This window comes from Cyprinus carpio, chromosome A6 (genome assembly GCF_018340385.1).
Source record: "Cyprinus carpio isolate SPL01 chromosome A6, ASM1834038v1, whole genome shotgun sequence".
Lineage (NCBI taxonomy): Eukaryota > Metazoa > Chordata > Actinopteri > Cypriniformes > Cyprinidae > Cyprinus > Cyprinus carpio.
In genome coordinates, this window is record NC_056577.1 from 13,793,078 (window position 1) to 13,937,256 (window position 144,179).

Genomic DNA, 144,179 nt, shown 5'->3' on the forward strand with positions numbered 1-144,179 from the left:
ATAATGACCTTGGACACCAAATGTACCTGCAATTATAGAATCACCCACATGCATGTGATGTCCCAAGTGCAGCAGGCAAGCTTGGAATATGGAAAAGCTTACATTCAGCAGATAGAAATATTGCATTGTATTGATTTTGCCAGGGGAAAAAAAAAATCTGAACACTGTTGTGTAAGTTGTGTCTTTACTCTGGCATTACATCCCACCCACATCCCTCTGATCAACATGTATGTGGTACATTATATTATTATAATTAAAAATCTTTTTGGAAAATTAAACAATTTCTTACAAACTTATGTGATTTGATAAAATACATAATGAAATATAATCGTATATGGGTAACGGAGAAATTACAAATAGCTTCAAGCTACACATGACAATTAATGAGATTAATACAACACTTCTACTTGAATGTCACTATCAATCACTATTGAGTTTTTGTAATAACTTCTGACTGCGATCCAATGTGGATTTTGGTCAAATGATGAGGCAGAAATATGTTGTTAGTAACATTCTAGAAGAATTTTATGTATAAGATACACAGTTCAACTTCTGTGGGGCGTGAAGAAAAAGTAATATAACTTGTAGTGCAACCAATTACTGTTGCCAGAATAACAATATTACTTTTGAAAGGAGTAACTTGTAACTAGTTAAGGGGAATGTGTTGCTTTGAGAACGGCTGGGAGTAAATCTCAAAAATAATTTATTCTTCAGTATCTGAATCATTGAAATTCTGGGTATCGACTCCACTCAACAGCCCTGGTAGCGTTTAACATCATTGACTGAGGACCCAAAACAACTGATAGCAGTTATTTTGATTAATATTAGGGATTCAAATTACATTCATCAAATTGATTCGTTTAGATTCGTTCCAGTAGGTGGCGATCAGTGAGTGACTTCATTTACTGATTTATTCAAAAACACTTAACGTAAATCGTACAAAGCCGTAACAGCGCTACAGATTTTAAAAGCAGGCAGCTAACCGAACATAGCCTACTTCACTAAACATAAAAATCGCAACTTTGGAACAAGAGGAAGAGAATCAGTTGAGCATCATCATACAAGGCAATGAAAAATGTGAAGATAAAGTGTACACATTTAAAAATATGCTTCATTGCAGAGACCAATGAGGCTTTTCCAAGATATAGCCTATTGTGTGCTTAGCGCTTAATAAGTAAGCATATATTTATTTCAATAGGAAAATGCTTGCACGACTCATCATTGATTCTAATCACAGAAGTGAAATTACTTCATACTTGCGATTATTATCCACTGGAACTCTATTTGTCATCATCAACAAGCTGCTTGTCGTAGTTTGATGTAGATGATTGCATATTTGTGTTTGTTTGTTTGGGTTTCTAGGGTATACCATATGTATTTGTTGCTGTATGTTAAAGAGAAGAAACGCAAAAATGCGGATGCAATGCTGGAATGTTTATAAAATAACAATTAAAAAAATTACTTTAAAATTTCACTTTAGATAAACAATCAAAAATGTATTAACTATTAACTTGTAGTTCATTTTAAAAAAAAAAAATTGACAGTAAAAAAAAAAAAAAAAAAAAAAAAATAAATAAATAAATAAATTAATTGATTTTAATTGATTTTAATTAAATTAAATAGTTAAAAATATATATATATATATATATCCCAGGCACAGTCATATGACAGTGAAACGCCAGAAGCAAGTCACTTACAGACTGTTGTCATTAAAGTAATATAAGCAGATTTTGCATTTCAACACCATCATACCCTAGAAAAGGCAGATTATCATCAGCAAAGGATGTAAATGCTGTGTTTGCATGTGACGTAATTTCCAATAAACCTAGAATCCCTCTTTAATTTCCTTTTTTCCTGCTGGACTTTGTACCTGTTCACAGCCTGATTCATTTGTTTTAGATAGGAAGAACATGCTTGACTGTAGATGAGCGGATGGGTATGTGTTTTGGTAGATTAATTCATTGTGATTTGCTTTGTAAATAAAATATCTCTATTGCTTTACTGAAAAATGGTAATCTGAGCAACACAACTATATAATCTAATTTAATCAATCCCCTAGTGGAAATAAACAGTTCATAATGCCAGAGGTTTTTAACTATGTTTGAAATGCTTTGTTCTTCTTTTTATACAAGGGGAAATCCACACCTGATCTGTGTGTGTGTGTGTGTGTGTGTGTGTGTGTGTGTTGTCGGGAAAACTTTTCTTGTCTTTCAGGTTTCCTCACACACCTCTGGGTGTGAAGAGGGTGGAGAATTATCCGAACTCCTCTTTACAATCTCCCTGCTTCTCATTTCTCATTTGATTTCTGTTGTGTTTATGCCTGCACTGGACTTGTTTCTTTTATTTTTTACTTTTATAAAATCCTCTGTATTTGTGTGTTTGGCAAAGAATCTGATTTAGCAAATTCAGCATGACTGAGAGTGTCCTAAATACTCCGGACCTGAAGGATCTGGAGGAAGAAGAATTGTGGGATCTTATCAACGATAACCGCCATGCCATCTCTCTTGGTGTCCGTCCCTGTGTCCTCATCCCTTACCTGCGACAGGCACGGGTCCTCACAGACTTGGATGAGGATGAAATTCTCACCTGTCTTAATTTTACCAACCGCGGCATGAAGACAAGTAAGATCCTCTGAAATATACCAGAGCATTGGAAAAGAAAAACAAAGTACCTTTAATTTTTTTCACGCTAAAAAGATTTGATTTTTATCTTAAAAAAGTTACTAAATACTAAAATATATTTAATGGAATTGGAAATTATTATATTTTTGTTCCTCCAGGATTGAAGATCTGTTTTGGATTAGAGTGGTTAAAGTGAAATTGGAATATTTGGGTGGTTTCTTTCAGAAAAATTAGCAAGCTAATAGGACACATGGGAAAATATAGATTAGCTACAGATAGATAGGTCAACTGGATCAGAGGTTATGCTGATAAAATTCCAAGAAAGCATTTTGTTTTTCGAAAAGGCAAGAGTGAGAGAAATAGAAAGAGGAGCATGCAAATTAAAGGAATAATTTGCCATAAATGAAAATTCATTATTGTCATTATTTATTTACCCTGTTGTTCCAAACCTGCTGTATGCTGCTGTATGTAATTTTCCAGTGTAATACAAAAGTAAACAATTCTTGCCATTCAATGTCATTTCATAGTGACCAAAGCCTGCCACAACTCCAAAAAAAAAAAAAACAACAACAACAAAAAAAAAAAAAACATAAAAGTAATTAATAGACAATTTCTAATATTCTAAAGTCATATGCTTTGTGTGATTAATATAATTTCTAGCCTGCTTGTATTCAGAGTTCAGAAATGGCTCATTGTGTTCAGTTACTACGCATGTGAGAACCAGTGCAATATTAGAATCAGTAATGTCAACACACATTTTTGAACTAGGATGAAAAAAAAAGGCATACGGGTTTGGAATGAAATGAGGGCGAGTAAATAATTTCCGTTTTTGTCTGAACTGTTCCTTTAAGGAATACTTGAAAGTTGTTTTTATCGTATCGGAAATAAACATTTCTGTTCAATGTTTCTTATGGTATGTGCGATGTAATGTCTGAAATGTAAATCTTTTTATGCAGGTCACATGATTGACTTGTTACGTGTACAGGGTCATAATGGTGCAATGGCTCTGCTTGAAGGTCTGATGATTCATTATCCTGCTCTCTACACACGGATTACCGGCCGCCAGCCCAGCATTGAGCCTTCAGGCTTCAGCGGTCAGTCAGTGCACTTTTATCCTACTTAGGTTCTGATCAAGCATACAAGCATACCCCAAACATGAGGGTGATATGGTGTAGTAGTTAAAGACCTGAGCTGGTAGCTGCTAGGTTGCAGATCTGAAGAAAACCTCCTGATCTGGACTCTTAAACTGTCACTAGGCCAAAAATGTTTTGATGCTGGTTCAGTTCAGTTTTCTTCTAAATGCTGATAAAGTATACGTTATTATTTTGACATTTTTTTACTAATAAAAAAGAACACTTTGAATGTTTGTTTTTTTTGATTAATAGTTTGTTTTATTTTAAGCAAGGTTTGTATTGTAAGTGACATATTCTCCTAGATAAAACCAATAAATTATATCTTTATTAATTTCTTTTTTTGTTCAATAAAGATCTCTCAGACAAACATTCAACAATGTAACCCCAGTGACAAGTGAAGTTTTTCATGACTGATGTATGTCACCATATTCAAGGCTCATTTGTAAAATCTTGCTTCTGTGCTTGCCAGGCCTGATAAATTACACTGAGTTGACAGAGTACCTGGTTCGTGCAGTGAGCAGTATGCAGACAGAGCTACATGTGGCACGGCATGAGGCTGCGCGACTGCAAGCCAGATGTTGTGAGCTGCAGGGGAAACTGGAACAGGCCCAACAAAATAATAAAGAGCTCAGCCAGATGCAGGGAGAGCATGCACGACTGCGCAGTCACCTGGATGGTATGCACTTAACATAGCTTCACATCAGTGTGCCAAACTTTTGTTTAAAAAATCATGCAATTTATGTACATTCAAATCTGAATATATTTAAAAAATAAAAATGAGGTGTTATGAAATTAAATTAAATTAATTACTCACCCTCCAAACCCATAAGACCTTCATTTATCTTCCGAACACAAGTTACAAGATATGTTTGATGAAATCCGAGATCCGAGAGCAACGGAACTACCACATTTAAGGCCCAGAAAGGTAGTAAGGACATTGTTAAAATAGTCCATGTGACATCAGTGGTTCAACCTTAATTTTATGAAGCTATGAGAATACTTTTTTGTGCAAAGAAAAGAAAAATAACGACTTTATTCAACAATTTCTTCTCTTCCGTGTCAGTCTGGAGTTCAGAAGTAGAACCCAGATGCGCTGTGTCTTGTTTGCAAGCAGAGGAATGCACACAAATGTGTCGTGTTACTGTCGTGAACGCATTTCAAAGACTGACATGGAAGAGAAGAAACCGTTGAATTAAGTTTGTTTTCTTTGCACACAAAAAGTAGCTTCATAAAATTAAGCTTGAATGTGGTAGTTCAGTTTCTGTCTATGCAGGGTCAGAAAGCTCTCGGATTTCCTAAAAAATATCTATAAATATAAATATTACATCTATAAAAATATTTCTATAATATAAATATAGAAATTATGTTCCAAAGATGAAAGAAAGTCTTATGAGTTTGAACGACATGAGTGTGAGTAATTAATGACACTTTTTTTTATTTTTGGGTTAACTATCCCTTTAAGTGTTAACATTTTTACATTGTTGCATTTTAATTATGCACTTTGAGACATTCAGAATTTCAGAACAATGTTATTGCACAGTCAGTGTTTCTTTGTCTGTGTCAAGACTATTTAATGTCAGAATGGTTGTCTTCTGTGCAGGTTTAAACAGGGAACTGTTAAAACTGAAAGATGAGAAATGTGATCTCTATGTCAGATATACCACAGCTCTTGAGGAGAAGTCTGCAACTATAGTACGCAACAGAGACCTGCAGCTTGAGGTAAGGAACAAGATAGTACTGTATGTGTTTGTATGATTGCTTTCTACTTGGACTCTAGGTACCATTCAATAAGTTACAATAAAATGATTGTCTCATCCATATTACGTATGTTTGTGTGCATGACAGAGAACAGAATTCCATAAGCAGTTGGTTTAGAGGTGGTTTGTTTTTATAACATCATTTAAATAAATTAACAAACACCTTACTAATTAAAAAAAAATGTTTTTGTATTTCCTTTTGATAACGTAAAAACTCCAAAAATACCAGTCAAGTATTTTAATGGCTTGCCTTATTAAATAGCTAAGGAACATAGCGTTAGTTTAGTTGCAGTTAAATCTATGGAATTAAACAAAGTGTGAGATAAGTCTATGGAACGTATTACATAGCATGCATATTTTTAAATTAATAGTGGAGATCAGTTTTGTTCTGTTTGGTTTAATCTGACCAAATTTGTTTTGAGTGTCACAGGGTAATGAAGTGTTAGCTATTCGTTTACAAGAAACCTGAACCATTTTGCTTAGCATTTTTTGCTACATTTTGCTAATGAACTTAGCGAAAAAAAGACAGAAAAAAAAAACTACAGTATAATCAATACAACAAAAACTGTAATGCTGGATTGTTTTCCAAATACATACCAGGGCATACAGAAATCTCTTCTCCTCACCTCTTCTCCAGATTTCCCAGCTGCAGCATGAGTTAAAGAAGGCACAGAAAGAGACAGACTTTGAGAGGCAGCGTTCCTTGAAGAATCCCAGTGACACACAGAAGCTCAGAGATGAGCTCAATGCTGTACGCGCAAAGTTACTGGAGACCGAGACGTTGTTCCCAGTAAATGAGAGACTCATTTTCATAGCAATATAAGTCAACAAATTTTGGGACTGATTCATTTTAATCTGATTAATTTTTCACAGTAAATCTGTCTGTCGCTGTCTATTTCAATCAGGTACAACAGGATATACTGGCCCATGATTTAAAGGAGGTTGAGAACAGAAGTTCAGAACTTGCTGTGGAAGTCAGCAGGCTGAGTGAGGAGAATATACAACTCCAGCAAGAGAAAGAGGAGGTAAAACTGGTCTTTCCTTAACCTTAATGTTGTTTTTGTATTTCAAAATGTTGTACAGTACTTTGTATAAAACTTGTAAATTATAATTTTTTCTTATTAGTTTATAAGTTCACTGATCTCATGACAGTTAACACGTTGATTTGAACACTTTTTAATTGTATAGATTGTAAAACATTCTCAAATGTTTTCATTATAATTCAACAATAAAAGTTAGATAAATCAGTATTAGTATTATAAATCAGTATTAACAGTTTATACATATATATGTATGTATATAACAGCTATATAAATAAATAAATGGATTAGTACAAAAATATTTTTGCAGTAAAGTTGAACAGTTTGGTAAAAATGTGTTTAGATGGCTGTGTTAACTGTTTTGACAGCAATTACATTACTTTGGAGAAATATGTCAAATCGACTGAGAAAAACCTTTTTTTGTTGTTTTGCATCTAGTGTCTCTGTCCCTTTACCTTTCCCCCTAGATTTTTTTTTTCTTTTAAATGTCCATATTCTTTCTATCACCCTCCTTCTCACCATGCTTCCCTTTCACCTTTTTTAGCTCCTAGAAGAGAAGGACTGTTTAGCCCTGGAGATGGAGAAGTTGACTGTGGACTGTGAGATGTATCAGCACAGGAGTACACTGTTCCATAGTCAGCTAGAAGAGGTGCAGGCAGAGAGAGACAAGGTCAGTACAGTCAGTGCCTATAATGAACAAAGATCATACTCATTAGGTCATTAAGTCCTAAATAAGTTTTTAGATTCAAGAATGACATCAGTTTCTAAAGTTAAATAAACTGTCAGTTCCCTTTCACGGGACCAGGACCAGGGTCTGAGGCACCTGTAGAAACTTGTTGAATTATACTGGTAGACAGCAGTCCTATGAATTTCCATGGAATGCCTGAGCATATAAAAGGGCGCCTTCAATACACATCATCAGCTTTATTGTCTTTATGAGACCATTTTGTTTGTAGCATTTGTAGATAATTTATAGCTAACATTTCAGAAAGTGTGCACCATATTGCCCGCATTTCATTTCTAAGTCTCTGGTGTGATTTTCTTGGGAGAGGAGCACACGCATTTAGCTCTCGAGGGGGCTGGATGCGCTCATTGCAACAAGTTTGCAGTTAAGAAGCTCTGCCTCCTCTTGGCCCTCTTCTCAGGGTTATAGGGGCCAAGCATCTGCCTCCCGCAGTTTAGGCCCTGCGTCTGCCGAGGCAGTGAGGTGGCTTTGATCATTGGCAGAGGAGTTTAGTAAGTGGGTTTCCCTTTCTCAGACTTCTCTTGCCAGCTCCAGAGCTCTCATGCTGGATCCAGAAGGCCATTTTGCGGCCTCTTCTGATTTGGCTAGGAGCATGTTGCTGGCTGCATCAGCTCTCAGGAGTTAGATGTATTGGGAGTGGAGGATGCTGAAAAGATCAGTGAGTCTCCTCCCTCTGCTAGCCAAGCATATAAGGAGTTACTAAATGTTATGACTCATGCCATGGCCAGGCTGCGTTTGGCTTAGTCGTGTGAAAAACAGTAAGTCTATCTTGACAAATTTTGCAAGCGATTCCTAGCAGGTCATAACAGCCTCTCCCCTGTGACCCTTCTATTCCTCCCAAACCTTTACACCAAGATGACGAGGTCATGGAGAAACCTGTTGCTTTACAGGCCATGTCAGGTCACCTCAAGGGTGGTGGGCAACTTGTATGAGGTGGTGGATCAGGCTGATGGGGCCCTGCACACAATGGAAGTGTTGCAGATCTACCAGGCTAAACTGCTCAGAGATCTGGACCAGGGTAAGGGATTGTCTCACGAGGCTGTCACTGAACTTCACTGGTCCACAGATTTAACTCTGCGTGCCACCTAAACAGACCCCCACTGACTTTGGCTGCTCTATGGTGGAGAAAGGAAGAAACTGATGGGCAGCTAATAGTATAGATGTACGGAACAGTTTGCAAAGTGTCCCACTTTCTGATTTGGTCACCTTCCCCATTCGTTCAGTTTGGGGTTTAAAGAAGGGGTATATGCTCCCCTATGGATGGGTTGCTTTCAACAGACCTCTTAACTAGAGGGGAGCACTCAGACAGTGCAGAGGTGGACTGAAAAGTAGTGATACAATAAAGTTGATGTGTAATGCAGGCGCTTTTTATTATGCACAGGTACTCCATGTGACATCATAGGACTGCCGTGTGCCAATAGAATTTGGCTTGTTTCTACACATGCTTCAGACACTAGTCACTTTTGGGAGCTGTCAACACCATAATGCAGCGTCTTGTTCTCATCACAGGGAACTGGGTTATATACCTAAGACCCTAAGAAATTTAGTGTTTAGATCTACAAACTGATGGTATATATAGATGGTTGAAATCCTTGAATCTTGGGATCAAAATCTTATTTGAAGCTAGAAATAAATATAAAGTTTTAGTATAAAAAAAATGCAAAAGAAACAAAAAACTGCAAAGAAAATAAATATTTCAGATTCTGAACTACTTTTGGCGATAAACCAAATAAAAGAATTTGTGACATTGAACCTTTTAACTCCTTTTTTTTCAAAAGGTCAGATGTTTTTTTTCTTTTTTGCACAAAAGATGCTTTCAGGCCCATTCTTGCTGGAAAACATGCACCATCAGTTTTTGCACAAACATGTGGAGACCTATAGTGGCAAATGAAAACTTAATTACAGACCTGTTGGTGTTTTTTTTTTTTCAGGCATATTTGTCCCGAGATGAGGCCCAGGCTCAGATTGCACGTATTATCGCAGAGAAGGATGTGCTAAGAGGCCAACTCATGGAGCTACAGGCGAGGGTTTTTGCCATGAAAGCCTGTAGCAAGCAAAGAGGAAGAAGAGAAAAATCCAGGGTAACATTGACTTAAACTGAAGACCCAACCTACAGTAGTTTACCCCAGTCATTCTTTAGAGCAGTTTTAAATAATGTATTTAAATAATTGCATCTGTAACTTAAACACAAGCACACATAACTTTATTTTTAAAGGGTCATTCCCTTGGTCTTTTGACATATAAGAGGTCATTGTACTATAAAAACATCCTGTAAGTTTCAGAACTCAAAACTTTCTCATTAGTCTAAAATCAGCTTATATTGAAGTCAGTCTGCCAAAACGGTTGTGGAATGTGCCACTTTATGACGTAATAGTGTGGCTAAACACTGCCTCCAGTGAAGCAGATCAATGCCTGCTTCTAGATCACTGCCTGTTTAGCCCCGCCCACTGTTTTGTGCATGTAATGTAAATAACGAGAGAGGCAAAGTTCCAGACCTCATCAATAAGAACTTGGTCCTTTGTTGTTTTAATACGTGGTCATTATTGCTTTGTCTGTTATTACTATTCATTTGATACGTACTGAGTATTTATGCGTTTTTGACCTAAATCACAGCAGCGTCCATCTATGAAGGATGTAGGCTATCAAACATGCATAACTGTTAGCTATTCATACCACTGGGCATTTACTTCCTAGTCTACAATCCGCCACACCTATTCAAACAGAGCATTCCGATGAGGGGGACAAAACAGCACAGAAAATAGCCTATTACTTCTAAATTATGATGATTTTTCTTTTGATGTAAAAATCTTGATAACATTATAAGTGGACCTAAGAGAACAGTATGAAAATAATAAAAAAGAGGCAGTTCATGACCCCTTTAATTTCATTTCTTTGAATAAGTAGGACAGGAAGTTCAGTTGCAACACCAGCAGAGGTTCATGCAGTGAGTTCCCTACTTCCAGCCCACCACCCAGAAGACAGCTATGCCGCTTGAATGCAGTTCTTCCTGAGAGTTTCAACTCGTTTGATGCCTGTGAGGTACATTTATACTGTATATATTCTGCTAATCTGATCCAAGTGGGAATTAGTCTTTAGCCTCATGGACCCCCCACAGTTCTTGCACTAGCTGTCTGATACATAACTGGCAGAAAACATGCTACTTGTTTTCTCTCCAATATGGTTGGAAGAATTGTGTGAGTTGTGAAAATTTAATGAAATAAAATTTGGAATGTGTATATGAGGATGTTAACTGTGACTGAATGATTAACTAGCTGGTTTAAGGTGAAAAAAAATGGATGTAACTATGCAGCAGAGAGCAATTTCATGCCGTGGTTGTATGCCCTGAAGTCTGCCTAATCTCTTCTGCTACACACTCAAAATGATCTACTTTCTCTTAACAAAAAGAATACATTTGGGCATAATTTAAGTAGGAAAATTGAAACACAATAAAAATCATGTTTACCAGATACTAGTTCAGTGCTTTTGAAAATGAAATAATCACTGAATATGTCAAATTTTGAAAGGTTAGTGACATCAAATCTTGACAGTGAAAGATATTTAGAGTTTTGCTTGAGACTCCACCCTAGTGTGTTATGTGTTATATATATATATATATATATATATATATATATATATATATCTATATATATATATATATATATATATATATATATATATATATATATTGTATCTCAGATAGCACCACCCGTAAACGGCACATACGTACAAAACAAACTGTGATTCATAACTTTAGATGTCAGTCTAAGCAACATTCAGTTCCAACACCTTTTGTGTGATACATGTAGGTATTATTGGAATGCAGTTTCATAGTATCAGTGCAAACAAGAGTGAAAAGCACATATGCATTGTAGAACAATAATTATAACTTAAAGCTTTTAAAAAATTCTAATTTAAATTTAATAGCAAAGTCAACACTTGATCAAATAAATGTTTTTCTCCAGCTGATGAAGAGCCAATCAAAATCCATCTTTCAAAGTGCTTAGTAGAAAAAGATGTTTATTGTTCATTGCAGTGGATGCTAATACAGTTATCATTATAGTTATCATTCTTAGTGTGAATTAAATTTTTTTTGGGGGGGGGATGTGTTTCAAACTTTTACAGTTCAATGATGAAGCAATCAACAATCAAGTGGAGCCCTCCTGTTCTGAATCTCTCCGCAGACGAGACTTTCCCTCCAGAAGTGACATGGAAGACATTTACAGGTGAGCTGCTCCAAATCCAAAACCATTGCTATAAAATCCAAATGATTAAATTGTTTGGATTCAGTCAGATTTGCCGAATAAAATATCCTGTTTGCATGTCACTGCATGTGGAACTTGTGTCAGACTGTGTTTTTTCAGACTGTGGGTGCTGAAGGGTGATTTGCACAGGCAATACCTGTAAATGTGGACTCTAAAATAAACAGGCAATGCTTATGCCCTGTTTTTGCGTCTGATGGGAAATAGCCCCAAGCACACATTTTCTTTTGTAAAATCGGTAATACTTTGTATGAAGCCCATTTTTATAACACATTATAAGGGTATTCTTAAGGCATTATAATGAATGCATAATTCCTTATGGTATAGTAATATAGTATATATAAAACGTATAATGTGTTCATTTCATCTCATAAATAATCATAACAACAATTATACATTATAAAACTTACTTATTTGTGGTTATAACTTTTATGAGTATGATTATTTATAACACGCAATAAGCACCATGTTAAATCCACTTAATTTATAATGGATAATAAGTCTCAAATCTTGACTTTATTTATTTAAGATCTGTACAATATCTTATCATCTTACTGATATTACAATATGGTTAAAATCAAATGAGCCATATTACACATTCATCTGATCAGATATCTGATCTTATGGCTGTTTAAGAAAAATATTATTTTTATTATTATTATTATTGTTGTCATTGTTGTTGTTATTCATTAGAGGTCTTTGTCTGCTTTAAGTAAAGTAACACGTTAACAATGGCAAGATATATGAGACTTATAATGCATTATAACTATGGGAAATATAATCCATTGTAAGTTAAGTGGATGTATTGTGTTCACTGTTATAAATCATCATACTCTTAAAAGCTGTAACCAGATGATACAACATATAAGGTTTTTTATAATACATTATGCATTCATTATAATGGCTTAAGAATACTCTTATAATAATGTATTATAAATATGGGCTTCATAGAAAGTGTTACCGTAAAATTTTAAGTAATTAGATCATTCATTACTGTTTCCTGTTTCCTTGTCTCTATGATACTTATTGCATTCCTAGTTGCATTGTATGTGCCCCTGACTCACTATCATAAAACTAACTCATAAACCAACAGGTCAGTGTTTCCACATGTACATTCACCATGTGGTGGAGATATAGATGTCATGTAGTAGGCCTATCTAATAATAACTTTAGAATTCAGAGCAAATGGAATTCTTCAGAGAACTTGAGTTTAAAATAATAATAATAATAATAATACACCTCTTTGTTCCATTTTCAGCAGTCAGGATTCTCTCAGCTTTGACAATGATTATGTTTTCATTTCTAAAGGTACTGTTACTTCTTCCTACATTTCATTGTGCTTACCTAAATAAGTTGAAATTTAATTTAGTCACAATTGTTTGTGCAATCAGTTACATGAAGTAACCTGAGAAGTATTTGGACACTTAAGCCACAAAAAAAAAAAAAAAAGTCAGACAAATTTATTTTTGAAGAAAGAGAACAGGAGCACAATTTTTAGGAAAAACATTAATAAAGGTTTTAGGTTAGTGAAACATGTTCTTAGTTCATGTGATTAACAGCACCTCTGATGGAAAAGTGTTTCTCAAGCTTTTTTGACTTATGTACCCCACAGTATGTAAAGCTCAAGTACCCCTTCATCAACAAACAAGAAATTTACTATTAAATATACTAAAATGTTCTCTTTATGCTAAACTGTAACAACATATTTCTGGTTGTGTTTACAAAGTATCATTTTTGCCTAGTTCCCAAAACCCCACATATAATTTGGAACTATTTTATCCACAGATAATGCTCTTATTTAATCTAATTTAGTATTCTCTTTATTATTAAAGTTACTTAAAAAAAAAAAAATAAAAAAAAAAAATAAATAAAAAAAACTATTCTGTCAGTGAAAAATAGACACCAAATGGTACATTTATTGTGCTATTCTGTGTCATCCACACAAATGTATAAAAGTGTGCATACATAATGCATCGCACATTATTTTGTTTTTGGTCCTTAAAGGGATAGTTCACCCAAAAATGAAAATTTTATGTTTATCTGCTTACCCCCAGGGCATCCAAGATATTGGTGACTTTGTTTCTTCAGTAGAACACAAATTATGATTTTTATTTTTTTTTTAACATCAGCCGTTGCAGTCTACAATGCTTGTCAATGGTCACAGAATCTATGAGAGAGAAAAAAACATGTACAGAAAAATCCAAATTAAACCCTGTGGGTAACTATCCCTTTAAAAATGTTCAGTGTGCTGTAAATGTTGAAAAGTATCCATATACTTTTTAGAGCTACTGTATATCCATGGTAATTAGAATGAATCACAACTGCATATTCACCACTTTTTTTTATCTCCATTCTGATAGGAGATAGTTTGGATGAGTCTAAATCACCAACATCACTTCCCTGTTCTACTAGCAGAAGGAGCCCTAATGAAAGGTTAATTAAAAACTGAAAGTAAAACACAATAATCACATTTATTTGTTTATTTATTTAAAATGGTCATATTGCTAAACATGTTATTTTGCATAAATCTAGTGTCTCAAGAGCATCAGCTCCGCCCTTCCTAATGCGCTCCAGACCTCAGGCCCTGCGTATCACTGGTCGCGTACTCACTGTGTTTTTCCAGGGAGAAATGATATTGAACCAAATACAGGTCATCGGGGGCAATAAGACCGGTGTGTTTGTGCATCATGTGACCGAAGGATCATCTGCTCATAACACTGGCATCAGCCCTGGATCTCAGATACTTCAGGTCAGAATTTCTGGATTCTGAACTGAACTCTAGAATTTTTGTTAGGAAAGATTTGGGGATTTCAGAATTTTGAAAACTTGCTTTTTTTTAAAGGCAAAACCATTATTTAATCTTAAGAGCTGAAATTACCTTTACCATCTATAATGTTTGCAAAAAACAATCTATCTTGAATAGTAAAGAAATTCCTCAGAAAAACTAAGTGGGAAGTGACATAAAAAGAATTCAATTCCTCCTGATTCTTTCAAAGATAAGACAGAAAATGAAAAGATCTCTTTGAATCTTTATCCCTAGAGGGACATTCAGGTTTTCCAGCAGCAGTTAAATGGTGTGGGAACTAATCAAAACCAAAATTGTGTATTTGTAGCTGAAATATGAGCGGGAGCAGAGAGCTGTACGAATGGTTCTAGAAGACACCACTATGGAAGAGGCCCTGTGGGCTCTGGGGCAAGTCCAGGGACCATGCCACATTACACTGAGACCCAGCCAAGATGGTAAGAGCAAAGAACCACAATCGAACTTTCAAACACATTACATATAAAAAACAAAAAGTAATGTATTTTTAAAGCAACCACTTATACATAAATTAGAGTAGAGAATGGGTTTGAAAAGTGAAGTCATGGATTTGATTCCCAGGGAATGCATAAACAGATTAAATGTATACCTTGAATGTAGTGTACAGTAAGTGGCTTTGGATAAAGTGTCTGCCAAATGCATATGTTATAAATGAATGTTATCTGTTTTTTGTTTTTACACTGATAGACTATTTATTCATAATCACTCTATGGTGCTATTTCAACAGTTAATAATTACTTTGCATTGATGATACAGAGATGCAGTCACCACATGACTCTAGATCAGTGTTTCTCAACTGGTGGGTCGTGACCCAAAGTGAGTCACAAGACTGTTCTGAGTGGGTACACTCAGTCAAAGAAACAACATCAACAACAAAAAATGTAATTCTAAATGTTTTTCTGATGCGAGACTTTTATTTTGAAAGATGTGCTTGAAAGCTGTTGACACTTTTGCAGTTTACGTAAAGACTGCTTGAGAAAAACGTGTTGTCCCGATTCAGTATCTACGGTCAGATGAGATGTTGTCAGGGCTTAATGTCAGTCTCATTATTCTATTGTTATTTTTGTAACTTGTTATGAAATAAAAAGTCTTTCACCTCAGAAAAGTTAACTATCCTGTCCTGTCAGACATTATACTGTGCTTGTAGCACGCACTCTTCAATTGCACACGCAACTGAGGCGGCGCAAGCTGTATATCATTTCACTAAAGCTCAAAAGAAACTATGAGCATGCAACGTGTGAATTAAGGTCTGATAATTTTTTTAAAACAAATTATATATATATCATCATAAAGTGTGTCGCGGCTTGATGACCATAGGAAAATGTGGGTCCCATGGCCAAACCAGTTGAGAAGCACTGCTTTAGAGAAGCTCTTTTAGAGCAGTTGTTATTGCTATTCAATGTAACAGCTATCAGATATCAAAATTCAAGCTTTTGTGACATTTTATGAAGACTGAGATTCTTGAAATATAGGTGAACAGTGCAATAATTGTATGTTATATTGATTAAATTAGCAAATGTTTCTGTTTATTTCCTTTGATAATATCATGATCCCGTACATGCTAAACTCATCTCTAAAATTGTTACAGGGTCATTCTGTGTCAACTCAATCAGAGGTCCCTGGCTCAAATTTTTGATTTTGCTAATATTTTTTTCTGAAGAAAGATGAACATGTATAGTGATTAAAGCCAAAATATTAAATGCCATGGATTCATTTTTATTGAGTAATCCACTATTTTGTAGACATTTTCACCTGAGATTCAGAGCAAAATTACAGGGAGTTAAAAATGACTTCAGAAAGACGGCAACATCATAATGTTACTTTTACACAGAGATTGGTAGGTCTGTTAGTAAAATCTGTTGACTTTAGCAATCTTTGTTGCATTATGTGCCAGTGGTGACCATTTAAAAATGGTGAAAGAGCACTTTTCAAGTTTTTTTTTCCCTCCAAATTTTGCAGCCCAGTAACTCAAAAAGTATTAAAGATACCTCAATGCCCTTTTAGATGTTGGGTCTTAACAAACTTCTCTTTTGGCATCTTCATTTTTAAGGCCCTATATAGTTCAGTTCCAGAGATAATGGAATTTCAATATGGCTCCATGAGTAAATCATTGAATTGTGCTCATTTTCAGTGGTTGAAAACCAAATGTGGTTCACTGTGCAAAAACATGTTGATACTTTTCTTTTGTCTGAAGAACAAATAATGTTGAAACTGGAAATGTATCATTGAGATCCCCATATCTCTGGGACTGGATGATATAGGGCCTTGAAAATGAAGATTCCAAAAGAAACGTTTTTAAGAGCTAGAATATAAAATCATATTGATATATATTTAATACTTCTTGAGTTGCGCGCAAACATTGGAAAAGGAATATTTATGGCACTTAGACAGGTATGTTCAATGTAGTTGTTTTGACAGAAGCGAGATACATTTCTAGTTTCAAGAAGAGTATCAACATATTTTTGCAAAGTGACCCACATTTAATTTTTTGACCACTGAAAATGTGTACAATTTAATGATTTACTCCTGGAGCCATGCTGAAATTCCATTACCTCTGGAACTGAGCTATATAGAGCCTTAAGAGGGCATAAGGATATCTTTAATACTTTTTGAGTTACAAGCCTGCAAACATTGGAGAAAAAACTGGAAAAAAAAGTGCTCTCTTTCCCCATTTTTGAATGGTAACCATTGGCACGTAATGCAGCAAAGATAGCTAAAGTCAACAGATTTTACTTACAGTTAAAGCAGTAAATACACACCAATCTGAAAGAAGGAACCTTCCCCTAATTGTTCATTAATTTAACCAAAACACTTTCTAATGTTACATTTTTAATGATTCATGTAAATTGTAAATGTTTAATATTGCTAGTTAAGGTCACAATCTTACTAAACCAAACATTCATGATCACTGAAAATCTGCTGATTTCCTCCTAGCCTATGAGAACCTGCTACAGCAGCTAAAGAACGGTGAGGTGATGTCGGGTGATTCCTTCTACATCCGTGTAAACATGACGATGCAGGAGGATGTAGCTGGAACTCTCGCAGTCAAGTGTAATGACATCGTCCATGTGACAGACACTCACCATTCCATTGATGGCTCCTGGTGGGCCAGTCACGTGCACCCTTGTCACTTGGAAGACCTGAAGAGTGGGACTCTTCCCAACTACTACAGGTACACAACAACATTATTTCTCAAAATACTTTTTATTATTAGAAAAGCTGACATCTTGGCATGTTTTGTTTTTTACATTATACAGTGAATGTTAAATGTTCTTGTTTGTAGTTCCTAAGATTTAAAAGTAAAGCACATGTTTTTCTATTATGCTTTTGTGTCATAAATACATCTATAAGTGTTAACTCATTTTTCAGAGCACAGAGGCTCTTAATCAGGGCTCTAGAGGATATGACCTATCCTCGCAAAGCACAAAGAAAGGTGAGAGTCCATCAGTAAATTCACACGTTATTTTAGGCATTACAGAAATTATTTCTCTCTTTTTATTTAACTTTCTACATAATTATGATTTATGAACTATATAATAATATAGCAATAAATCTTACAGACAATTTTGCTTAGTGTTAAAACAATTATACGTGAATGCAATAGAGTGCTGCACAATGCTTAATACAGTGATTTAAAACTTAACTATAAAACGATTGTCTTAGCTGGCCTGTTGACACGACAAGTTAAAAGATTAGTCATCATGCATTGCATAGGTTAGTCATAGTCCATGTTTTAGATGAAATAGTTGTGAAATATCGAACAAATTCTTTTCTATTTTTGTATTGAATTATGGAAATGTTCGCCAAAATATTAAACTGTAGGTATGGTATGAGGTTCTTTGGTGAGGGAATAATGATTAATAACTTATAACTCTGAAACTAGCATAGTCAAACTCATTAAAGAAAAATGAGTCATGCATTCTTGTCAGTAAGATTTATTGTCCTGTCTCTAGAAGATTAATGAGTTAGAGAGACAGAGACGTACAAAATTATTGTAGACTCGCAATGTTAGATTCTTTTGAGATGTGTCATGAAAAAGCACTTTGAGCACAGAACTGATAGAGTCTGTTTCACTGGTCCTTAGTACCTGTTTTTCTGTACGTCCACAGGAGAAAACCATATCTCATGAGAAACAGAGAGCGGCAAGGATTGTCATCACTGGTCAGCAAAGCAGAAACCCTCTGTGGGTCAGTGTGGAGGACAACAAAACCACAGCACAGGACAGTTAGTACAAAAAAAACTACATACTGTAAAGCTGTTTTACTCATAACTAGACACGGGAAATGTAAGAAAATGAACAATCCCAATTCCTTTTCTGATTCCATTTCTATTAACTATTCTTTTAGTACTTTGAGGAGGAAATTACCGGAAAAAAAGAAATGCAATCCGATCCAAACAGTTCTTGGAGAAGGTTTTACAGTCTTAAGTCTTTTTAATGACTTTTCATAAACATTTTGGAGGGTACATAAATGCAACACTAAACCAACAATTTGGTAACCTATTTCATTGATTTTATTAAAATAGTACTGACAAAACTCATAATGTTTATCTGACTAAACATTGTCATATGAACAACTAGTGAGTAACTACACTGTTTTAAGTCTCACAAAGCTTAAGTTGAACCTAACACAGGACGTTCACGGTAATCAGTGTGTTTGCTTCATTAGATTAGTTGGCTCATTGTTATCTTTCATTTGGCAATCATTTGTACTATACTGTTGAAATACAGTAGAATTGTTGTGGTGAAGAGAAGTGCAGGAAACACTGTCAGAATACTTTAGTACTGAACCAGTTCTGAATAAGAACAGATTCTTGTTTCCCAATACTAGTCATAACATCAAACTTCAAATGCAAGCTGTTGTGTGTGTGTGTGTGTGTGTGTGTGTGTGAGAAATGCTACTAACTTTAATCTTTCCTTTGAACTTTCGAGGTAATCAGTGTCAGGCAAAATTCTGGTTTAGACCTTTAGTGTTATGTAAATCATTCTCTCCTGTAGGTGATGGCTGTGTGCCCAGCAGATGTGTGACCCTAATGCCCTACACCCTGGTCTCACCTCGTTTCCCACCCATCTGCCGACCAGTCCTCCTCCTTCCCACAATGCTTGGCCGTGCCTTGCACAAACGGTTGGCAGAACAGGATGGTTATCAGCTCTGTGAGCCAGGTAAAAACACATTTATTTAAGTTTATCAACAAAATACCTAAATTTAATCAACGTGTTTTTAACAAAGAGGGGGGAAAAGTAAATAATGGTACAATAGAGAAAACTCTTTGATTACAGTGAGAAATTCAGGGTTGAGTCCCAGTATCAACAGGGATTTCTTCCTCTTTACAGCATGATGAGGCTACAGCATATATGTTGACAGGAGACAAAAATCACTAGTATCAGTATTTTAAGGCTTAAAATAATTTTTCAGACCTTATTAATTACATGCAATCAGTTACTACCCTGTGCTGCGAACAAGTCAAAATGCTTAGTCATTTTGTCAATAGTGTATTTTGTCAGTATTTCCTGTTGTAATGGCTATGGTTTTGATGACAATGATTTAAAATGCACAAGGCTGCTCTTTTTTCTTCATGGTGTAGCCTTTATCAGTTTCAGCTGTACAAAGTTATACAATACTGCATTGTATTTTGATTGTAAGATATTTGACAGGATTCACATACACTTTTATTGTTAATCTGTGATAGTTTCTTTTTGTCTGACTTCAGTTTTCCCTCTGTATCTACTTTGGTCTCTGGCTGCTTCCTCCTTTCCTCACTTCTGTCATCTCTTCTTCTCTTCTCTTTTATTTTAGAGTTGCTGATTGCAAGTGAGCATGCCATTCAAATGCAGAAGGGGGAGATTCTTGAAGAGTGTGACTCGAAAACACACCTTTGCTATACGTTGCAGGGAGTGGAGAAGATCATGAAGCGGGTGTGTCATAAAACATTGCTATCATATTACTAATGGCCTGATATAGCAGTTGTGTTAAGTTGAAATAAAAGGTTAGAGATGAGTGGTTTTAAAGTAATAAAATACAATAATAGAAATTACAATGATCATCACATGAGAACTTGTAAAGCCTAAAATGCTTTGTAAAAATTAAGGTCAGAGTTGAAGCTTTATTTTAATATAGAAATGTAATGTATGAGAAAGTGTATAAAATACATGTTTCTAATTTAGATGGATAGATTTATGGACAAATGCAGCATAAAAGTATGTGTCCCCATCTTAATATATGATGTTTTTGGCTTGTTTTTAGTTTTGACCTTTATGAGTATGTCCACTAATTTAAATCATATAACATCATAATTTTGATAATGATAACCTGTTGATAATGACATGAATTGATATTCAAGGCATTGTAGTAAAAAAAAAAAAAAAAAAAAAAAAAAAATATATATATATATATAGTGGCACTGTCTATATACATATATGCCTATATATATATATTTATGAACAAATTGTAATTTCTTAACTACTTTGACAAAAAATTTTGCACCCATCCCGTTAACATGATTCCATGAAGACAAAAAAAAAGAAAAAAAAGGGCTATTTTTACCTACAGTTTACATTTTAACATTTTACTTATTTTTTACCTATACATTTGTTGAATTAAATCTAGGGTTTCTACTCATTTCTACAGTCTTTCAATTAAACAAAATTGGCTAATTTACTTATTTTACAGATATTAATAATATAATTCTCTGTTGTTATTAAGTATTTAGTCCATTTCAATTTTGCCATCTGTCGATGAATTGTATTAGTGATCATTAAAAAATACATCTAATACAGCTATGCATTTATGCTGTGCACTATATATTTATATATTTGTATATATGTGTGTGTGAGAGAAAGAGACTATATGTGACTATCTGTTTTATATCCAATGTATAGGGCACTCACTGTGTTTTACCGCTGGGTTTGGACTGTGTGCGTCGTCTCCACCGTGCTGAAATCTTCCCCATCATCATCTACATCATGTCTACAGAGAGGAGTCTCCGCAAATTGAGGTACTATAATTTCCTCCATGAAACTTTTCACAATGAAACTAAAAGTTGGTTTGATTTAAAGATTGAGATTTATAACACAAAAAAATGCTGTTCTGGGAGCAATACTATTGCTATATGTATCTGTTCTGTCATTGTTTCCTAGACACAAACTACGGCAGAATGTTTTGACTGAGTCCCAGGTGTTAGAGTGTTCCTGCAGTGAGGAGCCCCTTCTGGATAAACTGCCCTGCCTTTACCAGAGCATTCCACCAGAGAGCTGGCATGACAGTGCCACTCTAATTGACACTCTGAAAACTGTGGTGACAGAGGAGCAGCAAAAGATTGTGTGGATTGAGTCAGATACCTGGTGAAAGAGTAATGGGAATGGGAGCATAAATTCAAAATATCTTCACCACAATTTTAGAGTATTAGGACCAATTTAACTGCTGCTTACGATGTTGCCTGATGTGCACCTCCAGAAATCCTGTGAACCACAGACCTTCCCCTAGCATGAATTTAAAAAAAAATCTACAGTAGTTTCGCATTCATTGGGAATAAATAATAAAGCCTGATTGCTTAAAGCTTCTGATGAAAGCAGGCTGGACAGAGATGATCATAAACCATAAATTAATTAAGTGACCCAAAATGTCCATATTCAAACATCTTTGTTTATCCATACAACACTATTGATCACGATTAAAAGAGAATTAAACATTTATTAACCAATGCACAGAGGTAACATTGCAGGTCCAAAGAAGAAATATAATGGGCCTTTTAGATAGAGGTAAACTGAAAAGCATTTACAGAGGTCTGCTGGAAAGCTTGAGGTCAGTAGGATATTTAAAATAGTATACTTTTATTCAGGTAGCACACATTGCATTGCCATCAGAGGAATAAATTATAAATATATTAAAACAGAAAAAAGTTAATCAAAATATTACTTCACAATAATACTGTTTTTACTGTATTTTTCCTCCTTTAGATGTTAGCATTTTTAGACATTTGAATTGTAGTGTGTAGTATATGTAAAAAGTAATGAACCCTGAGGGTTCCATGAATATCATACAGTATATGTGCCAGTGTTCAAAGTTTTTTCTTTTTTTTTCTTTTTCTAAATATTGATGTATTGCTTAGAAATAGGTACACAAGGTGCTTTATTGGGACTTGTTGGTAAGGTGCATGCTATATATATATATATATATATATATATATATATATATATATATATATATATATATATATATATATATATATATATATATATATATTATAAACTATAGTCTGAATACGCTATAATACTGTTACACTTTTCTGAAGGATCTGGAAAAAAATTACATTGAAGGAAGCTGTAAATCATATCCATTGAGGGGTATTTGAATAATTTCAATAAGCTATTTTCACAACTGCACAACGGATTAATATTAAATCAGATTTCACTGACCATCTGAGTATAAAACAGTCAGTGGAATTTGTTTACGATGAGTCAAACACTTTTCACAGATTGAAAACCGACAGTTTAAAACTGAGAGCAAGTAACTACTGTATAGTTTTCAGAGATAATACAAATTGCAAGGTTAATGTTCTTTTATATTTGTATATTCTATTTCATTAGAAATTCTATTACATATATTTCACCATTTGTGTACAATTCTGTTGTAGAGTATATATCTTTGATTTAGTAAACATTTTTATTTTTCTTCTCCTCTGATTTGTACAAAATAAACACTTTGTTTCTTGATCAAAGGATGAATGTTGAACAGCAACCACAGCAGATTTCTATGTATTTGTGTCATTCCTGTTTTTAACCAAGATGTAAACAACTAGGAAAAACCTGTCTAGCAGCAACATGCCCTTCATCGACACATGAGAGATTTTAGGAAACATTCTTACAATGTAAACAAGAATAACAGTTAATCATCACAAGAGAACTTGTAAAGCCTACAAAAATGCTTTGTGAAAATTAAGATCAGAGAGATGAGTCATTATTTTAAATAACAGAGTCAGACAGACAGATATATAGATAGAATTCTATTATTATTCAAAAAATTAAACCATACAACTATATATATGTATATCTATATAACTAAAAACATATAGTATCGCCTTGTGAAATGTGATGCAGTGTTCAAGGTCAGACAAGGCATGACACCACATAAGATTGTAGATACATCCAAATAAAAACTGTGTCTAAAGATTAGTGTTGTTATTATTATTACATTTACTATCATCATTATATTAATTTCTACTTTCTCTTCTTTTCTACCACAAGAGTGAGCCAAAGAGCAGTGGAAAAATAAAAGGGAGTGGTTGAGCACGGGCGAAAAATAAAATACGGTGTTTTGGAGAATATAAAGGATATGTAGAGACTCTCTTTTTAATACACATACTCTTTTTAATAATTTTGCTTGGAGTAGTCGTCTTGTTTTCAGCTGTTGGTTTGGACTGTTGCTTTGGCTTTTCTGTTTGCTGTAGAGATCGTGCTAAGCCAAATCAATGCACATGTTTTTCTTCTATTGACTTCTGTTGACAAGTATTGTACAGCACTTCACCAAATCAATTTCCTCGCTGAGGCTGAATTTTTTTCTTGTTTCCACTGGGGTTCTGGAACCCCTCTGGTTGCCAGGAAACGGTCCGAATGATTTGTTGTGTGTGTCAGAGTAAATAAAATGGTGACAAACCCTCTCGGAACATGCAGCCAAACAACTGCGTTTGGGATTAGAGAGAAGGGCTGACAGATATGATTTGTGTGGTGAAACACATGTACTAATGCTTAAACAAATTAATACAGTAGGCTACTTCCACCATAGTCAGATTTGTTCTCGTCTGGTTTCGTGGCTGGGTTGACTCATTGTGTTATTGTGTTTTGACCTTTTTCATTCTGACAAAGATGCTATTTTATTACAGTGAAGATGATGTTCAAACCCTGTTAGAACCCCATTTTAGGTCCTGGAAATTTATGAGTGCATTTATTTATTTATAGTGATATTTATATTCTGTTTTCAAAACATGTCCTTCAGATGGTCCAAATACTTGTCACAAGCAACTGTGTATTTATTTAGTTATTTGCTTTATTAATTAATTTATTTTCATAATATTCATAAGATTTTTAAACAACAGTTTTTCCAGATCATGCTTTTCATTCATTCATTCATTCATTAATAGGATTCTGTTCTTTATTTAAACAATCATTTAATTGATTTAAAACCATTGTGTTTGTTCTTCAAGAATGATTGCATCATGTTAAACTTACTTGAAAGGGTTACTTTTAGGCTTAACTGTTTTCGTTTTGAAAGAACATGTTTCAGTCAAGTAGGTCAAAATAAGTTTTACACTTCCCATCATGCTTTGCACAGGACTGGATATGGGAGAGAAAATGCTGAAATAAAGTGTTATTATTATTATTATTATTATTATTATTAGCAGATACAAAAATAGGGAGAAATGTAAATGTCTAATGTTCTGTTATGTTGGTATTTTAACAGAATTTCTGTTATGTTGGTGTTTTTGGGTGAGTTACCATTGTGGTGAAGCCTGGATCGTGTGCTTGGGTTTAGGACCTGCTAAAATAATTCAAATTACTTTAATTGGAATAAAGTATAATAAAATAATTCTAATGGGAGTGCTAGGGATGTAAATAATGTCATCTTTAGTCTGCCGACATGAAACATGTCTGTAAAGAAAAGTTATATTTAATTTGTTGTTATGGTAACATTTTTTCTTAACTGGTTCTGCACAATGGAAACAATGTTATCTACTCAAATACGTCATGTAGGATGAGCTAAAGCAAACTGAGTAAACTCAACTAGAATTAGATATGTTCAAATAACATGATTCAGTCATGTGGACCACTGACCATGATTCAATCATGTTTAACTAGAGTTATTTTTGTGATTGGCTTCAGTTGTGTGTGTGTGTGTTTTAATGGTTTTATTAAACACCTCTCACCTCCTGATAATTTATTAATTCATTCACTCACTCATTCACTTTATTTATTGTTCTTAATATTTTAACAAACACAGTAACATGGGCATGATTCAAAATTAATGTTCATACTGTCAGTTGATATTAGCTTTGAACTCTTGCTCTTACTGTTGGCTTTCTTGTATTGTATGGCCAACCATTTTTCTTTGAATTTTTATAGAATGAGTTTTAGATGTTCTAAATATGCATGGACACCTTGACACGCTGCTGGGTCATGAGTTCAGAGCAGACAGCAGTGGGTCTGAGTTTTTAGGAGAGTCCAACTGTGAATCACAGATAATCTATCCAGCACATATAGCAATGATCCTCACAACACTGGAAATTGAATTTGGAAATGTGTTAATTTTACAAACTGGAGGAGAAAAGGATGTTGATCCAGGAACATGTTGTACTTGGTGAAATCACAGTCACCGTGCGCACAAGTGTGTTGATAGCTTTCATGTATCTACACAGCCTGCAGTTGTGGAATCTTCTCCTTAGGTTACCAAGGCAGAGCCTCCTTCCTCAGGTTGCCGGGAGACGTATAGTCCATGCACTGTCAGGGGGAATTAAGCTCAGACAAGCTGATTTTAGTGTCTGTCCAGTTTACTTCAGAAAGCTCTCGCAGAGTCATTCATGCAGCACCATGTTTGTAACAGAATGACTTTAATTGTTGTGTAGAAGTGAGAGAGCAGATCACAGGTTAGTAGGTGGTTCCATTGCAATAGTCAAAATGTCTATAATTGCCAGATCCAACATTATTAATGGAGCTACAAATTTGGGGTTGAATGACATGTCACTCTTATTTATTAATTTGTTAGTTAGTTAGTTTGTTTGTTTACAAATATATTTAAAAGCACCACAAATCACTTGACTTCACTGCTTACATGATGAGCATATTTTATTTTCAGAATTACCCATAGAAAGTCGTGGAGCATACTTTGCGTCAGAATTTGAGGTTGGTAAATTTGTGAGATATGAATAGGAATAGGAATTTTATTTGTATGATTCTGACAAAGTGGGGTGGGGATTGGTTGGATGTGGGGTCCAAATGTTATGTTATGTTATGTTATGTTATGTTATGTTATGTTATGTTATGCTTATATAACAAATGCAAAATTGATGAAGCTTTTAAGAAGGTTTAGATTCTAAGCTTTAAAAATATACTATGTCTACATTTGAGGTCCAACACTTAAATAATTAAACACACACACACACAGACACACACACGTGATGATGCACTTCCCAACCTGGTACCGGGTTTAAAGCCTTGAGAGATAAAAATTAATTCTGATATATTTTGGGGATGAAGTCTGAAATGTCAGGGTGATACAACCTTCCAAGTAATTGAAGAAATAATAATAATAATAATAATAAAAATAATAAAACATTTAAAAAATTAAATTCTTCCTTCTAAAACTGTTTGATTTTCTTGCCTCTGTGGAACATAAAATATATTTTGAAAGATTTTTTCAATGGTCACAAAAACTATTTGGTTACCAACATTCTTCAATATTTATATATAATTATATATTGAAGAATACAAATAGAATACATCATGAATACAAATAGTACATTTCTAAAAACCTGGCACAAGTGTTTGTTTTTTTTTGTTTGTTTTTTACTAGATTTTCTTCAGTTTCTTTAACATGGATACCCTATCTTGTGCCATTGATCTATGTACTGAATGGTTTTGCTACTGGTTTTGTTTTGTTAATGGTACTGTTCATATCGCAAGGTTTGCTCAAAAACAAAAGTGAATCCACCATGTTAAACAATATATTAAAGATTGAACAAAACGTGCAAGAGACCATGTATACAAACCACAATGCTTATAAATATATGGAGCAGGATCCTTCTTCAAAATAGTCTAAGCCATATATTGAATGAAATGAAACTTTTTTAATCCTGTGTGTGTGCCACCTGATGATTTACAATAAAATGAGTGTTTTATTTTGCTCCACATGTACTCTCACTGAAAATTAGCAAATAATTTACAGGTTCTGCTTTGATTCTAAGCAGTGAAGGTTTTTGGCAGCCTTCTTGCATGCGGAGGCTGTGTGTATTTGTCAAGCCTGAGCAGACGTGTAACTAAAAACGTGTTACTTTGCACTCAGCGTGTGTGACAGCCAGCAGTGTGATACCTGGCTCATGCCACACTAGTGCCCTCAGGTAGCAGATCAAACTAGTGGGGGCTCCCCGTCTCACAAACGCTCCCTCAACATCCACAGGTTGCCAGATCTCACCCTAACTCTCCTTTACAGTACAAGATGCCAGACTCTGTTCATCTTTAATTTCCCTGTCTTACTTTATAATCACTGACCATTCATGTTCTTTTTTTAATACTTCACAGGATGCTCAATGCAATGACATTTGCATTTAACACATTTAATTTTTCCCCCTTATATACCTTAAGGCCTCAATCAAACCACTGGGTTTGCCAGATTCCACTCACACCTTCTCTAACTGTGCAGGTGGTCATATCTCTCCAAACCCCTTGCCGGGCGGTGCGTTGTCTGTGGTCTTGAATCCAGCTGGACTGGCTTATTATCTCCAGATGACACCAGCGGGAAGAGCAGATGCCTTGTGGCCACGCTTGGCTCAGCTGTGAGCTAGAACATTCATCACATTCCCAAATCTCAGTCCTGATTTTGAACTAACCATGGAACCCTCCATGACAAAACTATGATGCATAGAAGCTCTTTTTATGGTCATACCAATATCAGTGGTTAAAAGGAATATCTACAAGAAGATACTATAGCATCATAAGTAGTGAATGTTTTTTTTTTTTTGTGTGTGTGTGTATGTGTGTGTGTGTGTGATGGAGCAAGTTCTAAGATGTTATCATTGTAGGATGTAGGTCAGATCCATAAACACGAGAGAGCACTATCACTGTGTCTTTTTAAAGCTACTCATTTATTTATGCGTGTGTATTAGTGTGCGTGTGTGTGGCATAGGCAGCAGGTCTGCTAGATTAGAGAATGAAAACAAATCAAAGCAATGCTGCCAGAATTTGATTAAACCAGCTTTAGAATGCATGTGTCAGCGAGTGTGAGTTTGTGTAGGTGGGGCCATCTCTGATTTGTATGTGGTTTTGTTTTTTTGTCTGTATGCATGTTAGTATGTTTGTCTACGTGTGTGTCTGTATGTGTGTATCTTTCTGCAGACAGATGTGTTAGTATAGTTGTGTGTATGTGACCACACTAGTGCAAGCGATCTTTATCTCTCTCTCTGTTATTATATATACCCTCTGCAGTGTGTCTCTGTATGGACTTCCTTCCTGTCTACTTGCCTGTAACAAGAAAAGAAGCTGAAGTCAGGAAATGATATTTTAATATGCCCCCTGCAAAGAGTTTTTCTTATTAAAGCTGCAGCTGGAGAGGACAGATCATAACCAACTCAGGATTCTATTAAAGCTTCATCTGATCCTTCCTCATACTGTCTACTCTCTTTTCATCTCACTCTTTCTTTCTTACACCTGTTCTGTCTCTCTTGCACACCTAGATTCACACTCTTGATTTGCCAGAACCTTTCGCGTTCTCTCAGTTTTTGGTCTTTTAATTCATAAGCATAATAAATGGCACATAAATGGTATAAATCCTAGTTGGCTTCTAAGATAATTTATTCAGGGCTACATGATTATATAACCCCCTCTGAGTTTTTCAAACAGGATATGTGACCCCGAAGGAAAAAAACAAACACGGCATTCACTGATGGCAGCCAGTGTTACATTTGAAGTGTCAATGAAAAGATTTTCTGTGATTAGGCATGAAATCCTCAGTTTTATTATTTAAATCACAATTTAGATCACATCATGATCCTGTGAAACTGATGAGTGAATGAACATTGAGACGAATGAGAGTCAGTGTTTTCATTTTATGCCTCCCCTCAAGCTGACTGCTGGGGTGAGCATGCAAATAGCTATTGACATTTTAAAATGCAACTCTTTCTCACTCCTTACTTCTCTTAAAAGCCCAAGTCATTCTGATTACCTAATGAAAACCCTAAGTGTTTTATTGATTGAAGTTGCTCTGTCCATTATTACCTTATAAGTCTTGCACATTTGTCTCATGTTCTTGCATTAGTCTCACTGTGACTGGTTTGGTTGTTAACAATGGCTAGCGGCTATGTCAACCAGATTGGTGTAAGAGCCTTGTGACTGGTGATCTCTAATGCTGTGTTTGACATTGGAAAGCCAGCAAAGGTGCTGAACTCACTTAGATTCCTACACCAATAAATCAAGCAATAACGGGAGAGGGGGAGGGGTTTATTGGCCCATCTCAGAGAGAAGAGATAGAGAAAGGGAGGGATAGAGAGAAACTGAAAAAAAGAAAGCTAGAGTTCTGAGGACGGAAAGAGAGATAAAAAGAGAGATGGCAGGAAGGAAGGAAAGAGTGTATGATAGTGAATGAATACAAAAAGGCAGAGCGGAAAAGCTGACTTTTATAGCCTCGTGATTTTTCCTTCAAACACAGCTTATATTACAGAGACCTTTTGTTCGCTGGATTTTAAAATAAAAAAGTGAGGGAAAACTGAATCTTTTTAACTGTCAAAGGTAGAATCTAGAAATGTTAGCAGTGAACTGACATTATTAAATGCAACTCATTGTATTCTGCACCTGCTCTTCAGTATACAGCAATAAAACACAATAAAGCATAAGAATGACACATTGGATTGTTTTTGCCAGTCTTTACTGTAGTAGTCCATTTGACATGAGCTTTGAATGATTTAAACTATAAAACAGCTTGAACTATAAATAATTTCAGGAATGATGTCTTCTGTAAGAAGCATTAGGTACCACAGCTATCAACAATCACAATGGAACCCTATCAATAACAGCCTTTCAGCCTTGTTTTGTTGTACTTTGAACTGCATTTTTTCTTTAAGCAGATAATAACATACCATTTTGTTGGCTTACACAAAGCTTGTGGTAAGCATTTCTACTACTTGAAGGAACCATTATAAAAGCATCCATGTAGCATGAATTTTATGCTATAGATAGCATATAATATGAATAATTTATTATCTCAAACTAAAAGCTTAAATGAGTCCTGTAGAAAAGCATCACCTCTAATAGATTATACATAATTTTGCCCATGTCCAAATTACATACAGTAGGATATTATTTCTGTTTGATGCTAGCTTTGTGTTGTTTACCTGATCTGAACACTTACCCTTTGTCAACCAAGATTCCCCATTACTGATGTTTAAAGAGACCTCCTGCCTCTAGAAATATCCAACAAGGAACCTCAACTGAAAAAGCACCCAGACAGGGAGGCGATCTGAGATGAGCATTAAGAATCTCTTGTGGGGAAAAAATTCTCCAAATTGCTTCTAAAATGAAACATTAAAGCCCCTTTCACCGTGGATGTGCTATATCCTAAAATTACATCAATTACACTGCCAGCTCCTGCCTGACCATTATGCACTTTGAGAGGATACCTGGGAGACTAATGATTGAGGTGTGTGGTGTGTTGAATGCATGTGTGTGTGTGTGTGTGTGTGTGTGTGTGTGTGTGTGTGTGTGTGTGTGTGTGTGTTTAAGTCACATGTATAAGTCTGACATGAGTTAGATCAATAATATTTGTATCTTATCATACGTTTCAGATGTGCCAAATATTTAAATCCGTGCAGTGCAATCATATACCAAACATCACACACCACAGATATTTGTATTTCAGCTGTCAGTGTGTGTGTGTGTGTGTAGTGTTAATGTGTGGGGCACATGCTGGCATAAGTCTCTTTGTGTGTGTGTGTGTGTGTGTGTGTGTGTGTGTGTGTGTGGTAGGGGTGGGCCACTCCTGCTGAGCGATTGCACTGACTGCTGAGTTATTGCTCTTTAATTATCAATTACTGCTGCAGTGGTGGGCCAAGAGCAGAAGAGGTGCTAATGAAAACAGAGGAAGCATTAAAATACGCACAGTGTAGAGGGACAGTTGGAGGGTTGGGTGTTGTTGAAAAAGTACTAATCCTCAGGCCATCCAAAATGTAGATGAGTTTGTTTCTTCATCAGTACAGATCTGGAGAAATAGCATTACATTCAGTGGAGAAAGCAATTTTGTGGATAGAGGACTTATATTTTAACAGAAAGTAATGGTTTGAAGTCATCTTAATGATGTGTTTGTTTATTACAAGCATGCAGATTTTGATTTGCAAGACATTCATTGATGAACTGAAATTGATTACTTGTGAATTATCATGTTTTTATAAGCTGTTTTATCAACTCTCATTCTGATGGCACCCATTCACTGCAGAGGATCCAAGACTAATCTAATGTAAGCTATATTACTGTTATGTAGTATGCACATATAGTAAATTTATACATGTAATAGCCTTCTGATTTAGCCGACATTTTGAAGTGCACATCCAATGGACACTTTACTATCCCATAATGCCACAGGAAAAGTCATAGTCATATTAATAAATGTCAGGGAATGGATCCTTTTCACATTTCTGATTTAGATAGATAGATAGATGATATACTTATATATATATATATATATATATATATATATATATATATATATATATATATATATATAAACTGGATTTTTGTCATAGTCTGTGAAAAGGGTGAATCTACATTCAGTTTAGAATTAGACTTTTGGGCAATTAGAATACCAAATTAAGGCCATCTTGAGACTCAAAACCATTACTGCGACTATTCATTGTAACGACAACATAGTCATTTATAAATGCCATAAAATCTAGGAGGCTAGAAAGTCGGAATTTTCCAGATAAACCCAGAAACACATTGCTTGGAAGAAGAAGTGAGCTGAGAAATATTTGAAATGGAGAAAGAGATCACAAGGTCATTTTATGTATAGATATGGTCAAAAGGTCATTTCATGTACGCTAACTAGTCTATTTTTATAGTTATTTATAGTTAATAAACTTTTACCAATGCTTGAAGGTTTTTTTTTTGTCCCGAAACATAGCCTTATCTTCAATAAAGATAATACAATAGTTTTTTACCTCAAATCATCATGGTCGTTAATTATCACCCAATAAAATGATACAAGATAGCAACCAACTCCGGACCTGTGCCCTTATCAGAGTTTTGCCATAATGGCCAGCTGATTGTAGTAGAATACATATTAAACATTTGCCAATGATTTCACTGACTTTTTAGCTTAATGCTGTGCTGCGTGGCTATAGGGATTTGGAATTATGGGAGCAATACAACTGCAACTGAAGTGTCACGTTTCTCGAGCACTTGAGCAGAACTGGTGAGATGGGAGATGGAGAAGAGAAACGTGACCGTCTGCTGGTAAGATCGACCAAAGATCTGTCACATGCTCTGTCAGCCTGACATGATGGCATCATGCCAAACAGCCCATTTCTCATGTAGGCTATCTGCTCCTTCACGTAACCTTGTTTCCCTGAGATACGGGAACGAGCACTACGTCTGCTTAAGACGCTATGGAAAAAAAACTTTTTTCTCCTGAACTGAAGCCTTTTTTCAATCACGCAGTGTAACTGCACAGCCACTGGTGGTAGGCTGTAGCGGATGTTGGTAGGCTGTAGCGGTTCAAAAGGGGGCGCTTTCAGGGCTGTCAGCACAGTGGGCAGATCCCATGAAGGGACAGTTAGGGGGTGAGGCGAATTCAGCCTCCTGGTGCCCCTCAAGAAGCAGACAACCGCACTGTTCTGCCCACCGGTTGGCCCGCATTAGGGGCATGAGATGCCGCTATAGCCATAACATAAACCTTGAGAGTGGATGGGGACACCCCCTAATTATAAATACAAAATACTGGTGTGAAAAATGTATTTAATTAAAAGTAATTTGTAATTTAAAAATACAAACAATCAAGTGCAAGAGACAGTGCCAATACATTTAGTACTGGAGTTATATACACACAAAGGAAAAAGAGAAGTTATTTCCCCTCCTTGAACAACTTATAAACAACACTTTCTTTAACCCTAACACTAGACAATATGTCCAATATATTGGTCCATATTTCTTCTAATTTATTATTTTCACCTAAGACACAACTGACTATGTTTACTTGAATACCATCAAGCATGTCTTTGCCTTTTTTCATGTTTCTTTATCGCTCCTTAATTGTTTCTTTGTCAGGGTGTCAAAAATTAAGCAGTCCTGCAAAACTGCATTGTGATACTGCCTAGTCTTACTCATGAGGATGCTTCAAGCTATTTCACTGTCAACAGTAAAGATTAACTCCTAAAAAAGCTTTTTTTTTAATCTGTTAAAGGGCTCTTTGTAGAATTCAGAAACCCTTATTATTAGCGACACCGGTGGCCGTGAGCTGTGGTCAGCAATTGTTGCTCATGCTCTTGCACACACTCCATAGTAATGTGAGTGAGTGACGGCCAATGTGATTCACCAACTTAGCCAGTTTGCACTGAGCACCAAAACAGCTTCTTTCATCCCCCCCATACCCCCCCCCCCAAGTTGGCAGTTGGGAGATGGAACCATGGACAAAATAAAGGATTAGTTCACCCAAAAATGGAAATTCTACCATTAATTACCCTCATGTTGTTTTCACACTGTAAGACATTTGCTCTTCTTCCAAACACAAATGAAGATATTTTTGATGAAATCCGAGAGCTTTCTGTCCCAGTCAGCAACGCAACTTACACATTCAAAGCCCAGAACTATGGGAAAGAGTTAAAGTAATCCATGTGACTTCAGTGGTTTAACCTCAATTTTAAGTTTGCACAAAAACACATAATTTACAACTTTATGAAAATATTGATTTGCATTGTGCGTTCACAAAGCATTTGTTGTGTTCATGCGATAGAAGACTCACGTCAACACAACGCACATGAGTGAGTTTTCACTAGAGTACCATGACGCATGTGTTTGGATAATATTTACATATAAATACAATTCAAATAAAGTGGTAATTGTTTTTGTGTGTGTGCAAACAGTGGATGACAGCAGAGGTTCGTGGGCTGCTAAAGACCAGAGATGAAGCATTTAGATCAGGAGATAAAGCAGCCCTCAAAACAGCAAGAGCCAATCTCTCCTGTGGCATCAAAAATGCAAAACGGTCATATGCTCTAAAAATCAACAATCAGTTCACAGACAGCAGAGACACACAGAGCCTGTGGCAAGCCATTCAGACCATCACTGACTAGAAACCCACACCACAGGCCTGTGATAATGACACATCCCTCCCGGATACACTCAACCACTTTTATTCATGGTTTGCTATGCAGAATGACACACCTGCACAAAAACTGCCCATACCTCCCAACGACCAGGCACTCTGTCTGTCTTCAGCCGACGTAAGGAAGACCCTATCAAGGATTAACCCACGCAAGGCTGTGGGTCCTAACAACATACCTGGCCGTGTACTGAAAGACTGTGCTGAACAGCTGACAGATTTCCTAACAGATATCTTCAACACCTCGCTGAGCCAGGCAGTCGTCCCCACATGTCTCAAATCAACAACCATCATACCGGTACCAAAAAAAAATCACCTGTGTCCTGTCTAAATGACTACCGTCCCATAGCGCTGACTCCAATCATGATGAAGTGTTTTGAGAGGTTAGCCATGCACAACATCAAAACCAGCCTGCCCAACACACTCGATCCGCTCCAGTTTGCACACCATCCAAACCGCTCTACAGACGATGCAATTTCCTCCACCCTCCACCTGGCTCTTACCCACCTAGAAAATAAAGACTCCAATGTTAGAATGCTGTTCATCGACTTCAGCTCAACATTCAACACAATAATCCCCCAACAGCTCATTAATAAACTAAACCTGCTGGGCCTTAACAGTTCCCTCTGTAATTGGATCCTGGACTTTCTTACTGGAAGACCTCAGTCAGTCCGTGTCGGCCACAACACCTCGAGCACTACCACACTGAGCACAGGTGCCCCACAAGTCTGTGTACTCAGCTCACTGCTCTTCACACTGCTGACCCCACAACTGCACTGCTAAATTCACCTCTAACCACATCATCAAGTTTGCGGATGACACAATGGTAGTAGGTCTCATCAGCAACAGCGATGAAATGCACTACAGAGAGGAAGTGGCACAACTGGCTGAATTGTGTGGCACTAACAACCTGTCCCTCAATGCGGAGAAGACAAAGGAGGTTGTGATGGACTGACCATCGACAGCTCGAATGTGGAGAGAGTCAGCAGCACTAAATTCACAGAGGATCTCACCTGGACCACCAACACCATGTCACACTCCAAGAAGGCACAACAGCACCTACACTTTCCCCCGGCTGAAAAGTGCAAGTCTCCCTCCACCCATCCTCATCACATTCTACAGGGGAACTATTGAGAGCGTGCTGAACAGCTGCATCACTGTCTGGTATGGGAACTGTAGTGCAGCAGACGGCAAGACCCTCCAGCGGACAGTGAATACAGGTGCAAAGATCATCGGTGCTCCTCTCCCCTCCATCCTGGACATTTTCCTCACATGATGCTCCAGCAAAGCCAGCAGTATCGTGAAGGACCCCACCCTTCCCTCCCACAGTCTCTTTCAGCTCCTACCATCAGGAAGACAGTACCGGAGCATCAGAGTCCACTCCACCAGACTGCTCAACAGCTTTTTCCCCCCAGGCTGTGAGAGCCCTGAACTCAAATCACCCCCACACAAACCCTCTACCTCCTAAACATGGACCATTTCACCTCCTCCACCCCCCAAACACCCCCCAACTTTACCACATCACAGAAAAAACTGTCTGAAACTTTCTCTTTTTGTGCAATTCAAAGTGTGCTACACACAGGTGAGTGGGCCTGTACAAACGACCTGTAGTAACACACTCTACTCAATGCGCACTAGACACTTTTCTCACAAAATGCCATGTGTACGTAATCCCACAAAAGACTCAGTAATATATGTATGTTTACATGCTCATGCACTACTAATCATCTTGCACTGTTCCCCAGCCAGCTGCTTGACTTACAATGTTTCTCTTTGCACATGTACAGTATTATGTGAAGCACTCTTATAGTTTGTAATTTTTTAGTTTATGTATAGATAAACATTTATATATATATATATATAGTATATTTTATAGTCAAAATCTGTCAGTAGTTTAGTTGTGTATAGGTACAGTATTTATGTGAAGCCAGAGGCGTGTCTACGTGGTGGCCAGGGGTGGCACCGGCCCCCCCCTGAAATGACCCCCCCACCACCATATGTCTTGCGATAGACTTGTTTTTAGTAAATTTCTAACTGCATCTGGCAGTGGCGGATCCTGGCATGTGTAGCTGCCTAGGGCCGCTTTCTTCTCCTCTTTATAATTTATTTTAGGCGGTTTCTATAGCGTGATATTTGACAGATATCGAGAGCGCATAATGTTACGTGATCCATGTAATGCGCGAGCACGAATGTCCATCGCAAGTGGATTTCCTTCACTCACACAAAACTGGATGTGTGCTTTTAAATATACATTGTTCTATGAATTGGCTCTGCTTTTGCTCAGAGATTACGTGTATGCTCAAACGTTTTTGCATCACTGAAGACTAGAAGCGCTTTTTTTCTAATTCAGATGAGGATTAGGCTTATCTCATTAAATGAAAGCAAGCTGATTATAGTCAGCCTTCTTTGGTTATTTATTTTTATTAATATCCTACTTATTTTAGTTAGGTGCTTAACTTATAAATATGCATTTATTCAATTGTTTTATTAAGTGCATTTGTATTTTGTTGTTTTTGTATATAGTTTTGCAATAAAAGCGTTAACCAGGTTCCAGAAATAATCACTGAGGGTGCTTCTAAAATTAGTGAGGGTGTGGATTCTAGTGTGGGTGTGAAATCTAGTCTTAATGCCCATTTTCACATATTTCCACCCTCTTTTGAGCCAGAGCCCCAGATTGGCCACCCCATTTAAAATGCTCTAGACATGCCCCTGTGTGAAGCATAACTTCATCGTATAGCTTGTATTTTTTTGTTTATGTATAGGTCAACTTTTATATTTATAGTCAAAATCTGACAGTAGGTTAGTTGTTAATAGGTATATACTGTTTTACTTCTTTGTTGTATGTCTGTATTTATGTAGCACCGTGGTCCTGTGAGGCACGACATTTCGTTCCACTGTAATTAACCCTTTAAGACTCCACCTATGGATCCAAGAGGATGTCAAATGATTCATTTATATCTAGCCAAAAACTGTGATATGCTATAGTTGGCAGTACTATTAACACAGGTGAAGAAAGATATTGTATTATCTGAGAATAATATGACATACTTGATTAAGTTTTTTTTGTGTATTTCAAATACAAAATACTGTCTCTCAAAGTATTTAATTACAAATTACTTTTTTTGTCCAGCAAAAACAAAATACGGGAAAGTAATTAAATATGTATTTTAAATACATTTAATTGAAATACTGCCCATGGTTAGTGTGTCCATAGGCAACAGTGTGGTAATTCCCTTTTGCTATTTGAGCATGTTTGTCTCTCTGTCTTTGTTGCCATTGACAGATTGGCTGTTATGAATGGCATTTTTCTGCATGCCAGCATGCAAGACATCCCAAAACTACTGCCAAACAAAAATATGCATGGTGCACACACACACACACACACACACACACACACATACAAATGTGCAACCATTAAAATCTCACCTGTGTGTCTGTATATGTATGTTTGCCCAGACACATGTAATGGTTGCACACAGACAGACACACACAAATACACACACTTCAGGCAGATGACACTGACTTATTAAGCTGCTGTGTGAGAGAGGCAGGGGGAGGGGAACAGACTGGTGGCTTCCCCCAGCATCACCCCCTCCTCTTGCTCTATCTCTCCCTTGCTCACTCTCTGTATTATGATGAATTATCTTTGTGTTCCCTCTTCACTCACTGAATGTCTGTCCTTCTCTCTCTTGCTGAGCTACAGAACTGGCAAATGCTCTTTTTAGTGGGAGGAGGAGCAAAGGAGACATTTAAATCCCTGAAATCTCTCTCACACATACGCACACTGGCACTGGTGCTGACAGCTACAAAACAATCTTACAATTGAGAGCTGCCTTTGTTCTGCCAGTCTGGACCTTCTTGTCTCCTATTCGGAGAGGTTGCTCTTTTCACATGGTTTTTTTCTTTCTTTTTTTTTTTTATCTCAGGTTGTTCCTTCTGACCTGTGTCCAGGACTCTGATGTGCATGTATATATAACCATTCAGCTTATTGTCCTTTTCCACTTTTTTGTGTCTCAATTATTTTTCTCTCTCTCAATAAGGTGTGTTCAATGCATGCAGACATTAGTATTGCACACCAGGGAGATTACAAGCGGAAATTAGCCAATTTATACTTGTGCTGAGTGACAGCTGTGTCTCCCAGAGCTGTTTTCTCCTCTTCCTATTTCTCTTTCTCTCCTGCTCACTCACTCTCTCTCACACACATGCGCAACTCCCCATGGAGAATAAATCTGCAATCAACCAGGCCTAAAAATAGTTGGTGATAAGAACCACCACCCTCTCTCTCCTTCATCAAAGATTCTTTCTGATCATTTAACAATCTATCAACATTATAGCAGTATTATCATATTACCCAAAAATAATCTGCATGGCAATTTCAGAAACTTCAACATCATTCATAATATTCATGCAATGACCATGTAGGTATGATCACAATCAGATTTCGCTGCATTATAGTTTAAAATCTTTATGTCTGTGGAGTAGTATATATGTGTGTAAGCAGTGTTCATCAAGCCTCCATGAATTTAGATATGGAAAAAGAATTATCTCCTCAAACATTGTTCATGCAGTTGGTACAAATACTTCAGTATGATTCAGCATAAATAAATGTTCGGATGATCAATAATTGTATCAATAAATTCCTTTCAAAGAGTTTGCAATGTGTTTATTGGCCTGCTGGGATCCATGTGTTGTATTATGATGTGGGTGTGAAGGAGACTTGGCTCTAAATGGCCGAACATTTTTTTCCTGCTGTGTTACAAAGGCAGTCAGCTTATAGACCACAGTCTTCTGTAGCTTTAAGTTCAGCTCAGTGTCAGTCTGCTGATTTCTAAACCACACAGGCTTTGTCACAAATGAGCAACTACATCATTACATCATTTGAATTCTGTATCATTATTTTTTATCCAGCTTTCCCAGATGATGTTACCTGCAATTGTTATGTTAAAGAGCTATTTCTACCTAATCTTACCCTGAAATTAAGTTTTGTTGGTGAAATCTGATTTATTTAGGGTGATGCAATAATGTATATTTTTTATTTGATTTGATTAAAATCATGAAGCACAGGTTTAGGTTACCTTTTTTTTTTTCACTGTGCACTGTGATGTTTAAACCTGACTTTTTTCATTTTTTCAAATATATAAATAAATTCACTCATTCATTTCTTTACAAAATTCACACTACCATCTTTTTCTTTTTAAATGTCTTATTTTTTTTTATTCCATACTAATACTAATAGGGTGTGAGTTAATTTATTACATAATAATATTTTAATTAGTTGCATGATTTTTTTTAAAGTTAACTTGATTGTCTAAACCTGTAAAAAAGACTGAATAAAACAGAATAAATGTCCTGCGGTGAGAAAGGTCACAGTGAGAATATTGATTATCTATGTCATTAAACCTCAACACTGATTCACTCCTATAATGAATCTATTTGCTGAGGTTTTGCGAAGAGACAATAGGTATCAACACGTCTTTCTAATGAGATTTTAACAGACAGTGAGATGTGTCTGTTTGTGTGTCTGTGACCCCTGCTGTGGTATATGCATGTGTAGACCTATGACCTTTTCATGTCCTAATGGTTGCTCTGGGCCATTTTTGTGTTGGGGTGTGCGTATGGGTTTTTCTGTGGCGGGGGTCTTAAATGTGTCAAAAGAATCACAAAATTGTGATTGTTTAAAGGAATATTCCAGATTCAAGTTAAGTTTGTTTAATGTTTAATGTTGATTATTCAAAAATAACGAATTTTCTTTTAGACTCAGCAAAAGTCAAGGGACATTGAGGCACCTACAATGAAAGTAAATAGGGGATTTCTTTTAAGCCAAAATGTAATGCATATAATGTTATAAAAGCACTTACATTAATTCTTCTGTTACAACTAATATTATGTGAGGTGTAAAGCTTTTTCTTATTTTTATGAGAATTTTAGTGTTTTAGGCTTAATGTCATGGTAACAAAGCTGCAAAACTGGATATATTTACACAGTAAATGTTATAAGTGTGTTTTTTATTTATTTTTTGGTAACATGCATTTTGTTTGTCTTTTTCAGATTGGCCCTTTTCACTTACATTTTTAGGTGCCTCACTGTAACAGATTTTTGCTTTTTTTATGAAAACGAGGCAAGATAAAATTAATTTTTATGGTAAAAATAAACACTAATTTACTTTTAACGTTAAGAAATGTCTATAGGTAATATAAAAATACACTGTAAAACTTTACAATAATGTTCATTAGTTAACATTAGTTAACTACTTTAGTTAACATGAATTAAGCATGAACAACACTTCTACAGCATTTATTTATCTTAGTTAATGTTAATGTTCAGCATTTACTAATCCATTATTAAAATCAACTTGTGCTTGTTAATATTAGTTAATGCACTGTGAATTTACATGAACAAACAATGAATGGCTGTATTTTTATGAACTAACTAAGATGAATAAATGTAATGTTCATTGTTTGTTCATGTTAGTTAATACATTAACTAAGATTAAATAATGGAACCTTATTGTAAAGTGTTACCAAATATGATGGCTGACAATAATTGTCAGAGTAGCATGGTTAACGCCCATTGATAAACCCTTTCGTTGTGAATGACATTATGAACATGGTATACCAATCCAATATTATGAGAAAACATAATTATTTTACGATCTGGCTATTTTTTATGACTATGATTTGATTGAAAATGTATATTTTACAAAAAAAAGTAAGCAGCAGGGTTCACCCCATAACCTTATTGTCAGTATGATTTACGGTAAGCAGGTATAAAACGTTAGAATGAGATTCAAACAAAACAAATCAAAACAAATTTGCCACTAATTCGCCAAAATGTAAATGAATGGTGTGACTGTGTAGGCTCCTCTCAAACTTTTGTTTAGAACACCATTAAATTCTCTTCACACATCTTTTTTAAACAAACACACCCTCTCTCTCTCTCTCTCTCTCTCTCTCTCTCTCTCTGTGTAGGTGTGTTATGGCACAGTGAATGGTATGGAGCCAAGGGAAATGTGGATTAATCAGCAACCATGTTAGTATGCAGAGATCAGGCTGAGTCTCTAATGGAGCTGAACTCTCACGTGACTGTGAGAGTTCAGCTCCATTAGAGCTTCAGCCTGATCTCTGCTACTCTGGAACGCTGAATCGCTCACTCCCTCTCTCTCTCCACCAACCCACCCCCAACACACCCACCCATCCTACGCCCACAATTTACTCATCCATCACCATCAGCTCTATCTCCTCTTTCCCTCCATCTTCTGTTTCTCTGTGTACCATCTCTCGTCTTTCTCCTCCTTTCCTGCCCCCTCTGCCTTTCTCTTTTGTCTTCTGACCCCCTCCTCCTCTTCACTCACTCCATCTCTCTCTCTTTCTCTTCTTCAACAAAATATCTGGATTTTATGATGGTATAAAATACAATATGGTTTCTGTTAAATATATTAACACAATCATAATCAAGCAATTCAGGTTAAAAATAAATACCTAAAAAATGATTCATGGACCTGTTACCACAAATTACACACACACTCTAAAAATGATTCAGGGGCCTGTTACCACAACTTAAATAAATGCATGGTTGCAAATTAAACATTCTAATTGAATAATTTAATTAAACCATTTATGTTACAGTTGACATACTAATGTTGATCATTACATTAACTTAATATTTTGCGTAATTTAGTCTCAAATTTTTGCGTTAATCGAATTTCTTTAAAAATTAAGTTGTAGTAACTCAATAAAATTATCTTGTTAACTTTGAAAATTGGGTAGTGTATTTTTAATTCCCAGCATGCTTTGCATAGGACTGATAGAGTAAATGTTGAAATTAAGTGTCATTTTATGTAACATCTTGTTCATTAAATATACATGCTAAATAAGTTACATTTAGTATGTGCTAATAGCTGTAGATTTAAATTAAAAAAGGATACTATAAATTGGTTCTAGACCCACAAATCCATTAGTTACACCGACTTAAATTTATGAGTAATCAACTTAAAAAATCTTTGTTACAAATACAAGTTCTTCTAACTCATTGTAATTTGTTGGCTGAATGTATAATTTCATTAGAAGTTGTCATAACTCAAAGAAATTGATGCAAAAAGTAATGCTAACACATAATTTTTTAGACTGTGCAGGCCTGATCACATATTTGTAGTGAGCCGCGTAGTTCTACAGAGACAGGTTACCTTATCATATCACATTAAGCTATCAAGCTGAAAGGACAAAACTGATGTACAGACAATTCACGTCAGGTTCAACCACTTTATCTGGTTGATAAGTCCACGTTGATATCTGGACATTGTTTGTTTAACTGTGTTCTTAACAGGACTGAGGCCATAGTGGCACTGCCACTGGCTTATCCTATGATTTCTCCACACAATCGTGACATAGATGTCAAAATAAAATCATATGAAAATGAGAAAAACTAAGACTTAATCAATGATGACATCATTTTCATTTTTGCATGAATAGTTATTCAGAACAGGTCAAGACGAAGGTTTCACCAGTTAGCAGAAACACCAGACGCTGTAGATGATATAACGAGCCTCATCTTCTGCTTCTCTCCTCCTATCATCTCACTCTCTACTCCTCCCCCTGCATCCCTCTTTCCATCTCTTCTCCTGGCCCCTGCCCCTCCTCGCACCTCCTGCTATGTGTGTCTCGCTACACCTCTGTTGTTTAATGCTGCTCCTCTCTCTCTCTCTCTCTCTCTCTCTCTCTGCCAAATGTCCCTAGACACCCATTAGCTCTCGTTAACCCTGTCACATTGACAGCAGGAATTAAATGTTTCCAGATATGCGTCCTCACGTGTTCCTGGGCCCTGAACGCAAGAGATCATTAGTTTTCTTCATCAGACTTTCAGTGCCACTTTTGCCTTTGTTTTCTGATCTTAAGGGTCCAGGGCACCTCTGAGTCCGTCTGTTCTCAAGCACATTTATAAATGTGATCATCCTGAATGATCCTGGAGTCTCTGTTTAATCTTACATATACTCTTGTGTTTAGCTGAGGAGAGCACAATAAAAACAGACAGGCAGGTTACACCATTACACAAGCATTCTTTGAATTCAAATTAAATTAAAAACTGGATTTGTTATTTACAAATGTAGCTCATTTTATTAGACCAAAGACATATTTTACCATCTGCCCAGGTGGCAATAAATTCAATAAAGGCAGATTTTGCTTGAATGCTTCATGTTTTTGAATGACTGTATTTTGAATGTTAATCTTTATATCATAGGAAATGCTTCATCAACATTCCAAACACAAGCTGCTAAGTGATCTAATTACAGCAACCATTATCGCTCTGTGGATAATCTGCTTGAAAGTCTTTATTTGTACTGTAAAATAAAATTCTCTGTTCTGCCAATAAAAAACAATAATGTGTCGAGATTGAAAACCAACCATAGTCGTGTTACTCTTAATTTTTGTCTTTATTATTAGAAAATACATGCAGTGTTTAAAACAAATCTATGTTGTGTGTTTAAATGTTTTGGTATTTTGCAGTATAAAAGCTTCAGTTTATTGAATACTTTTGAATTGTTTTCAGTACATGTTTGTTCATTGTTTGTCCTGAAATAAAGCACGTTTGATCACTCCCCTAGGCAAATTCCTTAGCCTGCAGTCAACGGGACCTTGAATGCACTGTTACGGTAATCTCGGAATCTCTTGATAAGAATGAAAGAGATTATTGTTTGTGCGTTACGGGGTTGGTGTTTTTTTTGTTTTGTTTTGTTTTGTTTTTTGACTCTGCTCTTCAGTGAGTCTCACGTTTGCATGTGGTTTGCTGTAGAATGGTAAAATGGAGGATTTGTTTCAGTCAGAACCTAAGCTGTCCTCTCCTGATCCATTAAAACTGAGCAATGGCATTATACTGGAAAATGAATATATGAACTCTGATGCAACTGTGAAGAGAAAAATGAAATGGTTGTTTGTTCTTTGTAATTTTTTTCTCTCCTATTGTTTCTCTTTGTCTCTGTTTTTGTCTTTCTTCTCTTAGCATTCCACACATTCTCTCTCACACAATTTCCCCTTTTTTTCATGCTCTGCTGTTGCCTTTTCACATTTTTACACATGTAGTCTGGTTTATTTTTGGACAGAGAGCTTCTTTTGATATAGTGTGAACACACAACATGTTCTATATATTTGTGTTTGAAATGAAAGAATGAGTGTTTGGTGCAGATATAATGTTTTATGATCAGCTATACGTGACCTTGTTTACATGCAGCATTGTAAAGTTGTGTTGTGACACTTGTTTGGGTAATGACTGTAATATGGTCATAAATCGAAATCAGGCAGCTCTAACCAAACTGTCAAATGAAATACCACAGCCAGAGAGAGAGAGGGAGAAAGAGAGAAATGGAGGCTTAGAGAGTGTATGTCAGGTGACAATAATTATTTGGCAACTGAATCAGTGTCATTATATTGCAGCATGTATACATGTTTAGTATACACTTAATTTCACATTGATATGTGTGTATGTATGAGAAAAAATATTAAATTGGATATAGGATCATAAAGGTGTGTAAAATGTGTTATGTGCATACGTGTGTTTGTATGCGCATGTGTATATTATGCACATGAATGTGAGTGTGTTTAAAGTGGGTGCAAGTGTAAGTTAAATTATCCTATTGTCAGGAGTGTGAGACCGCTGCCCTATAAACCTGTATAAGTGTACGTGTGTCATTAGCCACATATCCACGTTGCCATGGCCTTCAATTAGGACAGTGAGATAAACATTAGGATGTGAAAGCCAAGCTCTCAGACAGAGCTGGAAAACACATTCTCTTCTCAAGCCAGAAGGAAAAAAAAAACTGCTATTCTGATATTAAACAAATCTCCTTGCTCCTACAGAAGCTCAATGAAAATAAAATTCTGAGAGCAGTCAGATTGTTTGGTGGTGGGACCAAGAAAACAGATTTAGATCCTGGTAGCTTTTTGAACATGAGACATAATTCTTTCTCTACCATCATTCATCAGTATTTAACAAGCATGTGTTATACATAAAAATAATGTTTTTAAAGATAATAATCAAGCTGCGTGCTGAGGAGCAGGTTTTGGTGTATCCTGTGCCTGTTTCATGATACACATGTATGTATTTTTAAGTTTCTGTTTGTGTGTGCATGAGTTTGTGGGTGGATGTGTGTGTATATGCAAGTATGCATGAAATTGCAATAATGTACATGTATGAACCTTGTGTCAGGTTCTGCTTTTAATCATATGAGCTGATGGACAGAACACAGACTATTTACACAACAGTAGGGTATTTACACAAAACCACAGCAATGAGGTGGAATACACAAAGTAGTAATCTAATTTCAGAAAAGTTAAATACAGTAGCCACAATTTCTACATGTCTATAATGACTTAAAGATACAAGAACATAATGCACTCTACATAATCAGAAAAAAATTAAAATAATAATAATAATAATAATAATCGAGAGCCAGCAAAGTTTTTGGCTTTTGTTCTTTGAGAATACAATGCTGCATCAGAACCATTCTCATGACAGAATGTGTCTTGTTTTGAGTCTACTTCACACAAGAATAGATACAGAATATAGCTGCAACCGAATTCCTGTACTTGTAGTGTATGTGCTGAATAGATGAAGAATTTGCTGCTCAGCTGTTGATGTAATGTGTGATGTGATTAGGTGTGAAGATGTAGTATAAATACATACCCTGACATGTTAACACTGTACTTTGACCAGTGTGTTCTTTTGCCCATGACATGCACGTAAGTGATTGAACATTACCATTACATTATCACAAATGGTTACATTTTGAATGCCGTTTTTAATGCCTAAATCAACAGTAGATTTTTTTTATATTTAAATCTTAAAAAATTATACAAAAGCTGAAAACAATCACACTTAAAGGGATTGTTCACCTAAAAATTTTAATTCTGAAACGAAGGCTCATTCGGGAAAAAATGCCATTGGTGACATTTCTGCAAAATGATGTTATGTTGCTTCTTGCTTTTTTCCTGACACTTTTGAAGTGAAATGTCCAGAGAATGGCACAAGAAGTGTATGCAGTTTCAGTAAATCTGAAACACGTGAACATGAATCTGGCAACATTTTATTGCATTTATTGTTTCATGTGAAATATCTTCTTTTGTGTTTCATAGAAGAAATAAATGCATACAACATTTGAACAACATAAGGCTGAGTAAATGATGTGACAAAATTTTCATTTTTGGGTGAGCTATCCCTTTAATGCTGAAAGGATCTAAGTTTGAATTTAGCCTTTATGCTATTCAGACTGAATTAATTGCAGATGTTTAATACTTAAGAGTGAGAGGGTTAGAAATAACCCTAACCAGAACATTTAATATCAGTACAGTCCTGTCCTGTGTAAGCACTGTAATATGAAAGCACCACAGTTCCACTGTGTGTATGTTTGTGAGTGAATGAATGTGTCCTCTGCTGGGCAGAAATGTTTTTTTGCGCTCTCTCTCATAGCCTCTGTGCCTCTGTGAGGGCGCTGGGTCAGCAGCAGTCTGTATAATACTGGCCCATAGCAGCTGGCAGAGAAAGCTGGAAAACCTCACCTTCTCCATTTTAATTACCTGCACCCATGACCTCCTAAAAAGGGGAGAGAGGGAGGGAGAAAAAAAGAGCGAATGCTAGAGGGGGAGGGAAGGGCGTGTGAAGGAAGGTGTAGAGTGTGTGTGTGTACGTGTGTTTGTATGAGAGAAGGTAACAAAAACAAAAATATTTTAAGAGGAAACGGTAGTCTGGCTCTTGTTAATCAGCACTACACAGCTTCATTGGCAGGGCAGAACTGGCTTGCTCATGTGAGAATACACACACTAAATAGAAAATACATAAATTATTCCCAAACCCCTGTCTGTCACAAGACAATGCAGGATAATTTTTTATTATTCTTTAGTTCCAAAATTTCTATAACAAGCTTATGAACAATTTATTGTCATAAAACATTGTTTAATATAGTAATGATAGAAATATATATTATGTTCACACTCGTTTCTAAATATGTGAATGTATAAAATATACAGTGCCTTGCGAAAGTATTCATACCCCTTCATTTTTTCACATTTTATTATGTTGCTGCCTTATGATAAACTTCTTAAAATTACAGTTTTTCCACATCAATCTACACTCCATACACCATACTGACAAAACAAAAACAGAATTGTCACAACTTCGTAAATTTACTAAAAATAAATAACTGAAATAAGTACATTGCATAAGTATTCATACCTTTAACTAAATATTTAGCTGAGGCACCATTACAGTCTCAAGTCTTTTTTTGTCTGATGCGACAAGCTTTGCTCATCAGCATTTGGCAATTATCTGTAATTCTTCTCTTCATCTCTTCACCTCTCAAACTCTGTCAGTTTGGATGGGGGCAGATGCTCATTTTCAGGTTTCTCCAGAAATATTTGATTGGGTTCAAGCTCAGGCTGTGGCTGGGCCACTCAAGGACATTCAGAGAGTTGTTTATAAGCCACTCTTGCTGTGTGCTTAGGGTCACTGTCCTGTTGGAAGATGAACCTTCTGCCCAGTCTGAGCTTCTGAATGTTCTGGACTGGGTTTTCATCAAGGCTATCTCTATATTTTGCTGCAATGAGCGTTCCTTCTACTCTGACGAGTCACTCAGTCCCTGCCACTGAAAAATAGCCCCACAGCATGAGGCTGCAACCAGCACACTTTACTTTTGGGATTGTACTGTGCAGGTGATGAGCAGGGCTGGTTTCCTTCAAACATGATGCTTAGAATTGAGGTTCATCAGACCAGAGAATCTTGTTTCTCAGAGTCTGAGGGTCCTTTAAGTGCTGTTTTGTAAATTCCAAGCATGTTTTCATGTGTCTTAACTGAAGAGAGAATTGAGTTTGGCCCCACCGCCATAAAGACTGGATTGGAGTGATGTTTGTCCTTCTGTAGATTTCTCCTATCTCCACATATGATCATGGAGCTTAACTAGAGTGACTATCAGGTTCTTGGTCACCACACTAACCAGAGCCCTTCTCCATCAGTTGCTGAGCTAAATTTCAACTGTCCCAGATAAGGCTATGAATACATTTGCAATGGAATCATTTTAGTTTTTTATTTTTAATAAATTTGCAAAGATGTTTAAAAGCTGTTTTTTTGCTTTACAGTTATGGTGTATGGAGTGTGTAATGTTGTGGGAAAAAACCTAATTTAAAGCAGTTTAACATAAGGCAGCAACAAAACAAAACGTGAAAAAAATGAAGGGGTATGAAAACATTTGCAAGGCAGTGTAACCCAGTTCAAAGTGCACAGATGGCATGGGTGCATCCATCAATCTGACAGGTATGGAAGAGTGCGTATACGAGGTAGAGGAAGAGGAGGATGAGGAAAAGCAAGACTTAGAATAGTCATTTCATATGAAATCAGAGCTACTGTGAAAGATCATGTTCTTGTACATGGAATGACAGATGCAGGACAAAGAGTTCAACCTAATTTCAGCAGATTTTCTGTGGCCACCATAATCAGTTGGAAAGCTCAAAAGAACAGTAAAAGAAGGGTGGAAGAGAATCTTGAGTAGAACTGCAAGATTACCACATTGGAAGAACTGGTCTGTGCTGACAGAAACGTGCTTTCTTGTCAAGGCTGGATCCTCCACACCAAACAGTTTTTTCACTGTTGCCTATTGGATCTTAGTGCTGGGTTCGACACTATTGACCACACCATTCTTTTGCATAGACTAGAACACTTTGTTGGCATTAATGGAAGTGCATTAGCATGGTTTAAATCATACTTATATGACCGCCATCAATTCGTAGCAGTGAATGAAGAGGTATCATATCGATCACAAGTGCAGTATGGAGTACCTCAAGGCTCAGTACTAGGGCCGTTACTCTACACGCTTTACATGTTACCCCTGGGAAATATCATCAGGAAACACAGTGTTAGCTTTCACTGTTATGCTGATGATACTCAGCTCTATATTTCTTCGCAGCCCGGCGAAACATACCAATTTGAAAAACTAACGGAATGCATAGTCGATATAAAAAACTGGATGACTGGATGGCGAGTAATTTCTTACTGCTAAATTCTGAAAAAACAGAGGTGTTAATTATAGGACCTAAAAGCTCTGCATGTAATAACCTAGAACGCTGTCTAAGACTTGATGGCTGCTCTGTCAATTCTTCGTCATCAGTTAGGAACCTAGGTGTGCTTAGAAAGCCACGTTTCTAGCATTTGTAAAACTGCATTTTTCCATCTCAAAATATATCTAAATTACGGCCTGTGCTCTCAATGTCAAATGCAGAAATGTTAATTCATGCGTTTATGACCTCAAGGTTAGATTATTGTAATGCTTTATTGGGTGGTTGTTCTGCACGCTTAGTAAACAAACTCCAGTTAGTCCAAAATGCAGCAGCTAGAGTTCTTACTAGAACCAGGAAGTATGATCTTATTAGCCCGGTTCTGTCAACACTGCACTGGCTCCCTATCAAACATTGTATAGATTTTAAAATCTTGCTTTTTACTTATAAAGCCCTGAATGGTTTAGCACCTCAGTATTTGAACAAGCTCTTGTTACATTATAGTCCTCCACGTCCGCTCAACTGCGGGCGGCAGATCCTTTTCCTATTTAGCACCCAAACTCTGGAATAACCTACCTAACATTGTTCGGGAGGCAGACACACTCTTGCAGTTTAAATCTAGATTAAAGACCCATCTCTTTAACCTGGCTTACACATAGCACACTAATACACTTCTAATATCCAAATCCGTTAAAGGATTTTTAGGCTGCATTAATTAGATAAACCGGAACCGTGAACACTTCCCATAACACCCGATGTACTTGCTACAACATTAGAAGAATATCATCTACACTAATATTAGTCTGTTTCTCTCTTATTCCGAGGTCACCATAGCCACCAGATCCAGTCAGTATCCAAGTCAGAGGGTCACTGCAGTCACCCAGATCAAGTACGTATCCAGCCCAGATGGTGGATCAGCACCTAGAAAGGACCTCTACAGCCCTGAAAGACAGCGGAGACCAGGACAACTAGAGCCCCAGACACAGATCCCCTGTAAAGACCTTGTCTCAGACGACCATTGGGACAAGACCACAGGAAACAGATTATTCTTCTGCACAATCTGACTTTGCTGCAGCCTGGAATTGAACTGCTGGTTTCGTCTGGTCAGAGGAGAACTGGCCCTCCAACTGAGCCTGGTTTCTCCTAAAGTTTTTTCTCCATTCTGTCACCGATGGAGTTTTGGTTCCTTGCCACTGTCGCCTCTAGCTTGCTTAGTTGGGGACACTTCATTTACAGCGATATCATTGACTTGATTGCAAATTATTGCACAGATACTATTTAAACTGAACTGAGTTGCATGATGACATCACTGAATTCAATGATGAACTGCCTTTAACTGTCATTTTGCATTATTGACACACTGTTTTCCTAATTAATGTTGTTCAGTTGCTTTGACGCAATCTTTTTTGTTTAAAGCGCTATATAAATAAAGGTAACTTGACTTTTTCTTATGAGAAAATGATGGTTTCAAGAAATGTGTTTTAGCAATTCAGAAAAACTGTAATGTTAATTTTTAGTGCTACTTACTAACTTGCAGTGCATACATAAAATTACATACATAAAAACTGAATGCACGTAAATCTACTGTAAAATTAGCCTTTTTAATTTCTGAATTCAAATACATTGGATATTTTTTGGAGGCATAAATACAAATTATATAATGATTAAAAAAAGCCTCATTACATGAATTACTGAAGAAAAAACAAACATTTAAAGTAGTTTAGCATACTCTTCATTAGACAAAAATATTTAATATTTTTCCACTGCTTGTTCATATTTGAATAACCTTCTCTGCCAAATCAAAGTCATCAAGGATGTTTTTTTTCTATGAAGAGATGGAAAATGTTTAAAAATCCAAGAGTAAATTATTTCTATCCAAGGTGCATAACTAGTTTTAATTATATGCTGTTTTCATAAGACATGCACACAATTCCCATAGAGGGTACAGAAGCTAAACTAACCACAGTATGGATTAATGTAATTTGTGGCATAATTTTAAGAAATTTTCTCTCCTTTTTATGGTGTTTTCTCATCTATCTTCAATTCTGTTATACTGAAGCCAAGGCCGTGGAAGATGCTTGCTGTGGAAGAACTTGCTTATTGGTGCTAAGCTCTGAGGACTGGTTTTTATGGCTTCCTACGACCTATCCTCAATTAGTACACAAATACATAATAATTGAAAAGAATATCCCTTATGTCATTCTCCATGTTCTAAAAGGTCATAATACACCTACTGCCTTTATACTTGAAAAGAATATCCCTTATGTCATTCTCCATGTTCTAAAAGGTCATAATAGAGAAAAAAAAGAAAAGAAATGAACAATTAATTTCAGCTACTGTCACAATGTCAACATTCTGTTTGATCAAACTATGGAATGTTGCTATTCCTGTGATCTGCACTGAACTGCAGGTAAATGCTGCAGCTCAGAATGAACTGTACACTGTTTATTTCATTTGCAAAGTGTGTGTACTCAATTCTTCATAGAAGGTATAAAATGATCTTATAAAACAATTCATGGACGTGCACGGTTCTTATTTCATAGTGTCAAAGCTCAGCTCTAGAAGCAGAATTTGCCAGTGACCTCTTACCCCTGTGGTCTAATATGTATAACTGTTCTAAAGAGAGCAGAGTGTGTTTTTTTATATTGTGAAGATAAAGATCAGATTGCCTCAGTGTTCCTGTGAGTGTTGCACAGTTCTCCTCCCTGCTTCTTTAAAGGTGTAAAGTTTTTTACACCCACAGATATTTTTATTATTAGGTATATCAGGTATTTTTTATGAACAGTAAATAACACAAATTTCAAACAACATTAGCACAGAATAAAAGAGGACTTTAAGTAGTTTAAGGTACTTGATTTAAGGTAGTTTTATAGTGGAATTTGGATGTGACATTTACTGCTGTGCCAAGTAAAAAAAAAAAAAAACACTATATGATGTGTGGCACCTATGTATCAACAGAAACCAGTATCAATCATTATCAGTGAACTGCTCCAATCACTAAAATATGATGAATTATTGAAAAATCAAACCAGAGACATAATTGCTGGTGAAATTTGAGATTGTCAAAGCGGAGTGTTTTGCTTTTACTTTCTGACTTATATGTAAAGTCTGTTTACACATGTATTTGTGTGATTCTGCAGATGCCTTGCATAATATTGTTGCTGAGGTGCTTGTGTCCAATTAAGTTTTTTTATATTTTATTTGATTAAAATTGACTAATTGCAGAGAGTTCAAAGTGTACTTCTCTAAAGAATATAATCAAGCAAAATCTTGTTAAACTGAAGTGTTAATGTTTAAAATAATCTGATTTCTGCAAACCTTCATTCCCACATTAAACTTGAAAGAGCCAGACAAGGCTACATTTTATGACTATTTAATCAAGAGTTTATTGCTAGATTTATAGCAAGTAAAATTACCTTATGATTGTGGTGGTTCCTCTATCAGTGTTTGGAAGCCCACTAAGTGGACACTGCAGGATGTCTGTCAGTCTGTTTCTCATTTCTGATTCTCTTTTAAAATTGTGTTGAGAGAGGGCTACAAAAATGTATGGCTACTCCTCTCTCTGTTTGTCTTTGGATGCGGTTGTAAACAGTAACAGTAGGAGCTGACAAGTGTAAGTGGCGGATCTTGGTCTCTCCCTTCACTGTCTAGACCTATAACACAAATTCTACCTTCCTTTTGAGGGCTTGTGTAAACTTCACATACTGCTCCTCTTCTTTGCTCCCTCTCCCTCGTCCTCTGGCAAATCTAAAGTCCACCAGCAGTGGGACATTCTTCAAAATCCATAATTTATGCTTGAGTTCATCCCCCCTTTTACCAACACACACACACACACACACACACACACACACACACACACACACACACACACACACAGAGATATATACACACACGCCTTGCATGAGTCCTCTGGAACAGCTCAGTGAAGGAACCAGTCATGAGAGGTTTGAGTGCAAATATGAGAATATGGAAATACAAAACACACACAAGTGTGCACTTGGACAGTGCCAAACACTTCCTCTTGCTTCACTAATACCTCATATATCTATGGAAATGCAAATATGCTGTGAAAATAAAAATAAAGACACACCCTTAGATAGGAATACCCTTCAAACACACACATCTGAGATTCTAACAGTTTCCAGGGCCTTTCATAAGCATTTAGATTAATGTCATAGTTCCCAGTGTGCTCTCTCTCTCTCTCTCTGTGTGTGTGTGTGTGTGTGTGTGTGTGTGTGTGTGTGTGTGTGTGTGTGTGTGTGTGTGTGTGTGTGTGTGTGTGTGTGTGTGTGTGTGTGTGTGTGAAAGAGAGAGACAGAGAGAGAGAGAGAGAGAGAGAGAGAGAGAGAGAGAGAGAGAGAGAGAGAGAACTTTGAGCGTCTGTGCTAACTGGTGCCAAATCAGGGTTGGGTTACACACTGTTAGTTCTGCAGGATCTGAGCTGAAGCCAGAGGAGGCCTTTCAGCCCCTCTTAGGCCTCTGCATGCACTCTCTGTTCCTGCTTAAAGGAATAGTTCACTCCAAACAAAAATTCGGGCATTATAATACTCAATATTGCTAACTGTTTTCAAACCCATTGTTTTCCATAGAATGCAAAGAAGAATTATGAAAAATATTTATGCAGCTCCATTGCACACAATCATTTTGGTTTGATCTCGCAACATTTGAGCACGAGACACACAGGAACCAATCATGTTTGATATTACTAACGTCCAGCTTTCAGCATAGGCATCATACATACTTGAATTGCTGAATAATGAGTGAATAATAATTAAGTTGCCATCACTATTTTAAACTTATTATTAAGTTTTGCTGAGATCGAAAGCCAATATCCTTACTGAATCTACTTTTAAACTTATTATTATTAGCTTCTGAGACTAAAAGTTATTCAACTTATCTCCTCCTAGAGCTTTAACTCTACAGCATTCAAAAACTCAGCCCAGCTCTTCAAAACTGATCTCGCCGGTGTGTGCTATATTTCTAACTGATCAGACTTAATAAAAAGTGAAGATTAAAAATCATAAAAATCCCATAGACTTTCATTACGGAATGTTCAGATGAGCCAAAACTGTCAAAAAAATCTCCAAACAAACTGAAGCCCATTAGACTCAATCAAAGCTTCGCCTCTACTGTTACTATTTCAATCCATTTGCATTCAAACATATCTATATAATATTTATCTGTGTTCTTTCTATTTATCTATCTATTCATCAAATCATCTATCCTATCGATCTATCTATCTAATCTATCTATCTATCATCTGACTATTTATTATCTAATCTATCTATATATCTCTCGATCATTATTCTATCTATCATCGATTATGCTATGCATCTGACTCTATCTATTATCTAACTTGCTTCTATCTATCTATTATCTGAGTTTCTATCTATCTAATCTATCTGTCGCCTATCTATCTATCTATCTAGTTCTATCATGGACTAGAACACATCTATCTATTCTATCGCAACATGCTAATAATGTTAGAAACAGCTAGTCACATGATTCATTCTAGAAACATGCTAGTCACTTGCTAATCATGCTAAAAACACATGCTAGCATGCAGTCACTTTGCTAATTAGAAAGACATGCTCGAGTGACATGCTAGTCAATCGCTAATCATGCTAGTGACCTGGTCAGCTTTCATGCTTAGAAACATGCTAGCATGCTAGTCACTTGCTCATGCTTTGCTAGCGACATGACTAGTCTAATCTGCTAAAAACATGCTTAGGGACATGCTAGTAACTCGCTAATCATGCTAAAACATGCTAGTCAAATCATGCTAGTGACATGCTACACTCTAATCATGCTAGAATCATGCTAACATGCTATCGCTTCATGCTAGTGACATGCTTGTAATTGCTAATCATGCTAAAAACATGCTAGTGTAGTACGCTAATCTGCAAAATCTGCTATTACACTGACTAATCACTCGCTAATCATGCTTGCAGCGACATGCTAGTTCTCATGCTAAAAACATGCTAGTCACTTGCTAATTAATGCTAGAACCATGCTAGCGACACTGCTAGTCACTCGCTAATTGCTAGAAAACATAGCGACATCTAGTCACTTGCTAATCATGCTAGGAACATCTAGCGACATGCTAGCAACTGCTAATCATGCTAGAAACATGCTAGCCACTTGGCTAATCAACACTCGCTAATCAGGCTAGTGCTTGTCACTCGCTAATCATGCTAAAAACATGCTAGCGACATGCTAGTCACTCGCTAATAATGCTAGAAACATGTTAGCGACATGTTAGTAACTTAGTAATCAATCCAACCAAAATCCAATCAACTCCCTAATCATGCTAGAAACATGTTAGCGACATGTTAGTAACTTAGTAATCATGCTAGCGACATGCTAGTCACTTGCTAATCATGCTAGAAACATGTTAGCGACATGCTAGTCACTCGCTAATCATGCTACAAACATGCTAGTCACTTGCTAATCATGCTAAAAAACATGCTTGCTAGTCACTTTGCTAATCATGCTCATGCTAGCGACATGCTAGTCACTACGCTAATCTGCTAAAAACACGTGCTTAGTGACATGCTAGTCAATTGCTTATCATGCTAGAAACATGCTAGCGACATGCTAGTAACTAGCTTATCATTGCTAGAAACATGCTAGTAACTTTGCTAATCATGCTAATGACATGCTAGTCACTTGCTTTATTAAACTTCTTAAACTTTTACAAACTTTCTAAACTTTTCAAACTTTGTTCTAGGCTTTCTCAAGCCAACTTAAAGTTTGTCTTGACGAAACTTTTTTATCTAGTTATTATTATTCTTCTGAGACTAAAATTATCAACTCATTCCTAGAGCTTTAACTCTACAGACTCCAAACTCAGCCCAGCTCTTCAGACTGAACGCTGTCTCTTGGGTGTGTGCTATATCTTTTCTAACTGATCAGACTAATGGTTTTTCATAAAAATGAAGATTAAAAATCATAAAAATCCCATAGACTTTCATTGACGGAAGTTCAGATGAGCCAAGCTCCAACTGTCAAAATTCAAATCTAAACAAACTGAAGCCCATTAGACTCAATCAAGCTTCGCCATCTATGTACTATTTCTAATCCATTTGAAATCATTCAAACTCATCTATCTATATTTCTAATCTATCTATCTTTCTATTTATCTATCTATCAAAAACTATTTCTATCTATCTATCTATCTATCTATCTATCTATCTATCATCTGGAGTATTTATATCTATCTATCTATCTATCTATCTATCAATAAATCTATCTATCTATCTATCTATCTATCTATCTATCTATCTATCTATCTATCTATCATCTGACTGTTTCTATCTATCTATCTATCTATCTATCTATCTATCTAGCTATCTAGCTATCTAGCTATCCTAGCAACATGCTAATAATGTTAGAAACATGCTAGTCACATGCTAATCATGCTAGAAACATGCTAGTGACATGCTAGTAACTTGCTAATCATGCTAGGGACATGCTAGTCACTTGCTAATCATGCTAGAAACATGCTAGCGACATGCTAGTCACTCGCTAATCATGCTAAAAAACATGCTATTCACTTGCTAATCATGCTAAAAACCATGCTAGCGAACATGCTAGTCACTCGCTAATCATGCTAAAACCATGCTAGTCACTTGTAGTCACTTTGCTAATCATGCTAGAAACATGCTAGCGACATGCTAGTAACTTGCTAATCATGCCTAGTGACATGCTAGTAACTTGCTAATCATGCTAGAAACGTGCTAGTGACATGCTAGTAACTTGCTAATCATGCTAGAAACATGCTAGCGACATGCTAGTCAACGGCGCTAATCATGCTAAAAACTTGCTAGCGACATGCTTAGTCACTCGCTAATCATGCTAAAAAAAACATGCTAGCGACATGCTAGTCACTCGCTAATCATGCTTAAAAACCTGCTAGCGACATGCTAGTCACTCGCTAATCATGCTAAAAACATGGCTAGCGACATGCTAGTCACTCGCTAATCATGCAAAAAACATGCTAGTGACATGCTAGTCACTGCTAATCATGCTAGAAACATGCTAACGTGCTAATCATGCTAGTGACATGCTAGTCACTTGCTAATCATGCTAGAAACATGATAGCGACATGCTAGTCACTCGCTAATCATGCTAAAAACATGCTAGCGACATGCTAGTCACTCGCTAATCATGCTAAAAAACATGGCTAGGCAAACAGCTAGTCAATCGCTAATCATGCTAAAAACATGCTAGTGACATGCTAGTCACTCGCTAATCATGCCTAAAAACATGCTAGCGACATGCTAGTCACTCGCTAATCAGCTAAAAACATGCTAGCGACATGTAGTCACTCGCTAATCATGCTTGAAACATGCTAGCGACATGCTAGTCACTCGCTAATCAGGTAGAAAACATGCTAGCAAACATGCTAGTAACTTGCTAATCATGCTAGTGACATGCTAGTCACTTGCTAATCATGCTAGAAACAATGCTAGCAAACATGCTAGTAACTTGCTAACCATGCTAGTGACATGCTAGTCACTTGCTAATCATGTTAGAAACTGCTAGCGACATGCAGTCACTCGCTAGAACATGCTAGAAAAACATGCTAGTCACTTGCTAATCATGCTAGAAACATGCTAGCGACATGCAAGTCACTCGCTAATCATGCTAAATACATGCTAGCGACATGCTAGTAACTTGACCATGCTATTGACATGCTCGTCACTTGCTAATCATGCTAGACAAGCTAGTCACTTGATCGCTAATAATGCTAAAAACATGCTAGTCACTTGCTAATCATGCTAAAAAAACATGCTACCCGACATGCTAGTCACTTGCTAATCATGCTAAAAACATGCTAGCGACATGGCTAGTCACTTCGCTAATCATGCTAAATACATGCTAGTGACATGCTAGTCACTTGCTACATGCTAGAACCATGCTAGCGACATGCTAGTCATCGCTAAATCATGCTAGAAACATGCTAGTAACTTTGTAATCATGCTAATGACATGCTAGTCATTGCTTTATTAAACTTCTTAAAATTTTCAAACTTTTCAAACTTCAAACTTTTGAAACTTCAAACTTTTCAAACTTTTCAAACTTTCTGTTCAGGCTTTCTCAAGCCAACTTAAAGTTTGTCTTGACGAACTTTTTTATCTAGTTTAAATTGTGGTCTGCTATACATACAAAGTATGAATTCTATGTAAAGAAGAATTGGAATAGCTTGTGTAGAATAGGAATTAGATCATGATATCAGATTTTCACTACATGATTATCATGGCCAACAGAATTCATGATAACGATATTATTGCCATATCTATAGAAATGTTAAAATAAATCAATAAATAAATCATCTCCTGTTTTATGATGGGTGGTAAACAGCACAAAGGTGCATTTTCACCGCCTACTACTGTATGTGTCATATTTATGTCTTGTTTAGTTTCTTTGTAATGTTCTGTTTAGTTTCTCATGGTTTTCTTTTTCTCTAGCTACCTGAGATCATTCATCTTTAGTTTAGTATCTTATGCTGTGTTGACACCATGTCGTAATTACCGTAGGTTCGGGATGACAACACGTTACTTTCTATTTGAAGCTGCTCACATCCTCCAACTGGAAATTATGCACCACTATCAATGCCTAAATGAAAGTACAGTGGTCACGTGGTACAGCAGTCACGTGGTACAAGCTTTTTGAAAAGATCCATCTTACAAGCTGTAATTACGAGTTCTTCAAGGACATGAATGCTTTTTACCTATTGAAACCTCGAAATTTAGTAATTTCAATGACGTGAACACACCTATAGCTTCAGATCATGCCTTTGTTTGTCTCCTAGGTTACTTACTAGTCTCATGTGCTGCACCTGTGTATCATTTGATTTTCTTTGTTTGTTCCTTTATAGAGCCCTCTGTTTCAGTTATTCCTGGTCTATTCTTGTCATTGCACAGTTAGTTTGTTCTTCATCTTCTTGCATTATCTTCGTTGTTTTGTTAAATATGCTTAAAGGGTTAGTTCACCCAAATATGAAAATTCTGTCATTAATTACTCACCCTTGTGTCGTTTCAAACCCATAAGACCTTCATTCATCTTCGGAACACAAATTAAGATTTTTTTCTATGGAATCTGGAGCTGTCTTACCTTGCATAGACAGCAATGCAACTGAAATGTTCCCAAGTCCAGAAACGTAGCAAGGAGATCTGTGAATCAATCCATGTGACATCAGTGGTTCATCCACAATTATATGAAGCTACAAGAATACTTTTTGTGCACAAAAGACGCAGCTTAGATATTCTCCAAAATGGCACCAGGGTGATGCATAGGAGACAAATTGTTGAATAAAGTTGATTTTTTTTTTTTTTTAGTTAATAGTGAGAACTCGTCCCCAATCTAAAGGGTGAGCCATTTTTACTCTATTTTTTTTTAAAACAATTATTCTATTATTTTTGTAAAAACAACAGTGTGGCAATTTTCATTTTTGAGTAAACTGAAGCTTCAGAGAATTTAATTTATGTAACATAACTGAGCATGACTGTCCAGCACCTCTGAATCCTTAGAGTCACACAGGGAGCAGATCAGCAGCATTAACACAGTCGGAAACCAACAAGGAACGCTTGAGATTCATTGACTGATTTAATGATGTTTTGAGTCCTGTGATCTGGACGGTAGCAAGTGTCGATGTCTTTGTTTGAGATGGGGGTGGGGGGGTATTTATAGAGTCTCAGCCAAGTGTGTGAGAGTGTGTGAGAGAGAGGGCAGGGTCATATAATGCAGGACCGCACACACTAAGATGTTTCCTTCTCTCTCTTTCTGAAATACAGTAAACATCAGAGGCAACATGCAGATGTTTTAATCCCCTCTGGAATCAATAAAATGCATCTTTCCATTCTGCTGGCAAAATCAGTGAAGTTGGACCAGCTCCCTGTCAAATTTGGGAAACAAAGTTCACTGAAATTTAACAGGAAGGGGATAATTTAGCCATTCAGCAAAATCTGGAGATGTCCTGGATCTTTGTTTATTTATTTTTTATTTTTTCATTCATGAATAGTAATTTGAATTAGAAACTGACAATCACAATTTGAATTTATGTATGTATATATATGAAAAATCATTGAAAATTCAAAGATTTATTTTAAAAAGAGAAAAATGTGCAGTCCAAAGTTGTTACCTGACCTGACACATTAAAGTTACTTTGGTGGGTTTAAACAGGTTGATTCATTGATATTTAATCTTATTTTTGACTTAAATAAATCCAGTTAATTAAAATCAATATTGAGATCAACTACATTTTGTTTATTAATGAAGAGTAGACTTATGCGAAACATTAAAAAAGTTTTTTTTTTTTCTGATCTTTAATAACTCCTTTCTCATTAATCATGACATTTCTCAATAACCACGTTTTGTTTTGCAAGTTCTCAAAAGCAACCACCGTGCATTTCATGTTTAGTCATTTTCCTGAAATATGATAATCCAGCATGTTATTGATATGAAAATTACTCATCTGCAGTCAGGACTTTGCTGATAGATCATTATCTGTGGCAAGGTGCTGATGAGTTTTGACTGTATCTGTTTCTCTTTTGCTCTCTCCTGCCCCAATATATGGCAAATTAACCTCCCCACATGTTAGGAACTCCAATCAATGGCCTTGTTCCATGGGCAAGAGAGGAAACCAACGATTTGCATGACAGAGGTGATGGGCACTGGTGCATGAAGAGGATTAAAGTGTGCTCAAATGGAGATGTTTCAAAGATATGAAGTCCTATGGCAGGTGCAAAGGTTTACAGTAATCTGTGCTTATTTAAATGTAAAATGCGATTGTTACTTTAAAAAACTATTAACCCTAAAAAATAGGTTTATGGAATGTCAAATCCTCACAATGATGTTTACATGATGTGTTTGTAAAAACAACAGGATTTGCAAGTGCATTTAAATGATAGTCATTTGTTTTAAAAAAAAAACAACACTTTGATGTTGATCCAGTTTTCCTTTTAACTGACTCTAAACAGATCGGGAATGCAGTATTCCAAAATAAACAACATGCATTGTCCTTGTTTGAGGGCTACCTGCAGGTTGTGGCTATGTGCATGACTCTACACACCCTGATGCACACACTTCGCTTCAGAGCTCATTTTTTCTAACTTTCTTTCCTTGTGGCTGCAAAGTGCTCAATATGATATTGACTTGTTCTCCACGGCAACCTGGAGAATTCCACTGACTCCCCTCCATGAGCCTGGCGGTCCGTCTCTCCACCCCTCCCTCTTTTGCTTGCTCTGTCTCCATCACTTTTCCCATCCCCCCATATCCAGCTCCAGGGATGTGGTGCCACTAAATGTGTGTGGCTGAGAGAGGGAGAGATTGTGTGTATCATGACTTCAGATGTGTCCACACACCATGTGAGTGTGTGTGTGTTGTGGGGGTGGCTCATTGCGTGGTGCTGCAGGCAGTGTGTTTTAAAGAGCCAGTCACTCCAGCAGACGTGGTAACAATGACTTCAGCACAGCCATTTCAGAGCGCTAATCCAGAAAACACATACAACCAAACACATCTGTCAGTCTGTTTTTTTCTGTCAGTAAAAAAGCTTAAAATCTGTAAGAATGCATGTGGCGTGAGGTGCACATAATTGCTTTCAAATATGCATATAATTCAGAATTTGTTTTCCTGTATCTTACCGCTGTGCAGTTATCAACTGGATTTCATCTCTCTCATGAGCATGAGTCTGACAGAAGGACACAGAGGGTCTGCCTGAGGGATGCAGTCCCGTGAAATGAGTATGTCATTATAAAAGGCTTGTTATTGAGCCGGATGCTGATCATGCTGCTACGTGTTAATGTGGAAATGTGAGGGTGAGAGTGTCTGAAGCTAATCACCTCCTGCTGATGTCTGACTGCCATGCTTGAGGCCATTCCAAACATTTCTCTCAGTCTCCATCTCACTCATTACATGACATTATATTTCAAAAATTATTTCAGTTTTAATCTAAAGTTTCATTAATTAAATGTACACATATAACAATCAAGAGCCACATGGATTGAGTGTGTAAATGTTCTGGCTTCTAATTTTCAACAATTTAAGTATAGTTAACTACAGCTATGACGTGCACTTCCCACCATTCTATAAAAAAAATATATAGAATATAAGGAAGAGTAACAACGTCAAGCTGATGGGTGTGAGTCAGCTGTACATATACTAACTACATTCTCACAAAGAAATGGACAAAGGCTGTCACTGGAACAGTACCCTTTCAAAGGGTACAGTTATCCTTCAGAGATACTAATATGTGTCCTATTTGGGGTAAATGAACTTTAACCATTTTGCCAAGTGTTAGTAAGGTTTACCTTCTGAAAGGGTACCGCTCCTGTGACAGCTTTTTTACCTTTTATGAGAATATATTAAGCCCAGAGATTAACCTTTACCACCAGATAGCGTCAGAGCCACAATAAAAAAAAGGAGAATGAGAGAAAGAGTGGTAGAGCTGGACAGGAAGAGATAGTGTGTGTGCACACAGAATAATAGTGTTCCACAGTGAGTCATTCTGACTGGTCGTCATTGTTCAATAATCATGAACATTACCTGCTATTTATGGACTGCACTCTGAGGGACTCTGAGCCAATCAAAGTGCCTAACTCAAAGGGCTTGTCTGAGTCACTGTGACGACAGTCTGTTTTTCCATTCTCGTATGAGCAATGGTAATAAGGTCTTTAAGTTATTGTTTGCAGGTGTGTATATACAATTCACACCAAATACATTTTTTTTTTATTATTCTATTTTTTATTTATTTTTTATTATTATTTTTTTAGATGGGTTACAATTCTAAGACATTCCACATGGGACTACAGTGGTTAGAATAAAATCATATATCCAATGACAAATATATAGAATATGCTGTGATACAAGCATGTTATGATATTCCAAATTTATTCCATTAATAGGAAAATACAGTAATAGGCACAAATATCCCCCACAAAGACAAGGACACTGATATCAGCTGATGAAGCCCCAAAGCAATACACAGAACAAGGATTCCAGGTATGCATCTCTAGTTCTTTATTACAAACTGGTTCGATTGGTTTTGAAGGTAGTAATATGCATGTTCAATGATTAGTCATGCATCAAACATTTTCCTGGTAGACAGGACTGTTGAGTATCGATGCATTCTCAAGAAAAATCTCTACTGTGTTTTTTTCCAGTATGGTAGGGCTTTGTTTGAGTGTTTAAATTACAGCCTGCATTGCTGATTATTACACCATAGTAACATGATTTTCCCCCTAAGGTTCCATTAGTGTAAGAGTGACCAAGTGTAAGGGTGGTTCCTTAACGCCTTAAAAACTTAAAGTTCCTAAAATTCCTTAAAGCCAATGTCAAACAACAATCATTGTGCCACTGATTACACAATGGGTTATGTTTGGTTTCAGGTAGAAATCAGTCTGTCTTTATTAGTGTAATGTTGCTATATTCACTATAAAATCTATGGCATTATTGGAGTTAAGAGTTATTCCCTGTGTTCACATTTGTTATGACAAATTTCAACAGTCATCCAAATGGGATAATTCTGTTCAAGTTAAAGGCACAAACTCAATAACAATCTCAAAGCTGAACTTCATTGTCACTGAGAACAGGTGTAATATAATTAGTGTTGACTTGACTGGGAGATACAACCAAGGAATTAATTTCAAATTGAGTCTAATGGAGGCTGTTACAGGTACTTGTTTTCCCATTCTAGTTGCTTAATGGAGCATGCTATTGATCATTACTGATTGTTGAAAACTGAGCAGGTACTACGTCCTCCTGACAACTGTGGCCATGTTCTAAGATTAGCCAACCTGACTCCTATACACAGAATTGTGATGATCAGTGAAATATTACTGACAGCAACACTGGAATGGAGTGAAAACTGTTAGTTCAAACCACAGAAAATTTCACACACACCACAGATCAAGATATCAGGAAAAAATGAAGTTCAAAATTTTGGACAATAAGCTAATTATTTACTAAACCTGTCGCCAAATTTGCATCTTTTCGTGAGATTCGGAATATTTGCTCTGCAGTGCAGTGTTCAAAATGATCAAACATTGTGACATCGTGACAAGAACGTCAACTCTTGGTTCCACAGCATCAAAAGGAAATAACGCTGAAGGCACCTGAAGCTCAGCTTCACCCGCCAACACAACTGCACTCCTGGATTCCAGAGAACCTTTATGATGATAACACGGGAATTTTAAATTGGTTTTCAAACGACATGAAATACAATGACGAGCACTTCATTAACATATTTCATTTGTCCAAACACTGATAATTTCTTCAGCTTGCGTGATATTATAATGACCATGTAAGAATGGCCAATCGAAGACTGCGATGTCCAGTTATGCATTTCAGAAAACAACAGAACAATCAGTCAGCTCGAGGTCAAAACTAGTGTTACCTTAACCCAGTGTTACTTTTACAACATTTACTAGTAGGCTAACTGCAACAAGAAGGTTTTGCAAAGCCAGCTGAAACTTAATATAGCCTATTCATAAATTTTATATCTATGTGACACCGAATTCTTGAAAACATTGTTGTGATCAAATCTTTGAACACAGGGAAGTCCTACTTCTTTTTCCAAGGGCTTTAAACAATGTTTCATGTTCTCATTTTAAGCAGCATTCATGACAGACATCCAAACTATGCGTTGACGGGACAGAATATGCTGAAACATTTCACTGCATTCAAAGTTTTATAAGCACCGACATTGAGAGATAATTAGAGATGTCTTTCTTTCAGTTTAAGACCCGTTCCCGTCTATAGTTACACAGACTATGATGTTATTTTTGTCAGAATATTCAGAGTATTTTATTGTATGAAGTACGAAATCAGAAGAGAGAGAATGTGTCAATTGTTCTGCAATTTAATCTGAAGCCACAGTTGTGTTCTTTCATGGTTTTCGCGTTGATGTTGGATTTGATCTTGTTATGTGCAGTCCGTCCTATATGTTAGTACTTAAGGTTGATTACGAGAAAGACTTGACCCAACTTTTTTATTTAACATGAAAGTATTAAACAAATAAGAAGTTAACAGGAACATGTCGAGATACGAGCACCAGAGATCAGCAGGTTGAAAATAGGCTACTGAAACGTTGCTCATTGACGAAACAAGTAACTCCGTTGTCTATTGATTACATTAGCTATTGCATCGGGTAGACCATAACAATTTTACGTTACAGTATTCCCTGTAAACTGACACAGATGAGTTCGTGTGATGAAACTGTGTTTGCAATGCGACAATTCGACCTCATAGCCAAGATTTATTACAAGGAAAACTATAATCTCTATGAGAACTCCATTTTATGCAACTGCATAATGTCGGTGAATACTTAATAGCCTAATGTATTTCTTATATTATATTTCCAAGTATTTTCGCTGCTGTTCAGCAGTCATTGCCTTATAAGGAAAGGCAGTCGTGCCTCTTTGCAATAGGCTGAGAACTGCCTCCTGCAGTTAACCCTTATCATGCTGAATTTTTCTTAAGATATTTACCGTTTTGGGGTCGCAAAGACACATAATTATGTTTGTATGATCGCGCAGATTATTGAGTGTATGTGTGTTAATGTATCAGTGCATATTTTAAATATGTGTTCAAGTTATTGATTGTATTGTTGTTCGTCGTGTGTGTGTGCGTGCAATTTCTTTCCTGCTCGGAAGATGGTACACAATACGCGGCGTATAGCCTTGTGGCACAGGTTGCCCAGGGTTTTCACACGTTCGTTTGCCACTGCAGTTTATTTTTCACAGGTCTTATAGCAGCCGTTGGCCGTCAGAAGGCAGATGTCAGATGAGCTGAGTGCTTGAGGCTTTGAAGACCAACCAGTGACCTACATATTGTACATTCGCGGTCAACTCTCATGTGCATTGAATGTGTACATGAGTTTAAACAACTACGTTACTAACATACTCTAATTTAGGCTACTTGAAATCAGACAACGAAATAATTTGTATCTTAATGCAATTTATCCAAAGCCAGTTGTTATTTAATAAATTGTTTAAAGCACGTGGATACGCGCGATGTTTAACCCAGACAGAATATCACGCTTTAAGAATAAAATTCATCTAATCTAATAATTTATAGGAATTTCAAATCTGTCATTTTAATCTGCCACGTATTGGTTATTGAGGATGAATCCCAATGCCGCCCATTTGATTAGCCTATTTAATGCATCAGTGGACTACATTGATTCAGTGGAAAAAATATATAAATTAAAAACACTGTTCAAAATGTAAAGTCTCAACATGCTGTTCTTTGATAATCTAATTTATTAATGTCTTAGCGTCACCGTATGGGGTTTTGAGTAACCTTGGTGTTTGTTCAACATAAACAAACATTTGTCCATAGCTCAATTCTTCAGTAGTCCTGTCATGTAGGCTATTCCTTTTAAAATGTTAATATCTTCCTCAAAGTTGTCTCTCCACTGATATAAACTTAAAATGGATGGTAAATCCATACGATTAAAAAACCTTAATGATGCTGATAAAGATTTAGCCTGTTAACTGCTAAAAGAACTAATCAATTGAACTAATCAAGCTTAAATTTAAAAAGTGTGCCCTTCTTTGCGTCATAAAGGAGGAATTCTCGATCAGTACTTGAAGAACTGCAATAACGACTCTTCATTTGCTCTCCAGTAAACCCGCGGCACAGGGCAGACCAGCCTCTCCTCCGCCCCTCCTGATGTGACGTCACGCTCATGGCTATTTGCATGAAGTACGTTGTACAGAGCATTTGAGAGTTAAAACTGAATCTCTTTTGAGAAGCGAAAGACCATACGGAGCGGGGTGCACTCAGATGCACTCATGTTATCGCGCGCGCACTGAGAAGTAACACATCGCGCGCTGAAAATGGAGCTGCCCGCCGCGGGTGAGCACGTCTTCGCGGTGGAAAGCATCGAAAAGAAACGCATTAGAAAGGTTTGCGGTTTTCTCTTAACAAACACTTTACATTTTCATGTTGTAAGCCTTTAAAACGTGCAAGTAAGGGTTTGTAATTTTAAAAGAGATAGCACAAAAGTAGGTACTTGTTTCCGAAACCCAGGATAATTGATTATTTATTTTATTTACAGTAATTCCCAATCGTAACTGACTTTGTTTTTATGATATTTGCAGGGAAGGTGTGAGTACCTGGTCAAGTGGAGAGGCTGGTCTCCCAAGTAAGTTTCACTTCAAGATGTTGCTTTGCTATTTTAATGTGTTGTGTTGTGTTGTGTGTGTGTGTGTGTGTGTGTGTGTGTGTGAGTGAAAGAGAGAGAGAGAGAGAGAGTTAGCGCTTACTAAATAATGCAGAAATGTCATAACTTGAGTCTGTGATGGTAAATAATAATGTCTCATATGTAAGCTTTATGCTATAGCCTATAGAAATAAAAATAAAACGTAGCCTGTATAATACTAATAGTAGCCTATACCACATAGGAAATGAAGCATCGACCATGTAACTTAGTATCAGTATTTTTTTTTTACTCCATAACATTCTTGAAGATCCGTTTAGCAGGACCTTGTTAGTGGCGTTAGTCGTTCAGATGACAGCCACGTTAGATAGTTCGGTTGAGGGAGTTGGTGATATTCATGCTTCTCTGCTCTCCCCCTCTCCCCTTGCTCTCCACATCCTTTCTTCTCTTTATAGATATAACACGTGGGAGCCAGAGGAAAATATTCTGGACCCTAGACTTCTCGTCGCTTTTCAAAACAGGTGAGACATAGGAGCAGTCTTTGCTTGTCACTCTGTACAGCCGAAACGGTAGGAGGAGGGAACACGCTTTCGTTGCCGCTGCGCTCATGCTCAGTCTTTTTCACTTTCTCTCACTGACGGAAGGGGGATGCACACAGGAGCCGGAGAGAACTTGTGCGCAGGCGCGTCGTAATATATGACTGAATTTAATTGCGCGGTACACCAATGCCACGGTCCGGAACCAGCAATAAAAAAATGTTTACATACAGACGTGGCCAGAAAATGTGATCCTTTGAGCCACCTCTCATTCACCATGGAAACATTTTATCTCAATAAACGCGCCGCCCTTTAAATACTTTACTATTATTAATTTCGCCCGGTTTGGCTGACTCTGTCCGCTTTTGGACATGCTACTCTCTAGACGCCCTGAACCGAAAGCATTGCAGTAAGCGCAAATGCATGCTATTTTCTATCAAGCTTACAGACGAAGTGCACTCACACACTAACTGACTGCATTTTACATTACAAATGGGTTACACGTGCATTCACGCCTTCCCGAAATTCCACACACATTTTTGTCGGGTATTCATCCCCTTTGACTAGCATCTGCGCTCACTATTAGCGGTCTCCATCGCGACGCGGAATTCTGTTTGGGGTAATTGCACGCGCCCCTTGAGTATAGAACCGTTCTAGGTCGTCTAATTAGGTTTTTGCAATAATATTTTATATAAGGTCGATGAGAAAAGAGCTGATGGCCCATTTTTTCGAAAGGCCATATGCGTAGTTTGAGCTAACACATAAACAGAACACATTGAAATAAAGCAAATTAATAGGCTACGTTTTGTCATCTTTGTTTTTCTTTCTTCCTTTCAAACTGGGATTGTTCACCAAATTAGTAAACAAGGTGTGTACTGTCTGAAGCAACACCGAATTGTCTTTATTTTATGTGAGTAAATTTAATGAATGCCACTGTTGGGCAATTTAAAGATCATATTTGAAAGGATACACAAAACAGGCAATAACTTGACCAAAATTCACTCTCAGAAATAAAGGTACAAAAGTTGTCTCTGGGGTAGTTTATTTTCAAAATCTGCTAATATTTATCACTTGTGTACTATATATATACACTTTACTAATATGCACCCTTTGGGGAAAAAGTACATAGGTGTACCTTTTAATAAGGTACTGCTCCAGTAACAACTTTTGTACCTTCTTTCTGAGAGTGTGGGACAAAGCGTCAGAATATATCAAAAGTTAAATATATTAGCTTCTGTCTTATCATGAATTTGGTTTCTTTTATCATGATGTTCTATAATCTAAAACTTTTCCATTCAGGGAAAGACAAGAGCAACTTATTGGTTATCGTAAACGGGGGCCAAAACCTAAACATCTTCTCTTGCAGGTAATTCACCATCACTTACAAACATGCATATGAACACAGTGTTTACAATTAACTTCTGTGAAAATCATGTCACTAATTGTTTCTACTGCAAAGCTCATTGTTGGTTTGTCTGATTTCTAAGTACCATCATTTGCTCGAAGATCCAGTGTTCTTTCCGACCTTCAGGAGGTGTCTCATGGTGAGGATTACCAACCCAAAGCAACTTCAGACCTGGTCCAAAGCCAGCAATACCAGCTTAACGGCAAGAAGCACCATCCCTACCAGCCCAACCCAAAAGACAAGCAGGGAGAGGCACAAATAAGTGGGAAAAAGAAGCACTACTACCAGCTCAACAGCAAGAAACACCATCATTATCAACCAAACCCTAAAATGTATAACTCCCTGTATCAGAGGGTCAAGGAGACCAAAGTTCCTGAGTTGACTGACAAGGAATGGAACTTATCTCCAGCTCTACAGCAGAAATGGATCCAAGATAAGGATTCTGGGTGCCTCAGTAAGGTGAGGAATATAACAATGGGGTTAAAAAAGCTTCCTAAACTAAATGGTGAAGCTGACTTAAACATGAACACAAACAGTGATGCAAAGGAAGACAAAGCACCTCCCAATGGAATAAGCAGCAAACTGAAGATTGTGAAGAACAAGAATAAAAACGGGCGCATTGTCATTGTCATGAGCAAATACATGGAAAATGGTACCCAGGCTGCTAAAATTAAGGAAGGAACAGCAGATTCTGAGGAAAAAGGGCAAGCACAGGATTGTAAATCCTGTGGAACAGATGAGAGCACAGAGAAGATAAAGCACACAAAGAAGCAAAGTCTTGTGAAAGGGATAAAAAAGGACAGTAAAGCTGGGACTGCTTGTTTTATGCTTTCGAATGGACTATCATCTTGTGGAGAGGACAATCCTAAAAAAGCATGCTCTATACTGTTTGAGCCAAACAATTTAAAGAAGCCTGGCAACACTGGAGATTATGTATCTAATGAACAGCACTTGCAACTGACAACCAAAACCAGTCTGACTACAGTGCCTTTTGAGAAGAGTGATCAAAGAGGCACCCAATCTACCCAATATGGTCCCATAACCTTCCCTCAAAAGCGTTGCTACTCTGAGCCAGACAGTGACAGTAGGGAGGCTAAGAGGTTCCTAAGTTCTCAGAGTATAAGTGCTCCAAATACTGACTTGTCTTACTCTTGCAATGACACCACACACTTCAATGACCATCAGCACTCTAGCGGACATGACTTTGAAATCCTGGACTCCAACCAAGATGAACCTATAGACCTCAGCTGTATAAGGTCGAGAGAAGAGAGAAAAATTGCTACACATTCTCAGATTGGAAACTCTATACCAACTGGGAAAGCAACAGTCTCTACACCAGAGCAAGTAGAGAAAGAAATGAAAAAATCTGTTCAAAGCTTTACACCTTTTCTTGGGAATATAATAATCACAGATGTCACAGCAAACTGCCTCACAGTGACATTCAAGGAGTATGTTACAGTTTAGGAATATGTGATGGATATAAAGTCTATAAAAACTACTGACTATTTACTGTGAACTTGTAAAAATGTAAAGCATGTCTCATCATCAAGTCCTCAAGCTTGCCTGAAATTTTTGAAACAATCTAGTGTAAAGTTTTGATATAGTTTCAGATTGCCTTTGATTGAACTGATCTGAATTATTTTTCAGATTCACACATTTAACTATTCCATGATAGGGATAGAAAAAAGAAACTAAACAGACTTTCCTGTTAATAGCTTGCATCAAATTAGCTTAAAGCTGTTTGCAGTGCTATATTTCAAAAGGCTTAAATATAAGAAGCACTTACTACACGTAATACTGAGAAACATTTTCTACTGATTTATCTTTTATAGTCTTTGTTTTTAAAAAAAAAAATACAAATAAAAAATTCACTTAAAATGTGTTATTTCGTTTGTCTAAGCATATTAAAAGTTTTATTTTATGCTCTTGAGTAAGATCTCAGTCTTTGCCTATACTGCAAGCAGGTGTGTGTGTGTGTGTGTGTGTGTGTGTGTGTGTGTGTGTGTGTGTGTGTGTGTGTGTGTGTGTGTGATGAATAGTGTGATGAATAGAAGTGTTTCTATTAACCACACGTGAGATGAGCAGATAGGCCACACAAAAGAGCATGTAAATACATAAGACATCAGTATCAGACTGAACTTTGCACGGCCCTTAAACAGCACATTGATGAGCAGGGAAGTGTGTGTCACTTGGACTTTTGTCATGTGGATTTTCTTTTAAGATATATGCCTGCTTTTACTCCACACACAATGCTAATTTTTAACAAACATGCTTGAGATGGGCACTCATTCTCAGTTCCAAGACTAAGAAAAAAATTATTTAATTTACTTCCATTACAAAAATAAAATAAACATATGGCAACTGCTTGTAAGTTTAGCACAACTCTGATCATATCATCCGATGATAAACTGGCACGTCTGTGGGAGTATTGGCAGCAGTGTTGTCTTACCAAAGCTCTGTTATAGACTAGGCCTAACTTAAAACTCCTCTAAAAAGGACAGTAGGCTTTTACAGTCTTTAATTATGCGCGAAGATCTACGCATATATCAAAATCATACAAAACATCCCATTTAAAACATCAGTTTCAAGACAGAAACTTTTCATTTTTGCGGCCGTTGGATTATTATTTTGTTATTTTAGATAGGCCTATCACATTTCTTGCTACAAGAAATATTACCCAGGAATAGCCAAGAAAAAAAAAACTGTTTTCATGTTGATATTGCCTCAGAAAAACCCAGAAAAGGAAATTCCGTGAGATTTTAGGTAAGATAACAAACATAATCAAGAAGGAAACTTTCACCTGGCGTTCTAATAGATTTTTCTTCTTTTGTTCAGATAAGGCTAACGGCTATTTAAAATGATTATTTGTAAATAGAATTTTATGTCGCAGCATTTTAATTGTGGGCGTGGCAATCGCATAAAGGTTGTCAAAAAACAAACAAACAAACAAAAACAACCGGACTATCGGATGGGATAGCCTATTTTAAAATCCCTGAACTCGGTAGGTTATACTGTGATATTGCGGAGGCGTAGGCTAAGTCCAATTTGTCACATCTGCGAAGGTAGTAAGGACAGACTGCGCGACAAAAAAAAAAAAAAACTAATTGGTTTACCGGAGCTATAGAGGGGAAATAGCCTAAACAGCGCTGACATTTCAGCAATTAACATCTTACAGGCATTATTATAGCTAGCCTATATGCGTATCAGGCAGAATGCTTTATACAGCGGCTCCAGGATTCCAAAATGTTGGGTGAATGTTAACGAATGTTGCGTTTATAGGTAGAATGTGAATTTCAATGTCATCCAAATATAATAATATATCCACATGTATCTTCAGACCATTACAAACTTTGTTTATGCACAAGACTGTCCATACAAGACCGGCAAGAAGAGATTCATCCCGTATGGCATCGTTAAAGGTTTATAGGCTAGGTAAAGGCACTATAGGCAATAAGGATAGAAAATTAATTATTATAGGCTTACTAGCTTTCGCTTTATAAGCTATCACTGGGCTTGAATGAAGCTTTGAACAGCCTGATGTATAAAACTCGACTCATTTTTTGTCAGCGCTAACATGGCGGACAGCAAACGTCTCTTTCTCACGGCAAGATCATGATTAGTAGTCCATCCAAAAACTAGGGTTAGTGGTGAAATTTGTGTCAAAGGTGGGCTTCGGAAAGCACTTCAGCCTCACTGAAACGGAATCAACCATTTCCTTTGCTGCACCGTCTGAAGCTGCTCTCGCTGCGGTTATAAAATGGCTTCCTTTGGTCCATCCACTTTATTTGCGATCAGCTTTTGAATTCAGCTTTACTGCAGCGCATTTTAGCTGTAGCTGGTTTATTTCGGCAAGTTTATTTAAAAAAAACGACTTGAACAGCTTCTTTTGAAATAATAAAGTAATAAAGATTATTTGAGTTAAGCATTAGGTTTATTAAATCTCACAGATGGCTTTAGTAAAATAAAGCGTTTTGATGAGAGTGGTAGGCTACAGATGCGTTCTAGAGCTTGAGGTCATTAAAATGTTGTCTTATGTTTAAAATACCGACGATAATAATGTGATCACATTAAATAATAATAATAATAATAATACTAATATGATCTAAATACAAGTTGCCTTCAGGAAGATAAACATAGCCTTACTTATGTTTATCTCACTAAAATAATTAGTCGAATAGAAAATATGCAGTTGGACTGCTTTTTTACTTAGAAATCAAAGATTTTAACAAGTTTTCCCAACGTGTTTATTAGCAAAGCTTAGATTAATTTTATGTGGCATATTTATTTAGGCTATTTAATGTAAATCAGTAACTTAATGCACGTCTTTTCTGAGATTTACTCAGGTTAATCTCGATTTACATAAAATTATATAAAATGTAAAATAATATAGCTATATAGGCTAGCCTATGATATGGTGATTGGTAAACTAATATGCAGCAGAAAGGGCTCGATTTATGGTCTTATTTATATGTAAGTCTTGGACACAATGTGACCTAAATAATAGGCTAATCCAACAAAATCAGGGAATCCATGTAAATATTTCTGGTAAATAAATTTACATCGAAATATAGCCTATTTTTAACGTGATCGAAAATTGCATCAAACAGACTGAAACAAACGGGGCAAAATAGTAGTGTATTTGCCATTTCCCTTTGTAAATTGTGCAGAATTTCTCATGCTGGTTGCCCAGAAACGAGTTAACCAATAATATTCTTCCAGCTCGATCTAGAGTCCATAGCTACTGATATAACCACTGCAGTAGTCAAACCACCAATCCGCAGAACCAACCACAAGCCTGCTGTTTACCTGTTAAGACTGAAAATGAAAACTGAAGCTTTGATTTTATTGTAGAGAAGTATTCATAATACAATCGTCACAATATCTTTAAACCACTGTTCAACTGTTCATTATTTTGAAGCGAATGCATTATCTTTACTCACCGAATAAACCCCCAGCATAAACTTTATTTACAAGCCACAAAGTGAACAATCAATATATCGTTCATTTTCATTTTCAAAGTTTTAAGATATTAGCCTATTTAAAAATATTATTGTTTATAGGCCTAAATATAGCTATGATTTTACATTTAAACGCCTGTTACAATTTGATAATGTCTAAAATTCACACAGGAACATATTAATGTCATAATTTAGCTAAGCTATATATGCGATTTTTTTTACATGCCCTGTTTGAAACCTAAGTGACTGTGCAGAACTGAGCATAAGATTGGTAAACATTTTCGGAAACGCTTTTATGTGGCCATGAATGATTAAATGCAATAAACATTTTCGGAAACTCTTTTATGTGGCCATGAATGGTTAAATACAATAAATTAATGACTGTTCTTCCTTCATATGTGTAGCTGGTATTAATGTGTGCTTGCAATTTCAATGCTTAGGTAATTATATTTATAGCCTATCTAAGATGTTAGATTTTAAATATATTTTTCGTTAACCAACATAATTATGTGAGATTTTTTAAATTGAATTAGGCTATATGGAACACCCAATTATAAAAGTATATTTTTATATTTATTTTAATACAATAGCTATATAAAATTGTATTATCTTCATTCTTTATTCTAAAATTAAAATATCTAAAAATAACATAAATAAATAAAAATAATTATTTGATCTAAAGAAAAAAAGCGATGTGGAGACAAAGTCTGGCCTATAGGCTAATCGTTTTTTGGGGAACCATTTAAGAGGTTACCTATTGTAGTGAATTTAATAACTCTTGTTAATAAAAAGTTAATATTTATGAAATGTTCCATTCGCATTATTGTGCTGTATTTTTCTTGGTTTAGTGGTCTTTAGCAAAAGTTAGCGTTGTTGTCATCTTTTGCGTATTGTAATAACTAATAAGATATTAGTATCCTCTTTTTAATTTATTCCAGTAATTAAATTGGCGTAGGCTATTTTATAAATAAAGTTGGCCTATACAATATAGGCTAAATCTACAATGGCGCTGTTTAATCAGTTTTTTATTCTCATTTTGACATAAAAAATGTCAATCAATTAATTTTAATCAATTTATTTTCGAAAAAGCCATAGTTTAAGAAAAAAAAAATATTCTTTTAGCTAGCCAAGCTATAAATTAATATCAAACAAACCATTATTTATATTTTTTTTATTCAAAAAATTAACAAAAATCTTACAGAGAAAATAATAGAAAATAATGTGGCAAAGTAGGTTACCTAATACTTTAAATCATCATTTAGCATAGGCCTATGCACAAATTCAGCCCGTTCTGTTTATTTAACGGCTTTTTTTAAAAAAAAACATATAGCCTATAAGCATATTCAATATTCATTTCCATCTTTGATTAGTTTGTCGTAGGCTAGATAAAGACTTCATATTTGATTTTGGCGGGATTAATAAAATAGTCTTGTGAATATCAGAATATTGATCAGAATAAGATGGCATACATTTTCCTATAATAACAGAGGAACAGTAGCCTAGGCCTTTATCAAAATAGCTAACAACAGAAACATCTTAATGAATTATGCCTGTTTGAGAAAATACAGTTTTTTTTAGGCTATAGCATACACGTCCTTGTTCTGCTAAAGTTAAATTGATTCGTTTTTTCTGTAGTCTTGACGTAACGTTTACGATGGAGAACTTTAACCTTCTGATGTGTTCAAGTATTGAACCATCTTATATTTCTGTCAAGAATGCAGGTATGTCACCAAGAGCAAGCCCCGGCCACTTAGCAACAGCAGAGCCAATGAACGGCCTCCAAATCTTTCCACCTACAAGCGGTGCCAAGGCAACATTCTAACGAACGTGATGACGTCTGGCTCACGAGAGTATTATGGGCTGTATGGAATTCTGAAGCTAGAGCAGGCGGACCGGACTCGCGCTCACAGCTAGCTTCGCTGCAAGCTAACGGTAGACGAAGGTAAACATGGAGCTGTCGGCTGTCGGAGAGAGGGTGTTCGCGGCCGAATCAATCATCAAGAGACGAATACGACGGGTATGTGCTGTGTGAGAGATATGTCGAATTTATTTTTTATTTTTTTGCCAAATATGTGCTAATGTCGTTGGCTCGCGCTGACGAATTCTTTTTTTTTGTGTGTGTCTGATGGCACGCGCAGGGTCGAATGGAATATCTCGTGAAATGGAAGGGCTGGTCACCCAAGTGAGTAATACATGTCCATGCTGTCTGTTATGCCTTGCACTGGTGTTTTGGTGACAGTGATGGCTGTCAACCCTGCTAGATATCGCGAGGGGCGTAACGTTACATCCAGTGGCTGGTTAACATGCTGGTTTTTACTGCAGACTGGTTTTGGCAGATGGCATGCTGCAACATTAGCTGGCCCTGCTAGCAGGCCGACAGAGTAGTGGTTTAAAGGAAGCAGGAGATTGACAGTCATCACGTGAAACTTTTTTTGTTCTCACAATACAGTACTTGGGAACCAGAGGAAAATATCCTAGACTCGCGGCTGTTCGTTGCCTTTGAAGAGAGGTATAAAATAAATAAATAAATAAATAAAGATTAAGTAAAACTATTAGGCGGCCGAAAATACAGACATTTTCACTCATGCGCTTGCATTTTCATGCAGGGAGCGTGAGAGAGAAATATTTGGACCCAAGAAAAGAGGACCTAAGCTCAAGACTTTTCTTCTAAAGGTTAATGTAATTTATTTATTAACATAAATCATAATAATCATCTTTGTGAAATTATATATATTGTGTATAATTTTTTTTCACTTAATCTTCACAAAAGTTATTGTGTTTGCACTCATTGTTTTGTCTGTTTAAATGAATACAGTTTATATAAGGGCATAATTTTGGGTTCTGCACTAATTTTTTTCAAAATCATTACATTTTACAGGCCCAAGCTAAAGAAAAGTCAAAGTCTTACGAATTTAGGAATGATTTATCCAGAGGCATTACATATTCCAGTCCAGAGCCTGTAGTAACCCCTAGAGCAAGAGAGGGACTACGTGCTGTAGTTCCCACAATTTTCCCTCCCAGCACGGTCAACCGAGGGGAGAGTGTAAGGATCCCACCACCAGAATCAAGGGAACATCGTTCTCCACACTCACCCAGACCCAGCACCGATGCATTTACCCTCACCCCAAAAAAGAGAGGACGGAAGCCCAAATTATGCTTTACAGATGGCTTTACAAGCTCCTTACATCCAGAGCATTCAAAAAGAGCAGCAGACGAAACCATGGCAAGCATTCCTTCCAAAATGGCAAAGTTAGGTTTGGGAGAAGAGGAAGAGAGATGCTCTGAAATAAGTGGGAGAATTAAGATATCTCACAAGCACATGGATGCTACCTATTCACATAAACAAAACAGAGTTGTTCCAAGCAGGAGTACCCAGCACATTTCTTCAGAGTGGAGTTTGCATTCCAGCAGAGTTAGTGCAGACTTACAGGGACACAGGAATAATCCACAGACAAGCCACTTTCATCATAAACACCTGAAGTACCATTCAAAACGAAGAACATTTGAACATGCTGATTCCACCAACAGACACCCTTCACTTATTGCCAAAATTCCAGTGTCACGCATATTTGGAGAGCCAGATGAGGGAGATGCTTGGAGACCCTCCTTCAGCAATGTGGAGAAAGTTGTAGTTACCGATGTGACGTCAAACTTCCTGACTGTAACAATCAAAGAGAGTAGCACAGATAAAGGCTTCTTTAAAGACAAAAGATGATTATTTACTGCGACCAGTATGCTCCTTCCATCTCTTCAGAAGTCTTTTATTGTCAAAAATATTCAGTGTATTGTATAAAAAAAAAAAAACCTTTTCCGTTTTCTGTCACACTGAAAACTGTATTTATTGTGAAATTGCTGCTTAAAGAGATTTGCATGCACTAGACACGTTACACAAAGCCGGAACTGCGTTCTTATACATACAGTTCTCAGATCATTTGTTGTAAATAAGTATTAATTACAAATTGTTTACCTAAATATATAAAAGTATCATTTGTCTCCCAGACGAATATTAAAAACGTTTATGTACAAACCAGGAGTTGACATTTTGCACACTAGCCGTCATAATTGTTTAATTTTTTTATTTTATTTTTTTGCGTCACATCATTACGTTTTCAGTTCTTGTAATTTACGTTGATTTATTTTGTCATTTAATATTGTCAGTTACCTTGTACACTTGTTGCACGAAACAGCGACTTTAACAATTTATGCATATAAAAGTGTAAAATGAAAATATAATTTTCATCTTTAACTCAAAAGTAAAATGTAGATTATTGAACACGTTTCTTTTGTATCTCTTTACCTCAGCTCAAATTCGTATTCATAGATATTTATTAATGTTAAATTGTATAAACTTAGACTTCTAATTATTTTGTTGGGCGATTTTGTAGTTGTGGTTATCTATGTATTGTGCGAATAAATGTTCTTTAATATGACGTGAAATAGAAAAGCGCACATCCCATGTCCATACTCGAGTCATAATTTTACAAATAGGCTAATATAATAATAATAATTATATATACACACACACACATTATTATTAAATAATGAAGAAAAAAAACGTAAAACTATTTTAAATTTATGCTTATTTTCCCAGTTAGAGTAGCATTAAATGAAAGAAGAGATTTATATATATATAAATTTTAAGTTCCCAAACTTTTATTTTTGTTATACAATGGTGGTACTTACTTATTCCATTTGACAGCCTTTTATTTGTTTATTTATTTGGACTTTATGGTTTCTTGTGTGACACGTGACAAAATGTAAACTTTCAGGTTTACACAAAACAGTCTTTGTACTTTCGATCAATCAGTGTTAGGCCTTCAGATATTCCCGTGTAAAGGTCAAACTCTTGCCTATGTTTATGGACCATTTGCGCTTCATTATTTAAACTTTTTTTTTTTTTAGATTCACTTTTACTTATATCATAATGCAATGAAATACTCCTACAACCCGTAAGATTAAAACCCCACAGTGACAATCAAAATTTAGAGCACAACAGTTTTATTTTATTAATAAGGCTCTTATTAAAAATGGGATTTTCGTGAAAAAAAAAAACAACAACAAAAAAACAATCTACCGATTATAAGACTTTTCATCTAGCCTAAATAAGACATCTAAAATGCGTCTACACTATCGATAGGTGGGTGTCTTCGTGGATTTTGTGTCCTTGGCGTCCTCGGTATTTCTCTTTTCGTTCTTATTGCAATCCATTTCATGGTCTTTATCAGCTTTGTCGTCGCCGGAATTCCTGTCTTCGCCCTGAAAAAAAAAGGAAGAAAAAATTTATTTGCACTCACATATGGGTAGGATTTTAGTAAATATAAACCGTTTTCAATGATAAAACCGTATTTACATCTAATGTGCCTTAAGTCAGGGTAGAACTAATACAAAAAGTCAGCACAGAAAGGAAAAAAAAACATTCAAAAAGAGTTAACAATTCTTGCCTTCACCCAAATATTTAGACACATTGCAAATGTATTTACTTTCTTCACCTAATTCTCATTTATTATAAGGGAAAGTGTAAGGTACAATTTACATAATAAATAAAATCACAATAGTAAGCTTAAACATAGTCTTTAGTGAGATACAAAAGCAGAGGGATATCAGAACCTGTGGATCACTGCAGGCCCGTTAAACAGTATAGCCGTAGTTGCGATCACAGCGAGGAAAGCAGTGAGGGTTCATCCAGTGCTCCATACTGGTCTCTCGAGCCCTCTGCTCAAGTCTCTGCATATGCAGCATGTGTTCCTGAAATACACATGAACTCTGCATTCTAGAGTATTGACATGGAGCTGAGTTCACTTATTGTTTTCTTAAGAATTTTATTTAAACCCAGCACAAAGCAATATTGTGAACAGATGTTTACAGCAGGCTCTTGTGCATGATGCTTTCTAAATATTTGTTATTAAGCATGCAATTAAAAGGAGTCTGTTGTTGGCACCCGACCCTCATAGGTTCATCAGGGTGTCCAGGCTTCTGTCTCTTGGTGCGGAGTAGCTGCTTTGCAAAACTCTCCTTGATGATGGGGTTTGCATCTAAGGATAACGACAAGTAAAACGATGACAATGTATCAAGATCACCGTTTCATATTTTAATTTCATGGCAATGACAATATGATTTATTCATGTAACTACATTTTACGGATTCATTTTTCTAAATAACTAAGGGGTTACCTAAAAATGTCACAACAGTTGATTCATTATGTAGCCTATATTATTATGTAAACAAATTAGATTATCAAATACTTTAATTTGTGGGATTTCATATTACCCATTTCTCTGTTTCTTTCTTTCTTTCTTTACTAGCTGCATGTTAATTTTATGTTCTCCATTCTTCACCAGGAGGCCATTCTGTCCTCTGAACCTTTATTCTTTCAGATTTCCTCTAGTCCTTTGGGGGTCTAATTTGTATGAATTTCGGCCTTTCTCTTTCCCTCTTTCTTCATCTCTCCCTTTTTTTCTCTCTTTCACACAGACACGCACGCACACACATACACTTCACTCACTTTATCTCCTGCCTCCCCATTTCAACCCCTCCCTCCGTTTCCCAGCGCTGTTTGTCTATGGAAGAACACAAAGTGCCCATTCATGAGCGCGTCTCCCCGGGGAGCGCGCCCCTGCGCACGCGTGACCTGGAGCTCTGACCCGCGAGGGGTATGAAAATGAGCCCGTTACGGTAAACACCGACGTGGCAGAGAAACAGCCGAGCAGCGTTTTTCATTGCAAATTAGATAAGATCCTTAAATTAATATAGGGTGGGGATGGTGGGTGAAATCATCAGATAATTTGTGTTCAGGTAACATTTTCAGCAGCTAAAACAATAAGAATAGAAATATATACATGGGATAGGAATATATAAAAACCAACATACAAATAAAATGGAAACGTCAAAAAGCAATAATAATAATATAAAAAAATAATAACAACGCCAATTTTGAGTTTGCTTTTCCAATAGGCTGACATTACAAATCGTTTACCAAGTGAGGGGCATAAAAACAATGACAAAATAATAGGTAAGCGTAAGCATAATGAAAATGTTCTCACAGAAATATACACCCATTTATGTCTTAATTAGAACTGCAAGAAGAACGAAAAGAAAACAGAGATTTATTTCAAAAGCCATTGTCCAAATGTTCCAAAACATTATGCATGAAAATAGGACTCGCTAAAACAGGTCATATGCACACAAACGTCACAACCCACAGTGATGAGAGCAATAAAAACACAGTAATATGCTAATAAAACCCATGGCATAAGATTTCTACAGGAAAAACATACCAGTGCAGAAGGTCAATAAGACCACGCAAAATAGGCATACCAACAGCTTCATTTTCACTTCCCTCCGTCCTCAGTTCGAAATAGCTGCACTTGAGTGTTTACCCATATTATGAGGAGGAGAAATACACGACAACGTCATTTAGAAGTTACCCCCACAGCACCTCTGCTTACAGACCACTGAATAGGCTACAGAAGAAGACTCCTGGCTTCACATCTGGATAGTGGATCTGTAGTTACAGACATATTCCACAAGATGTCGCCTTTACTTCTACATAAACGTCAAAGTCTGGGCCTATAACCCTGCAACCTAATGGTTCAAACCTGCTCGCTGTTGGTTTGTGGTTGCCAGAAATTTATTTTAAAAATAATAATAATAATAAATAGGAACTCATTTTAATATAGGCTACCCGAACTACAATAATCTGCTCTGCACCTGACAAGCACCCATACAGCAGAGGGCTACATAATAATTTGTCATTAGAAAGGGCCTTTCAATTATTATTATTATTATTATTATTATTATAAACATGAATTGACAGTGCACAGATACCCACACAAAACACTTAACAAAATCAAAGAAAGAATAGACTAATAGACTGTAATGCAATAATCATTAGCATACCTGACAACATAAATCGTAACAGTAACACCGCTATAACAAAAACAATAACAAATATAACAAATGAAATATTTGGGGTAAAAATAACCTCTGCTTTCCGGGGCTAAAGGCACAATAACTAACATGATATTAAATGGTTGACTTTTCCAGTTGTTAACTTGACATGTTTAGATAGATTCAGATAGCCTAGTAAATATCATGTTGGGTGTCCTACCATATAATAATAATGACCATATTTAAAATGAAACCATTATATTTAAAAATATTACATTAATATTATCACATAATAAAAAATCATAGGCTATTTATTGTTATTACTGTAAAGATATGAAATTATTATGGGATCTATTTCAATGCTTTCAGAATCTTTACCTTTTTCGAATAATTCTTGTTTCTGTGTTTTTAAAATGAACATATTTTAATATCAGTATTGAACAAAAAGAAATTATTTTATTTATCAAAATAAAACACTTTGCTCAAGTGATTGATATGAACAAGAATTCACTTATTCACAACATACTTATTTAACTAAAGTATTTGTATAACTACTATGTGCCTTTTACCCCTTGTTTGGAGTAAAAGGCTCACCTTGCGGACTCATACAGTACATTTAAAAGATTTTTAAACAAAACAAACCTCTTTATGATTTATTCTTACACAAAATATGTTGCCCCATCAATTGGCAATAAAAACATATAGCCTAGGCCCTAGGCTATAGGCCTATACATTTCTGCAATCATAAATCATGGGAGCAGTGAAAAGCACAAATGTCAGGTCTTGTTTGTCAGAATTATTACCCATTGCATTCTGTAATATTTATTCTTTGTAACTCTTCTCTCTGTTTCATTATTATACCTCATTTATCATTTTTCTTTCTTACTAGAACCAGGAAGTATGACCATATTAGCCCGGTTCTGTCAAACACTGTCACTGCACTGCACTGCTCCCTATCTTGCTTATTACTTATAAAGCCCTGAGTGGTTTAGCACCTCAGTATTTGAAGAAGCTCTTATTGCATTATAGTCCTCCATGTCAGCTGCATTCTCAAAACTTTGGCAATTTGATAATACCTAGAATTTCAAAATCAACTGTGGGTGGCAGATCCTTTTACTGTTTAGCGCCAAAACTACCTAACATTGTTCAGGAGGCAGACACACTCTATCAGTTTAAATCTAGATTAAAGAACTTTTTAACCTGGCTTACACATAACACACTAACACATTTCTAATATTAAAATCCGTTAAAGTATTTTTAGGCTGCATTAATTAGGACAAACGGAACTGGGAACACTTCCAATAACGCATGATGTACTTGCTACATCGTTAGAAGAATGGCATCTACGCTAATATTAGTCTGTTTCTTTCTTATTCCGAGGTCACCGTAGCCACCAGATCCAGTCTGTATCCAGATCAGATGGTCACTGCAGTCACCCAGATCCAGTACATATCCAGCCCGGATGGTGGATCAGCACCTAGAGATGACCTTGACAGCCCTGAATGTCAGCGGAGATCTCTTCTTTTTCTTTTTTTCCCCTCTTTTTTTTTGCCAAACAATAAAGCTAAGTTCAAAGGCCAATTAAAAACACTGTTACAGTAAATAAAGTGCAAAGAAATCTGTATTTTGTTTAGGCAGTATTTGTAGCAGTTAATAAATCCCCTGCTGAAAAAAACAGCATATGCTGATAAGGTATGTTTTGACACTGGGGTGCTGGTTTATGCTGGTCCTTTGCTGGTTTATGCTGGTCCTTTTGCTGGTTTATGCTGGTCCTTTGCCAGCACATGACCAGCATAAACCAGCAGTGGACCAGCATAAATCAGCAAAAGAACCATCATAAACCAGCACATGACCAGCATAAACCAGCAAAGGACCAGCATAAACCAGCATCCCAGCATCAAAACATACCTAACCAGCATATGCTGTTTTTTTCAACAGGGTCATGTTTCGAGATTTGTCCAAAAGGTGTGTGGTTTTGTGCCAATGCATTGTTAAAGGATCAGCATGTCATGTAATAAAAAGTTCACATTTAAACTTTAACAGCCAATTAAAAAATATTGGTGTAGTAAAATTTGCTAATTCACAAGATCAATACATCCTTTATTAAACCTCTTTGTTAAGTTTAATGCATCCTTACAGAGGTGTCGAAATGCTGAACCGATTCATTCACTTCTAACAGCTCTTCATGGGAGCAGCATCATACACAGAGGGCAGAGCGTCACGTTATTTAAAGGTGAAGTTCATGTGTTAATGAATAGCAAAGGATTAAGTAGCTACATTGATTACTTCTATGCCACTGATCCGGCTTTTATATGTAGTTTGGGGTAACAAAGGGTTTTATAGGTTTGACTGAAATAATAATTCAATAACTGCCACTTTAAATCAATGTTTCAAGCAACAACAACAAAACAATTGAACAAAAAACAGATACAGACAAAAAGTAGCCATTGATAATATCTAAAAACATATCCAAATCCAAATGTAATAAAAATTTATTTATGTGTGATTTATGTGTAAATTATGTGCAATGTCTTAGCTACTAGGGATTGTTAGATAAATCAACAATCCCTACAGGCAACACAATGATATTACAAATAATAAATTGTGCAAAATGTTTATATTAACAGTCAATTTACAAATAATGCTTTCAGATTTGTGGAACTCACATTGGCTTAATCTCCACAAATTAGTGTTGTTACTATGACAACCAATTTGAATGTGACAAGAAACTGGTATCTGAAAAGAATATATATATACTGTATATATATATATATATATATATATATATATATAAACACGCCTAGGGCGTCAAATTGGCTAGAAATGGCCTTGATCACGACAAAAATTCTCCTAGAATTCACAGTTTGCATTCAGTTAACAGATCCATACGAATCCATGAAATAAAAGTTTATAAAGTCAAACGATAGCTTTATGTGCTTTACAGATTAACTTGAAGTCTTTATTCATTCGTAATGTTCAAGAGTAGATCATCTTTGGCGCAGTAATGTGAGTTCATGATCCGATTTGTACGGTGGCCGAGAAGTGCAAAATAGATTACAATTCTGAAAACAAAACAAATTACAAATGCAAATGCAAATGTATTGTATGACTTGCACTCACTATGGAATAAAACATATGGAGTGTCTATTTACACTTTGTGCAAATAACCTGCCTCATTGGCATTTTGGCATTGGCCATTTGTCAATTCCAGTGGTGCAGGAGATTAAGTGTTTGTCCTTAACTTTTTGACGTAATCGACCCAGGTTCGATCCCACCTTTGCCGAACTTTTTTTTTCTCCCTTTTCAAATCTCGTATCACATCGTAAAGGCATTTATTTTCAATAAAAATTAAGGAAATAAACAAAAAGGTGAAAATAAAGTATAGGGTAGGGATAGGGTAGGTGTAGGGTGGGCTTTATTGTACCAATAATATAACATACAACAAAAAACCTCTAATAAAATAAAAACAATACACTAAAAACACAAACATTTCAAAAATTTACACAATAAAACACAATACTGAAGTGCAGATAATTGCCACTATTTGCAACAAGTAGTATACATAGCAGAAAATCCTGCTATTTTAATATAGTGTATTTACAGTATTTACACATTTAGGTATTTGCATTCTACAGAAACATCCTTTTTTTTTTGTCCCTAGCCTTTACAGAAATATTACAATTGAAAAACACATTAGGGTTAATTTTTCTATTTTAAAATAAAACAATGTGGCAATATTTGTCTTTAATTAATTATAAAGAATTCCAAGCACCACAAAACTGCTTGTCCCCACAGCCATGTACAGAGGGAAAGTGCTTTATTTTGCAGTCAAAAACAGATTTTTCTACCATTTAAAATACAATAATGTATTCATAACTATAAAATATATGATATAAATGGCATAATACAACAAAATACTGAATAAATATTATAACATATATAATGAAAACAGTGGTCCCCTTGTCTCACCAGTGTTACCGTTTGACAAAAACTGTTACCATCTGAAATAAAAATCACACTGATGAGATCACTTGACTTCCTATTTTCTAAAGATCTATGAAAAAAGGTCCATGTTAAGTCCACTGTTTCTTTTCAGTTATCAGAAATTTTCTCATTTAACTCATGATTTCATATGAAGTTTTTAGTTATCGTCACTGCTATGACTTATTTATTGTTAAGGAATTGTAAAAAAAAAAAAAAAAAAAAAAAACTATAATACAAAATGGATTAAACTACTTAATTAAGTGGGTCTACCATGATTGACAACATATGGTTTGATACCTTACAGTAGGCATTTTGTAAAATGCATTTTTCATGAAAATTGTCACTGGTGTAACATTCCCTATGGGTAACATCAGTGAAGATCAGTATATCAGGTCTTATGTATGTCACTGGTGATTCATTGTATCACTGGTGTTACTGTGCTGTGTTACTATGTTACTGTACTGTTTTTTCTTTCACGTTAAATAAATAAAACAATCTCCTTATTTCTTGCATTTTCATTATTTTTCTGTAACTCTGACTACATGTGCAAAAAAAAAATTCGGAAAATAAAAATTCATAAAATCTTTTAATATTGATAAAGGAGGTAACACCAGTGACAAAAAATGGTACATTTGGTCTTGAAATAATTGCACAAAAAAGCTAAAAAGAAAAATAATTAAGCTGCCATTTATATGTATTCATAAAGTCAAAAGGTAATCTAATACTGTGGTCTAAGTTTAAATGTTAGAAAAAGAAATCAATTTTAAGACATTTTGCCATACCAAAAGTGGACATTTCGGTAGAATGACCCAAATAGCATATTGTTAAAAATACTGCTATTTGCACTTAGTGTAAATAGAATCCATTGCTAATATGAGATTTGAAAAGGGAGAAAAAAAAAAGTTTGGCAAAAGGTGGGGTCAAACCCAGGTTGATCATATCAACAAACCAAGGACACACACTTAACCACCTGCCCCACTGGAGCTGACAAAATACCAGTGCTAATAAGGCAGGTTATTTGCACAAAGTGTAAATAGAGTCTAGACACTCCATATGTTTTATTCCATAGTAAGCGCAATTCATACAATACATTTAAATCGAGCTACTTTAAGACCATCTCCGAACTTTCTACCACGACTCTACTGTTTTTCGGCTGGTTCTTTCTTTATACTTCGATTGACAGATGTCTCATCCAGGTGAGTAATCCCAAACCAATGGCACTCTCAAACTATACCTACCTCTTCCGGTTTGTCTGATTTGTCCTTGTGTTTTCTGACTTCTTGTTTTGTTTTCAAATTTGTCCTTGTGTTTTCTGACTTGTTATTTTGTTTTTAAATTTGTCATTGTGTTTTCTGACTTGTTATAATGTTTTCTGAATTGTTGTTGTGTTTTCTGAATTGTAATTTTGTTTTTTAGATTCACATTTGCGTTTGTAATTTGTTATTTTGTTTTCAGAATTTAATTCCGTTTTGCACTTCTCGGCCACGGTAAAACAGTGCAACTTTTAAGGTGTGTGTTTAACGATAGATTGGTATAATATCTGCATCTGTGGAGTTAAGTTTTCGCTGCGTTCACATAGGTGTTCCTTCAGTGAAAATGAAGCACATATGAACGCATACTTTATAAAACGATCATGTTGCCATTTTCATTTGAAAATGTAACTTTCAGTGTGATACATTTTCCAGCATGTGGCAAAGAGGTTTGCATACTTGAGCTAAGGAAAGAGGTTTGTACTAGAAATGCAAACAGTATTTTTGTGTGTGTGTGTGTACAGTAAACAGGTGTATACGTGTGTGTGCGTGATCATGAAGATTTGTTTATTTGGCTTGTTTAGTTATATGTTATACCTATCTATACTGTTCTTTTTGGTATATAAATCTATCTATCTATCTATCTATCTATCTATCTATCTATCTATCTATCTATCTATCTATCTATCTATCTATCTATCTATATATATATGTACAGTGTTGGGAGTAACGCATTACAAAAGTAATGCATTACAGTAACATTACTTTTTGCTGTAACGCAGTAGTGTAAGGCATTACTAATCAATTTTCAGTAATATTTTACTCGGTACATGTTCAGTAACGCTTGCGTTACAACTCACTTTTAGTTCACCTTTAGCCCAAAAAAAGCAAGACCGCAAGACATTAACGAATCAAAAATGAAGCAAATGAGTTATATTTCCTGTTCGTGGTCAGTCAATAGCTGCGTGTGGTGTTCACCTCTGATATATATATATATATATATATATATATATATATATATATATATATATATATATATATATATATATATATATATATATATATATTCATCTCTCTCGCTGGTGGAACTTTGTATTGTGTGCATCTTGTCATTTTACAATTGCATATGGCATTAGAGTTTACATATAGTCCTGTTGTGTCTAATATGAATAGACCCAAGCTATTCACAGATATTGCCAGATAATCACTTTACCTCTACCATACTTTTAACAGACTTGGATCGTTTGTGATTCTGGCTGTCATCCTTTCTGGTACTGTCTTGCGCCTTCACTTTGCCAATTATAAACTATATATTGTTAGTTGCCTGGATAGCCCACAGTCATTATGCTACATCGATATGCCCTCTACTGGATGTAAAATGCTCTGCAGTACATTTTGTCATTTTAGAATGTTAAGTTCTACTTCTGTAGTTATTCTGGTGAAAGTAACTCAAAAGTAATACAGGAGTAATGTAGCGCATTACAATTCTGAGACAGTAATATTGTAAGGTAAGGATTTACTGTTAAATGACAGTAACAAGTAATCTATAATTGCACAACACTGTGTGTATATATATATATATATATATATATATATATATATATATATATATATATATATATATATATATAAAATCCTAAAATGCAAATCCTAGAATCGCCCCTGCTTCTTCCCAGCCCCGGCTCTGTTATGGCTTTCGCTGTACTTTGATGTCACACACCGATCGTTCTGCGCAGCGCCGATGCATCTCGAACAAGCCTAGCGTACGGTGCTCGTTCTGTCTCACGTATTGTGTTCCTATTGGTCACTGAACATGTTCCGTCATAAACCTACGTCATCATTACCGTTTCCGTATATTGAACTAGATTAATCATGTTAGGATTTTATCCGCTTTTTGTGTTATTCCAGTGGTTTCAATGCACTTTTAAAATGCGTGGATAACAAACATGATGCCGACATCTCCCACTTGAAAACAAAATGTAGAACATATTCGTGAATAATTATCTGGTGTAACTACAATATGTCTTGCTATAGCCTACCAAGTGTTTGACAGCAAGTAGGTGTTTACGATGGCTTTGCTGTAACATCAGTGTGACTCAGGTTTGATGCACTGCCTGGCGATGCGATGATGCTGCTCGGATGGCGTTAGAAATGGAAAATCGTTGTGGGATGTCAAAACTTCAACACCTTGACTAATGACGATCGCAGGCAATCACTGATTTTTCCATCTGCTCTGACTTGTGCATGACGTTCCTGTAAAATACGATTTGTGGGTATGGAGGAGAGTACTGAGGAGCTGAGGGAGGAGTGGACCTTGCTCCTCTGGACCACGGTTGCTGTTCTGGTCCCAGTGCTCATCACACTGTGGTGCAGCTTCCAGCGTCCTAAACGCAAAGTTCAGCTGAAAGATCTTTTCCGAAAGAGCAAACACGGCTGGCACTACACGGATCTGTTCAACAAGCCCACCTACTGCTGCGTGTGTTCTCAGCCCATCCTGCAGGGGGCGTTCTGTGACTGCTGCGGCATATGTGCGGATGAGCAGTGCATACAGAGGGCAGATCGCATCCTCTCGTGTAAGGAGATCATGATACAGAGACCGACAGATGGGAGGTTTTACCATCAGTGGGTCAGGGGAAATGTGCCCCTCGCCAGCTATTGTGCCGAGTGCAAACAGCAATGCGGGACTCAACCCAAACTTTGCGACTATAGGTATTTAATAGCCCGGAGTTTTTCTTGCTTTCTTAGAAAGATAGATAGATAGATAGATATTAAAAATACAAATTGTCCTCCTGGTGTAAAATAGGCTACATCAGGATCTAAACCAGTTGTCATTCTAAACCATTTTGTCAGATTTTTTAAACTTGTACCACAATTTTGGACAAAAATTAATAACCGCGTTTGAAGAGAATATGAAACGGAAATTAATAAAATAAAAATTGATATTCATGTTTCATATTTTAATCGAAGTAGAAAAAAGCAACTGCAGTTTCACGTGGTCAACTTTCAAGGTTTCAAATTTTTCAAAGTTGAATGAATGACTTTGTTAAAATAAATAAGAATCAATTTAAGTATTGAGGAAAGAACAAGACAAACAAAAACAAACAAAGCTTTCTAATCTGAACTTAAAGTTGAGAAAGAAAATACAAATAAAAAACTATATATATATATATATATATATATATATATATATATATATATATAAATCTATTTTGAAAAGAACTGATGACCACCTTCCAAGAACTTTCATAGTTTTAACAATATTTACAAAAGTCAAATTCAAGTCATAAGTCAATATTTACAAGAAAATGTTAAAGAACAGACAAGTGTTTTTACATCTTAACTTACAGCAAAAAAGGATTGGCGAAACGGCAACAACCTAGACACAGATCAATAGCAGCAGAGAGCACACAGAACAAAACTTGAAATCATATGTTAAAATTCATTTTTGTTAAGGCTGCTGTGCTTTTAAGGGTGTCAAAGCAAAACAAGTATTGATTTAAGTCTTTTAAAAAGAATTTGTACCATTTTATTTTTAAATTTTTTTTTTTTTTTACAATTCATTAAGAAGATATTATCTGCAAGATAAGAACTCTTATTATGAGTTTTACTAGAGGGTTTGCAGTCAGTACAGTATCCATTAAATCCATTAGTTTTTTTAACAAGCTATCAGTTCTAAGTGCTCTCACTTTGCTGTTTTTATTTGGGAATATATAGGTGTGTATGGTGTCAGACCACAGTGCATGATGACTGCCTTTCTAGTCTGAATGATGATCTGTGTGATCTTGGAGAGTTCCGCTCTGTTATCATACCTCCATATTACCTCTATCAAGTCAACAAGCTCCGCCAACGACACCCTGATGAGTACAGTAAGGTGAGGATCCATCCACAAACACAAACATATGTAAAAATAAATAAATAAATAAATAAAATTACAACAGAGACAACTACATTTTTTCCGACTTGCAATGAACAAATTCAATTTCCACAACATCTAAATATACAGCTGTTATTTAAAAACTGAATAACTCATGAGGGCAGAGGGCAGTGTGGTGGAAATTACATTTCTGTAGTGTTTTATGAAAAAATGGAAGATAGCTTCACTGATTAGCTTTTCATGTATGCAAAATACTCTTATTTAACTTATTAAACAACCTTTCACACAAACTTTTTAAAGGGACATTGTTGTGGTGGAAATGACACCAATACTGTGCGACAGCTATTTTGTATGAAAAGTAATATTGATAGTGGTCTCACATTAAATACTATTATGTATTTTAATTATTTTACTAGTGCTTAATTCAGGTACATTAATAGTTACCAGATAAGTCATATTTTTAAACTGTATTTTCATTGTTGAAGTTTAAAAGTCTGGGTGTGTGACAAGGAGAAAACAGTGATTTTAACATCTATAAGGAGGCTGAAAAGTATGAAAAAATCATAATAGAAAGGTAGTAAAAAGTTTTTTAGGTGGTTTTATTTTTAGTTTGACAAAGAAAGATGAATTTGTACAAAATGATATGTATTTTTAAAAATATAACCAAATAACATAAAAGTGCCCATAGTCTAAGAATCACCCAAATATATATATATATATATATATATATATATATATATATATATATATATATATATATAGGGCACAGAGGCTGGTTTTTCATTAACTAAACAAAAAAATTTTTTTTTTTTTTTTTTTTGGACATATAAAAAATAATTGGTCCCAAAACAGCTTTTGTTGAAACCAACAGTTAAAGTGTTTAAACCAGGGGATAAAATGGCTGTTTATTTCTTATAATTTATTTCTATTAAGTTAATAATAGTTAATATATTTTTTTAAAAATAATCCCTAGTGCTAGTTTAAGTGTAGTGTAATGCATATTTTTCCAGTGTGTACTTGTATAACAGCTAGCCATTCATTCAAAATCTGCTGTTTTGCCTGTAATATCATTAAATATGCAATCAAAATAAAATATGAGATGAAAATATGAGACCATTATGAGATTTTTGGCTAATTCTGAGGGTAGGAAACATTAAGTGTGTCCCATTTAACATACTTTTGCACTGTTCTAAACTTTTGTATAGTCCAAGTTGTGTAAGTTCCTGGCTGATGCATATGATCATTGTACTTCTTTTTACATATATGATATACAGTACTGGTTACCATGTGAGAAAAAGTGACAATTTAAAGGAGAATTCATTTTATGTAGTTTTCCTTTTTAAAATGTATTTTAGGCGTTTACAAATGTCATTTATATTGTTGGTACAAACACATTATAATCAAAGCAGAAAATCTATAGGTATACTAAATGATTAACCAAAAGCTGTGTAATAAAATTACTGAATGAGAACAGAATCAAGTTTACACAGTTTTTTTTTTTTCACTGCTTTTTAATTGCTTTTATATGTAAAAGTGTTTTGGACTGACATCTTTGACTGTTTTAATGAGTTTCGTGACTTTCAGCATCTTGCTTCTTGAGACACTTGCATTATTTCCATTCTATAATGCAGCATTTGTGTTTTTAAATGAAAAAGCGATAAAGGCTTTAAAATGAAAGGTATTTATAGATTAAAAAAATATATTGATTAAAATATGCATAAACATTTGAAGAACACAGCCAAAAATAGAACCAAATTGTCCCTCAGGTTCTTTTCATCTCTGAATCAATTCTTGCACAGTGCACTAAATGAATATAATGAAAATAACCTGATCGACTATTTAATAGTTAATTGTTTTTTGTTGTTGTTGTTGTTCCATGCAGCTTGCTGCAGGGTGTGGGAGTGGCTGGACTCCAGTTCTGGTCTTGGCAAACACAAGAAGTGGCAACAACATGGGGGAAGTTTTGCTGGGAGAATTCCGTACCCTCCTGAACCCTGTGCAGGTGCCACTTAACTCTGTGCTACTTACATTCACATATTCAGGAAGTCTCTCTCTGTTTCACTCTGTTTACACTCTTGTGTTTTTTTATTTTTTTATTTTTGAATGATCACATTCTTCTTACTATCTAATGGTTTAACAAAATAATTTAGTTATTTAGATTTTTTTTCCCCTTCCAGGTGTTTGATCTCTCTGAGCTGCCCCCCTCTAAAGCCCTACAGCTGTGTACTCTTCTGCCCCCAGGCAGCGTGCATGTTCTGGTGTGTGGGGGAGATGGCACAGTAGGCTGGGTTCTGGATGCCATTGATACCATGAAGCTGAAGGTGAGAGCTGTAGCCGAATAGTTGAGTGGACTTGAAAACGTTATAGATTATATTAAAAGTCAGGATGTAAACCAAGCAAAAAAAATTTCCATGTGGCCTGGCTAGTACAGGATGTAAACCAAGCATATTTTTTTCCATGTGGCCTGGCTAGTAGGATGTGTATACAGTAGAATTATATAACACCACAAATGTGAATATAAGCATCACATAATGACATTTAATTATGTGAAGATTATATTTACATGTGTGGCATTATTTCATTAAAAATAGTAATTTGTTGTTTCTTGGGTTAATAAAATATTGTTTGTGTTTGTCACTCTCTCGTTCGGTGTAGGGTCAGGATCAGTTTATCCCTCTTGTGACTATCCTGCCACTGGGAACAGGAAATGATTTAGCAAACTCTTTAGGATGGGGAGCAGGATATGCTGGAGAGATTCCAGTAGAACAGGTGCTCAGGAATGTTCTAGAGGCTGAGGTAGTCAAAATGGACAGGTAAGACCCTGGCTGTGCTCTAAAGTCTTGTATTATGAGGAATGGCTTTTGTCATTCAATTTATTTTGTATTTCTGCTGTTAATGTGTTAGGTGGAAAGTTCAAGTTGTCTCCAAAGGAAACTATTTTCGTAAGCCAAAGGTCAGTACATACAACATACTGTATGATCGATTCGACCAGCAGGAGAATGTACCCCAGAATGCAAATGAAATTATTTGTATGCTAAGCACATCTTAATATAACCAATTTATTAACATAAAATCCCACGAAATACAGTATTAGTTAAATCAATCATGACGGGTTCAATTCATGAAGAAAAGAGATTAAGATTTTAGCTTAAGGTTGTTTTCTCTCCAGGTGTTGTCCATGAATAATTATTTCTCAGTGGGTCCTGATGCTCTCATGGCATTGAACTTCCATGCGCACAGAGAGAAAACGCCCTCCTTTTTCTCCAGCCGAATCATCAATAAGGTCTGAGGCATTGCCTGTACATCATTTCATTTGTTATTTCTGAGGAAAATTAAATCGAAAGTGCATCTAAGATTGTTAATGTGATAAACGGCATATTTCATTGTAAAAACATTTATTTCTGTAAAGCCATCTAATTTCCTTTATTTAACTTAAGTTATACACAGTTGTCAAAACTATGTATAACTGAGAAAATGTCATGATTCTACTGTTGATTTATACATCCACAACTATAAAAAAAGGACCCTTTTATATTAAGTGTCTTTAACTACTATGTACTACATCTGTAATTACATCTGTAATTAATTTCTTTAGCTACAACTATGCACTGTCGAGATTACCCCTTAACCCACCCTTAAACATAACCAAACGCAGCAATACTGTCCATTAACTATGTCTCACCTCAGTAGCAGCAAAATTGTTTTGCAATAAAACATGAATGTAATAAGTTTCATAGTATCTAAAACTTATCTATCTACAACTAGTAGGCCTATTACACAATTTTTCACAGGTTTGTTAAAAACATAAGTATTTTGTAAATGCACAGCTAATAATACTGACAATTGTCTTTTCTCACAGGCAGTGTATTTCCTCTATGGTACCAAAGATTGTTTAGTGCAAGAATGTAAAGACCTGGATAAGAGGATTGAGGTAAACATTTTAATTTGCTTGTTGAGAGACAAGTGTTCTCAAGCAAAAGTGTTCACTGATTGTTTTTTGCTGACCTTTGTTGTTGTCATCATATGATTAGCATGTTCTCTGGGAGTTTTAGCCTTGACAAGAACATCCTGCTTCATTACTGTGGTGTCTCAGTATTGATGTAATGATGATTAATGCTGTTTCAGAACTCCATTAAAAAGAGATAATAGAAATGCATAATTACTTTGGCTCTTTTCAAATACTAAAGGCTGGAATACACTACACTGAAAAAATTTGAAGCTACTTGACTTCATCATAAAAAACTGTATTTTTCTTTATTTTTTCTTTCTCTTTTTAGCTTGTACTTATTTGAACAATGTCTAGAACTTGGTATTACAAGCACTTCCTGTGTCTGTTTGCCTCTTTAAAAAAAAATCGCTTTATGTATCCCCCAATTGTAAGTCGCTTTGGATAAAAGCGTCTACAAAATGACTAAATGACACTAGACATCATGCACTTTCCGACTTTGTAAACAGTCACAGAGGAAAACAGGCCATCATATAATAAACAATTGAGGATCATAAACTACAAGACTTTAAAATAGTTACAATCACATCAAACCCATGCAGAAACATGCTCCTTGTTGCTAGGAGACGTGTGACAAATGAATCCAATTGGATGTTTGATATCCTCCGACTGGACGGAATCATAGTCTGAAGCTAAAAAAGCGGAGTTTGTGACCTTCATATACTATGTGATTTTTTTTATGAAATCTGACAACTCAAATCTGCAGCCTTGCTTTGACTTTTAGCAACTGGCGCCAACTGTAAATCAGGAGAAAATTGTGGCAAGGATTGTGTAGTGTATTCCTGCCTCAAGAATCTATTGCTGCATACTTGTAGGACATAGTATAAGTAGGCGAATTGGCATACAACAAACGGCTTCAAGAAACAGCTCTATATTGTTCCTTTTAGTTACTGATTCCTGGTGTTTATGTGAGAACAGGTTTTACTTAATGTAATTTCTGCACCGCTAGCAGCAACAGATGGAATTAAAAACATTATTACTTTTTTTAAACCGGTTTTCCAAATATTGCCTTATCTACCGTTGTTCATACAAACAGTATGACCCAATCCAAATGCCAAATGCCAAAAGACAGAGGCTGCTCAATAGACCTAGCAATTATACTTGCTGCAGTGTTTACAATCTTCTAATCCACTTTTTTGGTGCATAAACCTGAAATAGGAGAAAGTATTTTAATGTTATGAAGATGAACACAAAATGCACCTTTGAGATTATGTAGTCAGCTGCATCAACGTGCTGAAAACACTAGACCACGGCTGTGACCAAAAGTGCATATTTAAGCATAAACTGCACAAAATCCTGTTTCTAATAAATGACACTTGAGTTTATAGTTTCTCTTTATCTCCACACATATGGAAGGTGCTGCATGATTATTGTACTAATGCTCGTTAATACTTAATTGTGCTTCTTTAGCTGGAGCTGGATGGAGAGCAAGTGAATTTGCCCAGTCTGGAAGGGATAATAGTGTGCAATATCGGCTACTGGGGTGGTGGCTGTAGACTGTGGGAGGGAATGGGAGATGAACCCTATCCTCCAACACGGTGAGAATCCAGATGTCACTCTACTATACACTTTATATACTCTACTCTACTATACTACACTGTACTATACAGACTTATAGATCTGACTTAGTGAGACTAGGTTGAAATTAAATTTATACCTGTAGATCTGGATCAGAGTAGGATGACCTTTGAAAATTAATATTTCCTTTATGTCCTTTTTCTTTCTTCAGTGTGGATGATGGTTTATTAGAGGTGGTGGGGGTGTATGGTTCATTCCACTGTGCACAGATCCAGGTGAAACTGGCCAATCCTGTGAGGCTGGGACAGGCACATACAGTACGGGTAAGATATAAAAATCCTCCATGAGGCTTAAAACACTACAACGTCTCCACTTTTAGTGTGTGTCTATAGCAAGTTTGTTTAATATTTTTTTTCAGTACACAGTCCATATAATCATATATGTCAATTTAATATACTTGTGAACCCAGCCAGTCTATTCAAAATGAAAGCTGCAATAACCTGCAATATTTAACATAATATGTCATAACTACAAGGCATAAAATATCATAAAGTCTCAATGCTGTCCCTCCAGCAACTTTCCAATCTCATAAAATGACTGCAGTAATTAGCAAGCAACAGGAATCCAACGATCCAATCAACTTCTGAAAGACAAATTCAAATCTCTCCCTACATTTTTCTTGTTCAAGAAGCAATTTCACTTGGATCACAAAAGGGAAAAGACAGTTAAAATATTTTGTTGCTGAATAATAACAATCCACAAATCTTTGCTAAAGATATTAAATGAAAACAAATATTGAACTGAATTGAGCTGGATGATGACACAATTGTCTTCTGTAGAGCTGCTATATAGCTGAATTTTGCAGCATGTTCTGTTATTGAACTGGATTGAACCAACACTAAACTGAAATGAGCTGAATAATGACACTATTGTCTTTAGAGATGCTTTAAAGCAGATTTTTTTTTCCCCTCATGTTTGAAGAAGTTTGCATTATTGATTCTTTTTTTCCTGTTTAATACTGTCAAGCTGCTTTGAAATAATATGTGTTGTATAAAGCACTATATTTATCCTTTGCTTTTTGGTGGTAGCTGGTGTTGAAGAGTTCTCGGATGCCAATGCAGGTGGATGGAGAGCCATGGGCGCAGGGTCCATGCACCATCACCATTACCCATAAGACCCAGGCCCTCATGCTGTACCACAGTGCAGAACAGACAGATGATGATGACTCCAGCGCCTCAGAGTGTGAAGAACCCTCAGCCGAACACATTGACACAACTAGCAACACACAGGAAACAGTGACAGAGTCTTAGTAAGGCTGTAATCACTTTGTCTGTGCTATTTCCACCCCAGAAAGTAGCACAGCATGAAAGGAAGACACCCTGATGTGATAAATGTGTGATGTCATAAACGTAAATGTACATAATGTGCATGTGCTGCTCCAGTAATAACATCTGCGGTGGTTATTTCTGAGTTTAAAAGCCCCTTCTCTCTCAAGCACATCTTGAAGATGTCTATCTCTGACATTGGTTTTGTAGATTTGCGTGCATAGGTTTTGTTTTTTGTTTTGTTTTTTGCCAGGGAGTGCTACCTGGAAGCTCTGAGAAGTGGCTCAGGTTTTAGCCATATAGTCCAGAATGGAATCATATTCAGTTGTTAACAGAGTTCAGGCAATTATAAAAAAGACAAATTCAGTTCAGTGGAGAATGTTACAAACAAAGCTGCTTAGACGCAAATGTTTTGCACTGATCTTGAGTGCCATAGGTCTGTGAAAATACAACTCACTGCAGAAATCTTGTATTTGAGTTGTATAAATTAAGCTGTGAAATTATTTTATTTGGGACATTATGTTTTGTTACTCCTTTTGTGAAACACATTTGCACTGCTTGAATCTAGAGTAGATTTAGTAAAATGGACTTGCCATTAATATCTTATTATTTTGCAACTATTCAACTTGTGTTATTGGTTTTATGAAATAGCAGTAAAATGTTTCAGAGCACTGCATTAAGATACCATTCTTTATTTTGCTGTTTGCATATGCTGATCATCAGGCATTTTTATTGTGTTTATTCATTGTTTATTTTCTCCACTTTTCCATAGAGATTTATGTTTTTATGCACCCTGCTTGAGTAAATTTACTTTGCCTAGAATATAACCACCCTAATAGGCTTCCTGATTATTTTCTTTAGTCCCACTCTTCCAAGTCTTTCTGCTTTCAGTGCAATTGTAGCATAAGAACGGTAAAGTTCTTGAAAAACTAAGCCAGGATAGAAAAGAAAAATTTACTTTTTACGAGTGGTTATATGTCAGGCATTTCATATAGTCATATCTAAGCACATGACATTCTCTCCCTGAACTAGTGTCACCTTTCTTTGCAGGAGTTGCACATATTATCAAAACCTTGTTTGATAAACCTGAGGTTTTGCTGATGTAATGCCTTTGAGCAGTTTATAATTTGGTTTAGTTCATTTCATAGTTAATTTCATGTTCAGAGTGATTTTTACTGAAAAAATCTTACAGATTGTTAAAAGAACTGTAATCTAAATCACAGCCATTTTTCATCCATAATTATGAAGGTTTAGAAGAGTGTTACCAAAATATTCTAGATAAAGTGTAGATTTTTTTCTTCTTAAATCAAGAACATGGCCAGAGACTTTAAAAGTCTTTAAAATTTTTATTCTTGCAAGAAGTTCAAAAAATTTTGCAGTGAGCACTGCCATATGTGTGACAAAAATAAGGGAGCATGCATCTCTACTTTTATACACTTTGGCCCATTGTTTTCCCAATGGTCGTCTCCTTAATACCATATATAGCTAAGAAAGTGTGAAAAAAAAAATTTATATGTCTTATTCCTCGTAGCGTCTTACCGAAATTCAAGATGGTATTCTGTTTATCCTAAGCAAGCGAGAACAAGCAGGTCATTGTTACATCTACTCATATTCAGACCAAGCAGGCCTCACACGTGAACACCCATATAGCATTTCATAATATCAAAGCAATATTTCAGTTAATATATGAAGTATATTTGGATATAATTGATTAATTGAAAATTTCCCTTACAGTATTTATCCTTTTTTTTTCTCAGACTGAATATTTTCCTGGTAAATTATCTTCATCAGTTGCATATCAAAATGTTGATTGCTGTATAAGTCTTACTCAAACTTGTGAATGCTTCGATAAAATCAAAATTGTGTTTTTTGATTAGTGTCATGAAAAAAAAACTGACTTTTTCCATTATGTTTATGTGTTTAAATACTGAAGCAGTGTTTGTGAGTAAAACATTTTCTTTACAACTGTAAATTCCCCCACCCCCTCCACCCAAAGACACCTGTCATATTCCTAAATCTAGACTTCACACATGCTCTAAATGTGTCAAAGGGATTTTCAACAAGAATAGTATTCTCCTTGGGACTACTGGTTTATCATTTTAATATTTTGGGAGTATTACATTAAATGGGAATCTCTATTGAATATTGAAGGTTGAAATATTTAGCACTGACTTCTGTATGCTAGAAACAACATTTGGTTAACACCCATGGCTTATGTCTTGTTTTTCAAATGCAAATGAAGCCTAGTTTTTATCTGACAGTAGCTGCTGCTGGCATTGTGTTTAATGTGAAACTAGGCTTGTTTGAATGTGCCCAGGTAACATATCAACATATATTACAAGTTGGAGATTATATAAATTATACAACATGAAGAAATCTTCAGTCAAAGATTTGGTTTATTTATAATATTAGAAATAACAATTTCACAAATGTTATCATTAGAACAGAAGATGAGAGAGAAAGAATAATAAATCTAGATATTATTTATTCTTATATGAGACATGTTCATGTCATGCTTTTATTGGTATTATTTTACTTTATGTAAATAAATATTTATATTGTAGAGTTAAAAAAAAAAAATTCAGTTATTCTATATGATGCATCACCCAATATTGTAATACTGCATAAAGCAAACAATAAATGACTTACTACTAAACTTTCTGAGCTATATTTTTATAATGATACAATACTGCAAAGTGAATAACACAACATACATCTTATATATATAAAAACACACACACACACACACACACACACACACACACACACACACACACACACACACACACACACACATACACATATATATATATAACATACATATATATATATATATATATATATATATATATATATATATATATATATATATATATATATATATATATATATATATATATATATATATTATAACAGTTTGATTTACATATATACTGTACATGGCTACTGGTGTTGAATGTTTCATTTTTAACTGACATTTAACACTTGTTGGTTTGACAGAATTACACATACTTAAAAACTGACTGGACACAGCCAGGATACTTTGACCAGGAACCAAGACAACTCTATCTGGAGCACACTGCCAATGGACTTTACCGATGTGACAAAACCAACAAATGTCAATTGTGCTCATGTGATGATGTTGAACACTTTAAACTCACAACTAAAATCTCCAAAAATAACAGAAACAAAGAGAACAAAGTAAGATTAAATAATGTGTCACATTTGCAAATCTCATATGTACAATGAATTTTCCCCTTTCTGGAACAATGATGCATAACCATTTATTATACCACTCTCTGTAATACTTGATTTTTGTCAATCGTACCAATCAAGTCAAATCTTTTTGTATAATGACCACTAAACTTTTGTCTTGCTCTTTTTTCAGCTAAAATATTTTCAACATAACTGTGCAAGTGTCTCTTGTATCACTCTGCTTTCTTGTTCTTCTTAGTTAAATAATTTCAGCCTAAATCAATATTTAATTTCCTTTTATTTGGTATTATTTTTTGGTCAACATGAAAAGACATTACTGGACATTTATAGATTAAAAAGACTGCTTTAAGCATTCTGTAAAATCACAACACATAAATTAGAATTAAAAAGATTATTTTCACCAAACCTGACTTGTTTAAAACACATAAATAAATATACTGTCATATTTTACTCATGCTCCTGTCTTTCCAAACCCAAAATACTTTTGTTCATCTTCGAAACAAAAATTAAGATATTTTTAATATATCATAATTATATGTGCCCATCCATTGAAAATCCTTTAATGATTTCATAAAACATGAAGCTTGAACATTCAGGTTGTGTGGACTTTTACTCCATGGACAAAAAAAGAATATTAAAAAAAATCTTAATTTGTGTTCCAAAGATAAACAAAACATCAATACATTAAAATAAACATATACACTTTCAGTTGTTGAGCTTGCACAAAGAGACAGAAGAACCATTTGAGAAGATCCAAAAAGCTGGATATAAAGCCTCAGTGAAAGGAAAGACAAATGTGTGGAAGGGGTAGATCCGGTCCTGCACATTATAGAATGTTGCACTTCCCTGATCACAGTCCAGCAAGACGCCCACGCGGCTTGGGTTGGGATTCTGCAGCACCGTCTCGATGCTGTTGTGCCATGCAGAAAGCTTGACGTTAAACCACTCCACACACCAGGAGTCTGCATTACGCCCCAGACGGCTAGAGGGACCCTTGCGGTTGATTCTTCCATATGCAAGTCCCAATCCGCAGAAGTTGTTACTGCTCATTTTGATCTCCCAATAATGACGGCCCTGAGAGAAACCCTTTGTGCAGAGCACCTGGGAACAGACAGAAAAGCGAAGGGGAATATCTGGATAGTGAGCAGTTTCGTCCGAGACTGTCGCTTTGGTGTTGTTTTCAGACAGTGAGATCCGCTTGTGAGCTGTTCTGAAGTCAAAATTGAGGATAGTACCATCTAGACAGGAGAAACACAAGCATATAGATGTAAAAGGTGATGAACATGAACAAGTGGATAAAATCTAAACTATCTTATACTCACATTTAAGAAGGTCACTTCTTTTAATAAAGTTTTGCACAGCTGGTGAAATAGCAAGTGAATCTGTAATGAGAAAAAGTAATAAAAATAAATAAAAAGATTACAGAAACCACTACAATATTTTCTCCAAAGGGAATGAAAGGTTAGCTCATTTTATTAATACCTTAATATAACGAATCCAATCAATTAGAGGTGCGTTTTCTAATAGCACTTTTAGCCAACAATCGTTCTTCTGTCATTACACACAAAATTAAAAAATTTGCTGTTTCATGAAACCATAGTTTCAGCAAACATTTGCAAACAGGGTTGCAAACTTGTGTGGTGGAACTATAGCTCTCAACCTGTGATTAGAAGCATAGTTTCTTCTTAGATCATGCACAAAGGTACAATAAAAAAGCTATCATGTAGTACATTCTATTTTTTCATTTTATGTATATATATATATATATATATATATATATATATATATATATATATATATATATATATATATATATATATATATATATATATATATATATGTACATATGTATATATACACACACACACACACACTTCAATCTATATATTTTATTGTATTAACAATCAGTGCCATTTTTGAATAGTACACATGTACATTAATTAATACTACTTCGTTGTGTGGGAACTGCACCCCTGCATGACATTCAATAATTCACTATGAAACTGTTAGTTGAACAGAGTGTTGGGGAAGAGTAGAAAGAGGACAAAGGGGTAGAGGGGATGGGATGGTGGTCAGGTTGATCAGGGCATCTACAATTGATGGCTCAGAGAGACTCAGGGTGGGGGTACCATCTCTATCATATATTTAGGCCAGACAATTAGGACCCCCAGATACAACCTGAAAGAAAGAGAATGTGGGATAAGTTTGGCTATATGGATGAGAAATGGAGGGAAGGGTGGGTTCGAGAGAAAGAAACAAACAGTAGGGTATGAGGTGGCCCGATATATGGAGGTTTCGGGAAGTCAGGTGATTGTTTGGGGCGTGCCCCTGCTCCTGAACATCTGTGTACCAATTAACTCCATTTAAAAAACACCTGGTCTGATATATTGCTTTTCTGCTTTTAGAGTAGAATCTGCAGTCTATTCTAGAATGGCAGTAAATGGTGTAGTTTTGGAGCAAAGACCCCTTACAGTAAAGATTACATTTAGGAGGACATGAATAAACAAGAACTTTTTCCACATACTTATGTCAGGGATGTCTACAGTTTTATCTGCATTGTCAATGTCCATGCTTTTGGAGAAAACGGGATTTGCTCCTTTAGAGTGATTCCTAGATTCTGGCAAAGACATGTAAAATTAAAATAATAAAAATAAAAAAAAATTATGAAACAAATTAATAAATGAAAAAATAATTAACATATTGAGGGGTGGTCAGAACTTACTGTTTGGCTTCTGGTCTTTACGCTCTTTGTGGTCCTTTTGATCTTTATTAACACTCTTGTCTATCAAGAAATAGAGAAGAACAATGAGAGGAAGGTGTACATTTTAATCTATGATTAATCTATGTCCAAAACATATAAGCAGTTGACTCACTTGAAGTTTTCTGTTTAGCTCCTGAAAGCTTGGCTTTGGGAACGGGATCTGGACTGGGAGATCTCATATGTGCTGAAACATATTGGGAAAAGAATGATTTAAAATTAAATGAGAAAAAATAGTGATGAATGTATGGATGAATGGGTCTAGGTTATACTGAATCAAGAGGTAAAAAAGTTCCATTCAGTTACATGGAAGTTACAACTTACACATGTCTCTTGGATTTTGCAGAAGGGCAGGAGTCTCACTTAGGAATACTGGGAACTGGTTTCCTAGACCCAGAGGATTAGAGAAGTGGTTAAAATCTTCTGGCAGCAGTTTTATTAAGAATAAAGCCCAAGGGCTGGGTCAATTTTTCAGATTTTATAGATTCATTGGAATTTAATGTTTTGCCAAAAACAATGTTTTGGCAAAATGTATATATATAATTATAAATGTTACTAAAACCATGTTGTATTTATAATTACGTTGCTTAAATAGTGTTGTATTAACATTTTAAGGTGACTAGTTAAATGTAAAAATAAATAAATAAATAAATTAAAATAAAAATTGGGAATTGGTCAAACATTCAAAAAAAAAAAAAAAAAAAAAAAATATATATATATATAATATATATATAATATATATATATATATATATATATATATATATATATATATATATATATATATTTGTTTTTTTTGCCGTATCACCTAGCCCTAGAATAACCTCAACATACATATAACTGGCAACAAAATCACTTGTATAAAAAATGCTTTATATGATTAGTATGTCCTAGATTTCCACACCAATTATTTCAAAACACAATCTCACCTTCACCAAAAACAGATTTCTCAAACTCTGTAAAAACATATGTATATCAGAAATCTTAAGGCTGATTTATACTTCTGCATCGAACCTACACCGTAGCCTACGCATAGACGCACACCCTATGCCGTAGCCTACGGCGAAGCCTGACGTGCACCTCTCCAAAAATCTAACAGCATGTCAATTCTACGCAGACCCCAAGCGCTGTGATTGGTCTGCTAGAACCCCTTCCTCCGTATGTACTTGAGTTTGGTGTGTGTTTATAATGTGCACTTTAATTTATTTTACTGATACACCTTCTTATATAAAATAAAACAAAGCAAAGAACAAGTGTCTTATCATGTTGTCCGCGACAAACAATGTTGATCTGCCGTGGTACAAGTCCTTGTGGACATTGAAAGAATGCCATATTTTCTCCTGTTCCGTTCTTGTCTCCTTTTTGTAGTTTTAAATAATGATTTAATGATTTGATATTTATTTGCCGCCATCACGGCTATAATGCTTCTCCGACGAGCTGCTTCTTCTTTGGCTTTTTTCGTGGTACTGTGGGTTACACCAGCAACATGCCCGTGGACACTGCATACTAGCAGTTTGCATGTGTACTGCACGTTGATGCAGACAACGATGCAGAAGTATAAATGAAAACTGACGCATAGCCTACGGCGTAAAGAAGTATAAATCAGCCTTTAGTATGCACTAAGACTATGTGTGGTGTTGCTATATACAAACATCAAAACATCAAGCATCAAAACATGCTGCACAATTTATACAAGATCTGCACTAACACACCTGGTTTAAGTACAGAGATTCTGTTTTCTAATGGATGATCCATTAATTTGGTGATCCATTCCTTCAGTGCAACTGCAGAGGAATGATAAGCAATCACCTCTTTACCTTCCAGATTTATGCGAGGGTTATAGGGCTCAAAAATTACCACTGAGGGCAAATCCACGTAGGCCTGTGACAGAGATTGATAAAGTAAAGAATACAAACATACAGTCTGCATTGAAAGACATTTAGGTAAGCTAAAAAAAAAGGATTCAGTATAAAGCACATCTTGAATTGACTTTTCATTTTTTTTAAGAGATCCTACCCCAGCACTGTGCTTCATACAGAATATTTAATTCTATATACATCTAAGGCACATATACATCTAAAAATTTATTTCAGCATTTGGTCATATGATCACTGTGGTCACTGTGGATCACCTTTAAGAATTCTAGTGACTGTGACTGGTCCAGCAGACTGTTGATCTCAGATTTGGTCCTATTCATCTTCTCGATGTTCTCATTGAATTTCTTCATCAGGGAGACCAGTTTGCTCTGACCTTTCTCCTGTTCCTTATCGATAGCAAGAATGGCTTCTTTCTCATCTCGGTCAATCATTTCTCTGATCTGCCTGTATTCAGCCTCAAGAATACGCTTGCGGGTTACAGCTGAGTCCTGGAAAATCAAAACCAAAGGAAATAAGAGCTTCACCTGCTGACATACAGTATGTGATAGTTAAAACAGTATGTGCACTTCTTGTCATCTCTTACAGTACCTTTATCTGATTCTGTTAAAAATTCCAAAATAAAAATATGCCAACCTTTAATTTGTTTTGTTGCTCCTTCATCTGTGTGATAACCTGCTGATTCTTGTCAGTTTTGACTTCAAGGATGTTGAGCTTGTCAGTCAGGTCAGTCTAAAATAGTTTTAAGAATAACAACTAAGTATTGCAAGGAATCCCTTCATTGCGTATGTTTCAGACAGCACAGTCCTTCTAAATGTTTACATACCAAATAATACAAACCCTGAAAACAAGCAAGCACATATTATAATTATTGGACATTATGCTTCTGTTGTTTGCTTAGTTTAAGTCAGCATGTCTAAGAGATAAAAAAAAAAAAAAAAACTTGTCAAAATCTGTTATTGCGTAATTTAATTAAAAAAGTTATACAATAGTTTGTTATGGTTGTCAAATTAAAATGGATGATTAGCAGTGAAAGAGTCCTGATATTTAGTACAACAACACTGCATTGTTTCACTGTTTGTATTCTGCTTTCTGTGCTTGTCTGTGTTCACATTGTTACAGGCCACATTTAAAGTAAAGTGGATACTTCCATTTTAATGTAAGAGGGTGTACAGCCATTTGTAACTTAAATGTCCAAGGCTTCCGGTGTCATCTGGTCTGTTATGCTGCTTGATAATGCAGCCTGGTTTTATCATATTAATTTAATTTACTGTCATAATCATCTTTAGTTGCTTAGAACAAGGAGGGGGCCCCTGATTGGCTGTGGAGTAGATTGACTGGAGTGCCAATCTGGAGTGAAAACACCCAACCACTCCCCCACTTATTAGCGCTATTATTTAGTGGAGTTTTACCGTAAATTCCATGTATTACCATTAGAGATTGAAACGTCATGTTTGAATTTGGTTTACTAATCAAATGCATTTATTGTGTATTTGACTTCTGAACGAACTGTACATGTATCTATCAGGTGATCAGCTGCGCTTGATGTCCACATTCACCTCCACTCTTGACTTGGTTATGGCAAAATCTGGAAATGGTCACGCAAAGAACAATCTTCGATAAGTAAAATGTCAGCTATTCTAAAACAAATGTGAGAGAGGGGCTCAGAAAAAAAAATTACTGATTTTACTGACTTTGTTTTATCTGCTGTTTGTCATTTTTCTTTCTTTCTTTTTTTTTCTACTCCATCAGCTTTAGTAAAATAACCTGATTATTTTTTATGAAGTAGAAGTTGTGGAACAGCAAATGGACCGGGCACATGGAGCAGATAAAAACAGCGCCATCCTCCACACAGATTTTATTGTTAGTTTTTTTTTTATTGTTTTATTGTTTATTACAGTTTCTGGTCCCCATTGACTCCAATAGTGTATTTTTATTTTTTGTTACCAGTATGGTTCCAAATATATTATTTTGCGTTCAGCAAACAACAGAGGGAAATTCAAACAGGTTTAAAACAACATATATATATATATATATATATATATATATATATATATATATATATATATATATATATATATATATATATATAATTATTTATTTTTTTGGGTGAACTATTCCTCTAAAGCAGCCCAATATAGCTGCTGTTGCCATTTTGTCAATAATGTAAATCAAACATCAGAAAGAAAATCACACTGTCCTTGACTGAATCACTTTTGTAAAATAAGAATTAATGTATATTGAATTTATACAGTGAAGACTATTCAGTCTATTTGTACATTTACTTTATACAATATAATATTTCTTATTAATTAAAAAAAAAAGTTTTTCAAAGTAGGTTGATTTCGTATGTATCTTTGTTCTATTATAATTTGTGTCTGCTTACTTGTGTTTAGGAAGCTTGGTTTTACTTGGGCTAGTACTTTTTGTTGAGGCAGTAATTAAAGCAAAAGGAGCCCCTACCAAGTATTGAGTACATGTACAGTAAATGAACATAATTTCCAGAAGGCCAACAATTCACTAAAGATGTTCTTTTTTTTTTTTTTTTTTGTCTTATTAAGTATTCTAATTTGTTGAGATAGTGAATTGGTGGGTTTTTGTTAAATGTGAGCCAAAATCATCAGAATTAAAAAAAACCAAAGACTTAAACTACTTCAGTCTGTGTGCAGTGAATTTATTAATACACGAGTTTCACTATTTGAGTTGAATTACTGAAATAAATGAACTTATCCACAACATTCTAATTTATTGAGATGCACCTGTACATTATGTGGAAAATAATGTGCTTTTTGAACCTTAAACGGCACAAACACATTGCATTACACCAAATAAACAAAAACAAAACACTGTACTTTTTTAATAGGTACTAGTAGGTAGTAGTAGTAATGATTAACCAGTTGAAAATTGATTCAAATATGTGACGATTCAAATTGGTTGAGATGCTAAACAAATCGCGATTCATTTAGGGGTAGGAGTTTAAATTAAAACAAATCCAAGTCTGAACTGAACTTACAAAAGAAAAGTTTAGATGGTATTTTTTCTTTTAATCTTGCCTCTGTATAATGCATATTAATGTTCATAAGTGCAGCTCTGCTTCGTTTACAGCGGAAACCAAGGAAAGGCTTTATGCGCCACCTGCTGGCAGAGAGTGAATCTGCGTCTCCTATAGCTCATCTGCTGTTTCAGCAGATATTTTTATGTATAGTTTCACAAAACTGAAGTAAAAACATTGTATAATTTCGAAATTTGAAGCAAAAATATAATCTAATTTAGAATAAAAACTGCTCATGTTGCAAATATGGAGCATCTTTGTTTGAATAATGATTAAAATGCAATGGTTGCCTCTAATTTTAAATGTAAGAGAGCACAGACAAAGCCTTATTTTGTTTATATGAAGAGATTTATTTTATTTGTGTTATTTATTTGATTGGGGTCTTGTTTTAAAATTTCAATTAAGTTTTGTTATTTACATTTACATTATATTTAAATTTGGTCATTTAGCAGACGATTTTATCCAGAGTAACTTACAAATAAGGACAATAGAAGCAATCAAAACCAACAAAAGAGCAATAATATGCAAGTGCTATATTAATATATTATTATAGTGTTATATTTCAAATTTCACAAAGAAATGTGCAGCATTTTGTCCAAGAATTTAAAAGGACACATTTAATTTACAACTTGTCTTAAATCTCATTTTGTAAAAATAATAAAATAAAAATTTGAATCGAATCGAATCATGAAATCAAAATCATGAATCCAATCGAATTGTGAGTTGAGTGAGTCATTACATCCCTACTTTTTAGCAACATCATATGACTCCTTTAAATCATATTTATTCTGACCGTTATCACTTTGTAGTAGTAAATGAAAAAATGTCATAATGATCACGATGACGAGTGTAGCAAGGCTTAGTACTAGGACCGTTGCTTTTCACCATTTTGCTCCCTTGGGAGATATCATTAAAGGGATACTCCACCCCAAAATGAAAATTTTGTCATCAATCACTTAACCCTTTGTCGTTTCAAACCCGTAAAAGCTTTGTTTGTCTTCGGAACACAATTTAAGATATTTTGGACGAAAACCGGGAGACCTGGGACTGTCCCATAGACTGCCAAGTAAGTTACACTGTCAAGGTCCAGTAAAGTATGAAAGACAGTCTGTATCAGCCGCTCCACAAGGAGGTGCTGTTTTCTTTCAAATCAAAGCTAAATACACGTAGAAAGAGCACATCCTTGTGGCGCAGCTGATACAGAAGAGCACACACAGCATACAGTGATATGGAGAGACACAGAGGAAAATGTTGACAAAGGAATTGTTGAATAAAGTCGTTATTTTTGTTTTCTTCGCTTACAAAAAGTATTCTCGTCGCTTCATAACGTTACGGTTGAACCACTGATGGCAGATGGACTATTCTGACGATGTCTTTCATACTTTTCTGGACCTTGACAGTGTAACTTACTTGACAGTCTATGGGACAATCACAGAATCCAAAATATGCAAAATATCTTAAATTGTGTTCCGAAGATGAACAAAGCTTTTACAGGTTTGGAACAACATGGGGGTAAGTGATTAATGACAAAATTTTCATTTTGGGGTAGAGTATTCCTTTAAGAAACAGTGTTAGTTTACACTGTTATGCTGACAACAGACAACTCTATATCTCCTTGAGGCCTGGCAAAACCTACTGATTCACAAAAGTAATGGAATGCATACTTGATATTACAACTGGAGAACTAGTAACTTCCTAATTCTAAATTCAGGGGGGAAAAAATCTGCTATGTGGAAGCACAGAGGATTATCAAAGAGAACCGACCAAGTTTCACAACATGCTGACGTCTAGGCTATGTTAAATGCAAACTTATGAACCTGCCTATGATAGTTGTATGGAAGCAATGGTTTATAGTTTGTCACATGAATTTCCGTCATGTTCACTTAGTGTGGTTTTAAAGTGTCAACTTTGGAGGTCCTGTACACTTGCATTATATGGACTCATAGAAATGAATAATTTTTCTAAAAATCTTTGTTTGTGCTCATCTAAGGAAAGAAAGCCATATATATCTGGGACAGTCTGAGCAATATTACGAGACAATGTTTGATTTGGGATGGAATGCCCCTTGATGCAACATATATATATCTTAACATCTTGCTGATTAACCATAAAGCCCTGGATGGTTCAGCTCCTCAGTACTTAAGTAAGCTAGCATACATATAACACACATCAAATATTTTACACGGCTCTCTCTCTGCTTGATCCTGATTGGTCAAGTTACGCAATTCTAAGGTGTGCTATTACCCTATAACAACCGTTGTTATTAGCAATGCCAAATAACATAATGCTCATCTGGGTATTTGAGGCCGGTGATTTCTTTCACATCTCTCAAATCACACTGCTTTGCTCTCTGTCTTTTCATTCAAATTCAACTGCTATCATCTTGCGCCTCAGTTATTGACTGTATTTACTGTAAAATTAAACTGGAGAACTTCAGTATTAACAGCTGGCCAGCTATAATATTGTTGAAGTGATCATCTTGGTGCCAGAATGATTGTTTTGTTCACTGTAATGGATTTAAGATAATAAACAGGTAAGATTTTAAAACACTTTCTTCTTAAATAACATTGTATGTCCTTATCTTTATTTATGTGGTGAAAAGCTGTGTAATTAGTGATACAACTAATCAATATAATAATACAATGATTAGCCACAACATTAAAAACACTGACAGATAAAGTCAATAAAATTGATTATATTGTTACAATGGCACCTGGCAAGGGGTAGAATTAGGCAGCACGTTAAATTTCATGTTTTGGAAGTAGAAAAAAAAAAAAAAACGGCCAAGTGAAAAGAACCAGATTCAGGGTCTTGGCCACCCAATTCTCAATGCATGCGGGGAGTGAGGGCTAGCCTGTCTGGTCACACAAAAGAGCTCCTGTAGCTCAAACTGTAGCAATGGAAGAAGGTTACCTGGTCTGATAAATTATGTTTTCTTTAAATCAGGCACTGTAGATGGCCGGTGCGTGTGTGTCATTTACCCGTGAAAGGGATGCCAGCAGAAAGAAGCGCCCTGGCATTTATATGGATGTTACTTTTACACATACCACCATGGTTTAAGGAATATGACAAAGAGATCAAGGTGTTGCCTTGGCCTCCAAATTTCCCAAATCTTAATCCAATTGAGCATCTATGGGATGTGCTGGACCAACAAATTCAATTCATGGAGGCCCCACCTCCTCCAGGACTTAAAAATCTACTGCTAATGTCTTGGTGCAAGATACCACAGAACACATTCAGAAGTCTTGTAAAATCCATGCCTCAGTGCACCAGAACTTTTTTGCCAGCACAGAGGGGACCTATGATATTAGGCAGGTGGTTTTAATGTTGTGGCTGATCAGTGTATAAGTCTGTTCTGTGGTTTCTTGCTACTATTGCCTTTGGCTTGCTCAGTTAGGGCTTAAAAGACAATCATTCTTAAATATTTTTATTTTGCCTTCACTGACACTATCAGATGAGAACAAATCTAGAACTGGACACTTGGATAACAAAACTGTTGTCTTCTGTTGAGCTGCCTTTTAAGTTGTTCCTTAATTGATGAACTAGGCCCTACCTTTTGTTTGAAGCGCCGCTCATCTGCCGTGATAAACTCACAGCCTTTATGCATGTCCTGCAGACAGGTACTGCAAATGCAACTCTGGTGCTGACTGCAGTAGAACTCCATCAATTTGCCATGATCTGAACAGAGACGCTCCATCAGATCTGGCAGGGGATCAGCCAGTTGATGGGCCCGAAAAATGGCATTCTCTCGGTGAGGCCTGACATGATCCTCACAATAAGACGCCATACATGTCAGACAAGTTTTGACCGCTTTGGCTTCCATGCAGTTGTCACATTTGATCTCATCTGGATCTTTCTTTTTCACCTCAAAATGTTCCTTGACGGGTTCAGAAACACCCGCTTTTATTCTATAGGCATCGAGCACCGCGCTGAGGACGGTGTTCTTCTTTAGTTCAGGTTTACTGAGGAACACCATTCGGCACTGAGGGCAGGACATAGATGACACACTGTCGTTCCATGTCGCTTCGAGACAGTTGGCGCAGAAACTGTGACCACAGATTAAACTCACCGGATTCTCGAATAGACATAAACAGATACTGCAAGTCAACTCTTCCTCGAGACCCAATAGAGATATATTTTCCGCCATTTTGACACGTCCAATGTAACATCCACCACTGACAACGAACACAGTCATCTACGCCCAAACTGAAAACGAAACTAAACCACAGTAGGCGGAGAAACGAAAATTAAACGGCCCACACCTCAGAGTCATGAATTAACTAATGAACTAAGTAAAGATTTATTGATAAACAAAATAATATAACAAAAATTAACTGGGATTAATCCAAATTTTTGAATGTGCTGATATCTTTAAAAGGCCTCATGTAGAAAATGTTGCTTTTAAATAGTACCTTTTTTCATGCTACATTCAAATGTTCTAATACAATTTATCTAAAAATATTTTAATAATAAACATTTAAAACAAATGAAAAATTGTTTCGTTGTGTCCCTGCGCATATTATTTATTTATTTTGCGTAACGGTACAATTGTCATACAGTTTCTTCAAATATACACAAGAGGACGCTGTTTGCTTATAAAATCGTTGTTTGAACATTTGTTTAGTTTTTACTGAAAGATTTTCAAGACTGAAAATCTGAATAGAAATTGGAAGATTTGGAAGAACTTTTTGAAGAATAATTTTAGCACTATCATTATTTTATTTATCTATAGCCTCTACGTCAAGGTGTTTATTATAGCTGCCACTCAATTTCACTAAGTCCCTTCAGCAAATTGCATTCATGGAAAAAAAAACACTTCTTGAATCTGTAATCTCAGTTTATTCAGGTTAAACAGACAAAAATTATATATTTTTTTAATACTGCAATTTAGTTTGTTATTCTTTTTAGTGCTTTTCACTATATAATTAGCCACATACACGCCAAACTACACACAAATGTGAAAAATGTAAAACACTTGTTTGTCTTTTGCTTGTTCAGAGTGCAGTGGAGTGAACAGGATTTTGTCAAAGCACTTGCACATACAAATTGTATATAAAGTGTATATATGCATATACAGATTAATTTTACAGTCATGCAACTGAACTGAATCAATACTCAACTGGCTTGAGCTGTATAATGACACTGTTGACTTGTTAGAGCTGCTTTACAGTAGAGTTTAAATTTGATACTATTGTGAAGCTGCTGTGAAAGTTGACTCTCTGGCTTGGCATGTTTGCATATTCACTGTACACACACACACACACACACACACACACACACACACATATATATATAATGTAAACAGAAATGCAAAGGGGTAAAAAAAAGTGATTTCTCAAAACACTTGAGTTTTGATTTCTAAATTGAACAAATAGGTTAACTTACTTGTTTAGTGACTTCACTGCCCTAATTCAAAATGATCCACAGAGCTCTAAATAAAGGTTCTTGAGTGTGTGTGGTCACATGACTGTCTGTCTGACTCACTTTCTTCCTGCAAGTTTTTGTGCATATTTATGCGTATGACAGATTTATTTTATTATTTTTCTTTATAGATTTTATATATATATATATATATATATATATATATATATATATATATATATATATATTATATATATATATATATATATATATATATATTAGTTAATTACATGTCCTTTACTCTATAATACATTCTTTCTTTGTTTGATCAGAATTAAGATCACATGCAGCAGGCCACCTGGAAGAGCATCACAAATCCGTACTGTGAGTTTGCCCCCATGCATCACATTGAGATCTGAATTTTAATCCTATTAGTGTGACCTTGACCCCTGACTTTGACATATTCTGGAATGGTGTATGACATGTTCGGCGCCACATAAAACGGTTTCATATGTTGGGAGCTGATACATCTCAGCAATAATTAATACTGTGTTAAATGCTAACCTAATTACACATGGAATCAATTACCTTTCTTCTAAAAAGAAATACTGCAGGAAACTGCTAATAGGTTATTGAGCTTCATTTGTAATTTTAGCAGTACATTTAGCATAAAATTATTTGAAAAACAGAGGACCATAATTTAATGAATTATAAGGCTTCATAATTTATGTTGGTCTGCCAGACATGAAATGAGGGACAATATGATGTTACATGACAGCAATGGTATCATCTGAATCAGTAGAAGTATTGTATGTAACATCCACACATGATTTTTAAAAAGCTGGATAAGGCTGAAGAATGTGGATCATGGCTGACCAGGCACATAGGGTTGATAGTAATGACACAATTTTACAAAATTGTGAATTTAAAATGCATAAAAATAATTTTCACTGTTTAAGGACAAATAGTAAAAATAAAACAAAATAACCCATATTAATGTTAAACAATGCATCACATTTCTCTGGACTTCCTGTTTCAGCTTTGTTTAGCCTTTCACCCAAAAGAAAGCAGCATGCCAGCCTTTTAGAGTGAAGAAGTTTATAATGTAATTTCTGTCCATAGAGGAACTGCATTATAGGAACTAGTGACAAAGAGGGGAAGATGACATTTTTTTTTCATGCTTGAAAACAAAGTTGATGTTTGGGTTTAGGATGGCCCTTAAATGTCATTGAGTTGTGTGAGGGGTGGGTGTGTTCATGCCCGTAGCAAGCACCGAGGTCCGGACCTCAGTCAATTTTTCATGTTCAAAAATAAAATTGGTTCTCTGAATGACTAATCTGCTGTTTAAAGCTCCTTCTGTATCCAGATCAGATGGACACTGCAGTCACCTGGATCCAGTACGTATCCAGCCCAGATGGTGGATCAGCTCCTAGAGAGGACCTCTACAGCCCGGAAAGTCAGCGGAGACCAGGACAACTAGATGAGCCGCATATACCCTGTAAAGACCTTGTCTCAGACGGCCACCGTGACAAGACCACAGGAACCAGTTCAGTCCTCTGCACAATCTGATTTTGCTGCGGCCTGGAATTGAACTGCTGGTTTCATCTGGCCCGAGGAGAACTGGCCCCCTGACTGAGCCTGGTTCATCCCCAAGGTTTTTCTCCATTCTGTCACCGATGGAGTTTTGGTTCCTTGCTTCTGTCGCCTCTGGCTTGTTTAGTTGGGGACACTTCATTTCCAGCGATATTGTTGACTTGATTGCACAGATACTATTTAAACTGAACTGAGCTGGATGATGACATCATCGAATTCCATGATGAACTTCCTTTAACTGAAAAAATAGTGTTTACTTTTGTCATTTTGCACTATTGACACACTATTTTTCTAATTAATGCTGTACAGTTGCTTTGACACAATCTGGATTGTTAAAAGTGATATATAAATAAAGGCGACTTGACTTTAGTGCCCATGGTATGAAAATGATCTCTGCAAAACACTGGCAGTGTGAACGAGGCTTGAGAGAGTGAGGGTGCAGGCACGCCGTGTAGCCAGATCCATTTATTTTAAGCATCTTTGGACTCGTCTTTTCTACTTTAGAAAGTTCATAAAGCGGGAAGTTGCAGTTTAGAGATAAGATCTTTAGTTATTATCTGTCAGAAACTTTATCAACGCTATCGCTATTTCAACATGGAACGATCTTTATTCATCCAAATAAAGACACATAGGATCAAGACACACACGTAGCAGGGAGATAGACATAACAGCAGACCAAGAAACTCATGGGAATGGGACTCACTATAAATACACAGGACTGATGAGGGGAAGAGGAGGAACACCTGGAACTAATGGAAACACATAGGAAACACCTGGGATTAAATCAAAGACCCGGGTGACAGAAACTGGGTCACAGGGGTAAAACAAAACAAAAAACAAACACAAACCATGGAACAGTGTTTAACATTACTTCCCCCTCCCGGAAGGTGTGACCTTGCGCCCCCCCCTCCACAAAAAAAAAAATTCTTGGGGAAAACTAGGCACTTGCACGCGCTCTGAAGAAGTGGGCACTTAAGCGAGCTCTGGGGCTGGAGGCAACACTGGGACTGACACTGGAGCTAACTAGAGATCCGTTGCCCTTCCTGGGTAGAACTGGGAATCTGGAGCCCACCCTGGGCTCACCAGGGAATCAGGAGCCCTCCTTGGGGTTAAAGGGGAAATCAAGAAATGGGGAATCAGGAGCCCTCCATGGGCTTTATGGGGAATCTTTGGACCTCCCTGGGCTCAACAGGGAACCAGGAGCCCTCCCTGGGGTTAACGGGGAATCTGGAACCTTCCCTGGGCTTAACTGGGGATCAGGAGCCCACCTGGGGCTTAACTCAGGAACAGAAGCCTACCAGGGGCTTAACTTGGGAACAGGAGCCCACCTGGGGCTTAACTCGGGAACAGGAACCCCTCCTGGGCTGAACTGGGGATCAGGAGCCCATCCTGGGCTTAACTCGGGAACAGAAGCCCATCTTGGGCTAGACTGGGGATCGGGAGCCCTTCCTGGGCTTTGCACTGGGGCTAGGCCGACACCCTTCTTCTCACCCCTAGTTTCCTCTGCTGGATGGGAGGGGGGGAAGGTGTGGTCTGGGCCAACACTGGAGCCAACTCTAGAATGCACTTTCGAGGAGCAGGCACTGGAGGGCACTCTAGAAGGCACTTAAGAGGAGCGTGTGCTGGAGGGTGCTCTGGAAGATGCTTATGAGGAGCAGGCACTGGAGGGCACTCTGGAAGGCGCTTATGAGGAGCAGGCACTGGAGTGAACTATGGGGCTGGCAGGCTTGCCACATTAATGTTCGTTGGGCTTGCCATATTAATGTTCATTGGGCTTGCTATATTAATGGCCGGTGAACTTGGGTGAGCCACGGAAGTATGCGGGTGTGGGTTAGCCTCGGACGGTGGCAGGCTTGACTTTGGAGCTGCTGGCAGATGGGTCCCGGATCGGGGGCTCTCCAGACACCAGATGACTGCCTCCTTCCAGCCGAGGTTGGTGGTGTCTTGGAGCTCCGCGGGTTGATGGTACATCATCCCGAATCTGGAACAGTGACTCTAGGGTTTCCACCTTGAGGGAGCTGGCGAGGGCTTTTGGCACAAACGCCTACGTGAACACGATTGGGCTGGGGCTCGCCTGAGCCACGGCGATAAATAAGGCTTGTTCCTCCATTTAGGGACGTGGAGGAACACACGGGGGAAAAAAAACAACACTTTTAGGAAAACGGAAAATAAAGGCAGGGAGAGGGGGCGCCGCTTACAGTTGGGTCTGCTGTTCTGTAACGATTCGGCTACTGCCAATGTGTAGGAACGAGGAATCGAGAAGACTTCAACATGGAACCGTCTTTTTTTCATCCAAATAAAGAGACATAGGAGCAAGACACACCATAGCAGGGAGAACAGACGTATAACAGCAGACCAAGAAACTAGGAATGGGACTCACTATAAATACACAGGACTGATGAGGGGAAGACGAGGAACACCTGGAACTAATGGAAACACATAGGAAACACCTGGGATTAAATCAAAGTTGCTTGTCTACACACACATCACGAGTGAGTTTATCTGAAAATCATACGGACGCAGTGGTATACGACACAATTTTACAACCTTCCGAATTCTGAAGCAATCGCATGAAATTTCCTGATGTAATGACCTGTATTGAAATCAGTTGAGAGAAGGGCAGTATAAAATAAACCGTGTTACCTATATGTAGTACATTTAAATAAAACTGCTCTCTCTTTCTCTTTATCTCTCTCATAACTGCATAATATTGATCAAGTCAAGTCACCTTTATTTATATAGCGCTTTAAACAAAAAAGATTGTGTCAAAGCAACTGAACAACATTAATTAGGAAAACAGCGTGTCAATAATCCAAAATGACAGTTAAAGGCAGTTCATCACTGAATTAAGTGATGTCATCATCTCAGTTTAGTTTAAATAGTATCTGTGCAATCATTTGCAATCAAGTCAATGATATCGCTGTAAATGAAGTGTCCCCAACTAAGCAAGCCAGAGGCAACAGCGGCAAGGAACCAAAACTCCATCGGTGACAGAATGGAGAAAAAACCTTGGGAGAAACCAGGCTGGTCGGGGGGCCAGTTCTCCTCTGATCAGACAAAATCAGCAGTTCAATTCCAGGCTGCAGCAAAGTCAGATTGTGCAGAAGAATCATCTGTTTCCCGTGGTCTTGTCCCGGTGGCCGTCTCAGACAAGGCCTTTACAGGGGATCTGTATCTGGGGCTCTAGTTTTAGAGCATTCTTCTAATGATGTAGCAAGTACAGGGCTAACATTACATCAAACCTGATAACTGTAGCTCTTGAAATCAATCGGTAGTTAATTATATTTTGAATAGAATAATGAGAGTTTGCTTCCATTTAATTTTGACCAGTGCTTCGCTACACAACATACAAACTTTTATTCCAAAAGTGCGCACATTATGTATTCACACATTTACCTCATGTTTCTAATAGAATAGAACCATAATTTGGTGTTACAAAAGTTGGTGTTCAAATGTAACAGGGCTGAAAATGGTATAATGTCCTATCTTAGAGGCACTCATCATAAACTGTAAACCTTTCTACTTGCCACGGGAGTTTTCCTCTTTCATTCTCGTGAATGTGTACATGCCTCTGGATGTGTGCCTGAGCATCGCGTTGCAACAGCTGGCTGAACAAATAACTGAAATGGAGCAAAGGTATCCAGACTGTATTTTAATCATTCTTGGAGATTTTAACAAATCAAATCTCTCACATGAACTGCTAAAATACAAGCAGCACATTACGTGTCCCAGCAGAGAGTAATATATTGGATCACTGTTACACAGCAATAAAGGATGCATATCACTCTGTCCCATGGGCAGCTTTGGGGCGCTCTGATCACTGTTTGGTTCATCTTACAAGATTTACAAGCTTGTTTTGACCTCACTGATTGGAGTGTTTTTGAAGCTGCAGCCTGGATGAACTCACAGAGACTATAACTTGATATATCAGTTTCTGTGAAGATATGTGCATTCCTACCAGGACATTCTTATCATTTAATAATGATAAACTGTGGTTTACTGGGAAACTCAAATAGGTTCATTACGCCAAAGAGGATGCTTACAGAAGTGGGGATAAAATATTGTATAACCAGGCCAGGAACAGACTAACAAAAGAGGACAGAATGGCTAAAAAAATAAATAAAAATACTACTCGGAAAAGCTGAGAAAAGAGCTGTCAGCAAACGATTCAGTGTCAGTATGGACTGGTCTGAGGAACATCACCATGTACAAGACACAACCCCCACAGTCTGTGGAGAATCAACAATTGGCTGACGATCTGAATGTGTTTTACTGCAGATTTGAAAAGGATAGTCTACCACCCCCATCCACTATGATCTGCATTTCACACATTCACTTACCACCCCTGCAAACCCCTTCCCTCCCTTCCACACCATTCAACCTGTGCTTAAGGTCTCTGTAGAGGACGTGAACCGGGTCTTCAGGAAGCAGACATTTAGAAAAGCTTTAGGCCCAGATGGTGTTTCACCTGCCTGTTTAAAAGTCTGTGCTGACCAACTGGCACCCATCTTCACACAGATCCTCAACAGATCATTGGAGCTGTGTGAAGTTCCCTGCTGCTTCAAACACTCCACCATCATTCCGGTCCCCAAAAAGCCCCAAATCACTGGACTTAACGACTACAGACCTGTCAATCTCATGTCTGTGGTCATGAAGTCACTTGAGAGAGGTCCTGGCCTACCTGAAGGACATCACTGGACCCTTGCTGGATCCTCTCCAGTTTGCCTCCAGAGCAAACAGGTCTGGATGATGCAGTCAACATAGGATTGCATTACATCCTGCAACACCTTGACAGACCTGGGAATTACACAAGGATCCTATTTGTGGACTTCAGTTCAGCTTTATTCTATCATGCCTGACCTCCTCTCTGACAAACTCACACAGCTTTCCGTGCCCACCTCCATCTGTCAGTGGATCACCAAATTCCCGACAGACAGGCAGCAGCTAATGAGGCTGGGCAAACTCACATCCAGGACTATCACCATCAGCACTGGCGCCCCCCAGGGATGTGCTCTATCCCACTGCTCTTCTCTCTCTACATGAATGACTGCACTTCAAAGGACCCCTCTGTCAAGCTCCTTAGGTTCGCAGACGACACTACAGTCATCGGACAATTAAGGATGGAGATGAGTCTGCTTACAGACAGGAGGTTGAGCAGCTGGCTGTCTGGTGCAGTCTTAACAACCTGGAGCTAAACACTCTCAAAACTGTGGAGATGATAGTGGACCTCAGGAGAACTCCCCCTGCACTCCCCCGAAGTGGATTTCCCCTCATGGAAAACCCCTTCAACTTGAGCCACTGCTGTAGGGGTCTCAGGTACAGCAGGCCAAAAGGTCACATTGGATGATGCTGCCATCACACCCAACAGCCTCTGAAACTGTTTGACAGTGACCGGCCTTCTCTCATTCTCGCAACTGATGTGAGAATAGACTCAGTCTGAGCAGGAGACAATCGTGACTGCATTGTGGTCGAATCCCACACCATGCCCAGATAAGTGGTTCTCTGTACTGGAGAAAGCACACTTTTCTCGATGTCATGCCGCCATGTGCTCCGATTGAGCTAATATCAACCAATCGTATATATAATTCAGTATGCCGATGCCCTGGAGTCGCAGTGGAGACAGAGCAGCATCCACACACTTGGTGAATGTGTGGGGTGAGAGTGCAAGGCTGAATGGAAGAACCTGATATTGGTAAGCTTTGCCCCCAAAAGCAAACCTCAGGAAATTCCTCTGTTGGGGAAAGATGGATACATAAGTATGCGTCCTTCAGATCTATCATGACAAACCAGTCCTCGGACCTGATTTGAGACACAACCTGTTTGAGTGTGAGCATCTTGAAATTCAGTCACATGACTGAGCGGTTCAGCTGGCGCAGATCTAAAACAGGACACAACCCCTCATCCTTCTTTGGAACTATGTAGTAAGTACTGGCTGTAGAACCCGGACTCCTTGTCGAGAGGAGGGACCACCTTGATGGCCTCCATCCTCAAGAGAGTGTTTACTTCCTGTTCCATTACCAGAGCCTGCTCAGGGCCCACCAGAGTGGGAAGTACCCCGTTATAGCGTGGTGGAGGAGAACTGAACTGGATTCTGTAGCCTCTTTCTACAGTGTGCAGGACCCATTGAGACACATTTGGCAGAAGCTTCCACACCTACTAGGGGAACCAGCCTCTCGAGACTGACCTCTGGTGTAACTAGATCGGCCGGCGGGGGATGGCTGATCTAGCTGCTCCGGAGACCTCCTTGGAGGTAGTAAGCCTCCCAGAACTGCTGTTTTTGGGCGAAAGCTGAGAGAAGCGCTCACTGGAGACCGCTGTGCCCTGAAGCACAGGAGGTGGCAGGGTTGACAGACCGATCTCCTGAGGGCACTGAAGAGAGACGGGCACCGTGTAATGAGGTGTACACCACTCTAACCCAGAGGGGCCTGCCCTCAGAAGCCCAGGGACACAAACATCAGGGCTTCTTGGTTGACGTCTTCTTCGCCAGAAGAACGGTCCTCAGGTTCGCCCTCGACTTAGAAGACCCCGACTTAGAGTGTTCGCTGGGGCTCTTGGGGAGTGAGAGGCGACAATTTGTTTTTGTTGCTCCTGGTATGAGGAGCTGGTACATGGGTGGGGCTGCTCCCACCCAGCAGCCCCAGAAGCTAGAGAGCAGTGAGGGAGGAACCACTGGAACACCGCTGTCTGCTTAAAAAGCCTCATGAAACGACAGAGTTAATAGCGTCGGGGCCTTCATGAATGATGCCACTCTGGGAGACAGATAGCTCGGGACCATCTGCTCAACCCGGGGCATTGCCCTGCAGCCGTGATCCTTCAGTCCCACCATGTTGGCATAATTGCTGGAAGAGGGACTGAAGATCTGGGTCATAAATGGTCTAGCCCACGATCTCGACACCTCAGTGTGGAGATCCCGGAAAAATGGGAGGCCTCGGCATGGAGGTAGACTGATACACATAGACAGGGCAGGACTTAGGCAGGCGGGGGCCCCTGGGCTTGAGGTTATGTTTGGGCCCTATACCTACACTACAAACGCCCTCAAATAGAACATCATTATGGAGTAACACAAAATGAACAAACATGCTTTGAGGTTTATAAACAGTACAATTAATATGCATCATGTCTAGGCTATAGTCATAATTTAAATGTAATATTAAATATTCATTATAATATAATAAACAGGATGTGTTCTCTCAGTTGAGAGATCAAAACACTGAAATAACTTTGAGCAAAAAAACAAAAACAAAAACAACAACAACAACAAAAAAAAAAAAACAGATGTTGGCTTATTAGTATTATAAAAGTTATTGTCATATCTGTGTCCTCTTATGTCAGGTTCTTATTTAATCAATAAATTCAATCAAATAAAAAGACATGCTGGCTATTAAAAATCAAATTAAGTCACTATCAACAAAATTTATAGATGGATTGTGCATAAATGTTAAGTTTAAATATAACATTTTAATGTAGAAATATTAAAAATATAAAATAAGCTACTTTTATTTAAATATGAAACTACAACCGCCAGTAGGTGGCAGCAAGTGACTGTCTTAATGATTGAGTTGAATCAACCAATTCTTTTTAAAAAGCTGATTCATTTAACTTTGCAAACGACTACTTTGAATCATTTACTGGTCCGTGTAACCCTGAGGAACAAAACACTTTGGAGATGCAGCGGTTCTGCTGTTTGTTCTATTTTTCTTTCTGACATAGCAAAACGGAATTCTGTAAGTTGTTGTTTACTATACATTTGCGATCTTGCAGATATATATATATATATATATATATATATATATATATATATATATATATATATATAAAAACGGACTTGTTTGTGTGATAGGCTAAGTCCTACATCATAGGCATAGCTATGTTATAAAAACAGAAACTAATTAAATAGTCATTTTTTAGTTAAAATCATTTTTAATGACATATCTTCCCCACTATGTGTAATGGCAGTAAGACAAGAAAGAGCGCTCAAACTCATCAGATGATCGCATAATTTAGTGCAACATTAATATATTAATATAAAATCATCCTCTGTAAAGAAATGAGGTGTGAACATTTGAGAATTTATGATTATCTTTATAAATGTGCGCTCTTCTGGGCTAAAAGCTTAATGGAGCTGAAGTAGCCATGTGATAACAAACCAATTGATGCAAACGCGATTCAGTGTCCTTCTATGTGAAATGTCAGTTTATGAATACCAGTTTATGCTGTTTGATTGTGAACTTGAAGGTCTAGTTGTAGTTGTAAGCTGTAGTAGCCTCAGCTTGCCCGTTTAGATCTTGCGCTGCATGGTTGCCAGGTTTTCACGACAAAACCTGCCCAATTGGTACTCAAAACTAGCCTAAACTAACCCAATCGCATTTCGAGGGGTCCCCTGGTAAAAATCGCATTTTAGGGAATAAATATCACGTTCTTGTGGTCGCTTAAACCCGCGGACATGAAACTCAACCCACAGAAACAGTGTTAAAGTAGCCAAATTCCGCGGGGAAACCGCTGACTTGGCAACACTGCTCGCCTGCGCAGTGGAAATGCGGTTAATAATGAATGAATTCTGAATAGCGTATAATAATGAACAAATCAAACAAAACATAAACGGGCAAAGGCGGGGCCCCCTCCAAGGTGGGGCCCATGGGCTGCAGCCCACTCAAGCCCAATGGTAAGTCCGGCCCAGCACATAGAGCACTTACTGAATGACAGAAGCTGCCGCTGTATCCACCGCACGTGCTTTTAAGCTTCCGGGTCTCTATGTCACCCTGCCCGTGGCGTCTCGCCCATCTATTAGACTGATTACACACGTAATTCAGAGCGTGGTCACGCTGAAGGTGTTCCCAAAGTGTTTCAACGCAGCTCAAGTTCCTGAAGGGGAACCAACACTTCTTTATAGGGCTGGGTTTTGAGACAAATTACACAATTTTTTTTGATTCTCATTCACAAGCTTGCGATTAATTTTCGGTCACCAAATATATTTTTCTGAGTTAAATGCTGAAAGGAGTGGAATTATTTTAAAGGTCTTTGTGCGATTGGTAAATTGGTTTCAATTTCACAGTAGTCACTTATATTATGAGACATTAAAAACTTTTATAGAATTGTGTTCTGCTGAGGAGGAGGTGTGTTCCTCTTTAGGGCCTTTGGGAATGTTTATCCATCCAGCCAGGTGCCACCCTGGGTCACAGAACCTAACAAACCAAAAGGTCTTTTATGTTTTTTCAACTGATTTGAAGATTTCTTTGTTGTCTGGTCTGAGCATATAAGGGAAGTGACAAAACACTTTGTTGGGATTCTTTAGTCAGAAAAAAACCCATGCAGTGTGTGAGAGTCTCTGGAGCTTTGCACCAGAACTCTTGCTGCTTGTGTGCATTTTGTTTTTATTCAAAAATTTAATTGTGTTAAACGCATTGTGCCCATAGAGCACACTGTATAGTTTTTTGTGCTACTACATGCGCACATAGGCTAGTTAAGTTTATTCTCTAAAACACATGATTTGCTTTACTGTAAGTGTTCTTTGAAATACTTTTTAGACCATGTGTCTTGTGCTAAATTAGGATAACTGTTACATGTTGGACTATGTTAAATTTGTTTGTCAAATGTTAGGTAAAAAATGTTAGCCTGAATGCACTGTAAGTCGCTTTGGATAAAAGCATCTGCTAAATGCATAAATGTAATGTAATGTTTGTCTCCTGCATGGATCGCTTGGGCATTCCCCATATGGCTACAGTGTCTATTGACAGGAGCAAGTTACCATGTGGCTACAATGTGATTCACAATTGCATTATCCTTTCTAAATTGGCTCTTAATTGTTTTGTTATGTAATTGGCATGATACAATGTTACCTGATGAATAATAAATAGTTACATTTAATTTATTCTGATCTCTTCTGAAATAAATTTTCAAGTAGATTATTGTGTAGTCTAACATTTCCGCAAATCTGCGTCCAGGACAGATCATACTTAAGTACCAATGAGTTGGGAGGGGGCTCTCCATTAGGGATCTTCTGATTTCTGTCTGTCACACTGGCTTAACAAGTTACACCTTTTGTGATTATAGAAAAAAATACACTTTTTGTTATTTGGGTGCGGCACTTAAAGGTAGCTATTATAATCACCCTGTATCCTCTGAGTAAGTTACAGAACTGGCGAGTTTGTGTCCATGCGTTCACAGTTGGCTGAGTGAAGCTAAAACACTAATTGAGCGATTACATGAGACAGGATATGGCTTGTAAAGTTGTACCCTTTCTTTTAACTTACCTTCGGATGTTTAGTCATGACTCATATTTATTTTGTTCTGAAACTGGTATTAATGTGGAGATGATTAGTTCACGTGCACTACGCGCTGCCGTGTCTGTTGAACTGAGGTGCTACAGTGATCTGTGACCTAAAAAGAGATGGATTCACAGCCATTGGAAAGAGAGAGAGACTTTTTAAATTTTCAGAGACATTTTTAGGAAGTGTTCCACATTTGTGCTTTCTGTTTTTTGTCTGACCTGACTTTCTGCATATCTAATATCAGGCAACTGATTTCTGCAAGCTTTTCCATATTGTTAAGTTTTCCATGTTATAAAAATTGAGGATTATAAATCATATACCACACACCAAGATTGTCAAGCTGAGGAAAAAATATTTTTGAACAAAGTGGTTTGTATTGAACTATATTTATCAATTTCATTAAATAGAATTCAATTGAATATGGCTTTGTTTTAGTTTAAGAGTGCAGAGAATGCAGGGGTACCAGGAACAGCTGAAGCTTTATCTTTTCTTTTGTGTAGACCCCATGTGAAGAATATTCATTCATAAGAGTAAATCCACTGGCATTCAAATTGACTTGAGCTTGCAAACTGCAGGGGGTCTGTATGTGCAGGCAGGAGGGTGTCTTAAAATCAGAAGGTGTAGACCAATCTGATGACCTCAGCAGTTTGCCAGTGATGACAGTTTTCTCGCTAGAATATGCTGGCTTGAAGCTGCATTATTGGAACAGTCCTGAAAAGCATTTTATATGGTCATTTAATGTTTCTTCATTAATAGATTAAACTATTTTGTATGTTCACAGTTTCTCTGTGTGCATGTTTGCACAGGTCTTTTTTTTAGCATAATTATTATCTAGGTACATGAATGACTTCCTTTAATCATCATTACCTATGCTGGGGGAACACTTTGATTAGGTTTCTTTAAGATGTGGTCACATTAGCAAAATTTCACAGGCAAAAAAGGTCTGTCTACTGTAGATAGTGTAGCATTGTTTGATATCCCAAACTTTTTTTTCTTCAATTTACCCATTAAAAACATACATTTTCAAAATTAATTTTCGGTATGGGTGTGTGCAGTTTTCATTGTAGAACAAAAAGTCTAAGTATCATCAAGTTATACTAACCACAGGCTTTATTTTACTGATAAAATGAAAAAAAAAAAAACATTATAAAACCTCATAGAAGAATCTTGAAGGTATCAGTGGCAAATAAGTCTTCCCGATTCTGACCACTCTATTGAGTGTAAGTAGTTCCCTTTCAGTCAGTCATTCTCAACATCACGTTGGATGACCGATGAATTGATCCCGCCTAGAGAGACCAATCCACTTTGAGTGTAAACTAGATGAGCCAATGCACATTGGCATGTGATTATTGCATCCAGCTGCCGCTGATCACAGCGTGAGTATAAGTAGGCAGCAGATGCAGTGCATATTCAGCTTTTTGTTTTGGAGTCGAGCGGTTCTATCGTTCTGCTCCTGACCTTCTGCTTATCGAGTGAGAATCTACAGTTCGAGTTCAAGTTTCAAGTTCGGTGGTGGTTTTCCCGTGTCGAGTGGGTTGCACACATCAGGCTGCACTACCCCCTGTGTGTGTTGCAGGCAGCCATCTCCCCTGTGCGCTTCAACACATTAAAAGAGCATTCAGGTGGAACGTCTTTCTAAAGGTCATTACCTGGGTGCGGTCATTACCTGGCGCAGGTTGATGGTCAAGATTGCTGCCTCTCGTGTCTGGACATTAAGCACGCTGAGGTGGCTTTCGTAGATGAGACATGTGAAACATCCATTGTGGAGCGGGCCCTTCACAGGCTCACGTTCAAGATGCTCACGCAGAAGTGCATCTTCAGGTGCATCCGTCCCCAAGATTGGTTCGCAGCAATTGACCTGAAGGACACGTACTTCCATGTGTCGATCCTTCCGCGCCACAGGCCACTCCTCTGTATGGAGTTGGACTCGATCAAACAGACAGCATGCCTCATGCAGGAACATGCTCAGTCGGTGTTGAACTGCTTGAAAATATTCAAGAGCAGGATGGCAGTCGCACTGAAACAATTTCAGAGGGTCCTATGGCAGCTACGGTGGCTGTCACACCGCTGGGGCTGCTTCATATGAGACCGCTTCAGCACTTGCTCCATGGCCAAGTCCCAAGGTGGGCGTGGCAACGCAGCACTCACTGCATCCAAGTTACACCGGCCTGCTGCCAAACCTTCACCCCGTGGTCAGACCTTGCATTTCTCTGGGCAAGAGTGCCCTTAGACCAGGTCTCCATGCTGTGGTTCATACGGATGCCTCAACCACTGGCTGGGGTGCCACGTACAATGGGCTTCTAGTGTCAGGGGTTTGGACGGGGCCCCAACTGCACTGGCACGTCAACTGCCTCGAGTTGCTGGCAGTGCACCTTGCCTTGATCCACCTCAAAAGGTGCTTATGAGGCGAGAATGTACTGGTCCGCATGGACAACACTGTGACTCTTGTGTACATCAACCGACAAGGTGGTCTGCGGTCCCATCACATGTCACGACTAGCCTGCCTCCTCCTCCTTTGGAGTCATAAGCATCTGAGGTCGCTTTGTGCTGTTTGCTTTCCTGGGCTGCTCAATCGGGCAGCCGACAAGCTGTCTCAAGCTGCGCTCCTGGGAGAATAGCGACTCTATCCACAGATAGTCCAGCTGATTTGGAGACGTTTCGGAGCTGCTCTGGAGACGTTTCGGAGCTGCTCAGGTAGACCAGTTTGCCTCTCCAGAAACCTCTCGCTGCCAGTTGTTTACTCGGCATGGACGCACTGGCACACAGTTGGTTCCCGAAATGAATGCACTTCGTGACAGCCCCTCCTTGGCCGATTCCTCTGAGGAAAGATCTACTGACTCAGAGACAGGGCACCCTTTGGCACCCGCGTCCAGACCTCTGGAAACTTCATGTCTGGTCCCTGGATGGGATGAAGAGGTTCTAGGTGACCTACCCCAAGAGATAGTTGACACCATCCCTTCACTGAGAGCACCGTCTACGAGACACGCTTACGTTTTGAATTGGAACCTGTTCGTTGAGTGGTGTTCTTCTCACCAAGAAGATCAGAGTCATGCTGTCCTTTTTGCAGCAAGGGTTGGAGCGAAGGCTGTCTCCCTCCACCCCCAAAGTTTATGTCGCTGCAATTGCTGATAGCCACGACCCTGTAGAAGGGAAGTCGCTAGGGAAGCATGACCTGATCATCAGGTTCCTTAGAGGGGCGAGAAGGCTAAATCCTCCACGGCCCCCTCTATACCCTCTCAGAGCACTACAGCAGGGCCCATTTGAGCCTTTGCAGACAGTCGAGCTCAAGTTTCTGTCAATGAAAACTCTGCTCCTGCTTGCACTGGCCTCTATCAAGAGGGTAGGGGACATGCATGCATTTTCGGTCGATGATTTGTGCCTAGACTTCAGGCCAGGGCCTCAAAGTTACCTGGGAGTCAGCCTGCCTGAACTCTAGGCACGAATCGTCAACCGAAAATGCGTGCATGTTGCCTACCCTCTTGATGGAGGCCAGTGCAAGCAGGGCTATGTTCCCAAGGTTCCCACTACTCCCTTCAGGAATCAGGTGGTGAGCCTACAAGTGCTGCCTCTGGACGAGGCAGACCCAGCCCTAACTTTGCTCTGTCCCGTCCGAGCCTTAAGGTGCTACGTAGACCGGACACAAAGGTTCAGGACCTCAGACCAGCTCTTTGTCTGTCACAGAGGCCGGCAGAAGGGGAATGCCGTCTCTAAGCAGAGGGGGATGCCATCACCCTAGCTTATTAGGCACAGGGTGTGCCCTGCCGGTTCAGGTTGCAAGCTCACTCAACTAGAAGTGTTGCATCTTCCTGGACACTGGCTCGTGGCGCCTCTCTGGCAGTTATCTGTAGACCTGCGGGCTGGGCAACCCCCAACACGTTCATTAGATTCTATAGCCTTTGTGTGGACCCAGTATCCTCCTGTGTTCTCACCTCAAATGGGTGGAAGCACTGAGTGCCACCGGCTTCGGGTTGGTTTGCTAAAACCACTCTAGATGGTCCATATAGTAGACTCTGTCCCCTCGGCAGTCAGACGTGGCAGAGCATCCGACACCAGGCCCTCTCTTGATGAATCCATGAGAACTGGTAGAGGGCTGGGTTCCATATATAGAGAGCTAAGTGGATCCCATATGTGTAAAGTCCACGGTATGACCTCAGAGCCTGTGTTTCCCCGGCAAACTTCAGCCATTCCAAGAGGGTTACAATCACCTCCAATCTTTCATATGCACCTAGACGGATGTTCATATGTGTATTTGCTTCCGAAACCTCCTTCAGGAAGGATGGAGCTTCCGCAACGTTCCTGTCCCAAGTGGAACAGGTACATTTTCCCAGTGTTATCCAGACTTACTGACTGGGTAGTGCCATAGCAGAAGTAGCTGGTCCTCTTGTGGTAAGCCCTGGCCTGCACCAAAAAGTAGGGGCACAGGAGGCTCCCACAGGACACTGGAAGGGGCAGTATCTGTGGCCTTTTGGTAGGGATCCCAATTCGTTGGTCATCTGACGTAACGTCAAGAGTGACCGACTGAAAGGGAATGTCTCTGTTACATATGGTAACCCTCGTTCCCTGAAGGAGGGAACGGAGACATCACGTCCCGTCGCCACAGGTCCTGTACCACTGCTGAGCGACCGGGTCACCGGCTTGGCTCCTCAGCGAAATCCTGAATATGCACTGAATCTGCTGAATACTTATACTCATGCTTTAATCAGCGGCAGCTGGATGAAATAATCGCATGGCAATGTGCACTGGCTTGTTTTGTTTACACTCAAAGTGGATTGGTCTCTCTTGGCGAGATCCCAATTTGTCGGTCATCCAACGTGACATCTCCATTCTCTCCTTCAGGGAACGAGGGTTACCATACGTAACCAAGACGTTATAATGCGCAATGCTGTAAAAACTCATGAAAGGAATATGATGCAACACAAGCAGATCTAAATTTGATGCAATCCACCCTTTTCCATTCATTCACAACAGCTGTAATAGATTTAATTTAATTTTACAGCATGTGGCATTTTTGCCCCAAGCCCCCATTAAGTTTTAAGTGGTGCTCACTGTAGAGACAAATTGATCAAATGGGTGGAGCTTGACGGTTCGTTTACTTTTGCATCCATTCATTTTTAATTTTTTTAACCCAGAAATGAAATAAGGAAAATGCAGTTTTTCTTTAAAGGTCCCATATTGTTAAAACTGAAATTTCCTGGCTTTTTTCATGATAACTGAGGTCTAGGGGCTATTTCACTACCATATAAGTTTCAAAACAGTCAGTTCACAGTAAAATGCACACAGCCTGCATCAAGTAGCTGTGATTTTTCACAAACCGTTGTGACTTCCGTAAAAAGTTGACGTCAGAACTTTTTGTCTGGCAGTGGCAGCAGATATGCGATCAAATTTCTAATTTGAGGCTGTATTATGTCGATTCTGGCACCCAACATCACAACAAGATGATATTTTAAGCTCTTACGTAGCCAAATCTGCACTGGTTTGAATGGGCCGCCTCCAGTTTCCCCTTTGTTTTGCTGCCTCCAGCTAGCGCTGTGACATCGGCTGACCTTAGTTACCTGTGGTTGGCCTGGCCGTGTGTCACTCAGAGAACAACAGGCCAATAAGAAGAGAGGCACATGAATATTAATCAGACAGGCCAAAATCAACCTGTTCTTAACAGACCTCCTGATAAAGGAGCTGTAAAAATATATTGAGATGGTTTTTGGTACTTAAACTGCAAATATATATTCTTAAGGACATAAAAACTGAAAATAAAACTCCAGAAAAGTGCATAATATGTGATCTTTTATGGTTCAAACAATGATTAATAGAATAAGAAGGCACAAACTAATTTTCATTATTCAAAGTTGTTAATTTATAAATTAAAAATCATAAAAATGATATAAAGCATCTCAGGGTACCAATGTAACCATGGTTCCCCGAGAGGGTAAGAGATGCTGCATTCTCTAGCGGACACTATGGGGACTGCCACCAGCAGGACCGGTGTCTGAAGCACGTGTGAAACAACTCCAATCCCAATGACCCACATAGCCCATTACATCACAGGCAGGCACCCAGAAGCATAAGAAACTGCCTACTGAACCCAGCCAATAGGATGGACATTCTATTAAGAACACAGCTATCATCAGGAGACTGTGTTACAATGACTGTCAGATTTGTTACTTTTGGTATGAAACAAAGTCTCAGATTTCAAATTCTTTCCATTTTATTACAATATTCAAATATTAAATACTGTTTTGGCGCTGTTAAATGTGGAGTGACAGATCGCTGTAGCGCCTCGGTTAGAAGCGGCAGTGCAAACTGATCATCTTCTCAGCTTTAACAGCAGTTACAGCATGAAATAAATATGAATGAATATCCAAAGCAAGAAAAAGAAAGAGTACAACTTACCGAAATCCATATCATGTCTCATTTATTCGCTCAATCAGTGTTTCAACCGTGGTAAGATGACAATAGCTTGTAAAGAATGTGTCACGTAACGTCACATTTACCACAGAAAGACCTATTCGGTGACCATAAACTCATTAGTCAGCTAGAAAATGAACTCTAGAGAGTAGCATTTTTACTATTCTTCAAAATTTAATTTGTGTTTGAATAATCCCTCAAGTTTTTGTGACAACCACCATTTAAATGTTTATATTTCAAAAAACTAATTGGAATAGAAATATAATTATGTAATTTAAAGTTAATGTTAGTATTATAATTGTAATATAAAAAAAGAAATAAAAAAAAAACGTTATTGCGTATATATTAAGTGTTTGTATACAAGTCAGCTAATTTCAACCTTGCTTATTACTGACTCTCAGGTATATTTTACAGCATTAGTTGAGAGATTTTTTTTCCTTGAAAAAAATTTCCATGTCCTGTACCTGATATATATATATAATATATATCAGATATAATTTTGAAAATCCTAAAAGATTCCTCTGATCCTTGGCTCAAAATTTGAAGTCTTTGGTCAATAGGTCAATATGTTCATCGACAGCGGATTAATGACTGTTGTGATCCGATTTTACCTCAGACAAAATTCTGGCAGTGTCAGAAGATTTGACACATGACCCTGCAGTCCCACATAGAACATGTAGGGCCTACGTCTGCAAGATGTCTGTTAAAGATCGGTTCATTTGGAAAGCATCTGTTGTGTAACAAACATCTGATAGACATCTTTATGATGTCAGTTTTACATACAGGTGCATCTCAATAAATTAGAATGTCGTGGAAAAGTTCATTTATTTCAGAAATTCAACTAAAAATGTGAAAATCGTGTATTAAATAAATTCAATGAACACAGACTGAAGTAGTTTCAGTCTTTGGTTCTTTTAATTGTGATGATTTTGGCTCACATTTAACAAAAACCCACCAATTCACTATCTCAACAAATGAGAATACTTCATAAGACCAATAAAAAAAAAAACATTTTTAGTGAATTGTTGGCCTTTCTGGAAAGTATTTTTATTTACTGTACATTTACTCAATACTTGGTAGGGGCTTCTTTTGCTTTAATTACTGCCTCAATTCGGCGTGGTATGGAGGTGATCAGTTTGTGGCACTGCTGAGGTGGTATGGAAGCCCAGGTTACTTTGACAGTGGCCTTTAGCTCATCTGCATTTTTTTGGTCTCTTGTTTCTCATTTTCCTCTTGACATTACCCAACAGATTCTCTTTGGGGTTCAGGTCTGGTGAGTTTGCTGGCCAGTCAAGCACACCAACACCATGGTCATTTAACCAACTTTTGGTGTGGACAGGTGCCAAATCCTGCTGGAAAATGAAATCAGCATCTTCAAAAAGCTGGTCAACAGAAGGATCATGAAGTGCTCCAAAATTTCTTGGTAAATGGGTGCAGTGACTTTGGTTTTCAAAAAACACAATGGACCAACACCAGCAGATGACATTGCACCCCAAATTATCACAGACTGTGGAAACTTAACACTGGACTTCAACTTCCACCCTTCCTCCAGACTCTAGGACCTTGGTTTCCAAATGAAATACAAAACTTGCTCTCATCTGAAAAGAGGACTTTGGACCACTGGCAACAGTCCAGTTCAACATCTCTGACGTTGTCTGTGGTTCAGAAGTGGCTTAACAAGAGGAATACGACAACTGTAGCCCAATTCATTGACACGTTTGTGTGTGGCGGCTCTTGATGCCTTGACCCCAGCCTCAGTCCATTCCTTGTGGAGTTCACTCAAATTCTTGAATCGATTTTGCTTGACAATCCTCATAAGGCTGCGGTTCTCTCGGTTGGTTGTGCATCTTTTTCTTCCACACTTTTTCCTTCCACTCAACTTTCTTTTAACATGCTTGGAAACAGCACTCTGTGAACAGTCGGCTTCTTTGGCAATGAATGTTTGTGGCTTACCCTCCTTGTGAATGATTGTCTTCTGGACAACTGTCAGATCAGCAGGCTTCCCCATGATTGTGTAGCCTAGTGAACCAAACTAAGAGACCATTTTGAAGGCTCAGGAAACCTTAGCTGACTGGCATGTCACCATATTCTAAATTGTTGAGATTGGTGGGTTTTTTGTTAAATGTGAGGCAAAATCATCACAATTAAAAGAACCAAAGACTTAAACTACTTCAGTCTGTGTGCACTGAATTTATTTAATACACAAGTTTTACAATCCAAGTTGAATTACTAAAATAAATTAACTTTCCCACGACATTCTAATTTATTGAGATGCACCTATACATTCTAAATCAGTGGTCACCAAACTTGTCACTCGGGATTGCCTGGTAGATCTTTATCACTGTCCTAGCAGATACCAAAAATAGAGGCCACGATAGGCCGGACAGTGATAGAGGCCACAATATGCCAGATAGAGCCTTGATAGGCTGGATAGAGGCCACGATAGCCCAGACAGTGATATAGAAGCCAGATAGGCCATACTGAGAGTTAGGCCACAGAAGAAAAGGTCCTGACGGGCCACAGAGATGGAATGGCCCCGATAGGCCTTAAAAGAAGGAGATGCCCAGATGGGCCATATTGAGAAAGCCAATAGGCCGTAGAATGAAATGCCTCAGTAGGCACAGAGAGGAAGGCCATGTAAATAGACCACGGTGGGAAACGCCACAAGATGGGTAACCGAGGGGAAGGCCATGACAAACAGGCCACAGAAAGAAAGGCCAAGTTTAGCCACAGTAAACCATAGAGGTTGTTGGGAGTAATATGAATAGGTATAGTACCACCACCAGTAATTGCATATAGATTGCCTTGAGGACAGCTTGATATTCTTTGAGATGGTTTGTGGTTCAGGTCTAATGTAAGATTCAAATGCAGAGGATGACCATCTTCCCAGTAGCTTGATAGCTGATGTTTGAACTCCACGTTCAACAGCAGTAGTGGCCGGTGTATAGAAGCAGTGACAGACCGCAGCTTCCAAAGGTTACTAAATAGAATTGAACCAGCTACAGAGAGAAAGGACCTGATAGGCCATGAGAGAAAGGCTACAAGAGGCCGTATAGAGGATAGCCGCTAAGGCCGTGACGGAAGGCTGCCATAGGTGGTGAAAGAGTAGATGTAATGAATACGTGTGACACCACCACCAGTATTTGCTTAATTTACCTTAAACATACAGCATTACATTTTTAACAAAATACATACATATTTACAAACAAATGACTGTATGAGCCATCTAATGACAAGCCACATTATGCCATTTAACACAAAGACAGCGTAGTTAATGTAATGAGAAAAGCCATCACAGGTCAATGTTGCGAAGGACAATAATAGACAGTTACGACAACAATAAAGTCACTTACCTGAAGGTCATAATAGGCCAAAATGAGCAAAGGCCACTATGGGGTGAGTAATGTGAAGCCTCGATAGGACATGTAAATTGAAGGCCTGACGGACTGCAATTAAATTGATAGCCTGGTTACGTTTCTATAAACTATGTGATGTGAAAGCCTCATGTGTAGAGGACCATGATATGCCATTGTATGTGAAAAGGCGTGATAGACTGGACATGAGGAGCATGTGAGAAGTAACCACCACCAGTAGTTTGCTAAGAGTATTATACTGTACCTTGAGTATTTCGTGAAATAGCTTAGAGTCTGATCTTGACGGAACTCAGATGCGGAGGATGATCATGTACATAGCAGCTTGATGGCAGATTACAGGAATTCTAAACCACTGCATTGAGTAAGAGAGGCCATTAGTTTAGGTTAAATGATAGAGGTAGAATTAGGTTTCTAGCAGTGACTTAAGAAAGAGCATATACACAGATACATAAACATTCTTTAGCTAGACTCCTGCTTACGCTTGATAGAACTCCATCTAACTGCCGGAACCCACAGAGGAACCTATTCACCCCAAAAAATAGAAAATGAGCCAGATCGGCATGACCATAAAAAGAAGAGATACTCAGTGTTAAGCGAAGTCCCCGATAGGCTGTGATATGTGAAGGCCATGGTAGGCCAAACTTCATAAACAGTATATGGACTTACCTGATGACCACCACAGCAGAGTTATTCAAAGTGCCACAATAGTCTGTGTAAATGTGAAGGCCGCAACAGCCAAGTAAGACCAAAGTCAATAGGTATGAGGAAACAGAATGAACCAACACCAGTAGATGCAAAAAAATAAACAAGCCTTGATTATAACAAAAGTCCACATGAAATCAAAATTGACTTTATTTACTTTACTAGCACACATTCCTAGTCTTGTTGTAAACAATTAATCCGTGCAAGTTAATCAGCTGAAAAAAAAATAAAAAAAAAATGTCTTCATAATCTTTAATCAAAATCTGAAAATTTACTTCTGCTCTGGAATTCTTTTTCTGATGACGACAGTTTGACAGCTTAAGCAGAATATCCTTAAACACACCCCTCCAACCGCTAGTTTGCTATGAGAGAGAGAAAGAGAGGAGTGCAAACATAAAACCATGCCCTCTATTCAATATTCAGTTTCAGCTGGAAATACGTCACTACACTGAAATAATGTCAGCAGCAACTTCCGGTTCATGCAGACTTGAAAGATCCCTGCTGAGCATTGAGCTGAATCTTACCTAGAACTCAAATGGTAGATGACCATGTATACATCAACTTGATAGAGCCTGCGTTCATAATAGCGCCAGTCTTAAGAGTGACCTGTGTAAAGATGAGGTGAGAACCACTATTCTCTGCATCTGCAGCCATGGAATCTATATGATTGCATTGTAATGGAATGTCAAGGTTAGTAAAATGATCAAATGAAAGTAATTAAGTTTTATGCAGAAAGCGTAAAAAAACATGAGCATAAATATCAGAACTGTAAAACATAACTATTCTCTGGCTTAACTCCCACAAAAGATAGACTCCATTTAACCATAGGAACCAGACGAGAGAACCTTAAAAAAAAAAAACAGATCGCATGAAATACAAGTTAAAGATTTATTAGTAATGTATGGAACTAGGACAAAGATAGAAAAATAAATCTTGATACATTACCCTTGCATAAGGATAAGAACGCATTACATTTAACAATGATGCCTTACTAGCCAATTAAACTTCAATAGCTATTGAACCCTGTAAAAGCATAAAGAAAGCCCTTACACAAAGATTTTTGCATAACTTTAAAGCAGACGTTATGAGTGAGCATACACTGTTCAGGACATTAAAGTCATAGGGCACAAACTAAATTAACAGAATTGTAGTAATTATAACCTCCAAGTCCAAACATTGACAAAGTTTAGGAGGAAATCCGGAGAGGAAGTCGTCTATACACAGGAAGTACATAAAAACATCAGACTATAGGAAGGCCTTGACAAGTATAATTTCCAAGATAGAATACTTTAATGCTCACCACACAGAAAAGCACCAGCCAGTTCTTTATCAGAGCAAACTAATGCCACATAGCTAAGCTAGAGCTAATTGGCTTAAATATATGTCCTGAGAATAGTAAAAGAATAACAGATTAGACAAAAGTATGAAATGCTTAGTCAATATATTGTGCATTGGGAAAACTTTAGTGTTTGTTTACATTCTTGCTCTTAATCAGAGGACGCTCGTGCAGAAATAGACAGCGAGGACCTCTTTGCAGAAATGGTCTACGCAACAGGAGATACTTAAGTCATAATACTTACCCCATTTCAGTACAAGGCATTCAGGAATTGTTGTAGATAGACGCAGATATAACAATTACTGAATAAACAAAGACAAAAGCATATGATTAAGACAACAAATACCTTACTGTGCTAGACATGGCATATTTTACAGAAAGGAATAATGCAAGCAACAATCTTTATCAGTGTAAAGATTGTAAGCCTTTAATAACAAGCCACAAAATGCCTCATTACAAAAGAGTTGTTCCAAACATTGAATGTATTAGTTTGATCAACATCTTAATTATGCAGTGCTAGTCTGCTAGATAAACAATCACGCAACACCAAGCGCTTTATCTTAAATGTGTGAGTAAATAACCTTGCAGAGAATAAAATTTATGCCCAACCGCCACAAGTTGCATAAAACAAAAATGATACTTATTATTAGCGGCATCCAATCGCCACATAGAGGCTAGGTAGTGGGCTTCTGACTCGTTCACACTCTGTCATTCTCATCAAAGGGTAACTGACGATCTTAACTTGCTTTTGAATTTTATTAAAGCATATGAAACATGATTAGACCAATGCACTCCTCACCCCTTCCAACCTAACAAACAATCCGACAAAGGAAACAATAAAGAAAACTGAAGTGATCACCTGTGTCCACGTGACCATGAATAACCAATAAGAAATAACAAACAATTAATGCTCTTACATTCTGGCCCCATGATTATTACAAAAAGGAGAGATAATAATCATCATCAATAAACAACAACAATAAATACATGCATAAATTGTTCAACATACAAAATCATTTACAAGTATACAAATATATGTGTGTGTATGCATTTGTCCATGTAAAAAAAAAATCTGTATATCTTCTAGTCCAAATTTTAAGTCATGTCAGTCAAAAAGGGTCAAAGGAAAGTCTGTCTACAAGTCAGTCATCATATACATATCGATTTTTTTTTTTTTTTTTTTTTGTAAATCCTCTTCAGCTTTGAGAAGTAAACAAATCTTGGTGACCGGTCTGTCCAAGTAGTTGTACCTCGTTTTAATCCTTACTTGGCGAATCAATTCCCTTTTATCTGGTGTAGTATGAATGATTTCGAGGGGCAGCATCATTGACAAGTACAACATCTCCCACTTGAAAATTTCTTCTCTTTACAAGCCATTTCTGCCGTTCCTGTAGCTGAAGTAAGTATTCCTTTAGCCATCTTCTCCAAAACAGGTCAGCCATGTACTGTACTTGTCGCCATCTATGACGCATGTACATGTCCTCCTTCTGAAATAAACCAGGTGGTAAAGATGGTTGGGTTTTCAGGAGTAGCAGATGGTTGGGTGTTAGAGCCTCTAGATCCTTGGGATCCATGTATGATCTGGTTATAGGATGGCTATTAAGAATTGACTCTACTTCACACAAAAGTGTATGAAGACCCTCTTCATCTATACTATGCCCTCTCAAGATTGAATTCATAATCTTCCTCACTGATCGAATCATCCTCTCCCAAACACCTCCCTGATGGGATGCTGTAGGATGATTAAATATCCATTTGATATTCTTCTGGATTAGAACATCACTGATATTATCATGGTTCCAGTTTTTTATGGCTTCTCTCAATTCTCGTTTGGCTCCAACAAAGTTGGTTCCATTATCTGAACGTAACTCTGATATTTCACCACGTCATGCCATGAACCGTCGCTAAGCATGGATGAAAGAATCTGTATCTAATGATGCAATCATTTCGATGTGTATGGCTCTTATTGACAAACAAATGAAAATGACCCCATATCGCTTCACAATACTTCATCCATGTTTTATCTCAAATGGGCCGAAACACTCAACTCCAACTCGAGTAAATGGCGGTTCATCTGGTGATACTCTACTTGAAGGTAAAATCGCCATCTGCTGGCAACCTGCTGTTCCTTGAAGTCGTTTGCAAATGACACATCTGGACAAAATTGTCTGTATGGCTGAACTTGTATGGAGACAGATAAGTCTCAAATATAATTCACGCAAAAAACACGATTCACACATGCGTAAACAATTTCATATGCATGAAACCTAATTCACGTACACACAAAAAAAATTCACGTGCGTGAAAAAATATATATATTCACAAAAAGCAATTCACATGCGCAAAATAAAAATTATATATTCATAAAATACATTTCACAAATGCAAAACACAATTCGTAGATATACAACTGTGCACAAAAACCTTTGAATGTTTAAAATGTACGCGTGTCTGAATGTACAAATCGTCATTTACTACGAATCCACTCGGATTTGTGTCTGTGTGTTTTTGAGACTTTCCTGGCAGAGCTCTCTTCCCACGTGGGTCTGTCGTACTCTTTAGCCAATCAGATGCGAGCTTACCATTCAACCAATCATATCATAAGCCACCGAGAGTGCATTCAGAAGCTCGCAGGCAATCGGGGAGACGTCAAGAGAGAAGCCCATAGAAGCCCTGGCGTTACATTTTAAAATACTATACAAAATAATTAATCAGAATACTTACTCCTGCTCACTCACGCCAAAGAACTCCCCGCTCAAGCTCGCCGTCTCTGCAAGATTAACGATGGCAGTTTGCACGCACAGCTACTAGCAGATTTACATCTGTCAGACAGGTTGCTGACGTCATCAAGCTTAGTTTGAGTCTGCGCGTCAGAAACGGAAGTTCTAAAAATCGCTAAAAATGGGCTTCACTTGTCTCAATTGAGTTCCAATTGGGTCGCTATGTCCATTTCTTTTACTGTCTATGGGATTACTGATGTAAAGGCTTAATTTCGATTCTAATTAATCCATATTGCGCAAAAGGTGCGCAGAATCGTGCTCCTTGAATGCACTCTCAGTGGCTTATGATATGATTGGTTGAATGGTAAGCTCGCATCTGATTGGCTAAAGAGTACAACAGACCCACGTGGGAAGAGAGCTCTGCCAGGAAAGTCTCAAAAACACACACACACAAATCCGAGTGGATTCGTAGTAAATGACGATTTGTACATTCAGACACTCGTACATTTTAAACATTCAAAGGTTTTTGTGCACAGTTGTATATCTATGAATTGTGTTTTGCATTTGTGAAATGTATTTTATGAATATATATTTTTATTTTGCGCATGTGAATTGCTTTTTGTGAATATATATTTTTTTTCACGCACGTGAATTTTTTTTGTGTGTACATGAATTAGGTTTCATGCATGTGAAATTGTCTACGCATGTGTGAATCGTGTTTTTTGCGTGAATTATATTTGAGACTTATCTGTCTCCATAGAACTTGCTCCTGGTATCCAATATCGTTGACGTAGCCTAGCCAACATGTAATTTCATCCACTGTGTCCAACCTTATGGTGAATATGCCTTAAGAGTAGCTCAGAAATATGCAGATCCTTTGACAGTATTATTGGATGCTTTGATTCTTCAGGCATGACTGCATTTCCCAGACGTCCATACATTCTTATTACACCTGCCTCAAGTATTGGATTGAGACAATGCAGAGGACTGCTCTGCTTGACTTCTTCACCTCTCTGTAAAGATATCAATTCCTCTGGGAACCTCATCCTTTGTGAAAAGTGCACAATCTCCATTTCACTTTCGTGCAACTCATCCACTGAAAGATAGCCTTTACTCTTACTGGATTGTAATTTACGCATGTTTCTGTCAATGATAACTTTCAGTGGTTGATTAGATTCAGTACAATCAATAGTTCTCTTCAATTGTCTTCTCCTTTTACTGAATTCTCTTTAGCCTGACGTGTCCATGATGAATAATGATTGATAAGTCATGATACAGCATCATCTCTCTCCTCAGTTTGAACCAGTAGTGTGTTCTTGCTTGATTTCTGGGTCTTATACCCAACTCTTTCCCAAATCAATTGGTTAATTCGGCCACTCTACCTGTGATTTAATAAGGAAGGGAGGGCCAAACTCCCACATCTGCTCCTTAAGTAAAATATCTACTTTTAGCCCCCTTGAAGCAAAGTCAGCAGGATTGTTGGCAGAATCTATATATCTCCACTGAGCTGCGCTGGATGCTCTCAAGATCTCAGACACTCTCTGTTGGCAACAAAACACATAAAGAGCAGGTCAGATGGGTTTATGAAAAATCTCTCTTTTGCAGTTTATAACGTAGCTATCCTTAAATGAAAACAATCTGCAAAGTTGTTAATCAAAAAGTGCATGATAAACAAAGATATTGTCTCTCAAAAGAGAGAGTCGGTTCTGAATCGCCGTAACGAGTCGTTATATTTTAGACTCTTTTGCCTGTTTGCCTGTACGTCACTGGGTAAACATTTGCATAATCCCCGCCTGCCCGCGAAATACGAACAGAGTCTGATCTGCCCACAAACACTTTTGCTATTAGTGCGTTTACATCATGTTGAGAAGACGCGGTGTTCAAGGATACCACAGAAATACAATTCGAGCCTTTTGTTGTGTGCTAGTCATTTTATCAAGAACTGCTTCTCTAATCTGGGCTTTTATCTTCGTTGGTTTCTAATCTTCTTAATTTGGACTAACAAGCTGTCTGAACCACGACCTGTAAGTAGTACGATTGATACGTTAGGTGTACATTTTCAATTGAGTGCTCAAAATATAATTTTTTTGTGCCAATATGTGATGTATACCTAGTGCAGCTTTAGGTTTCCAGGTAAAGCACGATATTACTGTCTTACTGAAGTAGTTCTAAAAATTCGCAGTGAACCTAAGAATATGTTGATTATTATAGACTGACGTTGTTCTAATTACATTGTTTAATAATAAAGAATGTAGTGTAGCACACAGACTTTATAATAATTGTGAAACTGCTGTTTATTGTGCTGCACTGGCAGTTACAGGGTTAATGCGGGAGAGATGAGTGATTTCGGCTGGTGCTCCTGTGATACAACTGTTCTGCGTTCTGATTAAAAGTTAAGACCAAGCGTCTTTTGTCTGTCGTTCTTCAAACATTACAGTAAACATATTTTGGTTTACAAACTGTATTGTTTCTTCAGTTAGTCAGGTTAGCACTCGGCTAACGTATCCACCTAGTGTTCACAGTTTAGCAGCTAAACTTTAGCTGTGGGCACGATTCGCTTGCATAAGTGTTTTTGTATTTCATGTCATTATAAGAACGGATTGATTATATTATTGTTTTATGTAAAGGTGCTTTGTCAATGGTAGTGCTGGCTAACTGGCTCAAGGACTCATCTCTGTGCCAATCACAACAGGTTTGGCCAGCTGACCAATCAGAGCAGAGTAGGCTTGAGGAAGGGAGGGGCTTGCTCCGAACTTGCTTGAAACGAATCATTTCCTAATCATTGGCAAATGACTCTAATATTAAATGTATATTCTGAGAAAATTACAATGTTTTCGGACCTTAGATGCATTTAAACCTGATGTAGGGGACTCCAATACAATATTGGGACACTTTAAAATACCATCTGACCTGCTCTTTAAATCTGGAGGACTCATTTTGAATATATTTTAACACAGCAGTGCTATCAGACCAAAACACTGAATCTTGTAGCTTCATCCTTAGATCCCTTTTCCATAGCCTGTCCATTCGGCTGGCGAGAGTGGAGGCTGTAAGTTACATGCGGGGAATGGTGGTAGATTTCACTGGTGCTACTCGATCTTTACCCATCAAGAAAGCAGAATGTCCAATGCTCTGACGTAGCTTC

The 144,179-nt window shown here is 37.0% G+C and overlaps 6 protein-coding genes across 6 annotated transcripts; 4 read left to right on the top strand and 2 right to left on the bottom strand.

Annotated features, from left to right (window-relative positions):
- Positions 1 to 1,932: 1,932 nt before the first annotated feature.
- LOC109080002 (caspase recruitment domain-containing protein 14-like) lies at positions 1,933 to 22,155 on the top strand. The gene is made up of 21 exons (XM_042758131.1): positions 1,933 to 2,621; positions 3,578 to 3,715; positions 4,224 to 4,430; positions 5,355 to 5,473; positions 6,149 to 6,301; positions 6,417 to 6,536; positions 7,096 to 7,221; positions 9,228 to 9,377; positions 10,201 to 10,335; positions 11,419 to 11,519; positions 12,814 to 12,863; positions 13,916 to 13,988; positions 14,088 to 14,304; positions 14,669 to 14,795; positions 17,311 to 17,548; positions 17,746 to 17,809; positions 18,486 to 18,600; positions 19,373 to 19,537; positions 20,172 to 20,290; positions 21,254 to 21,369; positions 21,512 to 22,155. Exons 1-21 carry the CDS (start codon positions 2,411 to 2,413, stop codon positions 21,717 to 21,719), a joined length of 2,952 nt encoding a protein of 983 aa, XP_042614065.1. The 5' UTR covers positions 1,933 to 2,410; the 3' UTR covers positions 21,720 to 22,155.
- Positions 22,156 to 67,108: 44,953 nt separating this feature from the next.
- Positions 67,109 to 71,508, top strand: LOC109102575 (E3 SUMO-protein ligase CBX4). Its single transcript, XM_019115967.2, has 5 exons — positions 67,109 to 67,383; positions 67,579 to 67,622; positions 68,093 to 68,158; positions 69,473 to 69,539; positions 69,660 to 71,508. The coding sequence occupies exons 1-5, from the start codon at positions 67,315 to 67,317 to the stop codon at positions 71,040 to 71,042; spliced, it is 1,629 nt and encodes a 542-aa protein (XP_018971512.2). The 5' UTR covers positions 67,109 to 67,314; the 3' UTR covers positions 71,043 to 71,508.
- A 4,855-nt stretch (positions 71,509 to 76,363) lies between these two features.
- Positions 76,364 to 78,809, top strand: LOC109102576 (chromobox protein homolog 8-like). The gene is made up of 5 exons (XM_042758132.1): positions 76,364 to 76,553; positions 76,675 to 76,719; positions 76,981 to 77,045; positions 77,143 to 77,209; positions 77,415 to 78,809. Exons 1-5 carry the CDS (start codon positions 76,485 to 76,487, stop codon positions 78,249 to 78,251), a joined length of 1,083 nt encoding a protein of 360 aa, XP_042614066.1. The 5' UTR covers positions 76,364 to 76,484; the 3' UTR covers positions 78,252 to 78,809.
- A 708-nt stretch (positions 78,810 to 79,517) lies between these two features.
- On the bottom strand, positions 79,518 to 81,968 carry ca6h17orf67 (chromosome A6 C17orf67 homolog). Its single transcript, XM_042758133.1, has 4 exons — positions 81,811 to 81,968; positions 80,480 to 80,568; positions 80,144 to 80,281; positions 79,518 to 79,792 (listed from the first exon to the last, which is right to left on the bottom strand). Exons 1-3 carry the CDS (start codon positions 81,860 to 81,862, stop codon positions 80,165 to 80,167), a joined length of 258 nt encoding a protein of 85 aa, XP_042614067.1. The 5' UTR covers positions 81,863 to 81,968; the 3' UTR covers positions 79,518 to 79,792; positions 80,144 to 80,164.
- Positions 81,969 to 89,479: 7,511 nt separating this feature from the next.
- Positions 89,480 to 101,128, top strand: LOC109048533 (diacylglycerol kinase epsilon-like). Its single transcript, XM_019066188.2, has 11 exons — positions 89,480 to 90,366; positions 91,372 to 91,528; positions 93,414 to 93,533; positions 93,709 to 93,852; positions 94,187 to 94,344; positions 94,436 to 94,484; positions 94,701 to 94,814; positions 95,391 to 95,462; positions 96,948 to 97,075; positions 97,267 to 97,378; positions 98,144 to 101,128. The coding sequence occupies exons 1-11, from the start codon at positions 89,933 to 89,935 to the stop codon at positions 98,363 to 98,365; spliced, it is 1,710 nt and encodes a 569-aa protein (XP_018921733.2). The 5' UTR covers positions 89,480 to 89,932; the 3' UTR covers positions 98,366 to 101,128.
- A 726-nt stretch (positions 101,129 to 101,854) lies between these two features.
- On the bottom strand, positions 101,855 to 113,492 carry LOC109072004 (E3 ubiquitin/ISG15 ligase TRIM25-like). Its single transcript, XM_042758134.1, has 10 exons — positions 112,833 to 113,492; positions 106,864 to 106,959; positions 106,485 to 106,718; positions 106,066 to 106,234; positions 104,679 to 104,741; positions 104,470 to 104,541; positions 104,319 to 104,378; positions 104,121 to 104,213; positions 102,919 to 102,978; positions 101,855 to 102,834 (listed from the first exon to the last, which is right to left on the bottom strand). Exons 1-10 carry the CDS (start codon positions 113,472 to 113,474, stop codon positions 102,302 to 102,304), a joined length of 2,022 nt encoding a protein of 673 aa, XP_042614068.1. The 5' UTR covers positions 113,475 to 113,492; the 3' UTR covers positions 101,855 to 102,301.
- Between the last annotated feature and the right edge of the window lie 30,687 nt (positions 113,493 to 144,179).

Bases quoted from the DNA above. Each gene is read 5' to 3' on its own strand.
- LOC109048533 (XM_019066188.2), top strand. From the start codon at position 89,933: ATGGAGGAGAGTACTGAGGAGCTGAGGGAGGAGTGGACCTTGCTCCTC. The intron at 93,853-94,186 runs GTGAGAGCTGTA...CGTTCGGTGTAG, and splicing joins TTGATACCATGAAGCTGAAG to GGTCAGGATCAGTTTATCCC. The intron at 97,379-98,143 runs GTAAGATATAAA...TTTTGGTGGTAG, and splicing joins GACAGGCACATACAGTACGG to CTGGTGTTGAAGAGTTCTCG.
- ca6h17orf67 (XM_042758133.1), bottom strand. From the start codon at position 81,862: ATGAAGCTGTTGGTATGCCTATTTTGCGTGGTCTTATTGACCTTCTGC. The intron at 80,569-81,810 runs GTATGTTTTTCC...CGTTATCCTTAG, and splicing joins CTTATTGACCTTCTGCACTG to ATGCAAACCCCATCATCAAG. The intron at 80,282-80,479 runs GTCGGGTGCCAA...TGTGTATTTCAG, and splicing joins ACCCTGATGAACCTATGAGG to GAACACATGCTGCATATGCA.
- LOC109072004 (XM_042758134.1), bottom strand. From the start codon at position 113,474: ATGACTGTGTTCGTTGTCAGTGGTGGATGTTACATTGGACGTGTCAAA. The intron at 106,235-106,484 runs GTGATCCACAGT...TCTCTGTCACAG, and splicing joins AGTCACTAGAATTCTTAAAG to GCCTACGTGGATTTGCCCTC. The intron at 104,542-104,678 runs GTAAGTTGTAAC...AATATGTTTCAG, and splicing joins GCAAAATCCAAGAGACATGT to CACATATGAGATCTCCCAGT.
- LOC109080002 (XM_042758131.1), top strand. From the start codon at position 2,411: ATGACTGAGAGTGTCCTAAATACTCCGGACCTGAAGGATCTGGAGGAA. The intron at 17,549-17,745 runs GTACACAACAAC...CTCATTTTTCAG, and splicing joins ACTCTTCCCAACTACTACAG to AGCACAGAGGCTCTTAATCA. The intron at 17,810-18,485 runs GTGAGAGTCCAT...GTACGTCCACAG, and splicing joins CTCGCAAAGCACAAAGAAAG to GAGAAAACCATATCTCATGA.
- LOC109102576 (XM_042758132.1), top strand. From the start codon at position 76,485: ATGGAGCTGTCGGCTGTCGGAGAGAGGGTGTTCGCGGCCGAATCAATC. The intron at 76,720-76,980 runs TGAGTAATACAT...TTGTTCTCACAA, and splicing joins GGAAGGGCTGGTCACCCAAG to TACAGTACTTGGGAACCAGA. The intron at 77,046-77,142 runs GTATAAAATAAA...ATTTTCATGCAG, and splicing joins TTCGTTGCCTTTGAAGAGAG to GGAGCGTGAGAGAGAAATAT.
- LOC109102575 (XM_019115967.2), top strand. From the start codon at position 67,315: ATGGAGCTGCCCGCCGCGGGTGAGCACGTCTTCGCGGTGGAAAGCATC. The intron at 68,159-69,472 runs GTGAGACATAGG...TTTTCCATTCAG, and splicing joins CTCGTCGCTTTTCAAAACAG to GGAAAGACAAGAGCAACTTA. The intron at 69,540-69,659 runs GTAATTCACCAT...TCTGATTTCTAA, and splicing joins CTAAACATCTTCTCTTGCAG to GTACCATCATTTGCTCGAAG.